Here is a 142589-nt window from a genome sequence, read left to right as displayed (position 1 = left end):
TTAAGTCATTGGATAATGTCAGAGGTAGAGCGAAAAGTCTATAGTCGAATTTGGGATTATGCTGTTTTTTTCATTTTCATGAGATAAATAACAGGGAACTCCTATTGGAAAAAAAACAACACTATTTTCCTAGAATTTCCCTATCTCCACTCCAGCTTCTCTCTGTTCAGCTTCTCCTTTTTTCTTCATCCTCTCCTACAACCTACTTGTCTGTCTACTAATAACTTTTTAAAATTTAATGTAGGAGTCTTGCTGTATAACTTTTTATCTTTGCCCCCTCCCCAGCACACAAAGCCTCTTTCAGTCTCCTGCTCTACCTGCTTTCCTAGACTTTAGAGGGCTGTCCGTTCCTCTCACCCTCCACACATGGGTTCTCCTCCCAGAGCTTCCTCTCGCCTTCGCAGAACATCTGCTGCTACCCTGTCTGCCTCCCCACCTCTCTCTCCTCTGCACCCATGCTCCTCCTGCTGGCCCTTCCTAGTTTCTCTACGACTGTGACCCCAGCCCCTGAAAACTACAGCTGTTGACTAGTAGCTTTGACTTCCGAGAACTGGTTTCCCTACTAGCATGACAGACAGGCCCAGTTTGGGATGTCCAGGATACTGAAGAACTTCCATTGGGAATGATGGCAGTCATTGGAGATTCAGCTCAGTTGCTCAAAGGATCCCGTTTCCAGACTTTTCAGCCATGACCATATCCTGGTATCTGACTGACTTCTCTACCACTCTATAGTTTGTACTCTTCACCCTCATCAATCCACTTCATATACTAGAGACAAATTGAACAGAAGACAACAAAGGACTAACATCTAAACTTTGTAAAGCACTCGCAAAGCTCAACCAGCAGCATCAAAAAAAGCAATGAGATATCTCAGACCAGTGAGAATGGCGTTAATTTAAACACTGGAGGCAAATGTCAACAAAAAGGGAGCCCTCATTCAGCATTGACTGGAATGTTGTCTAATCCAGCTTCTTTGACAAAATACATGGAGATTTCTCAAAAAAGTGACAATAGAGCTCCCATATCACCAGGCTACCCCACTTTAAGCATCTACACCAAAACACAAAACTAATTGAAAGGATACACACACACACATCCCTACATTTGTTTCAGTACTCAGTTCAATACCCAAAATATGGAAACAACCCATATATCCAACAACAGATTTTTTTCTTTGCTTTTTGGGTCACACCCGGCAATGCACAGTGGTTACTCCTGGCTCTGCGCTCAGGAATTACCCCTGGAGGTGCTCAGGGGACCATATGGGATGCTGGGAATTGAACCCAGGTCGGCCACGTGCAAGGCAAATGCCCTACCCGCTGTGCTATTGCTCCAGCCCCAACAACAGATTTTTTAAAAATTGTGGTAGATCTAGGCAATGGAATACTGTACATCCACAGAGAGAAAGAAAAACAGGCAGTTATTTGAGAGTTGAAGTAGTTGAGATGAGATGTGTCTTGCTGAGATTTAGAGGCAGGATGACAAGAACTGCATGGTCTCATATCTTTGTTAGGTAAAGAACCAAATCAAGGGTGTGGACATGTCTGTTGACAATAAACTCTGGGCACAAGACCTCTCTACCCCCCAAAAACTGCCTGAAACAAGAAATTGTGCTTCCACCACCCTGCCATAAGGACCTCTAACAGCGTTGCCAATCTTAATATTAGCCAATCACAGGTGGACCTTGGGGGGATGGGTCCTTTCCTCATTCCACCCCTCCCCTCAGTAGAGTCCCATGCCCCCACTAGACACACTACACCAGGAACCAAGTTCTATTCTCCTAAGATAGCCTTATGGGTCATTGAAGATAGCCAGAAAATAGGATAGTCTAGTATTCTGACCAACATATCAGTTCTCCACAGTATCTCTCACATCTGAAGCTTCATTGATACCACCAATAAAACACTGCGACCAGTGAAAAATCTGAAGCCATTGGCTCCGAAAGCACAAGGGGACAGAAGTGACAGGGAGTTGCTCATCAAAAATCTGATGCCTGGGGCCAGAGAGTACAGTGGGTAAGGTGTTTGCTTTGCATGCATCTGATCTGTGTTTGAGCCCCCACACCCCAAAAGGTCCCCTCAGATGGCCAGGAATAATCCCCGAGCACAGTCAGGTGTGGCCCTGCCATTTGGGTCAATGCTATGAGAACAGCAGTCTTTGTGATGGGAAAATAAATGAGAATTTGGAAGAGAAGTTCAATGAACTCAAACACTGATGTGAAATATTAAAGAATTCATCAAAATGAAGTTGGGAGAAAGACTGCAATGGCAATGAAACACCGTCTCGGCAGTGGGGGGGGGGGTGTGTGCCTCGACTTCTGCAGATTCACTGGATGACCCTCCAGAGGGAAAGCTCTTACCTTCTGAACCCCTGAGTCATGACAAGACTGGGGTGTTCAGGGCTGCTCAACATGGTTCAATGGCACTGAATAAATAATTAAACAACGAACTTAAAACAAATGGATTTATTGAGAGCTTGTTGATCCAGGAGTGTTCCACACCATCACACACATCTGGGCAGAAATGCAAAGCAGGCAGAGTAGTAGGGATGCTTTGTGGAAGTAACAGGAATATATATATTTTTTGCTTTTTTGGATCACACCCGGCGATGCACAGGGGTTCCTCCTGGCTCTGCACTCAGGAGTTACTCCTGGTGGTGCTCAGGGGACCATATGGGATGCTGGGGATCCAACCCAGGTCGGCCGCGTGCAAAGCAAATGCCCTACCCATTGTGCTATCTCTCCAGCCCCGGAAGTAACAGGAATATTATCAATCACCACCTAACTAAATGGAGACTGTTGTAATAAGGAAGCTAGTGGCAGCCTATCTACAAGATGGGAATCCCACCATGTTTAAATTATGTGTTTTATGTGGTCCAGGGTTGGAGGTGAGGAACGCTCTAGACATCTATCAAGATTCAGCCATCTGGGGGATGATTGTAAGACAGTATTATTTACCGAATCCCCTAATATCTTACTCATAGAAAGTAAGCTAGAATTTTCAGATAATGAATTTGTCACTCTGTTGCGGATTAAAAAGTCAGAGTTCCATTGGTATATATTGCCAGGTCACATAGCTTTCATTCTTCATGCCCCATGATGTATATTTTTTCTCTTGCCAGAGGTTGACCAATTGAGAGAAAACATAAGTTTCCATCTTCACACTTGAATTTCTGATACATCATTTTTTTTCCCACAACGATTTAGAGAGATTGTCTTCAAGTTTCTATTGTCATGGAAATCAGCAGACGAGGGCAGTTTTAGAGAAGTCATCTCTGGCAGAATGCAGTGGACCAGCAGTAAGATCTCTCTGGGTGAGGAAATGACATTGAATTTAAGGTTTACATAAAGTAATTCAAAGCCAGGAACCACAATTACGTGTCTAAGGACAAGGAATGGGGAATAAATGCAATGACACAGGGGAATCTTTGTGAGAGGGACATTTTCCATATCTTTTTGTTGTTGTTGTTCCCCCCAGCACGTCAAATGAATCTGACCACTGCACGTATTAGCAAAGCACAAACGCCACTATGCGCTGTCAACAATGATTATAGATAGAGCAGTGAAATTGTCCATCAACACTCATGTCAATGAGTTGAGGTTGGTCAGTTTTCTAAGTGAGTGGTGGAATTCAATCAGCTTAATCAATGGTTGAAGGGCCAGAGTGATAGTACAGCGGGCAGGAAGTTTGCCTTGCACGTGACCAACCCGGGTTCCCATATGGTCCCCCAAGCACCACTAGGAGTAATTCCTGAGCACAGAGTCAGGAGTAACCGCTGAGCATCACTGGGTGTGACCCAAAAAAACAAAACAAAAAACAAAACAAACAAAAAACAATGGTTGAATAGCAATAATCCTACATTAAAAAAAAATAAAGTGAGTGGTGAGACTATATAACCCTTTTCATTGTGGAATTTCCACCATTAGGGCTTTTTCCTAATTGTTTAGATAAACAATGATTACATAATTTCCCCCAAAGATCTACCTCAATCATCTGGGCTGACAGTTTGGAACTCGTGTATGAATTTGAGTTTTTGTTTTTGGTTATATCGAGGTAGACAATGTGTACAGCGTGGTTTGATCCACCAATTTTGAGATCATAGTGGCATTCAGACTCATTTGGAGAACTGAGAAAGTAGGAGTTACTGACAAGACAAGTCAAGAACCTAGGACTTGAACAGTTTCATTTGAAAAAGGATTGTTCCACCAAGGATGTCAAATAGACGGCAACCAGCTATTGTCACCCTGGAACCAAACCAAATTTCCGGTGAACCTGAAGTTCACCAGAGATTGGTGTTCTGACCTGTTCACTTACCTTACATCATGAACCTCATGAGTTGCAATCAATCAGGCCCAAGGAGGGACAGTAGGCCCCCACCTGCAGGAGAGCTGGGATTTGTAGAGACAGACAGCTCAGACGGGGTCTCCTGTCACCAACACAACTGTCCAATGAACGAAAGACAAACAAATGAACACGCTGTCATGGTGTGGTGGAATAAACCCACGGCCTTACATATGTGAGTCATGTGCTCTACTGAACCACCTCCCCCCACCCCCACCAAAGACAGACAAAGCCATCAAAGAAATGTTCCTGAGGATTTGTGAGCATGGGGGAGTATATTGTTATCCCCTGCTTTTTTTGATGAGATGCAGAAGCAGTTAGAGGAGTAGAAAAGATTTGTGTTGACAAAAATTGGATGCCTTCAGGTGTTTCCTTTCCGTCAGACCCTTGCCATCAAGAATTTATCAATAATTGTCTAGAAACAGAGCTCCGCATTTGATTTCTGGGAGTATGTGCATCATATGAAGGTTGGACTCAAATTGGATATGGTAACAAAAATAGGGAAACGTGTCTTTGTAAATAAAATACAGGATATTTGGGGCTGATCGTTGGAGAGTTTATTGTTAAAGCTACTGAACTGGTAGGTAGAGATTGGTCAAGTGTCTGCAAATGTGACTTACGCAAGTCAATCCTTTTCTTAGCCTCTTAGCTAGATGTGGTTGGCCCCCTGCTTGGATGTTACAAATGGTGGGTCAGAGTCTTTTCTGGTGTAGTTGATCGAGATCTGGGCCACCATATCTGGGCCATTGTATCTCCAGACTCTTAGGGGAGTGATGAGAAAGTGAGTTGGATTGGAGGGAGAAGTTACTACACATGGACAATCCCAGGACCTCAGCTGTCCGGATGACACCAAGATGTTAAGACCGAGAACCACCCATAAGGTGAATGAGGGAACAGGAAACGATTACAGATGAAGTGTAAAAAGCACAAAGAACTAATGAAAATAAATGGAAGTGTAAATAAATTACTTGCAGCTCAATATTCATGGTTTCTGAGTCGTCAAAATCTGCCAAGTAATCGGATGAGTGGACCATGGCAGGATGGGATGGTCTAAAAGAAAGAGGGAGTTAGTTTGTGGCCTGAGAGTTCGGGGTCCTGCTGCTCCCGGCAGGATGAAGCCCAATTCAGGGTCTCTCCATGTCCTGAGGAGCACGTCCCTACACAGGGCCGTGATTGCTTCTCTTCTACAACCAGAACTGGCTTTCCATGTCCCGAAGTTCTTACCAGCCTCAAATTCTACAACTCTGTCCTGTAACCTGCAGAGTATTCTTTGGTAGGGACATGATTCTGGAGAGTTAAAACACAGAGGAGCACACTCAGGATCTTGCAATATTAACTGTACATCTAGACATACTGCACATCATATATATAAATAAATATGTAAAGGTTATGAGAATACTTGTATGAACACGATTTTCCAGGACTGGAGAGATAGTACAGTGAGTAGTGCTCTTGCCTTGCTCTCACTCGACCTAGATTCAATCCCCCAGCATCCCCAATAGTCTCCCAAGCACTATCAGGAGTAATTCCTGAGTGCAGAACCAGGTAACCCCTGAGCATCACCAGGTGTGGTCCCCAAACAAAAACAGTGTTCTCGCTTGTTTGGAGGCCACACCCGCATTGCCCAGGGACCATGTAGAATGCCGGGGATCAAACGAAGATCGGCCACATGCAAGGCAAGTGCCTTACCCACTTATCTCTTATCTTGCCAGTTATCTGTCCAGTCTTTTTCATCAGAGCTTTAACCTCTCCCCAGGAGAACCCAGAATCATTCTTAGCTGAGGACCTCAATATTTTTTGTGTTCTTGGGGGCCATTACCATCAGTGCTCAGGAATTACTTTTGACTCTGGGCTCAGGAGGGACTTCCTGCAGTGCTCAGAAGACCATAAGCAGTATCAAGGATTGAATCAGGGTTGACTGCTTGCAAGGCAAGCATCTTAGCTCCTGTACCATCCTGCCCCAAGAATTTTAAGTTAGTGATTCTAGAATACTTGCCGTCTTCATTTGGTGTCTCAGTTTCCAACATCTATAGAAGACAAGAAAAAAAACCAACAGAATTAGACCCTAACGTGTATACTTCATCAAGGTCTTCTAGTGACTTTTGGAAATCAGATGAGAAGCTGGGATGGAGTGCCAATAGCAAGTGGTAAAGATTTCTGCAGAAAGAGTTCGTCCTCTGGAAGGGTAGGACGGGTGGGGTTTGGGGGTGGGAGGGATGCTGGGACCCTTGGTGGTGGAGGATGGGCACTGGTGGAGGGATGGATACTTGATCATTGTATAACTGAAACCCAAGCACAAAAATTTGTAAGTCTACAACTGTACCTCATGGTGTTTCACTAATAAAAAAAATTAAAAAAAAAAGAAAGTTCGTCCTCTGATATGTCTCTCCAGTTCATTTTCCCCCTAGCAATCACAAATTCCTAAATTCAAGGAAAAAATGGCCTTAGAGAATAACCTCTATCAAACAGCTTAGAACTAGTTGGCTGTTGCCAATGATCAATGTCTTCTTGAACCAGGCATCAGTGAAAAGGACACAGACTCAACACTCCCTCTCACTCCATTGTCTCCAATGAACATTTTTATTTGAATTTAATTGGAATAGAACCAAAGCAAAAATGAAATTTTTAAAGTATCAGACTAAAAAACACTGGATTGCTCAAAGGGCCAAAGGTAACATAGTGGGAAAACTGCATTTGGTGGGTGGTGGGGTGGTTGTTTGAAAGGGAGCAGTATTGGGGACCTTGGGGGACAGAGGTGGGTACACTGGTGATGGGTGGGTGTTGGAATTATGTATACAGGAAAATATCATTAACAGTCTTGTCAAAGGAGAGAGAGTAAAGGAGAATGTGCCCTTGGGGGGGGATATTGGGATGGTGGGAGGGATACTGGGAACATTGGTGATGGAGAATGGGCACTGGTGGAGGCATGGGTACTTGATCATCGTATGACTGAAACATAATCACAAAAGTTTATTAGTCTGTAACTGTACCTCACGGTGATTCGTTAAAAAATTAAAATAAAAAACAAATAAAACAGTCTTGTCAACCGCAGCACCGTAAGTAATTAAAAGAAGTAAAAATAGTCTTAGATACAGGGTTGCTGAGGTAACGGTTTCATGTTGCTAATCCACCCGTCCCCAAAAAGCATCTTGCCTATGTCCCTTCACAGGTATTAAAATAATAGAAGTAGAATACAGTCCACCGGGTGCACCTGAGAATTCTCAGCAAGCTCTGCTTGTTTGGCTGGATCAGGAATGTACAAAAGCCTGACCACAAGGATAGCGGATAGCAGACTAACTAAACAATGCATTTAGTTCTTATGGGTTCTGTTTCTAAGGTTTAAGACATGCAAAAAGTGAACATTTCTTCAGTTAAACACAAAAATATTTTCAGTACACAAAATGACTTCCCTTATCCTCATCTGCTCTGGACCAGTTTCTGTATGATAAATTACAGATAAAGTATGACCCCAGATGCCTCACGAGTTCTTTCACTTATTTATTTACTTATTTATTTTTTTGTTTGGGACAACACCTAGTGATGCCCAGGGGTTTCTCCTGGCTCTGCACTCAGGAATTACTTCTGGCGGGGCTCAGGGGATCATGTGGGATGCCCGGATCAAACCCGGGTAGGATCAAACCCACAAGGCATACACTCAACCAGTTGTACTATGGCTCCGGCCCTGCTTCTGTTTCTTAAATATCAGATTGACCATAACTGAGTATCCAGATTTATGGCCACTTTGCCCTTGACAACTGAAGTTTGTGGAAAGTCTCTTATTGGAGGACTAATCAATGGTTGGAACTAACCACAAGTGTGTGGGGGGCTGAGGGTAGATAAGATAGAGAAGAGACCGCTATGACAATACTAGCTGGGAATGATTACACTGGACAAAATCTGAGAGTTAAAAGTAGGTAAGGGATATTATTTTAGTATCAATATTGCAGAGTCTCCTGCCCCCGCGCCTGGCTGTCCTCACCAGGACCCCTTGGAGGGGGGAGGGTTGAGTTTCTCTCCCCCTGCCCCTCCCCGAGCAGAGCCCCAGCAGCTGAGGACCTCCGGAGCCAACCACGGCCATGCTGGGACCACTCTCCACACGTCCGGACGGGCCTCATGCATGAAAGAACTGGCAGAGGAACCCAGGCATGCGGGTCCCGGGGCTGAGGTCTCCAAGCCTACTCGGATTGGGACTGGGCCTTCTCCAGCCAGACCTCCCATCTTCCAGTAGGTAGGTGTCATACCCACTAGCTGCTGCCAGTGCCAGGTTGGTCCCATCAACGGCCAAGACGCAGAGACTATAAAACCCAGCTCCCAGAAGTGCGTGGCCGCATTTGCGGCCGTGCAACATCTTATTATCTTGTTTTTCCTTTGGAGAACCTGGCAGGCTACCAAAAGTATCCTGCCCGCACGGCAGAGTCTGGCAAGCTGCCCGTGTCATACTCAATATGCCAAATGCCAGTAACAATGATGGGTCTCGTTCTCCTAATCCTGAAAGAGCATTGAAATGGCTCTTTTAAAATCTCAGGGCTAGGAAGCAGGAGACGTTACTGGGGCCTGCTTGAGGAAATTGACGAACAAAGGGTGTTTGTGATCTTGTGATCAATATTGCAAACCACAATGCCCAAAAGGGGTGAGGGGGAGAGAGAGAGGAGAGAGTGAGAGAGTGAGAGAGAAGAGAAAGAGAGAGAGAGAAGGGAGAGAGAAAGAGAGAAAAACACCTATCACAGAGGCAGGCAGGGTTTGGGAGGTGGGGAGTGATGGGAGGGAACCTGGGGACACTGGTGCTGGGAAACGTCCACCGGCGGAGGGGTGGGTGGGTGCGGGGATATTGTACGACTGAAATTCAATTATGAACAGCTTTGTAATGGCCTATCTCACAGTGATTCAATAAAGAAGTAAAAAGAAAGGCTATTACTGCCTGGGCTATGTGGTCATTGAGATGTCCTAGTGTCCATCGAGGAGGACACTATTTCAGATATCTTGGACTTGGGTGCTTCCAAGGCAAATCAATAACTCCCTTGCACAAAGACCAATGATCCTGAGCTGAGTGATGGAAAAGGCAGCCCCTATGGCTCTCTCTCTCTCTCCTCTCTCTCCCTCATGCACGTGTGTGTATGTTCTTACCCTTTCCTGTAAATGTGTAAATGCTCATGTAAACACACATCAAATTAAGCCACCCACACGCAAACATCAACAATCACGGCACAGATTCCATAGCCACAAAAATGAAATTAACTCTTAAAACTCAACCACCTAGGGACCTGTAATTCCGTCAAAAGTGGGGAGAGAAGATAAACAAATACTGTCCCAAAGAGGACAGATTGTGGTACATATATACACAGTGAAATATTACACAGCTGTAAGAAAAGACAAAGTATTGCATGCTGCGGAAACTCCCCCTTCCCACACACTTTGCTTAAACACTGTGGTTTACGAAGTTGCCTAGGATAATTTTTTTATAGACAATCCATGTTCCAAAATCAGTCCTACCGCCTCTGTGGCTTTCCCTCCACCATTGTCTATTTTCCCAACCACCCCTCAAGCCTGCCTGGTATGTTGCTGAGACTTGGACGGACTGGGAGGGCATGCATCATGGTCAGGGAAGTCAGTCCGAGGAAAAAACACAAATACTGGAGAACTTCACTCGCCTTTAGTAGCTGAAGAAACAAAACTAGGGAATTGGCAATAGTGGACGGTGAAAAACCCTGACCCTTTGGTTGAAGAACTGAGATTAAAAGGGAGCAGGGGATGGGGAGGGAAGAAGAGGTGAATTGGACCAGACGTGACATGAGGACGGTCATGGAGAATCTCGAGCACTTAGAGTGGTCGGAAAGTGCAATATCTTTGCCCACCAAAACCACGCATGTCAACTATTGCCACCATGTCACCTATGATTGCCAGGGCTCACCATCATAGGTAAAGGTAAAGGCCCTCCCGTTGATCGTCGATTTGCTCGAGCGGGCCCAGTAACGTCTCCATTGGAGACTTTGTTGTTACTGTGTCTGGCATATCGAATACTCTCGGTAGCTTGCCGGGCTCTCCGAGAGGGGTGGAGGAATCGAACTCGGGTCGGCCATGTTGGCTCACCATCATAATACCAGCCAAGTTGATCCCTTCAAACTTGGTCCAGAGATTGAGAACCAAACACACGAACTATTAAGTGTCCACAGTCTCCAGCAGGGGGCAGTTTCGACTTATTTATTAGCTCAGCATCACTTCCTATGGGCTATAATCAGGTGGAACATTCTTTAAGAGTTAACACACAAGGGTGGGACATTTACATAGCCACGGCTTTAGGGTAGCAATCAACCAGCAAGTACCTGTAATGAATTGCACTGAAGTCCTGCCAGTCTGTGGTAGCAGGATGTGTGAGCGAGTCATCTAGTGAGTTTTTTAGCCAGGGGACTATCCCAACTTTGGGGTTTTTATTAGGGACACAATTTCCCACATAAACTATTGTCTCCACGCATCATAAGACACTCCCTTCCCATCCTCCATAAGTATCACACCGCGTTTGATGGGGTTCAGATAATAGGCAACAAATCATAGAGGGAAAAATATATGCGTGCATATATACATATTTTTATATATATTGGTAAAGGTAAGGTAAAGGCCCTCCCGTTGATCGTCGATTTGCTCGAGCGGGCCCAGTAACGTCTCCATTGGAGACTTTGTTGTTACTGTGTCTGGCATATCGAATACTCTCGGTAGCTTGCCGGGCTCTCCGAGAGGGGCGGAGGAATCGAACTCGGGTCGGCCATGTTGGCCGCGTGTAAGGTGAACGCCCTACCCGCCGTGCTATCGCTCCAGCCCCACATCACTGAACCTCTAACATGTTAGTGATGTCCTAAAGAATGTGTTAATGTCCCCGGACAAAATAGAACAATCTTCACACTGTTTCCTATATGAATACTTTTTGGTAAGCATTTTCAGTGGTTCTTCATAACAGACAATACAAAATATATTATTTCGGTTGTGTTTTAGGACGGGCTGGAGTGGTAGCACGGTGGGTAGGGCATTTGTCTTGCATGCAGCCAACCCAGGCCAACCCGAGTTCGGTTCCTCTGCCCCTCTCGGAGAGCCCGGCAAGCTACTGAGAGTATCACGCCCGCACGGCAAAGCCCGACAAGCTACCCGCGACGTATTCGATATGCCAAAAACAGTAACAACAAGTCTCACAAAGGAGACATTTCTGGTGCCTGCTCAAGCAAATCGATGAACAACAGGAGGACTATGCTACAGGGATCCAGGCTTGAGATGGAAACATCCCAAATTTGGTGGTGGGAAGGTGTAATGGTGGTGGGATTGGTGTTTGAATATTAAATGTAATCAAATATTGTGAACTACCTTATAAAATAAAAAAAAATTAAAAAAATATCTCCGTGTTACCTAAACTACAATAAACTTTTGTTTTGGGCCACACCTGGAAATGTTCAGGGGTACTCCTGGTTCTGTGCTCAGGAATTCCCTCAGGGAATACTCCTGGTGGTGGTATTCAGGGTCCTTATGGGATGCTGGGGATCGAACATGGGTGGGCTGCATGCAAGGCAAATGCCCTATCCACAGCAAACGCCCCACGACAAATGTTTAAAATTAAAAGTATAGGGGGCTGGAGCCATAGCACAGTGGGTAGGGCGCTTGCCTTGAACGCAGCCGACCTAGGTTCGATTCCCAGCATCCCATATGGTCCCCCGAGCACCGCCAGGAGTAATTCCTGAGTGCATGAACCAGGAGTAACTCCTGTGCATCGCTGGGTGTGACCCAAAAAGCAAAAATAAATAAATAAAATTAAATTAAAAGTATATAGAGCTCACCCAAGATTGGCAAGGACAGACAAAAATGGACATTTTCCAGGCTGGTTCTCCAGAGCAGTGATTTAACAAGCAGCCCATATACCATCTTCTCAGACACAGGGTGCCCAACAGAACAGGGAAGATTATCAGATATCAAACTATAACTCCATGATTTCAAAGAAAGAAGAATTCTAGGAAATGTCCCCACCGATCACTGTAAAATTAAACTGGGAGGCAGCATCAGAAGGAACCCTTCAAATTACAAAGTATCAAGATAGAAAGTATGCACTTCAAAATGATACAAGATTCAATAACAAGGTACAGGGAACATGAAAGATGGTCCTTTGAACCCCAAGAAAGCAGCAGACACATCTTCAGGTAAATAAAAGACATTTCTGCACGGTGCAGGCTGGACGCCCAGGTTGGTAGGCGGGGCTTGTTTTTGATACAGGATTCACTGCCTCTGACCTTGAGTAGGCTACTTACAGCCACTGAGTGAGTGTTTTGAAAAAAACATCCTGGGACAATTGTTACTGTGTTTGGCATATCCAATACCTCTCGGGTAGCTTGGCAGGCTCTGCCGTGCGGGCGAGATACTCTCAGTAGCTTGCAGGGCTCTCCGAGAGGGGCGGAGGAATCGAACCCGGCTCGGTCATGTTGGCCGCTTGTAAGGCGAATGCCCTACCACTGTGCTATCACTCCAGCCTGGGCTGGATTCCTCCGCCCCTCTCGGAGAGCCCGGCAAGCTACCGAGAGTATTCGATATGCCAGACACAGTAACAACAAAGTCTCCAATGGAGACGTTACTGGGCCCGCTCGAGCAAATCGACGATCAACGGGAGGGTCTTTACTTTACTTTTATTTATTTTTGCTTTTTGGGTCACACCCAGCGATGCACAGGAGTTACTCCTGGTTCATGCACTCAGGAATTACTCCTGGCGGTGCTCGGGGGACCATATGGGATGCTGGGAATCGAACCTAGGTCGGCTGCGTTCAAGGCAAGCGTCCTACCCACTGTGCTATGGCTCCAGCCCCCTATACTTTTAATTTTAAACATTTGTCGTGGGGCGTTTGCTGTGGATAGGGCATTTGCCTTGCATGCAGCCCACCCATGTTCGATCCCCAGCATCCCATAAGGACCCTGAATACCACCACCAGGAGTATTCCCTGAGGGAATTCCTGAGCACAGAACCAGGAGTACCCCTGAACATTTCCAGGTGTGGCCCAAAACAAAAGTTTATTGTAGTTTAGGTAACATGGAGATATTTTTTTAATTTTTTTTATTTTATAAGGTAGTTCACAATATTTGTGCTATCGTTCTAGCCCGGCGCAAGGACACGGAGCAACAACTATTGTCCTGTTAGGCTGGCCAGCCTCTGCTTAGACTCCTCTGCTTGATGCAGGGAACAGTGTGTAGAGGTGCTTGGTTGAGAGCACAGAGAAGGCTGCACCTGAGCATGGGAGGAAGGTAAGCGGGACCAGAAAAAAAAAAACCTGGAAAAAATAGAAATTTTGCATAGTAGTGAAAGGCAACCCAGGGGAATGAAGAGAGTACAGAACATCGTACTCAACTCCACATCCTGTTTTAAGTGTCAGAGTGAGCCAACTTGCTCCCGTCATTCTGACATCTTGCTCAAGTACAGATGACTTGTGGCTATTTATCATGTTTTTATAGGCTTTTTATTTTTTAACTTTTGCTTAAGGATTCCCTTGGGGGGGAACTATTCCATTGTTCATGTTCTTATCCACTAATCAGGCTGGAGCGATAGCACAGCGGGTAGGGCGTTTGCCTTGCAAGTGGCCAACGTGGCTGACCCGAGGTCGATTCCTCCGCCCCTCTCGGAGAGCCCGGCAAGCTACTGAGAGTATCGAGCTCGCACGGCAGAGCCTGGCAAGCTCCCCGTGACGTATTCGATATGCCAGACACAGTAACAATGTCACAACGGAGACCTTACTGGGCCCGCTGGAGCAAATTGATGAACAACGGGAGGACAGTGACAGTGATCCACCAATCAGTTGTAAAAATAATTTCACGTTTTATGAAAATGTGTACATCAGAAAATCATCATGAAGATTCTATTTCCCCCCTGTGTCCTTCCTTTCATTGGCTCCAGAGTGGGCACTGAGCTAAATGACCCTCCATGGTCTCAGAAACATCTGAAAAGGGGAAGTTCATGAGAGTGAGGCAGAGGCTGAATGCTTGTACTTGGCCTGCTTTGCAAGAGCATTGAAACGCAAATGGAGACACTCGGGTTATTAAACCAACGATAGCTTGGATTCTTATTTTTCAACGCTTGCTTGGTGAGTCCTTTTAGGATATGGTCCTTTTGAGGGTTTAATGCAGTGATTTTTTTTCCCTTCCACATCCAGTGGTATTTAGGGCTTAGTCCTGATTTTTTTTTCTTTTTGGGTCACACCCAGTGATGTTCAGGGGTTACTTCTGGCTCTGTGCTCAGGAATTACTCCTGGCAGTGCTCGGGGGACCATATGGGATGGTGGGAATCGAACCCGGGTTGGTTCCGTGCAAGGCAAACGTCCTACCCGTTGTACTATTGCTCCAGCTCCTTTAGTCCTGATTCTTTGCTCAGGGATCACTCCTGGTGGTGTTCGGGGGACCACAATTAGTGCCAGGGATCACTTGCAAGGCAAGAAACTCATCCCCTGTGCTATTCCTCCAGCCCCGAATATCAGTAAGCTTTCTAAGAATACCTATTTTCAGGATGCTGCAGGTAAGTGTTGGAGTGAGGCATTTGCCAAGTTTTGTGCTGCCAACCGGAAACGGGGTTTTTCTGTGAGATTCCATAGTCACAGCAGGCCAAGTCAGCTAGGTCATTTAATCCACACTGTCGTTATGAACCTTTTGGGAATCTCTGCAGTCTCACCCAATTCTCAGAATTTGCAGAGAGGCTGGAATAGCACTGCTGTGACTCCCACGTACCATGATCAGACCACCTCGTTAGGGTGGTCAGTGCTATTTGTTGTAGCGGGAAATCAGCATGAACTTCACGCAGGGTTTCCTTTCTTTTTGATTTTTTTTTATTGAATCACCATGAGCTGTACTTACAAAGCTTTCATGTTTGAGTTTCAGTCATACAACGATCGAACACCTATCTCTCTACCAGTACATTTTCTACCACCAATGTCCCAAGTATCTCCCCCCTCCACCCCAATCCCACCCCTCCCCCTGCCTCTATGGCAGACAATTTTCCTCTTACTCCCTCTCTACTTATGGGCATTATGGTTTGCAACACAGAAAATGAGAGGCCATCCTGTTTGGTCCTTCATCTACTTTCAGCACACATCTCCCGTCCCGAGCAATCTCTCCAAACATCATTGACTTAGTGATCCCTTCTCTATCCCAGCTGCCTTCTCCCCCAGCTCATGAGGCAGGCTTCCCACTGTGGACATGCAGAGTTTTCATTTTGACTTCTCCACTTTAGTGCTTATGAGCTCAGTAATTATCTTTGGGACTCAGTTTATTCCTCAGAAGAGAGCTGTTAGTAAACTCACGGCCACAATTATGGGTGGCAATGGGTGAAATAGTCAATGCACCTTGATTGTGCCAGTAAACAGAATGAAAAATTTATCCTCTTCTGTATCTACAAAAATTTTGAGGGCTAGGGTCAACCTCTGATTTTTGAGGTTGGAGAGGCTGAAGAATTAATCCAGGAAACATGCTAGGTAGAACAAAGACTCACTAGCAGGATATACTCTCTTCTCCACAGATAGACACTAGTCTGAACTATGGAATATTCCACAGATAGCCACTAGTCTGAACTATGAAACACAACACCATGAATTTAAAGAAAAATCAAATCATATAAAGGGGGAAAGAGATGATTTGAACAAGTCCCTGCCAAATAAAGGAATATAATCAATTATTAATAAGCTTCCCCCAAATTATTGCGAACTCTTCTGGTTTTGCTGGAGATTTGTATAGTCTCAGCATATACACTCCCAAAGTTATCTCTAGACATTCACTTGTGTTGTTTTGTAAGAGGCTATAACAACAATGAAAAACATCCTACTTGGATCTTTAAAATATAAAAAATAAATTCTGGGGATTGTTTTCTGAGATGCTGAGTTAGTCTGACAAAGAACCATGTTTAATTGAGATTGGCGTTCATCATAAACTTATATAACTTTTGGAATTAATGAAAAATGTGGGAGTGTGTCCCAAAGATAGCAAAATCAAAACTGAAATGCCAAAATGTTAGTGGAGTACAAAGAAATCACATGATTAGTGATGTTAAAATACATGATTGAAGACAGCATACAGCCGAAGAGAAGGGCCACACGGAGGGCGGGATCCACAGATCCCGAAGGGAAAAAAAAAACAGGTTCCAAAAAGAGCCGAGATCATCGGGAAGTCTCAGATGGGGTAGGTACCGCATCCCGCCTCCCCCAGATGGAACCCCGGTGACCAGAAGCCTCTACAAGCACAGCACGAGTATGCGGGAACTAGGACTTTTCCTCAAAACCGTAAGTGGCCGCGCGACATCTCTCTATATACAAAGTGATCCATGAGAAGTAAACCACCCAACGTCTCTCCCTGAAAATCAGAGTTAAGTTTGGAGCACGGCCACAGCCCCAGAAACACAAGGACTTAATGCAGAACCCAGCAGCTTGGAGCAGAAAAGTGAACGGACTATGCGTTAATCCAGGCCATCATGTCTGTCCGGAGGGGAAAGGGTGTTGCCCAGTCGCCTTCTCCTCTCTGGAAAGAAAGATGGCGGCCGCATGGGAGCCTTGTGGACAGCAGGTATGAGCCGGGGGTGTGGGGGCAACTAAAACCTCATGGGAAGGGGGGTGTTTCGTCCGCCCTTCACACCCTACCGAGGCCACCGGTTGCCCCCCACTAGCGGCTCTCCAGCACGGCCACGACTCCAGAGCACAGAAACCAATTTCTTAACTATCTGACTTTCAGTAGAAATACTTCCAGGGTCAATAAGTAAAATAGCAGAAATCCAAAACCAACATTTAATTCTTGAACCCAGCTGTAGAAAGCAAATCACTTCACAATGCTTTTTCAGCATGTCTGATTTGGGGGGGGGGGGTAAACTCTAAATAATAGTGGTGAATCTTTTATTGAAACAATGAATCTAATCAAAGCAGATAGAGTGTTAACTAGAATTCATCTGCCTCACAGGGACGGGGAGGGGTGGGGGGTGAGGATTTATTGGGGTTCTTCATGGTAAAAAATAAGTATTGGTAAAGGGAAATGTGTTTGATATTTGCATGACTGAGACCTAAACCTGAAAGCTTTGTAACCTTTCCCACGGTGATTCAATAAATAAATAAATAAAAAAGAAAAAAATACATGATTGAAGAAAGAAGTGGGTTAGTTAAAAAAAAGACATTTACATTATTTTGCTTTTTCTGTTCATTTAGTACATGTGGATTTTGTTTGACACTAAGGGTTGGGGGATACTCTAAGTTTCTGAGAGTAAAATTTTAATAAATGAATGTTTTTTAAAGTACACTTAAAATATATTCGTATATATTTAAATACATTTTACGATGACATTGGCATATATTGAATAGTTAGTGATGAGAAATAAACAGGAAATAGTACATCTTCGTAAAAGGAGAAATTTTATGTCATCTAAATTGATCAAATAGCCAAAAATAAAATCTGAAAAAAAAATAATCAAGTTTATGAATGTACAACACTTTGGAGAGGAAAAGATAAAAGAGATTCAAAAGTGGGTTCAATCCCCGGTACCACCTGATTCTAAGGGCACGGGTGGGTGCAACCCTGGAGACCTCCCAAACACCATTGGAAAGTTCCAGTTAATGCTCCAAACTTCAAGGCTTCAACAGAACCAGATGCTCAGGTCTCGCTAGCAGACAGAAACATGCCGGTGGGACCCCCAGGCCTCTTGCGCACCCCTAAGAAAGCCAAAAGAGACAGACACACCTAGAGAGAGACCAAGACAGACAGAATAAAATGCTTTGGAAAATAATTGCAGTGCATGAGTAGCGACAGGTGTTCAGATCTTCATAAGCCCACCTGAAGTAGAGAAATGGAGGTTTCCTAACTTAGGACACGAGCTGTGAGCGTCACCTTCTTGTTGGTTAGGCAGTCTCAACTGTCAGCCCAGTGGCAGTTAAAACTGAACATGGGATGTAGATCATCGCTTGACCGCAATGATGGGCCGTCACTGGACTTCCAGAGGGCAGGGCAGGCTCTCTCCGCGCGGGCCCACCTCTGCTCTCTGGACCAGGATGTGCTTAGTTTACCCGAGCACATGTGGCATCATCAACCGGTCAATCTGTTGTTGCAAAAATCAAATGACAGACTCACACATGGTTCTGTGGTTTCAAAAAAAATGTACACAAATATGACCTTCTCCCCAAATATAATCATCCAAATTTCAGAGTCTATGGGAAAAAGAACATCTTTTATTTATTTTTTTGTGTGGGGGGTCATTTATTTATCTATTTTGCTTTTTGGGTCACACCCAGAGATGCTTGGGGGTTACTCCTGGCTCTACACTCAGGAATTACTCCTGGCGGTGCGTGGGAGACCACAAGGTATGCCAGGGATTGAACCTGGGTTGGCTGCTTATAAGGCAAACGCTTTACCAGCTGTACTATTGTTCCGGCCCCAGAAAACCTTTTAAAAAGAAAGAATCCCCTTTCTTGGTTGAAAATACTACCCAACCATATCTCCTATTGTCACCAGATGTTTCTAGAACCCCTTTTATAGCCCAGACAACAGGAAATATGGCTTTAATCAAACCTCGCATTTATATATTTTATTTCTCTATGCATATAGGCATCAAATAATGCACTTTGTCTACATCACGTGCTTTTTATCAGTATCAAACAAGGCCACACGATTATTTCTCAATGTAAGTTCACTGAGTGATTTCTATCACTATGTAGGTGAAAAGCAGGTTGTCCACTGAATCACTGTATCATGTTACACTGTATCACTGTATCACTGTATCACTGTCATCCCATTATTTACTCAAGTGGGTGCCAGTAACGTCTCCACTCATCTCAGCCCTGGGATTTTAGCAGCTTCTCTTACTCTCTTGTACGGCAGAGCCTGGCAAGCTACCCGTGGTGTATTTGATATGCCAAAAACAGTAACAATAACAGGTCTCATTCCCCTGACCCTGAAAGAGCCTCCAATACGCCAGCATTGGGAAAACACAGTCCACTGAATAAAAAGGTAAAATCATCTTGATGCTTCTCACATTTCTGTGAGGGTTAGTAGTGTGAAAAATAAGAGAATTCAGATTCTACTTTAACTGTCATCCTACAAAGCTATAGAACAAAATGTATATACTGAATCATTTGTTGAATTTCTGAATTTCAACATATGTGTTTTCATAAGTATATTCTGAATCATATTATTTTGATCTCATCAAAAAAACACAGATTTATTTTTAAATATTTATTAAACGACTTTGTTGGTGCTAATCCAGGACAGTAGGATGAGTCTCTGGATGCTGCCCTGCAAGTAGGAAGGCTTTTTTGCAAGGCCCCACTTTTACATTAAGTGGGCAAGATAAAACCTGTGAGTCCGATGATCTGGAGAAGTACAGCATGCTTTCACATGCCCACCTGGTCATACATTGTCTTGGCAGTACAAAGCAGCTGTTTCCCCCTCTCTTTCACATCCTTAATCTGGTTTGACCTTCCAGGATCAGTATGAGCCTTCTCTTTGCCCTAAGTGTAACCAACCACAAGAACATGGGAGACGTAATCTGTAGAGCCTACGCGTCCAGCTCCATTGCTTCCTCTGACGTTTTGGCCATGACAACATAGCTTTGACAGCGTAGCTTAGATAAGACAATGTGTACCTGAGGTTCCTTTGACGAATGCTCATCCTCTAACTGCACTCTCATCAGTGAGTCTTTCTCTGTAATGAAATCATTAGGATGTAACTGATAAAAAATAGAATCAAAGGAGGCCTGCGGAAGTCGCTCTTCGCCTGGAGACAGATCTGATGTCTTGGTTCTCCGTGTTCTCTACTCTTGCGTGTCTTGTCTCTGCGCCTCTGACCAAAAGAATAATCACGCAACACCACTTTTTTTTTTTTTTTTTGCTTTTTGGGTCACACCCGGCGATGCACAGGGTTCCTCCTGGCTCTGCACTCAGGAATCACTCCTGGCGGTGCTCAGGGGATCATATGGGATGCTGGGAATCGAACCCGGGTCAGCTGCATGCAAGGCAAACGCCCTACCTGCTGTGCTATCGCTCCAGCCCTGCAACACCACTTATTATCTTTTACCCTTTTTTTAGTTAAATATCGTGATTTACTAAGTTATTCATCATATAGTTCGATGTCCCACCACCAGTGTGTCCTTCCTTCCATCTGTGTTCCTGGCTTTCACTTCCTCTCGGCCCCCAAGCCTGCAGCAGACTCAAGGTCATTTACTGGACATTGCTTGTTCCAACATATATATCTCATAACGGTGTTACTCAAGTCACTGTCTGAGAATTTACTAAGCTGTTTGGTGCTAGTTGAGCCTCTGGAAAACACACACTTCAGTTAGAAGGTGCTTACTAAGTAAATATAGCCTCTGAGGTGCTGGGACTCCTGAAGGCAATATTCAGGAATATTGGGCCTCTTGCCCCAATCCCGTCACTTGCCATAGATAGAGGAATGGTAGGAGATTCCAGAATGATAGTGAGAGCTCAAATTGGTGAGCATGCTTTGCACATGTGAGGGCCAGGTTTGACCTCTAGCTGAAGATTCCCCAAGCATCACCTGGCAAGAAATAAAATCTCTCTCTCTCTCTCTCTTCCTCCCTCACTCTCCTCTTTCCTCTCTCTACTCTCCTTTTTCCCTCTCTCTCTCCATCTCTCTCTCTCTCTCTCTCTCTCTCTCTCTCTCTCTCTCTCTCTCTCTCTCTCTCTCCCCCTCATCTTCTGGGCATCATGGTTTGCAGTATAGATACCAAAATCTTTACCTACTTTCAACACTCATTTCTTGTTGAGAGCATTTTTTTTTAAAGGAGAGAATTCTAGTCTTTTTTAATTTTAATTTTATTTTTTTCTTTTTGGGTCACACCCGGCGATGCTCAGGGGTTACTCCTGGCCCTGCACTCAGGAATTACTCCTGGCGGTGCTCGGGGGACCATATGGGATGCTGGGAATCGAACCTAGGTCGGCTGTGTGCAAGGCAAACACCCTACCCGCTGTGCTATTGCTCCAGCCCCTGTCGAGAGCATTTTCCCCCTGCCCTCCACCACACACACGCTTGGGGCAAGCTTCCAACCATTGACCAGTCCTACTGGCCTCTGCTTTTCCTGGTTTTGGATATTAGTCTCATATTATTTTAAAAAAATATTTATTTTTAATTTTACTATATCTCATTAAATACAAATTTTTATAATTTATGTTTATAAACACTTTTTTTTGCTTTTTGGGTCATACGCAGCAATGCACAGGAGTTACTTCCGGTTCATACACTCAGGAATTACTTCTGGCAGCCCTCAAGGGACCATATGGGATGCTGAATCAAACCCGGGTTGGCTGCGTGCAAGGCAAACACCCTACCCGCTGTGCTATTGCTCCAGCCCTAAACACAAATGTTTATAGTTACAACAAACGTCTAATTTTGCATAAAAGAATCATTTCTGGTTATGACAGTACTCTGGACATTTTATTTATTACATAATGTCTTTTATGCTTATTTATAAATATTCTAACATACTTGCCAGTTTAAAACAACAGAAACCACACATGCAGTTTAAAACTACACAGACCCATAGTACAATAGGTAGGGCATTTACCTTGCATGTGGTTGACTCTGGTTTAGTCTCTGGCATCCCATATAGTTCCCTGAGCACTGCCAGGAGTAATTCCTGAGAGAAGATCCAGGAGTAACCCCTGAGCCAAAACCTGGTACGGCCCCAAAACAAAAAACCAACACACAGCATACTACAAACACCATGCCCACCCACTTTTTAATTTTAATGGACATTGCCAATGACTTTCCCAAAATAGTTCAAACAACAATAGTGAGGGTTTCAGCTGGTTTCACATTCTTTCTAAACTGTAGTAAAGTAAAGGCCCTCCCGTTGATCATCGATTTGCTCGAGCGGGCCCAGTAACGTCTCCATTGGAGACTTTGTTGTTACTGTGTCTGGCATATCGAATACGTCACGGGGAGCTGGCCAGGCTGTCCGAGAGGGGCGGAGGAATCGAACTCGGGTCGGCCATGTTGGCCGCTTGTAAGGCAAACGCCCTACCGCTGTGCTATCGCTCGTATCATTTTAAAAGTATTTTTGTTTGTTTGCTTTCTTTTTTTGTAATCCAAGGGCTGGAGCGATAGCACAGCGGATAGGGCATTCGCCTTACAAGCGGCCAACATGGCCGACCCGAGTTCGATTCCTCCGCCCCTCTCGGAGAGCCCGGCAAGCTACCGAGAGTATTCGATATGCCAGACACAGTAACAACAAAGTCTCCAATGGAGACGTTACTGGGCCCGCTCGAGCAAATCGACGATCAACGGGAGGGCCTTTACCTTTTGTAATGGATCCCCATGAGGTGCAGTTACAGACTTACAAACTTTCGTGGTTACATTTCAGTCAAACAATGCCCAGTACCCGTCCCTCCATGCTCTGGACACTTTAGATATTGTGCAATTTAGACTATGTGATTTGCTTTGCAATTTTATTTCCATGTAGCACAGAAACACCTTTGGTGCGATCTCAGCCATTAGTCAATCTTATTTCTGTCAGAAGTAATCCAAATATAACTGGACAATCAGGAGTGAATTAGACTGAAGTGAATTGTAAGGTGAAAAACAAAATCTCCCTCTTGCAACTAAGGAGTAAGACAAAAACTCCTTGAGGATTCATTTCACTCCAGAATTGGAGTCTGCTAGATGTTCTAGCATCTACACATTTCAGAGTCAGCTCTGAAAATTGTTGGAGGCTAGAGGGAAGTCTCTGGAGAATAAATGGGTGTGACTGCGTGCCATTTCTATAAATCAAGAATTCTACAAAAAGGCACAGATGTGGTCTGGAGAGATAGCACAGCGGGTAGGGCGTTTGCCTTGCACGCGGCCGGCCTGAGTTCGGTTCCCAGCATCCCATATGGTCCCCTGAGCACCGCCAGGAGTAACTCCTGAGTGCAGAGCCAGGAGTAATCCCTGTGCATCACCAGGTGTGACCCAAAAAAGCAAAAAAAAAAAAAAAGGCACAAATGAAAGCGAAGCCCAGGGAATAGAGTAGCTCATGAATCCAGTAAATAAGGTCTAGACCAGTCCACATAGAGGCGTGGTGTTATGTACCAGTGTCAAATCATAATCTACTGCAAAATTACAGACAACAGTGTGTTTGTATGACCCAGGATTCCCTAAGGTAGGGGTAGAAGAGAAAGTTTCATGGTCCTGGAAGATGACCTTGGGACCTGCTGTCCCCAGGGGTTAGACCCACAGTCACCAGGTCATTTTTTTGTTCTATGCTGAGACTCTTCCTATTTCTACAGTACCAGTATTATCCAACAGAGGCAATTTTCCAGAACATCTAGCAGGTGACTGAGTCCCTGGACAATGACATACCGAAGAAGGGGACTGGGACTCATTGATACAGAGGGACCCCTTCTCGCCGGTGCCATGAGGAGCAGGAAGTTTCATGGCAGAGGACTGGGATGGTGATGACTGCCCTCCACCAGTAGGACATTGCCACATTAAAAATGCAGAGTTGACGGAAATGATTTCTTTTAAAAATATTTTCATTGTTGCTTTATAAGTGCCATGGTTTGCAATGTTATCGAGTCGAGTTGTAGATATACTTTTACCAGCACCAATCCTAACACCCGTGTCAGCTTCCACCAATGTCCCCAGATTCCCACCCACCCCCCACTTCCACCATGAATCCTTTTGTTTTTTTTTTTTTAAGCAATACAATTTTTATTGAACCTTCTTTAGAAAGATGTGAAAGGGGGAGACGGAGGGAAAAATATGTATTTGAGAACACAGGTTCTCCAGAGCGGAAATAAGCAAAGAAGCAGAGACCAACAAGCAAGATAAGTGCTCAAGGGATAACAAGGGTTTGAAGAGTAAACCTTGTCTTTATTTATTGACTGATTTATTTAGCTTTTTGGGTCACCCCCGGCGATGCTCAGGAGTTACTCCTGGCTCTGCACTCAGGAATCACTCCTGGCAGTGTTCAGGGGACCTTATGGGATGCTGGGGATCGAACCCAGGTCGGCAGCATGCAAGACAAACACACAGCCTGACGTACGATCACACCGACCCCCATCTTTCTTGTTTTGGGGGAGTCCACAACTGGCAATGTTCAAGGGTTACTTCTGACTCTGCACTCAGGAATCACTCCTGGCTATGCTTATCCGTGAGCTGTATTGCGGATTCACTACCAGAATCTCACCATTCTACAAAGAAGTGATCGTTGATGTCAAGAGAGGGGTGCGGCAGGGTGATACCATTTCACCAAAACTCTTCAGTGCCACCCTCGAGAACATCATGCGACGACTGGAATGGGAAGGAATGGGAGTGAAGATAGATGGTCGGCAACTACACCACCTCCGCTTTGCTGATGACATTGTTTTAATAACACCAAACATCAGCCAAGCGGCACAAATGCTGGCCGACTTTGACCGTGAGTGTGGAAAGGTAGGACTACAGCTGAATCTTACGAAGACAATGTTTATGAGAAACAGCCTTGTTCCTGATGCCCCATTCGCTCTCAATGGAACGACCATCTCCGAATGCAACAGCTATGTGTACCTAGGTCGAGAGGTCAACATGACAAATGACCTGGCACCCGAGCTGCGCAGGAGGAAGAGAGCGGCTTGGAACGCCTTCAAGAACGTCGAAGAAATAGCTAAGAGGACGAAGAACCTCCGGCTCCGGGCACATCTCTTTGATTCCACTGTTCTTCCTGCATTAACATATGCCTCAGAGACCTGGGCCCTACGCAAACAAGATGAGAACGCTATTCAGGTCTCCCAAAGAAGAATAGAAAGAGCTATGCTTGGAATATCACGTTTCACTCAAATGAGAGAACGAATCCGGAGTTCTGACATCCGTCGACGATCAAGGATCAGGGACGCTGTCTCATTTGCCAAGGTGTCGAAAATCAGATGGGCTGGTCATGTAATGAGATTTAAAGACGACCGTTGGACTAGAGCTGTTACTGATTGGATTCCACGGGATGTCAAGAGACCGCGTGGCCGCCCACCTACCAGATGGTCAGACTTCTTTGTCAAGATCATGAACGATCGGTTTGAGGCCCTCCATGTTCCCGGAGCGAAGAGATGCCATTGGGCTACACTAGCACGCGACAGGGACAAATGGAGACATTACTGGTGCCCGCTCGAGCAAATCGACGACTAACGGGAAGTTAAGTGATTAAGTGATGCTTGGGGAACCATAGTGAGATGCTGGGGAATCGAACCCTGTTCGTGTTTTTATTTTCAAAATTGAATCCTACCAAACTTTGTTATTATCTTTAAATTAAACCATTACACTCTAGTAATAAAAAAAATCATGGCTATTGCATTTTCTAGGGATGAAAGATCACATGAAGCGGTAACTTTTTAAGGGGGACCAGTGCCCAGCAATGCTCAGGGGTTACTCTTTTCACCTCAGAGGGATGCCCTATTGTGAATCCACTTACCGCTCATCACGAATCCACTAACTGCGGAGAGACCTAAAGGGACTCTGTGGAAAACACTTGCCTGATGAGCTGGAGTCTGCAGAGACACAAAGGCTGGGTCTGCTGGTGCCTCCGAACAAATTGAAGGACATTAAAAAAAAATAATAACTCACAGTAGGACAATTAGCTGCCACAATCTGCATTTTGGCTTAGTCTCAAAAACAGATACAGAAGAAGCAGAAACTGCGTTGGAGAAGACAAATAAACGTCTCAGCTGTGCCCTGATCGGGGACTGGAAAGAATCTTCGGGAATAGTCTAGGTGCAGGGAATGTCATGTGTTAGGGAAGCACATCTATCTTCCTTTGGTTTGTCTAAAGGAGTCGTGACAAAAACAGGGAATGTCGTGACTTTGGGAGACAGACAAGTGCTCTTCGCACGCATCAGGATCCAAATGCCAGTGGTACATTAGATCACTCTCAGTACTACCAGGGTGGCCTTGGTAGTTCTTCCCACTACAAGGCCCAAGCAACTAGCCCTAACACAGCCTTCCACCCTGTCTGGCAGAATATTGCCAGGTGGAGTTTGCTGGTCACCTGAGACAACCTGGGAGTCTCTTTCCTACAAAAAAGATAAGAGAATATTGCCGACAGTAAATTGCCCTGCTGAGTAGGGTTTTTGCTTTTTTTTTGGGGGGGGGGTCACATCCAGCGATGCACAGGGGTTATTCCTGGTTCATGCACTCAGGAATGACTCCTGGCGGTGCTCGGGGGACCATATGGGATGCTGGGAATCGAACCCGGGTCGGCCATGTGCAAGGCAAACGTCCTCCCCACTGTGCTATCACTCCAGCCCTAGCTCTGGTTAACTCTTTTTTTTTTCTTTCTGGATCACACCCGGTGATGCTCAGGAGTTCCTCCTGGCTCTGCACTCAGGAATTCCTCCTGGCGGTGCTCGGGGGACCATATGGGACGCTGGGAATCGAACCCGGGTCGGGCTGCGTGCAAGGCAAACGCCCTCCCCGCTGTGCTATCTATCACTCCAGCCCCTGAGTAGGGTTTTTGAGTGGGGACGCGAAAGCTGACAGAGCTGGGCTTACGAAAGCACTTTTATTTTTTTCCAGGCCAAGGCGACCGTGAGCATGCGAATGGGGGCGAACCCGTCTCCTCCGCTGACGTGGTGTAGAAGGCTTCTCAAGATAGTGCAGCAGCAACAGACCTCCATAACGTTGTTAGGTGGTCCTAAAGGGCTTCCGTTTGGTGCCTTTTTCTCCAGAGAGGGCGGGAGAGAGCAAGGGTGAGGATCTAAAATAATCTCTTCAGTTCCCACCGTTTGAGGGAGGCAAAAGGGACAGAACAGGGGTGGGGAGTGAAGGGGCAGGGAGATTTGCCTTAGGCTTCCCACCTGCCTAATGCAAACCCCAAATGGCAGAAGTTTCACTTCCGTTGACACTGACTTCCAACAATTACAAGGGACAACAAAATTGATAACCATCCTGCTATCACATCTACCCCCCCCCCCCAGGTGACCATATGTCCTTTATTCAGGGCCTGTGAAACATTGCCCAGATATACCACACTCTGGGACAATACTCCGAGTGTACAGAAAGTCACAAAAACAGAAATAATATAGCAGAACCGCTTTAGCTCATGCGGCTCTGAAAGTCGGAATTAACTATAAAAAAATCAAAAGTTGGGGAAAACTCCTAGAGGTCATTAAGTCACACATTCCAGATGCCTTTAGTGCCGGCCTTGGGAGGAGAGGCTGGGATTGTCTTTCTGGAGTCAACAGACACAAGGGTCCAGCCATGGAACTGTGGGAGCTGGTCAGCATTGGGAGAGTCCCTTGAACTTCCGGTAGGGGAGGACTTGCAAGTCTGGCGTGGGGCCTGGTGACAGTGTGTGCAGGAGGGGAGTGTCGTGCATGCCGGCTGCAGAAAGGGAGTCAGCCCCTTCCTCGCCCTGCCCTGCGGTGCTCTGGTGCCACCAGGATGCTGCATCTGGGGCCAGGCATAGGCAGGGGAGATTCAGCCAATCAGGAGAACTTTCGACGACATAGATGCTGAAAAGGGTGTCCCAGTACCACTGGGGGTTAGTATGGGCCGAGAGGGTGAGAGAGACCCTAGGGGGGCACTCTCTCTACCTTCATTTACAACTCAGATGAGGGCCACCACTGAGGTCTGGGCAACTCTGTGTGCTCGCAGCTAAGTTGTGGCACCTCTCTGAGCCTGATATGTACAATGAGACCATGATCCTTTCTCCTTCCTTCCTCAGGAAAAAGTGAGAAATGGAACTCAGTGAGAAGCCTCCAGCACAGGGGGCCGTGACTGTGGCTGCCTGCCTCGCCCCCCCCACCCCAATCTCGTCAGCCCAGCCTGGCCCACCCAGAGGTCCAGCTCTTCTGCTGAGGATTCGGGGGTTCAGTTCAGGGAAGGGCTAAGACCACCCCCGAAACCAGCAAGATAGAGCTCTGCGGCCCGGGACAAGCCATGGCTCTTTCTCTGGGCCTCAATTTCCCCATCTGTGTGGGAGTGGAGCTGACAGAGCAGTGCCCAGTGCGTTTAGGGAATGTTTATTATATGCTACACAATGTGTCCAGGGGCCCAGGAACCTCTGGCCGTGGGCGTGGCCGAGAGCATCAGCGCCCAGTTGTTCAGGAAACAGGGCTCAGGGTCCCCGTCGTGCAGCGGGAGGAGGGTTCCAGGCTGGAGTCTGCTTTCCTGGGAGGGGTTGGCCCCCTGGGGCACGGGGCTGAGGGCTTTTCCGTCCCCTCAGCCCTCCCCAGCTCTCTCCAGTCTCGTCAGGAGGGGCCACCCCAGAGGAGCAGCCAGCAAGACCCCCCAGCACCACGTTAGAGGCAGCGAGGGGGCCGCCGTGAGGCACGACCCGACCAGCAGTCATTGTGGTGCTTCTCTGGGACCACAGCCCAGCAGCCACAGCAATGAGATTCAGTTCCCGCAGCCCCCGAAGCTCCTACTGTGTGCCGGGCGCTGAGCCAGGCCCAGCGGGAGCAGGGGGGAGACATCCCCACCCCCAAGTCCCAGAAGCCCTCCGGGGGGGCGCCCATCCACTCCTCCCTCCTCCGTGTCAACTTGATGGTGACCCGAGATGATCACACAAAAAGCAGCGGCGGCAGAGGGAAAGGGGAGGTGAGGATTGGGGGCGCGGCACAAGGAAATGATCTTCTCACTGTGCAGCCACAATCAGAAGGACCCTCGCTATAAGGTAGACGGGGGTCGTGCGGGTGGGCGCCTGATGTCTCCCTCATTTGCATCGCTGGTGTGGACCCTGTCTGTATCTCCTCCCCTTACAAGGCCAAATAGCAAACTTCACCATTCTCAGTAAAAAACACAAAAATAGGGGCTGGAGCAAGAGCACAGCGGGTAGGGCGTTTGCCTTGCACGCAGCCAACATGACCGACACAGGTTCGATTCCCAGCACCCCATATGGTCCCCTGAGCACCGCCAGGAGCAATTCCTGAGTGCATGAGCCAGGAGTAAGCCCTGAGCATCGCCGGGTGTGACCCAAAATGCAAAAAAAAAAAAAAAACACAAAAATCATCATCATCTGGTCTCATTTTGTGTCATGGATGTGAGGTCTCGTTGTACCCCAGCAGGGTGTTCTGCTACCCAATTCTGACACGAACCAACCAGTGGATCGAAGATCCCACCGTTTTTGGACAAAGTTCGTCCCAAGGCTGTTTTTCCTTCAGGTGTCCAATCACATTCTGGGGAGCCCCAGGACCGCTCCTCACCCTGGTGAACAAACGATTCATTCAGAGTTACCGCCACCCCCTTCAGGTTTGATAATTGACTCTTAGCGGTACAAAACTCAGGCAGCGTTTTGTTTCTCTATAAGGGATCACCCAGGACAAGCTCTGGAAGGCTTCTTGAATCAGGCATCTGTACTGCCCACCGCCCCCCCCCGCCGCCACCCCACCTCCCACACCACCAGGACACACCCCCTGCCCGGCACATCAAAGTGTTCAACCGGACCCAAACTCTGAAGCTTCAGTGCCCATCACTTTTACTGGGAATTTGACAATTGTTTAAAGCATCTTGCACTTGAGTTTATTTACCCTCTGCAGGACCGTAAGCGGGCTATTTGGTCATCTCCCATGAGATAGTAAGAAGCCAAACAGTATGAGATTTTAGTCTCAGAGTTAGTTTGGGTGGTGCCACACCCCAAGGGGTGATTTGGGTCTGCTCCAAGCTCTCTCGGGTGCCGGTGACAGGGATAAAACCCAGGCCGCCTGCATGTAAAACACGTGCGCAGTTCATTGAGCTATTTCCCTGGTAGTACTGATTTATTTTTATTTTCTTTGATCAATATGGTGGACTTGCAATTGCTGTAAAAAAAACAAAAAACAAAAAACAAAGCACCCACCCAAGACACCAAGAAAACAAAAACCAGACACCTCCGTGCTGTTCTATCAAAAATATTTCCACAGGACAACCCAAATTAAAAGGTGCCTGCTGGGGCTGGGGGAGGGGGGAAGGAGAGAGAACCTGGAAATACTGGAAATACAGGTAGAGGAAGTTGACACTGTGATGGAACATTGTCTGTCAAAAACCCAATTCTGAATAACTTTGTAACGCACAGTGCTTTAATACAATCAGATTCGGGGGGAGAAAGAGTTTTCTACAGGGCACTCACTGCTCAAGTGACCACAGAATCAGACAGTAGTTCAAATGGTTTAAGACCTGTACTGGGGGGAAATGTCGCGTCTGCTTGCAATTATCCTGAATGATTCAGAGTTTGAGTGCATTTTATCATGGAAGTTTTTGCCCTCCTTACTAGAGGGTTTTTCTGTCTTCTCGGACGTACTCTATATGCAATGCTTCAGTTAGGTTTCGAGATTATTTTAAGTCCTTCTGCCATAGGGAACAGGTTGATCAATCAGTTGTCAACCACAGGCAAGCGACTCTTATGCAAGAGCCAATCTTCTCGTCTACATGTGATGCCGAGAGGGACTCAAGGGATTTTGCCATAACCTCTCTCCACTCCCCCACAGAAGTCATTTGTGACTACACAAAGTTTGCCTCTGACACTGTATGGGTGCCACAGTTCTTAATTCCACTTGCAAATGAGTATTCCACCCAATCATATCACTTTCATCTACTTCTGATTTCAAATGCAGGTAGGTAAAATGCAGATACCTTCTTTTTTAAAATTAAAACTTAAGCAATTAAGTCATTAGCACGGTAGCCCTGTCCTCCGGTTGTTCGTCGATTTGCTCGAGAGGGCACCAGTAATGTCTCCATTGTGAGACTTGTTGTTACTCACTTTGGCATATCAAATATGCCACGGGGAGCTTGCCAGGCTCTGCTGTTGGGCGGGATACTCCCCGGTAGCTTGCTGGGCTCTTGGAGAGGTATGGAGGAACGTTGGCCACGTGCAAGGCAAATGCCCTACCCACTGAGCTATCGCTCCAGTCCAACCTTCAGAAGTAAAATTCCAAATTGTTGCTTTCCATCCTAGATCTCTCGGAGACCCTCAAGTGACAATGTCACAATGAAGTTTTTCAGGTTTAGTGAAGACCTGGAGGTGACTGAATTCCATACGGGGGTATCTGTGATGACCCGCCCCCACCCCCTAGGACATTACACACCATTGAAGCACATGGTTCATATTTAATTAATATTCATTAAATAAATACCTTTCTTTTTACAAATTCAGATAGGTGACGTTTCCCCCATTTCACGTTATCCAATCCCCAAGTTTCAGTCAGGTGAAACAGATACAACTAAGACGGTGTCAGTTCCAGGATTTCATTTGAACCCCCCTCTCCCCCACCTTCCCTTGCCCTAATCAACTCTTGTCATCATAGTTGACATCAAATTACAGTCTCCATTGGGGTCTTTGGCCACTGAAATTTAACTTTACAGGTGGAATGCCTTCTTCCTTTAGGATCTTTTTTTTTCTTTTTGGGTCACACCCGGCAATGCTCAGGGGTTCCTCCTGGCTCTGCACTCAGGAGTGACTCCTGGTGGTGCTCAGGGGACCCTATGGGATGCCGGGGATTGAACTCCTGGCAGCAGTGTGCAAGGCAAGTGCCCTCCCCGCTGTGCTATCACTCTGACCCTCCGTTAGGGTCCTCACAGCTCATTTTGGCACTATTCACTTTCAGAGTTTCCTTGTCAATAACTTTGACAAATTTCTCTGTCCCCGACCATTCCACTCACTCCTTTGGTTTGCGTTTGCAGCAGAAGAATGAGCCAAGGAACGTACTGACCCTTTTCTATCCCTTTCCTCCATAGAGCTCTATGTATTGCCTGGGGCAACGCTTGGTAGCTCCTTGTGATTCTCCACGGTCATGTCTTTTTGGTTGTCATTGTCATCTTTGACTGTGGGAAGCTGGCCCTTTAACTGACCAAGGCCGAAGTGCCTGTGCTAGGCATGGTCATCTTGACCTACGACCCTGAGGCAGGCACAGCCTGTGCTATGTATGGTTATCTTGATGTATGGTTATCCTGAGAGAACATCTGTCATGGCTGTCAGTAATAACAAGAAGTAACTATCTCGTGTCTGGTACGTGATGCATGTAAATTTTTATTTTTATTTATTTATTTTTTGGTTTTTGAGTCACACCCAGCCATGCACGGAGGTTACTCCTGGCTCTGCACACAGGAATCACTCCTGGCGGTGCTTGGGGACCATATGGGTTGCTGGGAATTGAACTCAGGTTGGCTGCATGCGAGGCAAATGCCCTACCCGCTGTGCTATCACTCCAGCCTCCCGATGCATGTAAATTTTATAAATCATATGGACATGGCCCTTTATGTTTCTACCTCATGTCTGGTAAATCATATGGACATGGCCCTTTGTGTAACTACCTCGTGTCTGGTACAAGATACGCATAAACTTTATGTGTGAGATGTGAAAACAAACCTTCCTAACCATATATGGGCACAACCTTTAGTGTAGCTGCCTCACTAATGGATATATACCCTGATTGCCCCCAATAAAGTCTGTCCCTTTTTCTCTCTGTTTCTGAACTGCATTCTGTCTCTTGTGTCTTGTGTTCATTCGGTCGGTCCTTCCCTGCACCTACGGATCCTAGAGCCACCTCCACGGGCCGGAGAGTGGTCTGGCGGGGCCCCCCGCATTTGACCTTCTGTCATTGGACTTCCTCCAATGGGGTTAGAGTGGACAGGCTGAAGGGGAAGTCTCAGTGCTGGAGGATATTAGGGAGGTCCATTTGGTGCACTCATCCTTTCAGAGTGGCTCATTCAGATTTTTTTTAAATCACAACGTGTCTGCATTTAATTTTTATTCCTTAAAAAGTGGATTAGGAAAAATTTTAGGAAGGGGACTTCGTGAGGCTGAGGGAACCAAGCTACAATAAGCAGACAACTCCTTCATGCTGTATCCACTCTGGTGTCAATAGTTTCTTGGTTGTGCTACCCCCAATACCAACCCCCCTCCCCGACACACACACATCCCTGACATCGCTTCTTGATCTCAGAGAAGTATTCTCTGTTGGTCAAACATAGTATTCCTTTGAGAGAAGTTTTGAGGCTAGTGACCACTCCTCAGAGCAGCTGAAATCCAATTCTGGCTGACGCCAGTATCTGACTCAGAACACTCACTTAAACTAAATTATTACAGTTAATAACCTAGCACTTACATCATTCACTTTAATATTCTGCAATTCTTACTGCACCCTAAGAGCCAACTCCCTAGAGTGGGGCCCATCTCTGAATTTTATTGCTATCAGCATTCAGTGACTGCACTTCTGTTATTGTTCCATCCTATGGAGCCACATTGAAATGAAACCTATTGATCTGACCTTTTTTTATTCTTCCTCTTCCCCAAATGTGTACATATTATTGAGTTAGGGTCCCCCTGTTTAGTCCTGAGTCTCTGATACTGCATATTCTGTTTCCTCTTGAGCACACGGCAAGGTAATTCTGATGTGAACCCCCCAGACTTCACAAAGTTCAGGCCAAAGTCCCCAAGGAGCTGACCTCCTATCAGATGTCACATTCAATTTCATTTGAACCCAGATCACCGTACTTCGGATGAGGATAGATTTGAGGTGTTCCACAACCCCTCTTGTTCAACAATTCTGTCAACAGCGAATAGAACCTTAATTCACAAACTTAGACATGCTGCTTTATGATCAAGGACACACACGTTGAAGCTCAGGGTGTTCCAAGCTTAGAGTTCCCTTGCCCTCTTGTTTCCATCCTCCACGGAATCCTAATATCTCTGCCAGCACATAAGCAGACTCACTAACCCCCAAACGGCACTGAGTTCTGATGTCCAGAACGTTCTACCGAGGTGTCCTCAAACAGGCATGACCAACACAATCCTTCACCTTGTGGAAGAAGCCAATTCCAAACCTACTCTGGTCCTTGGAGATCAGATTGGCCCAAAGTTACAGTCATTTCATCGGATGGTTGGTCTTTCAGCCCGAGCCTGAAATGACCCAAGAGCCATGTTACCCATCTCATTGACCCGAAAAAGCAACCTCTCCACTTGGAAAATTTCGAGGATTTTTTTTTAAAAGCTTACCTCAAGGAATTAGGGCCAAGGGAACAGATATAATGCTGTCACTACATTATATTGTACTACTTTTGTAAACAGTTCATTGAATTGCAAACTTTAAATAAGGTGCAAGACCCTCAACAGGTCAGCAAAACACACGGTCACTCTCTTAGGAACATTTCTCACCTACTTGTAAATGGAAAAAGTTCACAATTTCCTGTGTGGGATCCAAAGTGCCCTTTCTATCCCTAAATATGGCGTTTGGTTGCATTTCTACTTTAAAAATACCCAAATTTGGTGCTCCCTTCTCTATCTGAGCTTCATTTTCCCCTAGCACGTGTGGCTGGCCTCCAAGTCATGGAGCAAAATTCCTGGTGCTAATCTCGGTCACTCCTGGGTCTCCCATTCTGTAACTTTATCTTCCCCAGATGAATGCAATCTCTCTGTGTCTATCCCACTCTTTCTGACTCATTTCGCTTAACATGGTACTTTCCATGTAGTACCACTTATATGTAAATTTCATGACTTCATCTTTTCTAACAGCTACATAGTACTCCACTGTAAATGTACCAAAGTTTCTTTAACCAGTCATCTGTCTCGGGCACTCAGAATTTTTCCAGATTCTGGCTATTGTAAAGAGTGCTGCAATGAACAAACAAGTGCAGATGTCACTTCGACTATACGAAATGAAGTGTGTTGGGAGGATCCTCCCAGGATGGGAGGAGCATGCTGAAAGTAGACTATAGACCAAACATGATTGCCACCCATTGCCTCTTTTGCAAACCACAACACCCAGGAGAGAGAACACAAAAGGGAATGCCCTGCCACAGAGGCAGGGTGGGATGGGGGGCTGGGGAGGTGGGAGGGATGCTGGGACCTGTGGTGGTGGAAGATGGGTGTTAGTGGAGGGATGGGTACGTGATCACTATATAACTGAAACCCAAGTGCAAAAATTTGTCTATAACTGTACCTCGTGGTTTTTCAATAATAAAAAAATAAAAATAAATACCCAGATTTTATTGATTCAACTTATGAAGCAAGGCAGGCTTAGGAATGTGGGTAAGTATGCAGAACTATTGAGACAGCAAATAAGGAACCAGGCTCTCTACGGGACTCATTTGGCCCTAACCGCTCTTCTTGATTCTGCTTCTGAGAGACATCCTGAACTTCTCTGCTTGTGTCATCAATCAGGATGATGATCCTGGTTTCTGATCTGCTTCCTGTGGGGGCTTTGTCTGAGACTGCAGTAAAATCCCTGCCCTTCAACCTCCGAGATATTTTATTAATAAATGGATGTTCTCCCCAGTGATAAATTCTCTCCTGAGCCTTGTCTCAACCCCAACCCCTTCTGATCAAACCCAGAATGACTTGTTCCCCCACCGGAACTGCGGCGATGGATCTTGACAGTGTCTTCATTTTGCAGCTACCTCTTGAGTTGACCGCTGAGAATGACAGAGGAAGAATGGAAAAGTGGAGGTAGAGCCAGCTCAGCCCATCTTTGACCAAATAAGGTCTAATAGTTGGCTTTGGATACTGACCCGAAGGTAAGAAATGTTCTTGCACTGTGCAAAGCCATCGTCCCAGGTGCTGATGTCAGCCAGGGTTGCCGTCTGGTGGACAGGAGGTACACTGTGGCCCAACAGACAATGAAGCAGGAACGGGGTCGGTGTGAGGAAACTGAACTCTGTTTGGGGAGGACAGTGTGGAGCTCTCTAGGTAGGGAAAGGCCCACATCACAGAGAACAGGGTAACAACCACCTGCCCACATAAGATGATGAGGGATCTTCCTCCATAGGTCAGGTCTTGGCAACAAAAAAATAATCCAGACAGATTTTTACATCAACAAATTAAAAGGTGTTTTGCAGTTTCAAATTCCTTGATCAGGATGCCTATGTGAAATACATTGTATGTCCATGGACTTCAATGTGCCCTGGATATGTCTTTTTTTTTTTTTTTACAAAACAAATAGGACTGTTCAGACTAAAACCATCACTACCCACCTTTCCCACACCAGCTTCTCCTAACCAGACTGCCCTCGAATTTACTCTCTAGATCAGTTTAGCAATGGCAGTTGAGGGGGGGGACACTGGCCTCATGGCATCAATAGGAATGACGTCAAAAACAAACGCAAAAGGGATTCGGAGACATCTGCCCAATGGGCTCTAGGTGAGACCTCACGTGGAAGTGCTTTGGGCTCACTGCAGAGGGAAAAGCAAGGATCAGAGGCCATGCAAAGTGAACCCAGAGCACGCGGGATCCCCAGATTTTTAAGATCAGAGCGATTGGACTTGTCACCAAGTGTAGCCCCAGTCTTCGGCACCATGATACTATGTCCCTTTTCTCCATGGGAGTGAGGTAGGATGCAACCCAGCGGAGTCAGACAGCTCCCTGTCCACACCGGCTGCTTGTCTCTTCTGCGATCTCCATATACAGTGACATACCAAGCACTTTCCTTCATGAAAGTCGAAATCGAGTGATGGAGATCAAAAAGAAAAGGCTATAGGGTCCCACCAGAGACAGGGAGTTCTGAGCCCTCCCTCAACGTCCACAGACTGACACACCGAGCAATTTTCCCTTCTCGTCTCTTTCAAGAGGTGTTGACCCATTTGTCCTGATCCCAATCAAGATGATGACTGGTAATCACTTCTGAACATTGACAGCCCAGCCTGCCAAAAACATTCCTCAAGAGAACTTGCTGCTAGGGTCCAGCGTAGCTGGAATATATTCGAATTGCAGTGGAAAGGGGCACAGGCCCCAGTTTGTGATCACAAAAGGCCGATGCCAAAATCAAGGGGGATAGGACAGCAGGAAGGGCGTTTGCCTTGCATGCAGCCGAATCAGGTTCAATCCCTGGCATCCCATGTGACCCCATGAGCCCTCCTGGAGTGATCTCTGAGCAGAGAGCCAGGAGCAAGCCCAGAGCACTGCTGGGTGTGACCCCCCAAGACAAAAATACAAATAATAATAATCATTTACCTTCCCATATGACCAAGATAACTTCAGTTTAAGAGTTTCTGGGAATGGGTTTCACGATTCTATCTTTTTTTTTTTTTGACTTTTTGGGTCACACCTGGCAATGCACAGGGGTTACTCTTGGCTCTGCACTCAGGAATTACTCCTGGCGGTAGCTCAGGGGACCATATGGGATGCTGGGAATCGAACCCAGGTCGGCCGCAATCGATGCAAACGCCCTACACGCTATGCTATTGCTCCAGCCCCAAGGCTTCACGATTCTTGCTTCTGAATCTTCTATTTGTGTCCTGGCTCGCAGGTGAGACTCACTGTCCATTGGAAGAGCACTCCAAGGCCATCACTGATGTCCTCCTCATCCCTCCCTCCTCTGTCCCAGGGCTCAGTCCACAGTAACCTCTCTCAGGCCTCAATAAAATGTCCAATCAAATCCCGTTGCCAGGATCTAACGGAGACAGTTTCTTTTTAACTGGAGACAGTTTCCCTTCTTGATTTGTCCACACGGCAGATGTCAGGTGAAGGAAAGGCGCTTCTCTGGGTCTCATCCATGGCTGCATGGGAAGGGCGGTCTTCTGAAGACAGTGCTTGGCCCCTCACTTCCAGAATCTCCCACCGCTGTGCTGAGCACTCCTTCCTCTTCTGGCATGAGGCAGCCATCAGGAGTGTGGCGTCTTCACATTTTTAGCACCCCAGGGCTCTCAGTGTGCATGTGCCCAAGAAGTAAGATCAATGAGTGATCAGGTCAGCAAACTCCTATGAGGGGGAGGGTCCTCTCATCTTGGCACTCAGGTCAGTGCTATTCTGACTGGTAGCCACTTGCCAGCCGTGTCTGTTTACAACTCGTTCAATTAATTTATTATCAGTTGGGCTTGGGGAATGGTCCACCTGTTGATGGCCCACATTTGCAGTGACCTCGAGACTTCTGTCCAGTGCCTTGCTCTTTTGGCAACTTGGAACATGTCCATCATCTCCAGAGTCTCCCATGGGGTCACTTCGCTGAGCCTGGCACAAGGTTTGTTGGTTGGATCCGTCTATTTCAATGGCGTTTCGGACATGTAAGTCAGTTGGCGGAGGAGAGGCATACGATTTGTATCAGGAGCCTTCTGCTACAATGCTGGCGATTGATTCAGATGCTTTGGAAGGACTCTGAGGCCACAGAGTCCAGGGAGCGGATGGGAACGCACATCCAAGAAAGGGAGATGCTGTGAGTTGACAGGAGATGAGGAAGACCAATGGGCAAGAAAGTCTCTCTTGTAATCTTTTTGTTTGTGTTTACGCTTATAGACTTTGAATTGAGGGTCCCTTGAATTCAAACATCAGGAAACAGCCCTCCGTGTGTGGGATCTGTGAGGAAAAGTTCAACGTACGAAGAGGGATGGGGAAATCCCTCCTCTTTCTAAATAATCCTGCTTTGTGTTTCTGAAGGTTCTGGCTGGGAATCCATTCGCATGTCAAACTCAAACAATTTCAAGAAACCAGATAGGAACCAGCCTTAAGGTTGGAAGCAACAGGGGGCATTTGAAAGAGTAGGAAGAGAAAGACTGAAATTTTGTTTTTGCTTTATGTGCTTTAAAAAAAATAAGGGGGGGTGCACACCTGGCAGTGCTCAGGCTTTATTCCTATCTCTATGCTCAGGGATCACTCCTAATGGAGCTAGGAGACTGTATGGGGTGCTGGGAATTGAATCTGGTTGGCCGCAAGCAAGGCAAAAGCCCTATCTGTCATACTATCTCCCCCCCCCTCCCGCGCCCCATGGCTTTTTGTCTGTCTGGGTTATGTTTTAATTAGAGACCACAGAACTTTGTTACAATATATATTGAAGGCTATGAAACTGTTTCAGTCATAATGTAAGAGAAAGGAGAGGAACCTTCATCACCAAACCTTTAGTTAACCTTTTCTTTTCCTCTGCTCTATCATCCTTATTGGCAAATGCTTCTAGAATTGAACTCCGTTTTCAAACCTTATACCATTTGGGCATCTTAAGCTATCCTGCTTGTCTTAATACTGGAACCAAGTCCCTAAACCTAGCTAAGAACACTGGACAAGTCTTACAGGTCTTCATCTCTGGGTCCATGAACGCTGTCTCAACAAAGCTTCAGGCAAATTTTTACAGAAGCAGAAGTTGGGCGAGGGTGGTGATTCCCCACCACTGTCAGCTGGGCTGAGTGATGTCGACTGACATCACCTACCGTCCTCTCCTACAGGACCTGAATAACTCTCTAGGCTCACAAGGAGGGCTGTACGTGTATTGATGATCACGCCTCCAATTTCCCTCCAGGCTGGACAGCATTGAAAGCCATGGAAGTTGAAGGAATGAAGTAGGCGCTACTCAGGATGCAGAAGAGTAAGGGAAGTAGAGGAAAAAGAGGCGGATGGGAGGCGGGAGTGGGGGGATGAACAGCCAGTCCACATCTTGCACAGAGCTTATGTGTGTAAAGATGGTGACGGCCATCCTGAAGGAGCAGGAGGACTCAGACGTTGCTTCCTGGAAACCGTTTCCTAATCTCGGTGTGTGTGTGTGTGTGTGTGTGTGTGTGTGTGTGTGTGTGTGTGTGTCGGGGGAGGAAGCCTGGAGCTCCTACAGCCAGTTGTCTTCCAGGGATGCATCAGTTCAGAACCCCTAGGGAGAGAGAGGACAGGAGACACTGTGGAGAGTAAGGCTGGGTTTTCTCTGACCAGAAGCCACAGTACCCTGGCCTCTTCCTTTTCGTCCCCCAAGCTGAGCGGGTCTTCTCCCCACCCAGGTCAGTTTATCTGCCGTCCTCTCCCCCACCCAGTCTCTACTCCCCCCTCACACATCAGGTGCTCGTGGGGTGTGACCGCTTTAGATGTGGGCGTGGCTTCCGCAACATGGCTTCAGCGTCGCTTAATTTTGGGCGGGCGGCCGCTTATGAGGCCGCAGGTAGTTTGCTCATACCAAGAAATCTGGTCCCTACTCCTACACATTAAGATTAAGAAAACAACGCAGAAGCCACAGTACCCTAAATTCTCACCTCCGCATTGAGTCTACCCTGGTCTTTCCCAAGACCACTGAATTACCATCCTACCAATTGTCCACTCATCTGCTTCTCAGGTGCTTAAGACGCACAACGTGGAACTTATTCACCCTCTGCCGTCTTTTTCAATCGTTCTTAGTCATCAGCTCCTCCCTGTAGCTCTTCCCCCTTCCCTCTTTTCCTCTGTGATTATCATCCTAAAGGAACTAATCTCATCCTGCCTGAGTTTCTCTGGGGAAAGGAAAGTCTACCAAAAATCTCGTTCCAGCCCTGATCACCTAGGGCACTGACCCCAAGCCCCCGTTGGCATCACTAAATGATGCTGAGCAACCATGAATGTGTGCTTGGGAAGGCAGCTTGGCTGGGCGTCAGAAGCTCTGGGCCCACCCCGCGGTGGGGGGGGCTCATGAAGTCTCTGCCCTGGGCACCCTGACTCGGGGGGGGGGGGGCGTCCCTGTTCCAGGTCCCTCTGTACAGGGCCATTCCTCCCTTCCCTCCAGTTGCCAAGAGTTTCCAGAAATATGATCCTTGACTCAAGAGAAGGAGGAAGTAAAAGATATCACGTGAGCGAATACGCAGAGAGAAAAACCAAGAAAAAGCACTGGGTTGACCAGAAAAAGAAGACATCCGACACAAGAGTCCGTGGAAGCAAACAAAGGAAATGAAAACTCACTGCCTACATTTTGTTTTGTTTCGGGACCCCACGCGGTGAGGCTCAGCAATTCCTCCAGGCTCTTTGCTCAGGAATTACTCCTGGTGGTGCTAGGGGGGACCATATGGGATGCTGGGGAGCAAACTCGGGCGGCCAGGTGCAAGTCAAATGTACTATTGCTGCCCTAACTACCTTTTAACATTGCTGTCCACTCCCCCTCCAAGAATAACTTCCTTTGGAGGGGCTACTGCAGGCTCCTATGAGGCTCCCGTGCATACCCCAAGGTGGCCCCCACTGTCTTGGCTAGGTAAAGTCATCCAGGGTTGATACTGAAGCCAATCACTGCTTCCCCCCCCCCCCCCCCCGCTTAGACCCCCCATGGAGTATCCTCCACTGGTAATAGTAGATCCCCTTTGTCATGGCAGAGGGAGTGGTAGTCAGTCACGGTCCTGATTCACCTTTAGTGGAGAACATGGAAGAGAAGAAGCACCTTGAGACCCTTCCCTCTGAGGCAGAAGAGCGTGCCAAGGCTAGCTTCAAACCCTCTGGACCCCTAGACCTCAAGAATGAGACACATCACACCGACACTGACCAACCCCGGGGCCCCCTGGCCTATGTGGAGGCCTGCGGGGATCTGAGTCCTCACATCAAGCTTTAGAGACTTCCCATGCTGGCAAAATAAAAGACACAAGCAAGAGAGGGACGCAAGGCAACGTTCGCCAGGAATGCAGGGAAGGTGGAGGGGTGCGTGGTGCCTGGGCCTCTTTTATTGCCCCCCATAAATAGCATTACTTTAACCCCATTTGAGGTCCCACCATCTTCTGTCACCTTTTGCACCAAATACATCCCTCCCTAATCTAGTTTTTCAATTTGCCATAGCACAATGAAGGGTTCCCCCACCCCGGCCTCCGTTGAAAGGTACAGTCAGGACTCTGAGGGGACGTGAGGGGGGAGAATCATCATCAGAGGGACAGAGAGGACCCCAGGTCCCTGACCCCTCTGGCTGTGCCGGCTGTGCTGGAGCCCTAGAGAAGAGGGGTGGAAGGCAGAGCCCAGGTCCTCCCCCACCCAAATCCCATCATACCACCTGCCCTCGCAGGGCCCTGGGGAGAAACTATCTCTTCACCCCCAAATCTCAGGCCGCCCCGACCCGTTTCCTGGCATCCAGCTCACTGCTGATCACAGCCGACTGCCCAGATGCTGGCTCCGATTTGGTTCTCGAGAGTCTGAGAGCCGGGTTCACCAGGCCCTGTTCTCCCCCAAGCCAGCTGCAGGCAGAGAAGTGGCCCCGTCCTTGGCCACCGAATCCTTCCGCTAAGCGAGAAGCTGGTCCGTGTGTTCACCCAGAACACAGGCCCACACAAACACTGTGCTCCTGAGAGCAGGACAAGCTCAGAGCTATGAAGCAAAGGGGCTACAGGGGGGAGAGGGGGTGGGGGGGCATGTCAGTTGCTCTGACGGTGGAAATCAATGAAGAAAAACAGACATTGGCCGTGAAGACGTAGAGACGCTTAGCGGGAGGAGAGAAGTGGGATTTCCCAGCCGACCCCCATGGTTGTGTGGGTGACTGGGTGGGTGGCAGCATCGCGTGGCTGCCATGCTATGTGGGAGAGAGCAGAGTGAGGATGGTGCCTGGGGGTTGGCGGGAGAAACATTGGGTGGCGAGGGAGGAGCGTCTGGGGGTGTTTGGGGACAGAGGGCAGGAGGAGGGGTGTTAGAGGCCCCTCAAAGAGGACGCAATCGCCTGTCTCTCAAGCTCTAGGGAAGGAAAAGGGCTCAGAAGAGTCTAGATTTGGGGCAGGACAAACTAGAGCAGGTCAAATGGCTACAGCACACTGGCTGCTCAGAACAACGGCCCAGAGACCGTGTGTGTGTGTGTGTGTGTGTGTGTGTGTGAATGCCAGCTTCATTGTGGGCACCACCGTAGCACCAGTTCTGGGCACCACACTCTTTAATTAACATTCACTGTTCACCCCAGGTTAACCCCTGAAGCTGTTCCCTTCCAGCCATCCCATGAGGCTGTTGGCTTGGAGAGACTGGGCTCGCTCAGTGAGGGACGAACTCAATCTTGACCTTTGGTCAGAGGCCGTGGAACTGGCGGAGGCACAGACGTTCCTGGCAAAGAACAGACACAGCTTGCACTGTGTCGGGAAAATGGGATGGCTCTGGGGACAGACATCAAAATGCCCGAGAGGAGATTGGGGTAAGATCCTTCCCTTCCCCAGCTTCGAGACACAGTCGGAGCAACCTCGGGTGCAGAAAGACTTGGCGAGTGCGGGGAGCTTAACCCCTGGCTCAGGAGGCCAGAACATGACTGAGAGGAACTGGTGTGTGTGTGTGTGTGTGTGTGTGTGTGTGTGTGTGTGTGTGTCAGAGCTTTCTGTCCCAGAGGACACAAAACATTCCTGTCCCAGAGTCATCTGGTATCAGCATTAAGTAGAAGGCTCCAGACACGTCCCTTCAGCCCTCTGTTTTCCGTTGCCATGCTCCACAAAATATGGGGTCACAGAGGCTTCTCTCTGCATCCAGGGAGTTGTTGATGTGGAGATCACACCGACACTTGGGAGACAGTTCTCACAAGTGGTCATCCAACACCATGCCAATCCAGGTAAAGGCTCAGGAGGAGCCCTGGCCTGGCCGCCTTTTTCAGCTGCGTTTCCCCTCCAGAGGTAGCTACTACTGAATTCCTGACTTCACCTCCTAAGCATTTAAATGTTGAACTCTTCTCGAGCGCAAAGGAGGGGGCCGTCGGTTATTTTAGTCTTTTCTGAATCTCTCTTATATTGGCTTCATTAAATAAAATCAAGAAAAAGGCCTGACTATCATTTTCATGAGACAGAACAGAAAGGGGGGGGGGGCGGAGAGGCAGAAGGATGAAGTCACTTTCCCAGGTTCCTGTGGCTTCTTCATGGGCATTTGTGCCCTGGCCAGCAGACACCAGCCCCGGGATCTTGGCCACTGTGCTGTGTCAGTGTCCTGTATTGCCTCATTGGAACTAAGTCATGTCACCACACGACTGTGATGGGTGAGTGTCTGAGTGCATCCCACAGTACAACCTCCCTCTTCCTAAGTCCCTCTTGGATTCGCTTTCATGCATCACAGCTGATAACTAAGGAAACTTGAAGCCTGACCAGGAAAAAAACTAAAGCTGCCCGGTGTCTTCCGCCAGCAAGGTACCAACTGTCCCCTCAGTTTTTTTATGTCTAGCCCAGGATCCTGTCTCAGATCACAAAGGAGGTCCTAAAAGATGCAGTACAGGCTTCACCTGAAAATCATCTGCAATCAAGAAAACCCGCGTGGCCCTCCTCCCCACAGCAGCAGAAGCGGGGGGATGGGGGTCCGGACAAGGAACAGGGCAGAGCAGAAAGCGTGATCTCCAACAACTGCATCATTGAAGACCTGGTGGAACTAAAACCAGGGAGTGTCGTCCACAGATGCAGTTTGCGTGTCCAAGACTGCATCTGGGGGAGGAAGAACCAAGAGCTCCAGTCACTGCCTCCTCTGCAGGCCTCACCGGTGACTCTGCTTGGGGGTCTTTCCTCAACGAGCTTCTTGACCTTGTTCACTGGGCCCCCAGAAACCCATCCAGCTGAGCTCTTTCCCAGCTAATGGATATGGACTGCCCAGCATCTGAGCTTGATGGGTTGGTGGAGCTATTACTTTGTGGAGGAACTGTCATGTGGGCAGTTGGTTTGGAATGTCCAGAGTTCTGCACCAGTTAAGGCATCAGCTGATTTGCTCATACAAGGTGGGCCTACCAACCCCCACCCCCAAACCGGAAGTTTGATGGAAAAGCAGTTGAGAAAAATCAAGTGCGGGGGAGATAGTGGGGTTTTGTTTTTTTTGGCAGGTAGGGGGCGGGCAGGGAGGAGAAGAGTATACATGTTTGAATCCCCTGGGCTACGGGGGTGGGGTGTCTTCACTTGGAGGAAAAACATTTGTATCTGAATTCAGGGATTGAAACGTACAGCCAGGGTTCATTAACTCCCACTAAGACAATTCCTGTTTGTAAATAATCTTGGCCAGGATGTGAGCAAGACAATGAGAAAAGGCTTTTCTTTGGGTTCCAGGGCAGGACCCAGATGTCTCTCTTTCCTGAGGGAACCATCTAGAGAGCTCTCCCTCACACCATCACTCTCGTCCGCTGGATCAGAGCAAGTCACTTCCTATCCAGTGCCCTGCTCCAGAAAATGTGTCAGGGTGGTACCCTGACACTGCCCTCACCACCATCAATGCTGATGCATCACTAGGAATAAGATGATTTCCTCTGAGCTCTCAAACATCTCCCTGTGTCGGTGTCAACTGTGTCAGGGTCTAATCTCCCTTGTATCGTTTTTTTTACCTGTTCCTTCTGGAGGGAAATGGCATCAACCTCCTGCCGTATTCATCCAGCCAATTAATCACTGAACCCTCATGGAGATACTGGTCACTTTTCTGCAGGCTTAGCTGTTTACTTATTTGGAGCTTTCGAATGTGACACAATTTTGTAGGTCCTATTAACATTTTTATAAAAACCTGAGAATGGGAGTTTAACTAACCTTCCAAAGTACCTTTCAAATAGGATTGATTTGATTTGATTTCAGGTGAACAGCCATTAATACCCTTAATGTCAGTTGATGTGCTTTTCTGTCTTTCTACCTATCTCTTCTGAAGGTATTAACGCCAAGAAACCAGTCTGTTGGTATTTTAAATTCATGCCAAATTACTAGATCTACACTTCTACTTTAATTCAAGTTTCTCCTCAACCCATGAGAAGGAGAATCCAATTTTGGCCTAGCATAAATTATTATCTTTTCTTTAACCTTTTGGGCAGAAAATTTGTACAACTTTATGACAAATGCATTTCCCACTACTGGTGGGAAAGCATAAAAGAAAAGGCAAAAAAACCTCATGAAATAAAGGTTTCCTCCAAGGGTGGATCTTAAGGAAACAAAATTGGCTGCCCCCATCAGTCAGGACCCTGAAAATGACCACTGTTCCCTCAACAGGATTAAATCTCAAATCATCATCCTGGTCAACCTTCTGCATTGAAATTGTTGTGAGAATTCAATCTTCAGGTTGAATCAGGAATAATTACACCAGTAATAGTTTATTCAAGGCACCATGTGGAGGAAAACACCTCTAAAATCTAACAACCACATTTGTTCTATGTCAGGGCCCTCATACGTTGTGTTTCGGGGCCGACACCTAAACTCACTGAACTTGGTCAATGAGATCAGCAGTGCTGCATGTGCCCTGAGCACCGAGAGCCACCATGGACCCACCCGGTGATGATTCTTGGAGGGCTTCCAGGACTGCACACAGCCAGACTCAGGTGCCAACTATAGCCCCAGAGATGGAACTCTGGCACGCACCCTAATCCATGTGCTATCTCTTTGGCCATTAACCATATTCTTATATATTTGAGCTATAATTGACATTCCATAAAATTGATCTTTTGAAAATAGACATTTCAAGAGCTTTTAGAATAGACTTGGGGGGGTTGCAGGGCGATAGTACAGCAGGTAGGGCCTTTGCCTTGCGTGCAGCCAACCCGAATTCTATCCCTGGCATCCCATAGGGTCCCCTGGGCCCTGCCAGGGAATAATTCCTGAGTGCAGAGACAGAAGTAAACTTAAGCATTGGCAAGTGTAACGCCCCCCCCCAAAAAAAGGCAAAAAATTAAAAAAAAATAGAATAGACTCCAGGGGGCTGGAGCGATAGCACAGCAGGTAGGGCGTTTGCCTTGCATGCGGCTGACCCAGATTCAATTCCCAGCATCCCATATGGTCCCCTGAGCACTGCCAGGAGTAAGTCCTGAGTGCAGAGTCAGGAGTAACCCCTGAGCATCACCGAGTGTGACCCAAAAAAAGCAAAAAAAAAAAAAAAGAATAGACTTCAGTTTTGTCATCTAGACCACTGGTTCCAGTACAGTTTCAGCAGTCTGAAAAGAAACCCAGACCTGATAATCATTCAAGCCTGTTTTCCTTTATTCCAGCCTGGACAGTGTCTTCTTCTATCTGTATTGGTGTATTTTCTGATAGAGACATAAAATGTGTTGCCTTTTGCACTGAACTTCTTTCAACAAGAAAAACATCATCAAGGCTTATCTAGGTGGAGACTATCTCAGGGTTTCAGACTTTCAGGGGCGGAGTTCATCCTAGACCTCATTTTGTCAGTTCGATCAGTCATACAGAGTTGTTTTGCTTCCACTTGAGAACTAAAAAAAATGGTGCTGCTGTGAACTTTCTGTGCTGTTAAAGCTTTTGTGTGAAAAAAATTGTATTTCGAATGTTTTCCTCCTGGGTGATCTGCCTAAGTATCCTTGGCCACTTGATAAGTCTGTTAAACTTTCTGAGCAATGTCCGAAATGTGATCTTCATTTGTACCAGGAATTTATGAAGGTGCAGTTTCTGCATGGAATTACGAACATCTGCTTTTCTTACGGCTTCATTTCGTATATTCCCTTTAGCTTCCCTAGGGAGCAGAAAGTTCTATATCACCATAATTTTGATTTGCATTTCCCAAGGGGTTTTGAGCATTTTTATGTGCAGCTTGGCATACAGTCCATCTTCTGCAGGGAAATATCTATGCAAATCCTTTTCCCCTTTGAAGATGCTATTGGCGTCCTTCACGCCCTACCGAGGTCACGAGTTGCCCCCCACGAGCGGCTCTCCAGCATGGCCATGGCTCCAGAAGCACAAGGACCTAATGCAGAGCCCGGCAGCTTGTGGCAGAAAAGTGAATGGACTATGCGTTAATCCACGCCACCATGCCTGCCCGGAAGGGAAAGGGTGTTGCTCCCTTCTGCCTTTCTCCCTCTGGACAGCAAGATAGCGGCCACCTTGGAGCTTTTTGGAAAGCCAGGTATGAGCCGGTCGTGACAGGGCAACTGAAACCTCATGGGAAGGGGGGCGTTCCCCGCTCATCCTTCACGCCCTACTGAGGTCACGAGTTGCCCCCCACGAGCGGCTCTCCGGCACGGCCATGGCCCCAGAGCCACAGAAACCAATCTCATAATTATCTGACACTCGGCAGAAATACTTCCAGGCTTAATAAGTAAAATACCAGAAATCCAAAATCACTGGGTTCTTATAACCAGCTGTAGAAAACAAATTATTTCACAATGCCTTTTCGGCAGGTCTGATTTTGGGGTGTAAACTCTAAATAATAATGGTGCATCTTGCTTACATTTTTATTCTAGATGCTACACCTGTACTCCTTTCATATTGATAGCAATGTAAACTACGTATGTTTTCTATTTATCTCTACCTAACTCTTACTATCTCTCAACAACAAATTTTACTTGGTGAGGTTATCTTAATGTTTATCTTTTATTTTTATTAATTCTTTGTATCAGTTATAAGATTTTTATCACACATGCAGTAGATACACTCTTCCACTGAGCTGTATCTCCAAATCTCAGTGGCCACTCAGGCACTTAAGTTCTATTTGATAAACCAAGTTTACATGGTATATTTTGCTGCCCACTTATTATTTAGAACAGTCACCTAAATTTTTGTATTTCCCATCACCTTTTCCTATTTCCTTCTCATTAAAAATAAACTGTTGTATTATTGCTAAACAAAAATGGTGCATCTTTTGTCGAAACAATGAATCTAATCAAAGTAGATAGAGTGTTAACTAGAATTCATCTGCCTCACAGGCATTGGGAGGGTTGGGGGGGTATATTGGGGTTCTTGGGGGTGAAAAATAAGGACTGGTGAAGGGAAATGTGTTTGATGATTGCATGACCTGAAAGCATTGTAACTTTTCCCACAGTGATTCAATTTAAAAAAAATAAAATAAATAAAATAAATAAAAATGCAATTGGGCGGGGGGAACAAGATGAACACTTCTCTGTAGCACTGCTCGCCCATTGTTCATCGATTTGCTCGAGCGGACACGAGTAACATCTCCATTGTGAGACTTGTTGTTACTGTTTTTGGCATATTGAATAGCCACAGGGAGCTTGCCAGGCTCTGCCGTGTGGGTGGGATATTCTCGGTAGCTTGCTGAGCTCTCTAAGAGGGACGGAGGAATCGAACTCAGGTCGGCTGCGTATAAGGCAAACGCCCTACCCGCTGTGCTATGACTCCAGCCCAAGACTAAAAATTGAACTTCCATAGGACCCAGCAATCCCACTTATAAGCATTTACCCCAATTGACCCCAAACTCCAATCAGAAAAGACATTTTGTTCTCCTGTGTTCATTACAACACTATTCCCAATAGCCGAAACCTGGAAAGGAGCCAAGTGTCCAAGAACAGATGGTCGGATAAGGAAACAATGATACTTTGTTTCTGCACATGATGAAAAGCAAGTTGTCGGAAGTAGAGCCACAGACTCAGAAAATCTCTCTCTCTTTCTATAGGTGGGATGCAAAGAAACATGGTAGGAGAATCACAAATGCCCAAAGCAGCAGAAACGGAGAGCTCCTTTTCAGGCGGAAGCTCACTGCAGCAGGGGCACGGGTGGTGAGGGGTGAGGACGAGCAGGAGGGACGCTGGGACAAGATGGAAGGACCATGATGGGCGCTGATTACCTGTATTGCAAACCATAACACCCAAAGTGTGTGTGTGTGGGGAAGAGAGAGAGAGAGAGAGAGAGAGAGAGAGAGAGAGAGAGAGAGAGAGAGAGAGAGGAGAGAGGAATGCGCCTGCCACAGAGGCAGGGCGTAGGAAGGGGTGGGGGCTGGCGGGAGGGATACTGGGAACTTTGGTGGTGGAGAATGGGCACTGGTGGAGGGATGGGGACTCGACCATTGTGTGGCTGAAACATAAGCACGAAAGTTTGTAAATCTGTCACTGTATGTCACGGTGATTCCTTAAAAAAATAAAAGATTGTGGGAAGTGGAAAACTGGTCAAGGGTGTGGTGGGGGAAATGTTTTATACAGGAAACTCTCCCATTAACAGTATTGTAAACCATGGTGCACAAAATTTAAAAAACAATGTGGCAATTGACATTTTACTTTTTTTTATTTTTTTTTTTTTTGCTTTTCGGGTCACACCCAGTGATGCACAGGGGTTCCTCCTGGCTCTGCCCTCAGGAATCACCCCTGGCGGTGCTCAGGGGACCATATGGGATGCTGGGAATCGAACCCGGGTCGGCTGCTTTCAAGGCCAGCACCCTACCAGCTGTGCTATTGCTCCAGCCCCGACATTTTACGTTTGAGTTCCCAATGATGGTTAGAGATATCCATGAGTGATTTTCTAGTCTGGCAATATCTTTATTTTTTGTTTTGGAGCCAAACCCAGCTATGCTCAGAGCTTCTCCCTGTGATCAGAGATCACTCCTATGGTCTCGGGGACCACATGGGGTACCAGAATGGAACCCAGCTAGGCCACATTCAAGGTAAAGGCCTGACCACCATACTATCTCTCCGGCTCTAGAATAACATATATATATATATATCTCACGTATAAATAAATATCATTATTCACATGTGTTAAGAAAATAGTTTTATGTACAACAATGCTTCCCGCAGTTTCAACATAAGCTGATAAGCTAAATTGTTTATATTTTTCTTCCCATATTGGGGAAAATATAATTATGGGATACCACAGAAGCTCTCCTAAGATCTTCATATTCATTCTCCCTTTAGCCAGTTAAGGTTGTATTCTGTTCTTAGGAAGGTAAGTTCTTGGGAGGTCCCCAAAACACACACAGATGACTGCAAAACATCCACTGTTCGTTCTGCCAAAAGAGCAAAACATGTTAGAACCGATGTCAACTTCCCATGGTTGCAGATCCCTAAATAATTGAATATATGATGATAAAATAAGCATAAAATATATATTATTTCAGCAATGTAAATATCCACTTATATATAATAAAAGCGATAGCACAGCGGTAGGGCGTTTGCCTTGCACGCAGCCAACTTGGCCGACCCGAGTTCGATTCCTCCGCCCCTCTCGGAGAGCCCGGCAAGCTACTGAGAGAGAGTATCTCACCTGCACGGCAGAGCATGCCAAACACAGTAACAACAAAAGTCTCCAATGGAGACGTTACTGGGCCCGCTCGAGCAAATCGATGATCAACGGGAGGGCCTTTACCTTTACCTTTAGTCTTCATTTATTATACCTTTTTATTCTGCCCATTATGTTGTCCAAAAGTTTCAAAATTTCAGACCCATGGTGGTTAGATATTTTTAGCATTTGGTTTAGTCTTTTACCTCTCAAGTCTACCTGAGATGGATACTCCAGACATTAGTACAAACAACTTTCTCTTCATACAAGTTTGAAACCTTGTAAAATCAAGCCCGAGTTATTTTCCCTATTCGGGTCACAAGAATAGCTCTGATTGGTTGTGTATTCAAAACATGAATACGAAGACTCGAGGCGCTTTCTCCCCGCCTGTGTTCAGTGGTCTCGGGGCCACTTCCCACATCCCAGATGGGCGATGGTGATGAGCAGACGGAGGAGGAAACGAGGACCAGGCGGGCTGGATCAGTTTCAGTTTATTCCAATTTCATCTTGATTCTCCCCCCCGATTCTCCTCAATCCTCCTCCCCCTGCCCACTCTTATAGCCTTAGTTATGTCCCCAAATCATGAGGGGTTGGGGTAGCACTTACACATAGGTGTGGTCCTACAATCAACAGATGTAAAGTCCTTCCCTCAGGGGAAGCTTCTTCCAGGACAAATTCTCATCCAGCAAGATGACCCACCCAAGGGCGAAATACCATCTCGGGATGTGTTTCTCCTTTCCCTAGTCCAACAACCATCTTAAATTTACTTACTTCTACATAATCTTTCTAGTCATTTTATTTTTTTTAATTTATTTATTTTTTGCTTTTTGGGTCACACCCGGCGATGCTCAGAGGTTACTCCTGGCTCATGCACTCAGGAATTGCTCCTGGCAGTGCTCGGGGGACCATATGGGATGCTGGGAATTGAACCTGTGTCAGCCATGTTGGCTGCATGCAAGGCAAACGCCCTACCCGCTGTGCTATCGCTCCAGCCCCCTTTCTAGTCATTTTATATGGATGCAGTAAGAGATATATTAAGCTTGTAGGGTGTCTTTCCTGGGGACATCTCGCTATAGGTCTCAGACGACAGTGCTCAGGCAAGATTAGTCTTTCCTCACCCTAGAAGGGTCCGAATCCAGTTAATACTCTTTGGATCATGACAGAATTTGTTCATGACTGTGCTCTTAACATAGAGTTAAGTATGATGGCGATTGGTCTGGCCTGTTTCAATGCCAGGGTAGCTCAGAGCTTGCCCTGGGTCCATCCAGTCCCTCATTGGGACCCTGCTTTGGGGTGCTAGGAACTAAGGGCAACTGAGACTTAAGTCGAGTTGCTGTGAGATACAGTTGCAAAGCTTTCATGTTTGAGTTTCAGTCATACAGTGATCGAGCACCCATCCCTCCATCAGTGCACACTTTCCACCACCAATGTCCCCAGTATCCCCCCCCCCCCCCGCTTCCCAACCCTCCCCCTGCCTCTATGGCAGACAATTTCTCCCATATTCTCTCTACTTTGGGGCATTATGGTTTACAATACAGATGCTGAGAGGCCATCCCGTTTGGTCCTTCATCTACTTTCAGCACACATCTCCCATCCCGAACAATCCCTCCAACCATCATTGACTTAGTGATCCCTTCTCTATCTCAGCTGCCTTCTCCCCCAGTTCATGAGGCAGGCTTCTAACCATGAAGCAATCTTCCTGGTCCTTGTCTCTACTGTCCTTGGGTATCTGTCACTGTCACTGTCACTGTCACTGTCCTCCCATTGTTCATCGATTTGCTCGAGTGGGCCCAGTTACGTCTCCATTGTAACACTTATTACTGTGTTTGGCATATCAAATACATCACGCGCAGCTTGCCAGGCTTTGCCGTGCAGGCGAGATACTCTTGGTAGCTTCCCAGGCTCTCCGAGAGGGGCGGAGAAATCATATTATGTTATTTTATACTCCACAAATGAGTGCAGTCATTCTATGTCTGTCCCTCTCTTCCTGGCTCATTTCACTTAGTATGATACTCTCTGTGACCATTTGCTCATAAGCAAATTTTATGACTTCATCTTTCCTAACAGCTGCATAGTATTCCATTGTGTAGATGTACCAAAGTTTCTTTAACCAGTCATCTGTTCTCGGGCACTCAGGTTGTTTCCAGATTCTGGCTATTGTGAACAGTGCTGCAATGAACATACAGGTGCAGATGTCTTTTCTATTGTGCTTTTCTTTGTATCCTCAGGATACATTCCCAGAAGTGGCATTGTGGGGTCATATGGAAGCTCAATTTCTAGTTTTTTAGTGAATGCCCATATTGTTTTCCCAAAAGGCTGGACCATTTGGCATTCCCACCAGCAGTGAGAGAGTCCATTTCTGCCCACATTCGCACCAGCACTGGTTGGTTTTGTTCTTTTTGATGTGGGCCGGGCTGGAGCGATAGCACAGCGGTAGGGCGTTCGCCTTACAAGCAGCCAACATGGCCGACCCGAGTTCGATTCCTCCGGCCCTCTCGGAGAGCCCGGCAAGCTACCGAGAGTATTCGATATGCCAGACACAGTAACAACAAAGTCTCCAATGGAGACGTTACTGGGCCCGCTCGAGCAAATCGACGATCAACGGGAGGGCCTTTACCTTTTTTACCTTTGATGTGGGCCTGCTCTGTGGCGTGAGATGACGGCTCACTGCTGTTTTGATTTGCATCTCCCTGATGATAGCGATGTCGAGCATTTTTTTATGTGCCTTTTGGCCATTTGTATTTCTTTTTTGTGGAAGCTTCTGTTCATTTCTACTTCCCACTTTTGGATGGGGTTGGAGGTTTTTTTGCTTGTACAGTTCTACTAGTATCTTGTATATCCTGGATATCAACCCCTTATCGGGTGGTTATTGGGTAAATATTCTTTCCCATTCCATGGGCCCTCTCTGCATTTTAGTCACTGTTTCTTTTGAGGTGCAGAAGCTTCTTAGTTGAATGTAGTCCCATTTGTTTATGTTTCTTTCCACTTGTTAGGTCAGTGGTGTTTAATCCTTAAAGATACTTTTAGCTTCTTTCTTTTTTTTTTTTTTGCTTTTGGGTCACACTTGGTGATGCACAGGGGTTCATCCTGGCTTTGCACTCAGGAATCACTCCGGGTGGTGCTCGGGGGAACATATGGGATGCTGGGAAGGAATCGAACCTGGGTCGGCTGCATGCAAGGCAAATGCCCTCCCCGCTGTGCTATCGCTCCAGCACTTTAGCTTAATTCTTAAAGATACTTTTAGCTTCAATGTCAAGGAGGGTTCTGCCTACATTTTCCTCCATGTACCTTATGGGTTTAGGTCTGATATTGAAGTGTTTAATCCACTTTGATCTAACTTTTGTGCCTGGCATTAGATAGAGATCAGAGTTCTTTTTTTTTTTTTTTTTGCAGGTAGCTGTCCAGGATGCTAGCCAATCTTAACTTAACAAAAACATTAACCCAAAAGGCTTAACTTGCAGCAACAGCTTAGTAACCCCTCAGTCAAGACTTAATGTCCAACAATTTTCACAAAATTTTCTCCTACGAAAGTGTTTTTTGATCATCTCATTAGTCACTTGGTGGTAATAAGGGGTAATAAAATAAATTATTGTGGACCTGCTCTGGGGGCAGGCTTGAGCGGTGGTTGGAAAAATGAAAACCAAGGTGGAGGGAAGGTGACCGGGGTGGTGGGCTTGGTGTTGGATCTTGGATGCCTGTAACGAGCCGTCACGAACAACTTTGTAAACCACGGCATTTAAATAAAGAGTGAGGGAAAAAATAAATGACACGGATGACATGTATATCTACCACAAGAGTTAAAGGTAAAGGTAAAGGCCCTCCTGTTGATCGTCGATTTGCTCGAGCGGGCCCAGTAACGTCTCCATTGGAGACTTTGTTGTTACTGTGTCTGGCATATCAAATACTCTCGGTAGCTTGCCGGGCTCTCCGAGAGGGGCGGAGGAATCGAACTTGTGGAAAGTAAGAAATAAAGGGATAAGTGACACGGTGAACTTAAAGTTATTTCTGCTCTAGAGGATTCTTTTATTCTTTTTTTAAATATGGTTTTGCCTTTTTGAGATATACCCAGCGGTGAGCAGGGCTTACTCCTGGCTCTGTGCTCAGGGATCACTCCCGCTGTGCTCAGGAGGTCATAGTGGGTACCGGGGATTGAACCCGAGCCAGCTAGGTGTAAGGCTCGGCCCCTCTAGAGGATTCTTGAAAAACTCGAGACTTGCAAACGCCAAAGAATCATAGCTGAGCGATTGCAGTTGATTTGGTCACAAAATTTGCAGCAGTCTCATTGTCACCCAGTCCCTGTGGCAAGGAAAAGAGACAAGCAAGGAGTCTTGGGTCCACTACAGGGGTAGACCCTCGTTTGTTGAAATATGTGCTTCTCTTTTTCAGATTTTATGTTATATATATACATATTATTGAATCACAGTAAGATATTCTGTTATAAGTTGTTTGTAATTGGGTTTCAGTCATGCAATGTTCTGACACATGTCCCTTCACCAGTATACATTTACCACCACCAATGTCCCCAGTTCCCTCCTCGCCTCCCCCATGCTCTGTCTCTCTCTGTCTCTCTCTGTCTCTGTCTGTCTCTGTCTGTCTCTGTCTCTCTCCCCCCAGCTCCTTTTGGGCATTATGGTTTGCAATGCAGATACTGAAAGATTATCATGTATCTTCCTTCACCTCCTTTCAGCACTCAGTTTTTGTCCTGAGCGATCATTTCTTTTTTTTTTTAATTTCCCCCCCTTTTTATTTTTATTTATTTATTTACTTTTGCTTTTTGGGTCACACCCAGCTATGCACAGGGGTTACTCCTGGCTCATGGACTCGGGCATTACTCCTGGCGGTGCTCGGGGGACCATATGGGATGCTGGGAATCGAACCCAGATCGGCTGCGTGCAAGGCAAATGCCCTACCCGCTGTGCTATCGCTCCAGCCCCCGATCATTTCTTTTGTGTGTGTGTGTGTGTGTGTGTGCGTGTGTGTGTGTGTGTGTGCGTGTCACACCCAGCGATGCTCAGGGGTTACTCCTGGCTTTGCACTCAGGAATCACTCCTGGTGGTGCTTGGAGGACCATATAGGATGCCGGGGATCGAACCTGGGTCGGCCATGTGCAAGGCAAATGCCCTACCCGCTGGGCTATCGCTCTGGCCCCATGGAGCGATGATTTCTAACTATTATTGTCATCCTGGTCCCTTCTCTATCCTAACTGCCCATTGCCCCCCACACACACTTGTGGCGAGCTTTCAGTCATCGAACAGTCGTCCTGAACGTTGTGCTTTTTTAAGGCATCTGGGATCGAAGGTGTGCTCCAGCAAGCATTGATCTTCAATGTTACGACAAGATCAAACTCTGAGCATTTCAGGAACAAGTCGTTGACCCGTTCTCATAGCCGTCAAGAGACCACGTAGACCTTGACTTCCTTCCTGATGATTAGGGGTTTTTTTTTCCAGCCAGACTGGTTTTCTGCATTATGCTTTCCTTGTGGCTTCTGCAAAAATTCCTCCAGAGCTCCTACCAGGATGGGAGCAGGAAGTGGCAGTGTGCCAAGAGAGAGTTCCCGTGTTAGCAGAGATTCTTACCCTCTGGGTGCCTGCCACTTTTCTCCTGCTGACCCCTCCCTTCAGAGCGTTGGGGATCCGGTTTGTCTGAGGCAGTATGGCTGATCCTGAATTGTAACCGGTTGTAGCCACACTCCCCAAAGCCTCCACTCCCCGGTTGACCCAGAGTGTGCAAAATCAGAGGTTCCTGTTGGTATAAGTTCAGATTACTTGTGAAATAAGCACCAGAAACCATGGGGAAACTTTTTTCTTTTTTTTTCATAATTTTATTTATTTTTTTCTTCTTATATTTATTTATTGAATCACTGTGGGAAAAGTTACAAAGTTCTCAGGTTTAAGTCTCGGTCATACAATGATCAAACACCTCTCCCTTCACCAGTGTTCATTTTTCACCACCAAGAACCCCAAAATACCTCCCCTCCCACCCCTCCCAATGCCTGTGAGGCAGATGATTTCCACTTAACGCTTCTCTACATTGATCACATTCATTATTTCGACAAAAGATGCACCATTATGGTTTAGAATTTCCCCCCAACAATCAGAATTGCTGAAAAGGCATTGTGAAATACTTTGTTTTCTATAGCTGGTTATGAGAATCACACAATGATTTTGGATTTCTGCAAAGAGCCAGATAATTACGAGATTGGTTTCTGTGTCTGGTGTTATGGCCGTGCGGGAGAGCTGCTCGTGGGGGGTAACTTGTGACCTCGGTAGGGCATGAAGGATGTGCTAGTACCGACCCCCTTCCCACGAGACTGCAGTTGCCCCATCACCACCGACTCGTACCTGGCTTTCCTATAAGCTCTGAGGTGGCAGCCACCTTGCTGCCAGGGGGGAAAAAGGTGGAAGGGAGCAAACCCTTTCCTTCCCGGGGAGGCATGGCGCCGTAGTTTAACACATGGTCCATTCACTTTTCTGCTGCAAGGAACTGGGCTCTGGACTAAGTCCTTTTGCCTCTGGAGCCACGGCCGTGCCAAAGAGCCGTTCTTGGGGGGTAACTAGTGACCTCGGTAGGGCGTGAAGAAAGAGCCAGTACTGTCCCCCTTCCCATGAGACTGCAGTTGCCACCATGGGGAATTTTTATGACAAAAAAAAATAAACAATTTGATTTTAAAAATTGCAAAAGATTGCAGTGGAAATTCTCCCAAGAAGTTCCCCAAGTGGCTTCCCAGCACAGGCAAAGATGTCCAACATCATCTGTCATGAGTGGAATGCAAACACAATTCACAATGACATGCCACTTCACACCCACTATGGATGACGAGCAATTTTGAAAAGGAAAGATAAGTCCTGGCGTATGGACATTTCTTACAGACACAAGAATCATGGGTGTGTGTGGGGGGAGTAACTCAACTTGGGGGATGGGTGATATATATAAAAAAAATCTCCCTATTCCAGTACCCGAGCAATGACTCAAAGAACTCCTCTGGTGCCAGTCACAACCTTTCTTACGAACTTTGCTCTGCTCTGGCTCTCCCTGAGATCCGGGTCCTTTTCTGGTACCCACAAGGCACTAGCAGGGGCCCCCGGGGAGCCAATGTTAATGAACTGGGTGCCTGGTCTGGAATGAGATCTCTGCATGTTCCCCGTGTCTCCCATGACCCAGCCCAGATGCTGAGTGAAGACTGATTACATCTTAACCAGGATCATCTTTTAATTCCTCTTGGGCAGGTGCTCAGGGGTCCAACAACCCTTGCAATGATAGTGACCCCAGAACCCAGTGGAAGATGATGAGACTAAGAGGGGACTTTGGTGAGGATCTCTAGGACTGTGTTTGCTTCTGGGATAGAAAGGAGCAGATGCAGTTAACACAGCCCCTTTCCCCTTGTACGGATACTGATTCTGGCGCCACACCATAGCCAGGTGTGTGTGTGTGTGTGTGTGTGTGTGTGTGTGAGAACCCCACAATGGAAAGGGGGCAATACTTGGCGAGCACCCTTCAAAGAGTGTGAGGCACCAAGGAGAGAGCTCTGGGGTCAGGGATGCATGCAGTGCATTTGCAAGGATCTGTGTTTGATGCTGGGGTTGCATGCCCGTCTGCCCTGCCCATCCCCCTCACCCTCTCGCACCCAGCAAGCACTGTGGGGTGTGGCCCCTGATGGCCCCTAGGGCTTTAGGACCTCAGAATCCAATTGGCATCACACTGTTAGGTTTCCCTCGGGACAGTCTAGCCCAGTTGGCTGACTATCACTGTGAATGATCCCCAGTCTCCTGAGCACTGGAAAGGGAGGCTCACTCCTCCCACCCTCACAAAAAATAATTAATGTGAGTACCTAATGTAGGGGGGCTGGAGCGATAGCACAGCGGGTAGGGCGTTTGCTTTGCACACGGTCGACCCGGGTTCGAGTTCCAGCATCCCATATAGTCCCCTGAGCAGTGCCAGGAATAATTCCTGAGTGTAAAGTCAGGAGTAACCCCTGTGCATTGATGGGTGTGACCCAAACAAACAAACAAAAAAAGTGACAAGGTGCGCCATTCTCTTTCGGCCAGGGAGGACTGAAAGAGGGGGGTCCTTCCCTTCTACTTTCCAATAAACTTTCATATTTTTGAACTGAGTCTCAGCATCTTTATTTCTCATTATTTTCATCCTTGAACTGGGAACCATGGACGGACACAGAGACCAGCCACCGTGATGCCAGCCTCCCCTGCAGAAACTCACCTTGGTTACGAAGAGGGGAAGGAGATGGGCACCAAGGTAGCAGCTGTATTAGTTGATTAGTAGAGGGGAAAGAGATGTTAGAAATCCCAAATCCAAGACCAGAAAGCTTGGCAACTCAGTGGGGAGCATGGCGGCCTTCCAATCCACATTAAAAACAACAGGGGCTGGAGTGATAGCACAGCAGATAGGGCATTTGGCTTGCATGTAGCCGACCCGGGTTCGATCCCCAGCATCCCATATGGTCTCCCAAGCACTGCCAGGAGTAACTCCTGAGTGCATGAACGAGGAGTAACCCCTGTGCATCACTGAGTGTGACCTACGATCACGATCATGATCATCCAGTTGTTCGTCAATTGCCTTGAGCAGGCCCCAGTAACGTCTCCTTCGTCCTAGCCCTGAGATTTTAAAAAGTGCCATATTCAAGGCTCTTTCAGGGTTAGGAGAATGAGGCCCACCATTGTTACTGGTATTTGGCATATTGGGTACTCCACGGGGAGTTTGCCAGACTCTGCCGTGTGGGCAGGCTACATTCAGTAGCCTGCCAGTTTGTCCAAAATAAGAATGAGATAATAAGGTGTTGCATGGCCGAGAATGCAGGCACACACTTCCGGGAGCTGGGTTTTATAGTCTCTGGGTCTTGGCCGTTGATGGGATTACACGGCGCCAGGGGGCCAGTTGGTGGGTGTGACCCCTGCCTCCCACAAGATGGAGGATCTGGGTGGAGGATGCTCAGCCCCTATCCGAGCAGGCTTGGAGATCTCAGCCCCGGGACCCGCATGCCTTTGTTCCTCTGCCAGTACCTTCATGTGTGCAGAGAGTGGTCTCAGCATGGTGGTGGCTGGTTCTGGAGGTCTTCGGCTGCTGGAGCTCTGCTCTGGGTGTGACCCAAAAAAGCAAAAACAAACAAACAAACATACAAACAACAACAACAAAACCTGCAAGATGAGGAAAACAAAGACTCCATTTGAGTTGGGAAGCAGATAAAACCAATGCCCCAAATCAGCTGTCCTGCAGGAAGGGAAGAGTCTCTTGGTACTCAGCCTTTGTGCTACTCGGGTCATCCATCGATTGTGGGAAGGAAAAGCCTACCCACACGCGGGAGGACAATTTGCTGTCCTCAGTTATTCATCGTATCCAGAAACTCTCACTGGCCAAACCCAGAATACTATCTTAGCCAGTAGGGAGGGGACACGTCAAACCAAACCACCAGAGCCACGAAACCACCGCACTTCCTCGGGGAGGTGATGGGCAGGATCTACAAGATCTACAAGGTGGGGTGACTCCACTGTGCAAAGGCCCGGGGGAAGGTCATGGTGAGTGCCAGACACGGTAAGTGGCTCGGCAAACGGTAGTGATGGGCACCGTCGGGATTGCACCAGGAGCTGTGAGGTTGTGCTTGGGGCCGTGAGCGCTCTCTGCTTCCATTCACTAACGCTGAGCGCTATGCTGACTTTTTCCCAGTAGAGGGCGCTGAAGGGGTCTTGCAGGAGGAGGAGGGGGGGGGAGGGGGAGGGGGGAGGGGGGAGGAGGAGGAGACAGGAGGAAGCTTTTCTTTTCCTTTTTAAAGATACCTACAAGTACGGTCACAGGTCACGGTCCTCCCGTTATTCATTGATTTGCTCCACGGTCCCAGTAAGGTCTCCGTTGAGAGACTTCTTGTTACTGAGTTTGGCATATCGAATACGTCACAGGCAGCTTACCACGCTTGGCCGTGCAGGCGAGATACTCTCAGTAGCTTGCCAGGCTCTCCGAGAGGGCCGTAAACATTTATCCATCTATTTTGCTTTGTGGGTCACACCGGTGATGCTCAGGGGTTACTCCTGGCTCTTCACTCAGGAATTGCTCCTGGCGGTGTTCCAGGGACCATATGGGATTGCAGGGATTGAACCCAGGTCAGCCACATGCAAGGCAAACTCCCTCCCCCCTGTACCAGCACTCAGGCACAAGGAAGCTTTTTTTTTTTTTAAATTTTATTAGTGAAACACCAAGGGGTACAGTTGTAGACTTACAAATTTTTGTGCTTGGGTTTCAGTTATACAATGACCCATCCCTCCATCCCTCCAGTGCCCATTCTCAACCACCAATGATCCCAGTATCCCTCCCGCCCACCCCCACCATCCCCCCCATCCCCCCCTGCCTCTGTGGCAGGGCGTTCCCTTTTGTTCTCTCTCTCCTTTTGGGTGCTGTGGTTTGCTGAATGGTTCAGCCCTTCTGGAAAACAGTATGGACGATTCTCAAAAAAGTAGAAGTTGAGCTCCCATTTGACCCAGCAATACCACTCCTGGGAATATATCCCAGAGAGGCAAAAAAGAAGAGTCGAAGTGACATCTGCACTTGTTTGTTCATTGCAGCTTTCTTTTTCTTGATCACTTGATCAGTTGACATCCCGTTACTCATCGATTTGCTCAAGTGGGCGCCAGTAACGTCTCCATTCATCCCTGTCTGGAGCTAGTGTAGCCCAATGGCGTCCGCTCGCTCCAGGAACATGAAGAGCCTCAAACTGTTCATGCAGGGTCTTGCCAAAGAAGTCTGACCATCTCGTAGGTGGGCGGCCATGCGATCTTTTGACATCCCGTGGAATCCAGTTGGTAACGGCTCTAGTCCAGCAGTCTTCTCCAAATCTTATTACGTGTCTAGTCTATCTGATTTCTGACGCCTTGGCAAACGAGACAGCGTCCCTGATTCTTGATCGTCGACAAAGGTCGGAATTCGGGATTCTTTCTCTCACTTGAGTGAAGCGTGATACTCCAAGCATTGCTCTTTCGATTCCTCTTTGGGAGACCCGAATAGCGTTCTCATCCTGTTTCCATAGGGCCCAGGTCTCTGAGGTGTATGTTAATGCAGAAAGAAAGGTGGAGTCGAAGAGATGTGCTTGGAGCCAGAGGTTCTTTGTCCTCTTAGCTACTTCTTCGATGTTCTTGAAGGTGTTCCAAGCCGCTCACTTCTTCCTGAGCAACTCAGGTGTCAGGTCATTCGTCATGTTGACTTCTCGACCAAGGTACACATAACTGTTGCATTCAGAGATGGTCATTCCGTTGAGAGTGAATGGAACGTCAGGAACGAGGCTGTTTCTCATAAACATTGTCTTCGTGAGATTCAGCTTGTAGTTCGACCTTTCCACACTCACGGTCAAAGTCGGTCAGCATTTGTGTCGCTTGGCTAATGTTTGGTGTTATTAGAATGATGTCATCAGCAAAGTGGAGGTGGTGTAGTTGCTGTCCGTCTATCTTCACTCACATTCCTTTCCATTTCAGTCATCGCATGATGTTCTCGAGGGTGGCACTGAAGAGTTTTGGTGAAATGGTATCACCCTGCTGAACCCCTCTCTCGACATGGATGATCACTTCCTTGTAGAATGTGAGATCCTGGTAGTGAATCCATAATAAAGCTCACGGAAGATCCTGATGTATTGAGTTGAACTCCCTGTTTGGCTAGGGCTTCGATGACCACTTCCATCTCAACGGAATCAAAGGCCTTTAAATCAATGAACATTATACAAAGTGGCATCTTGAACTCCTGAGAAACCTCAATGAGCTTGGTTATCGTGTGGATATGGTCGATGGTGCTAAATCTTTTGCGGAACCTGGCTTGCTCCCATGGTTGTCCTTCATCTGGTGTTCTGCCAATCCTATTCAGGATGACTCGAGTGAACAGCTTGTAGACGACAGACAACAGGCAGAGTGGGCAATAGTTGCCAATGTTGTGGATGTCTCCCTTCTTGTACAGTAGTACAGTCCTGCTGGTTTTCCACTGGGATGGAAACTTGCATTCAGACAGTTAGCTTGTGAAGAGCCAAGCTAGTGTATTGATGATTTTTTTTTCTTAATTAAAAAAATTGGAGTGATGGGGGTATGGTGCCGCCAGCAGGTCAATCAGTACCTGTGAGGCGAGTGCATCAGCAGCCTGGTGGCACCGTCAGACTTTCAGATACCCCAAAATTGCTGCTGTGCCTTTGGTCAGACCCCCAAAACTTGGGGCAAAGTTTACCAAGAAAGTAAACAGTCAAAAGTTAGGTATGTGGGAGACACACCCACAAACCACCTCCGGCTCAGCTATATAATTGGAGGCATGGCCTCTTTGGTACCTGACCGGACTGCTTAACAGCCATGGTCCCAGAGACTCAGAAAAAAATCTCAGAACCCAAAAGCTTTTGGCAGAAATGCGTCCGGTCCCTGCAGTAGGTTACTGGTGCTAGGTCACTCCAGGTGGGAATAGGTTTCGTGCCTTGGCCTGTTCCCCCTGGTGACCCAGTGACCGCCATCCTCCAGAGGCCACTGGACAGTCAGGTTTGAGTTTGCAGTGACGAGACACACGGGGCCTCACCAGATGGGGGTGGAACTGGCCCTTTCCTCCCCATCCCAATGAGACCCCGAGTCGCCGCCTACAAACGGCCTCTCTGGGTCCTGATCAAGCTGATTAATGGCCATGATCTCAGAGACTCAGAAACAAATCTCGAAACCCAGCGGCTTTTGGCAGAAATGCATCTGGACTGCACACAAGGTGGCCGCCGCCTCAGAGCTTATTGGAAAGCCAGGTATGAGCTGGCAGTGAAGGGTCAACTGCAGTCTCATGGGAAGGGGGGGGGGGGCGTACCAGCTCGTCCTTCACGCCCTACCGAGGTCACGAATTGCCCCCTACAAGTGGCTCTCTGGCATAGCCATGGCTCCAGAACAAAAGCACTTAATCCAGAGACCGGCAGCCTGTGGCAGAAAAGTGAATGGACCATGCATTTAACTATGGTGCCATGCCTCCCCAGGAGGGAAAGGGTGTTGCCCCCTTCCACTTTTTTCCCCCCGGCAGCAAGGTGGCCACTGCCTCAGAGCTTATAGGGAAGCCAGGTATGAGCTGATGGTGATGGGGCAACTTAAGTCTCATGGGAAGGGGGGTGGTACCGGCTCATCCTTCACGCCCTACCGAGGTCACGAGTTACCCCCCACAAGCAGCTCTCCGGCACGGCCATAACACCAGACACACAGAAACCAATCTCGTAATTATCTGGCTCTTTGCAGAAATCCAAAATTGTGGCCACGTGACATTATATGATTCTCATAACCAGCTATGAGAAAACAAAATAGTTCACAATTCCTTTTCAGCAATTCTGATTGTTGGTGGGGGGATTCTAAACAATATTGTGCATCTTTTGTCGAAATAATGAATGTAATCAATGTAGAGAAGAGTTAAGTAGAAATCATCTGCCTCACAGGCATTGGGAGGGGTGGGAGGGGAGGTATTTTGGGGTTCTTGGTGGTGAAAAATTAATACTGGTGAAGGGAGAGGTGTTTGATCATTGTATGACCGAGACTTAAACCTGAAAGCTTAGTAACTTTTCCCACAATGATTCAATAAATAAATATAAGAAGAAAATAAATAAATAAATAAAATTATGGAAAAATAAAGAAAAGACAGGCTTCCTAGGTTACTCACAGGGGACAGTTTCTGTTAGAAAGGCACGTTCTCTGAACCTGTAACCCCTGTACGGGTTTTGTCACTGTGAGAAGAAAGACAATTACAAAACCAAAATGCCATATTAGAAGAAATGTAGGCGATATGTAGAATTAGTAGAAGAAGAAAGAAAATTGGATTGCTTCTATAATAAAAAATAATTTAATGTAAACAAAATAAAATAAAAAATTGGAGTGATAGCATAGCTGGTAGGGCTTTTGCCTTGCAAACGACCGACCCGGGTTCGATTCCTCCGCCCCTCTCAGAGACCCTGGCAAGCTACCGAGAGTATCTCACCCGCACAGCAAAGCCTGGCAAGCTCCCCGTGATGTATTCGATATGCCAGACACAGTAACAACAAGTCTCACGATGGAGACGTTCCTGGTGCCTGCTTGAGCAAATCGATGAACAATGGGAGGACAGTGCTACAGTGCTATAATTAAAATTTTTTGTATTTTATAAGACAGTTCACAATAATTGATTATATTTAATATTCAAACACCAACCCTACCACCATTCCACCTCCCCAGCATCATACTCGGGACGTTTCCATCCCAAGGAGGAGGCTTTTCTTAATGCTACTAACTGCAGCCATGCAACGGGTCTGGGATGTAGCCTGGGCCAAACAAGGGAATTCTCCCTCACCCCTCCGCAGCCCCCTGCCCCTCCACCCCCACCTCCCGGGAAAGGTCGCAAATTTTCCACCTTCTGTCTGAGCGAGTCCTTTTCTTCCCACACTGATGGTGGGGGTGGCGCCCCCTCGTGGTAAGTGGTCCAACTGCAGCCAAGGGAGACCAAGCTCCCTTTCCAAAATCCCTGTTCCTTTGGGAACCAGGAGGGAGCCCCGGTCCTACCCATGCCCGCCTCCCAGCTGCCATGAAGCCAAGCATCCTCTTTCCACTGGAGGGAATGTTCTGGGGTTTCAAGGGAGGACCCGCGCTTAGAGCTTGGCAGGAAAAGGCAACTTGTGAGTTTGGGGAAATGTTTCTGCAGGCAGAGAGGCTCCAACAGGCCTTTCCAGGGTGCCCTTGTCCACTCGGGGGCGCATTTAATGGGTGAGCGCCACAGGATGGATCGCTTGGGCCCGGAAGTCAGAATTCGGGTCTCCACTCACTTGTCGTGTGAACTTGGGGAAAGATTTCTGGAGACTTCTCTCTGATGTCAAAAACCTATGAGTGCTGGTTGGGGCCAGAGTGATAGCACAGCAGGTAGGGCGTTTGCCTTGCACGCGGCCGACCTGGGTTCAATCCCCGGCATCCCATATGGTCCCCCAAGCACCGCCAGAAATAATTCCTGAGTGCAGAGTCAAGAATAACCCCTGAGCATCGCTGGCTGTGACCCAAAAAGAAAAAAACAAAAAAAAACCCCATGAGTGCTGGATAAAAGGGGTGACGACATGCATGCAATGGGCGAAGGTCTTGGTGCAGGGCCAGGCACACAGCAGGTGCACGGCTCACGCGCTATGAACTTTCTGGAATCCAGGGTGGAACTAAGTACAGTCTTACTGTGAGGTATTGGGATTATGAAGGAGGGTTTTCCCGTTCCCAGTGGGGGTAAGCCAGCCGTTCCCTCTCGGGCACCTCAGGCACCAGGGCTCCTTTCTCCTGGCTGCTGGCATACCGGCCACGTGGTCCTCACAAGCCACTGCTCAAACGGTTCCAGCTGCCTTAAGGACATGTCACTTCCCACTTCTCCGGGCTTCTGTGCTCTGTGGGAACAAATTCTCCCCATTTCCCCCTTTAGTCCGTTGTCTTTTGCCTAAGGAGAACAAAGCGCGTGCATTGGTGGCTTATGACCAAGGACCCCAAGCTGACAAATGGCAAGGGGGCTTCGATGCACACTCAAGTGACACCACCGCACACTCCGAGCGGCCCCCCAGTCCTCTTGAAGGGAGGACCGGGCACTGGAGAAAGTCCTCCCAGGGAGCAGGATTCAAATCCTCACCACAGTCTTCGGGTCCTCGAGGAACAGGACCCTCACATGTTCTTCACTCCTCCACTCCGGCCGCTTCAGTTTCCTGGCCATTTCTCATACTCATTGGCACACGCCCACCTCAGGACCTTTGCACGCCTGGTTCCCTTGTCTTACAGCATTCTTTCTTTCCAGAAACCCCCAGAGCCCACTGTTCTCTTCTGTCCAAACTCTCAGTGGAACCTCGCTCCAACACCACACCTCAAAATGCACACCTCATCTCCCTGGGACCCCTCGTCCTCTCTCTCTCTCTCTCTCCTGCTTTGACTTTGTCTGCAAAAATGTTCAGCAAACTGTATCAGCCACCTGTTCTTTTGTGGTATCACCGTCATCCTGTTGTTCATCGATTTCCTTGAGCAGGCACCAGTAACGTCTCCTTTGTCCTAGCCCTGAGATTTTTTAATAAGTGCCACATTCGAGGCTCTTTCAGGGTCAGGAGAATGAGATCCATCATTGTTACTGGGTTTTGGCATATTGGGTATGCCACGGGGGGTTTGCCAGACTCTGCCGTGTGGGCAGGATACTTTTGGTAGCCTGCCAGGTTCTCCAGAGTAAGTCTCTGGGTCTTGGCCGTTGATGGGATTACACGGCGTCGGGGGCAGTTGGTGGGTGTAATGCCTACATACTGGAAGATGGGGATCAGGGTGGAGGAGGCCCCAGTCCCAATCTGAGCCGGCTTGGAGATCTACACCCCGGGTCCCGCACACCTGGGTTCCTCTGCCGGTTCCTTCATGCGTAAGGCTCGTCCGAGTGTGTGGAGGGTGGTCTTCAGCATGGCTGTGGCTGGAACCGGAGGTCTTCAGCTGCCGGGGTTCTGCTCGGGGTGGGAAGGGAAACTCAACCCACCCTGCTCCAAGGGGCCCCGGTGCGGTGTCCCTAGGAAATGCCCCCAGAGCAGCCCTCCCTGTCTTGCCCCCTTTGTATCTCAGCTCTGGGGCTCATGACGGGTGTCCAACGGGCACCGGCTGAATAGCAATTCTGGGTGTCAGGGAGAGAGAGGTGGGAGTTGGGGGGCCTTTTGCAGAACAAGCCTTGGTCCCCATGGCTGGCCCAGCCTTGGAGATCCATTTGTGGGTAGGGTCCTAGGAGAACACGCCCCTCATCCAATGATCTGCAGGGGAAGATCCACTTAAGTCCTGGTCTCTCCTGGATGGAGGATCCCGGACGAGTGTCTTGAGAAGACTTCGTAGGAGTTCTACGTGTCACAGGACGGTGGTGGTGATGATGAAGATGACAGTGAGGACAGCGGATGTTTCTGGGCCCTGGCCTCCTTCCCCTGGCGTCTAGAAGAGCTCTGTGTCCCACTGCCCTGACCTACCTGCACTCCTGGAGGGTAAGCAGAGTGTATCCAATATTTTAGGGGGTTGGGGCCACAGCGAGCTCAGGAGTTTCTCTGACCCTGCGCTCAGGAATTACCCCAGATGCTGGAGCGATAGCACGGCGGGTAGGGCATCTGCCAGGGTTCGATTCCTCTGCCCCTGTCCGCAAGCTACCGAGAGTATCCCGCCCGCACGGCAGAGCCTGGCAAGCTCCCCGGGGCGCATCGGCGGTGCCAAACCCAGTAACAACAAGTCTCACAACTTGAGGTGCGGCGTTCCTGGTGCCCCATGAGCACATCGATGAACAACGGGAGGACAGCGCTACAGTGCCACGTGCTGGGGCTGGGGGCCCCTCCAGGGGGTGAGGGCAGGGGATCGAATCCCGAGCCCGCCGTGAGCAAAGCCAACGCCCTAACCCGCCGTGCCCTCCAAATCGGGCCCATCTCAAAGCCCAACCCAGCGGGGCCTGGGCCCCGGGCCACTCGCTCCCGCTGCTCCGGGGGAACCGGGCACGGAGACCCCTGGGTGCGGGCTCGGCGCGGGCCCTGGCGCGGGGTGCGGGAGCGGCGCCCCCTGCCGGCCGCCCGGGGCACTGCAGGGCGGCGCCCCGAGCGGCGGCCGTGACGTCACGCGCCCGCCCCGCCCGCCGCCCGCACCCGCCACGCAGCGCGCACCATGGCTTCGGGGCCCGCGGGTATGGGGGCGCGGGGGGCGCGGGGCCGGGGGGCGCGGGGCGCGGCCCGGCCCGCGCTCACCCGCCCGTCTTGTCCCGCAGACGCCGAGACCCGGCAGCGCCTGCTGCGCACCGTCAAGAAGGAGGTGGGTGCCCGCGCGGCGGGGGGCGGGTGGGCGGGGGTGGGGGGCGCGACCCGCAGCCCCCAGGGGCGCCCCGGGGCGCGGGGACCCCCGGCCGGGCCCGCGGGGCGCGCGGCTGCGGGCGGCGCTCCTGCTGGGGGCGACCCCCGGGGTGGCGGAGCAGATGGGAGGGGCTCCGCTGCCCCAGGGTCCGGCCCGGTGGGGGGCACTGGGGAGGGGTCGCGTGGACGGATCAGAGCTGGGGAGAAGGGCAGGGGTCACGCTGGGCAGAGGAGACCCTCCTCCAGGCTGGCCTCCCGCCCCCCACCCCCGGAGTTCTCAGTCCTGAAACCACCCAGGAACCAGGGCCCCTCACTCCGCAAAGCCCCTTCCCTGGGGCCGGGGGTGGGTCCGCAGCGGAGGAGGAGGAGGAGGAGGAGGAGGGTGGAGAGGAGGAGGAAGAAGAGGAGGAAGAGGCCTGGCAGGTCCAGCTGCCCCCGTGTGCCCTGTCCCCCCAGCCGTCCAGCAGCCCATCCAGCCTCTAGTGGGGAGAGCTGGGGGGAGGAGGGGGTGAGGAGGAGGAGGAGGAGGAGGAGGAGGAAGAGGCCTGGCAGGTCCAGCTGCCCCGGTGTGCCCTGTTCCCACAGCTGTCCAGCAGCCCATCCAGCCTCTAGGGGGGAGAGCTGGGAGGAGGAGGAGGAGGAGGAGGAGGAGGAGGAGGAGGGGGAGGAGGAAGAAGAGGCCTGGCCGGTCCTGCTGCCCCCGTGTGCCCTGTCCCCCCTGCCCAGCAGCCCATCCAGCCTCTAGGGGGGAGAGCTGGTGGTTCCCACGCAGAGGGGCAGGTTCTGATGACGTTGGAGGCCCCCCTGTCCCCCCATATGTGTGTACGCGCGCGTGCATGCCAGCTCAGCTCAGTGTGTGTGCGTGTGTATGTGTTTGTGTGTGTCTGCCTCGAATGACCGTGTGTGACTCCCTGAGTGAGGGACCGGGATGCGGGAGGCTGCGTGTGCCCCTGTGGGGCTGTGACCGTGTGTGCGTGCGTGAGAGTGAGGGCGTGTGTGCTGTGGGCTGCCCCGGGCTGGGATCTGTGTGTGACAGATGATGCCCGAGTCAGTGTGATTGTGACATGTGACGCATGGATCTCTGTGTGAATGAAGCTGGGACTGCAGGGGGTGCGTGCGTGTGCGTGTGCGCGTGCGCGTGTGTGGGTGTCCTGCCTGCCTCCTGTCACCCTGCATCTCCCCCGAAGCCCGTCAGCCTGTGTCAGCCCAAGACTTTGGGGCTGGGTGTCATGCTGTGAGGCCCCGACCCCGGAGGGCTCTGGGGTCAGTGCTTCCGGGGGCCAGAAAGCCTCCCCCCGCCCCGGGGGGTGCCATCTGTCCAGCGTGGCGGGTGGATGTGTGTCTGTCTGTGACGTGGATACAGCGTCATGCACAGGGCTGGTTTCTCGGCTCACCTTTCCAAGGGGGGCATGTCGGATACCGATCCTACAGAAAGACCCAGAAGGTCTGAGCTGAGCCTTCAGAGGGAGCCCTGCGGGGGCCCGGAGGCAGCTGCCCAGGGGCTGGGGAGAGAGCGCTGGCCGGGGTCAGGGATCCTGCCTGGGTGGACGACCTCGGTCCAGTGCCCAGCACGGCACGTGGTCCCCCGAGCACCACCAGGAGTGAGCTGGGTGTCCCCCCCCGCCCCTCCTCCGGACCCACACACAGACACTCAGAATGTTGACTGGACACAACACGCTTTCGGGGAAAGTGCCTGGAGCAGCCCACCCCTCGAGACCACCCTCGTCTTCAGGTTAAACACTGCACTGACCCAGGCTGTGTGTTGCCGGTGATCAGCGCGGCCTCTAGGGGGCGGTGCTGGCTCCTCTGGGCCGGCTCTGGCTGGGGTCCAGCTTCCTCAGTACCTTGGACAGAGGCCTCCCCCCACCCCTTTCCCCGGCTGGACAGCAACCTTGCTCCATCTGGGACCTGGCTGGGCGCGTCCCGGCTGGGTGCCGCCGAGTTTGGGGCTTGCGGCCCTCTTTCCCGCTGTCCCTCGCTGACCGGGAGGTCTCGGCGTCCTGCTTGCCGTGTGGCGTGCCCAGGGTCACCCCTCTCACTCTCCACGGTCAGCCAGCGGCAGGATGAAGGGCCTCTGGCGAGTGCCCCCCACCCCCAAATCCTACCTTGCCCACGACTGACCAGTGTGGCAGCCGGAGTGACCATGGTGCCCCCCCGCCCCCTCCCCCGGTGTGCCCAGGGACTCGATGCAGCGGGCAAGACCGTGCCCGTGTCACAGACAGAGAAACTGAGGCTCTGAGGAGTAGAGGCGGGGACTTCCTCCCCCAGCCTTCCAGTGCTTCGGAGCCCTCCCTGCGTCATGGGCACAGCGTCGTGTGGCCGCGACGGTCACCATCTGCAGATGAGGACCCGGGGCCCTGGAGTCTATGGCATTCCAAGGACAGAGCCGGCCAAGGGGCATGGGGTTAAGTCTCCTGTGTGTGTCCCCCAAGGGGACAGGCCAGTGTCCCTCTGCATGTCTCCCTCTCCTTTCCTCCTGCCTTTGGGGCAGCCCGCGGCCCCTGGTAGGGTGGCGGCAGAGCTCCTGCCTAGGGACCTGGGGGGCAGGGAGGGGCCGGATCCCATCTCCCCTCTCTCTGCACACGCCCGCCCTGTGCAGGGCCTCCCTGAGTCGCCTCGAACCCTTCCTCCCAAAGCATGCCCTGGCCAGGGTGGGGAAGAGGAGCCGGACCCCCAGGGCTGCCAAGCATTGCTGGGGAAGCTGTTGGTGGCCGTGGGTCACGGCTGGGTCTGACACCAGTGGAGCCGGGTGCCAGGCGTGGTCCCCGAGCAGCGCTGGAAGCCAGGCCCGGCTCTGTGGCGAGTGGCCGGGGCTCTGAGCATGGCCAGTGGTGACTCCTGTTTTGGGGGGAGTCGGGGGGCGTGCAGAGAGATAGGACAGCAGGTCAGGGGCTGTCGGCACGGAGACAACCTGGGCTCCATCCCCAGCACCACATTGGGGGCCCCGAGCACCACCAGGAGTGACCCCTGAGCACAGAGCCAGGAGTCAGCCCTGCACCCCGCTGAGTGTGGCAAAAAGTCTATGTAAATAAACGAGGATGGTGGCGGGGGGGGGAGTAGGTGACACTTTGTGCTCAGCCAGACCGGGGTTCAAGTCCTGTGAGTGTCCTGGTGATGGGTGTCCGTCCGTGGGAGGGTGTCGGGACACTGGGCTGGCCTCTGTGGAGACAGCGGTGGACGAGCTAGGCCCTGCCCCCCTGGGCTGGCATTCCACTGGGCTGGAGACCTGAGCCGGCCTTCCGGGTGTGATTGGAAGGTTGTGGAAGGCCGCTCTGTGGAGGGCTGAAGGAGAGGCACTGGGTGACACGAGAAAGCATGAGGGAGAAGTGGCCCCGTGCAGGTGGCCCAGGAGGGCTTCCCGGGGGAAGTGGCAGTTAAGACCTTGGAGGTCAAAGAATAGGCTGGCGGCAGGAGATACAGGGCAGACACCATCCTGGCAGCGGGAATTAGTTGTTCAAAGGCCCCGTGGCTAGAGGGAGGACAGGGCAGTGTCCGGGAGAGGGACAGTCCCACCGGGCTCTTCTGAGCTCTTCCCCTCCGTTCTGACTTCTCCCTGATCTCTCCATCCCCTCCTCCTTTCCCTGCCCCTCCCCTCCCCTCCCTCCCTGCGCTGCCCCCACCCCTGAATTTGTTTGGGTTCCCAGAACTCGCAGGGACTGGCTTTGTGTTGCCATGACGACAGTCATCCGGGGAGCAGCGGGGCACGTGATTGGGGTGGATCAAGGAAGCCGAGTGACTAACTGCCTTGTTTTCCTGCCTCTGGCCGGGCCTGGGCGGCTCTTAATTGGCGAGGAGAAGGCGGGAGCCTGTCACGGAGGGAGGAGGGGCCCCGGAGAGGGGCAGCCCTGAGGCGCCACCTTGGGCTGTGCCAAGCTGCCAGAGCCCAAGCTGCCACCTGGGCCCCCAAGCCCAGGTGCTCTCCCTCCAATAGCAAGGCTTTTTAGGAAGGGGAAGGAGTGGAGGGAGGGAGGGAGGGAAGGAGGGAGGGGGAGAGAGAGACAGGGAGAGACAGAGATGACAAGCCCGAGAGAGCTCGTGGGTTTCTCCAAGGACGAGAGAGCCCCGGTGCACATCTCTCGAGGGCAGGTGCGGGCAACATGCGCTCGGGTACCACAGATGCCCGGCCACATGGGCACAGGCAGCACAGGGGCTGGAAGGACTTTCAGAGAGGACCGTGGTCCACTCCCAGCTCGACCCGCGGGGCAGCTCCCCTAGCCACGGACTTGAAGCCCCACTGGGGGCTGGTGGGAGAAACCCTCCGGTTTGTTACACCGGGGTGATGTGGTCCAGAGCAGCTTCCAGACTCCCACCGGGGGTTTCCTTGAATTGGGGGCGGGGGGATCATTTCGCCGGTGCCCCAACCAGGGTTGCCAGGTAACACCCAGGCTGCCGAGGCAAGATCCCAACTTTGGCGGCCGTGCAGTCCTGTTTTCGTCTGCGTGGCAATTCCAGCGTTCGGCAGATTCTGTTCTTCCAGGGTACGGGGCTCAGCTTCCTCCCTGCGCCCCCCCCCCCCCCAAAGAAGCTAGTCCTGTCCAGAGGGGCACCCCTGGAGAGGCAAGAACCTTGCCCTGCTCCCTTCCTCCCTCGGGCAACTGTCAGAGGGAGCAGAATCTGGTTCTGAGGAGGTGGAGGCCCTGGGACAGGAATCCGCTCTCGGGACGGTCACACGGGACCACGCTCCACTCCGTGTTGCTGTTTTGGGTATTGGAACCACACCTGGTGATGCTGAGGGCTGACTCCTGGCTCTGCACTCAGGAGTCATTCCTGGCAGTGCTCAGGGCGACCCTGTGAGGTGCCAGGGATCAGACCCAGGTTGGCCGCGTGCAGGGCAAGTTCCGTCCCCGCCGTGCTGTCTCTCCAGCCCCCAGATTCCACTTTGTCACTCTGGGAGTGACCGCGGCCCAGGGCTGCACCCTGGCCAAGTCCCCAGGACGCCTGGCCGGGGCTCAGGTGCGAGCCAGGGGGAGGTGAAGCAGGGAGACTTCCTCCTCGTGGTGCCCTGCCAGCAGGAGGGAGCTTGGGGGGGCGTCTTGGTCCTGAACCCCGAGAGGCGCCAGGTCCTAGCAGGGTGGAGCCCCACCGCCTGTTCTCAGGAGACTTGCCTCTCTCCTTCCTGTCCCTCCTCCGTCCCCACCCGCCAGCTCCGTGCCGGTCTCTGGAGACAGTTGCTCCCTCTGGTTGAGGACCCTGTCCCGGGAGACCACCTCTGCCCCCCACTATCACCACCGGACCCTCTGCTCCCCGGGGAGGGACTCAGGCCAGAGCCGGTCGCCATGCAAAGAACACGAGAACATGAGTGTGTCCGGAAAGGACAGGGCGCAGGGGTGGGTGGGAGAGAGGCATGTCGGGGCGCCCCCCCGACCCCCAGGGGCTCTCCAGAGCCGCCCTTTGAGGTTCCATACAGGCTGCTCTGCGGTCCTGGGTTGTGGCTTCCTCAGTGGCCCCCGGCATGGCCTAGACGTCGGGGCCTGGTGGGAGGCCAGGAAGTGGGGCCTAAAGGTCCCTCGTCTGAGTGCTCACCTGCTTCCCCTGCTAGCGGACCCCAACTCTGGATGAGACCCCAGAGTTGACTCAGTTCCCTAAGAAAAGATCCACCTCTCCCTTTCTCTCTCTCTCTGTCCTCTCTCTCTCTCTCTCTCTCTCTCTCTCTCTCTCTCTCTCTCTCTCTCTCTCTCTCTGTCTGTCTCACACTCTCACCCAGGGGAAACTTCTGAAACTGCTGGAGTCGGGTGTAGACCAATTAAGCTGCCGCTGCCAGTCACAGGCTCAGTTCTTCACCGCAGACAACTGAGAAGTGAGCAGAGCCAACCCCTGCTCACGTGCTGGGTGACTCAGGCAGTGGAACGGGGGCTGGGGGCGGCGGGAGGGGGGCCAGTGACAGACAGAGAAACAATACAGATGGGAAGTGACAGATCTGCGAAGCCAGTGAGGCTGGGGGGAAGGAGGGAGCGAACAGCCAGGCTGGTGCTGCCGCCCCCCACCCGGGCACAGTGAGCAGCGGGAGGGAGGGGGGAGGGGGCTGGGGCCCGCCGCTCAGGACCCCGTGGACCTCAGAAGCCCTGGGGTCACAGCCCCCCGACAGCGCCCAGGACCCAGGGGAGGTTCCCAAGCCTCTGGATAAAAGAATGAATGGCGTGGCTCTGGGTTGGATATTTTGGGGTTCCCTAAGGTTTGTAGTATCGACTCAGATCAGTGTGTGTGTGTGTGTGTGTGTGTGTGTGTTGGATAGGGATTGTCTTCGGATGTGGGGAGGAGGAAGTTCTCGTAGCTAACAGCCGTAGCTGCTACGGAGCCCTTTCATGCTTCTCCCCCCGCCCCCCCGCGTGCCTGATACATAGCTGCTGGAGCCTCAAAAGTAATGGGGTGGCCTGGGGGGGGGACCCTTAGGGCCCCTGAGCAATTCTCTGGCAAACTCCCGCCGCAGTTTAGGTGGACAGAAAGTCTCGTCTGGGCTGCGTGGTGGGCCCACGGTGGCCAGCCGCTCTTCCCAGGATGGCAGGGGAGGACCCACCTGCGCCTGGGGTGCCCCTGCCCACCCGTGGCCCCCACGGTCCGGTCTCCGTCGGAGTCCCCCGCTTTCCGAGCGGCTGAGGCTGGGGCGCGCCAGGATCCAGAGAGCCCGGGGTCATCTGATTTGGCCCGAGCCTCTTTCTGAATTTGCCAATCTGGTGCTTAAGACATATTAGAGTTTCGCAGCTGATAAGAGGCTGAAATTCTCTCAAGGAAAGCCCGGGCTCGGCAAAAGCCTTTCCGCGGGGAGAAGATGTCTGTTGTTGATTGTGCCAAGCGGCGTTCCTGGGACCTGCTGTGGGGCCGGCTCGGTCACCAAGCCCAGAGTGTCCTGCGGGAGAACGAAAGCTGTACCACCTCCACCAGGTTCAGATACCCAGGAACTGGGCCTAGAGCGGTAGCACAGCGGGGAGCGCGTTTGCCTGGCATGCGGCCGACCCAGGTTCGATCCCCGGCATCCCTTATGGTCCTCCCGAGCACCGCCAGGAGTAATTCCTGAGTGCAGAGCCGGGAGTAAGCCCCGAGCATCGCCGGGTGTGACCTGAAAAGCAAAAGAAAAAAAATCAACGCACAGAGATGGCATTTCTGTGGCTTGGGGGCATGGGTGCAGCTGGGGGTGTGGGGGGGGGCGTGCCTGAAACCCTTTTCCTTACTCAACGGGCATCGGCCTGCCCTGGGTGCAGGTGGGAGCCTTGCCTTTCCAGCAGCTGCCCCGACCTCTGTGCCCTCAGCCCCTGTGTGTAGTTGAAGAAGGCGACAATGATGATGAGGGCGTCGTCCACTGTGTGTCCTGCTGGCCTTGCCGAGCACACCCTGGTGTCTGAGCAGGGGCTGAGAGCCCAGAGACCTGCTCCTCAGGGCCTTTCCTGCGGGAGTCCCGCGCCCCGATGTCACCACAGACGCCTACATGGACCGTTGAGACCGGGGAGATGCCTCAGAGGGTTAAGGAAATGAGTCAGAAGTAAGAGAAGAAGCCCGAGCACTGAGAACCCGGTGGTCCCACGCACTCAGAAATCATCGCTTCCATCCAGGGTCATCAGAAGGAACGCCTAACCAATCCCCGCGCTCCCCTTTCACACATCCACAGGCCTCAGTCTGTCGGGAGAGCCTCTGTCTAATGGGCTGCTCTCAAGGCCCGTCTCCACCAAGAAAGAGCAGAAGGAGAGCGTTAGTGGGTTCCCACGTCAGCGCCCGTTTTCCGGGTACCAGCTTCCTGCTCCCTGCCCGATCCGCCGTTCTCCGGATTGTCCTGCCCCTGGTTCCTAGCAGTGGACCCCTGGTCTTCCCTCTGAGGCTGGCTGTCCATCGGTGCCTGGGAGATAAACCCTCCGGCCCTTAGGAGGTCAGCCCTCCCAAACTGCTGGCCAGTCCGGTGGCCGCTGAACCGAGGGGCCCAACGCCGCCTAAGCCGCGTTATTTATTTCACTGGTTAACAAGACGGCAGGAGAGGGAAGATTTTTACGCTTCCCCTTTGGAGAACCCTGCAGGACCTCAGGGTATGGGCACCGCCTGGGTTATGGGCACTGCCCGTGGTGGTTAAGCATCCTTTGCAGGGAGCTGGAGAGAGAGCACAGCGGGCAGGACGTTGGCCTTGCACGCGGCAGACCCGGGTTCGATTCCCCGCATCCCATAGGGTCCCCTGAGCACCGCCAGGAGTAACTCCTGAGTGCAGAGCCAGGAGTAACCCCTGTGCATCGCCGGGTGTGACCCAAAAAGGAAAAAAAACAAATCAAAACAAAACATCCTTTGCAGGAAGACCCTGGGGGAAGGCCAAGAGACTGGGTGATGCCTGGGCCGCTGAATGGGTTCGTGATCCCTTCTTCCCTATTTCCATGATCTGGCGTCTGAGTTGGGTGGAATTAATTTATCAGACACCGAGCTGGGGCTTTACTCGATCTCTCCCAATGAAGCCGTTTTCCTCTCGGGTTAGGTCCAAATGACAGCTCCTCGTCCTTGATGAGGCAGTTGAAGGACAGAGAGGCTAAGAAACCGCCCCCAGGTCACTCAGCGCGGGGGCAGCAGAGGAGGGTCTTCCCACCGACCCCCTCCTTGTGAAGCGGGAAAATAACTTGCTTAGAAAAACTCACTGGGACGGTCAGTGTGGAAACATGAAGCAGAAGGGGAAACCAAGAAGCCAAACCAAGGCTGTCTCGGCTTAGGAGGCCGAAAAATCTGCGTTGCGTGCCAGCTTCAGGCCCAGATCTACCGTGGGAGGGGGGTTTTTTAGGGTGACAGCAGCGCCCGGGGCTCCCCCGCCCCTCTGTGCCGCCTGGCTCTGTCTCGTCTGTGCGCTCCTCAGCGCTCCGTGGGCAGCTTGGCTGTTGCCCAGCAGCTGCGGGGCACGCTCTCACCCGCCAGCCTGACGTCACGAAACACAGCCCTTCCGCTTCCTGACGTTTCCACGGAGCCCGCATCCCACACTCTCCCCCTCCACCGCATCAGGGAGGGAGGGGGGCGCCCCGGGGCAGGGAGGACAGGGGTGCCAGGTGGAAATGGGGCCGGGCCTCTCCAGAAGGGCTGCGGCACCGTTTGGAGCTGAGCGCCCTGGCCAAGGCATGTGTGCTTCCACTCTGGGGCTGGCTGTGACCCCAGGTGGTCCCAGGTACCGGTCGGGGAGTTTGGACGCGGAGCCCTGCGAAACCCTGAGAGTATTCCAACTCTTACACATGCTCGGTGGCGAGAGAGTCTTGGGCCCCCTTCTGCCTCTCTGAGTGTCTGTAGCCCGAATACCCAAATACCACTCAGAATCCGTCTGCAGAATGCCAGCATGTGCAGGTGCGAACACAGTTTAGGTTTATTATTTATTTATTTTCCTGGTTTTTTGGGGGGGGGTCACACCCGGCGATGCACAGGGGTTCCTCCTGGCTCTACACTCAGGAATCACTCCTGGTGGTGCTTGGGGGGCCCTATGGGATGCTGGGGATCGAACCCGGGTCAGCCGCGTGCAAGGCAAAGGCCTTACCTGCTGTTCTGTCACTCCGGGGCGTTGTCAAGAATTAAATGCGACCCTCCTGATACCTGATGCTCACTCCAGCCATTACCATAACAAGCCCTGACACGGGTAGGCTGTGTTCTGTGTGTGTGTATGTGTGTGAGAGTGTGTGTCTGTGTGTGTGTCTGTGAGTGTGTCTGTGTGATTGTGTCTGTGTGAGAGTGTGTGTGTGAGAGTGTGTGTCTGTGAGTGTGTGTGTGAGTGTGACAGTTGCATTTAGCATTTACTGGGCACCGACTGTGTTCCAAATCTGTACTGTCCAACTTAGAAGGCCCTTGTTAGGTGTCCAGGCACACGCTTGCATTAATCAGAAATGAAGCGAAACATATTTCTCCTAGCTGAGACAGCCGTGTTCAAATACTCATCGGCCACGTGTGGCTTATTATACTGTACTGGACAATGTTAGCTGGGACATTTTCAGAAAGTTCTACCTGCTTGTTCTGTTTCGGGGGTATGCTGGCAGTGCTCGGGGCTCACTCCTGCTCTGTCGTCAGGTGTCACTCCTGGAGGGCTCAGGTGACAAAACAGGACGCTGGGGATCGAACCCGGGTTGGCCGCATGCAGGGCAAATGCCCGTCTGCCACACCATCCCTTATGCTCTAACCATTGTGATAAGTGCTTGATGTGCACGCATGCACGTACACACACACACACACACACACACACACACACACATACACACAGAGTTGATCATTCAGAATAGTTTATTGTGGAGGAAATATTCGATGTTTTGGTGGCGCTGGGTGGGGCCCGGGGAGTATGATACTGCCGAGACTGAGCCTAAGATTGGGTTTTTGGGTTTTTTTTCTTTGGTTAGTTTATTTATTTTTTCTTTGGCTTTTTGGGTCACAGTGGCAATGCTTAGAGGTTCCTCCTGGCTCTGCACTCTGGAATCACTCCTGGTGGTGCTTGGGGGGAACCATACGGGATGCTGGGAATCGAACCCGGGTTGGCTGTGTGCAAGGCAAACGCCCTCCCCGCTGTGCTGTCACTCCGGCCCTGAACCCAAGATTGAGCCCAGGACAAGCCCAGGACAGAACCCAGGACAGTACCCAGGACAGCACCCAGGATGAACCCAGGATGAAGTGTTTGCTCCACCGTGATCCTCACCCACAACTCCCAACGCAGTGTTTGACCTGAAAAGAAAAGGATTTGAGGCCAGGTGGCCTTTATTGTCCCACCTTCTAGATGGTTGAGCGGAGCAGAGAGGAAGTGAGGTGACTAACTGTCCCTGTCACCTAGCAGCGAGGGGCGGGGCCAGGGTACTGACTCAGCCCTCAGACAGCGTCCACCTCACCCCTCCCGCAGGTGACATCTGGCACGGGTAGGCTGTGTTCTGTGTGTGTGTGTCTGTGTGATTGTCTGTGTGTGTGTCTGTGAGTGTGTGTGTCTGTGTGTGATTGTGTCTGTGTGAGTGTGTCAGTGTGTGATTGTGTCTGTGTGAGTGTGTCTGTGTGAGAGTGTGTGTGAGTGTGTGATTGTGTCTCTGTGTCTGTGAGTGTGTGTCTGTGTGTGAGTGTGTGATTGTGTCTGTGTGTCTGTGAGTGTGTGTCTGTGTGAGTGTGTGATTGTGTCTGTGAGTGTGTGTGAGTGTGTCTGTGTGTGTGTGTCTGTGAGTGCGTCTGTGTGTGAGTGGTGTCTGGACGGCCCTCCAGAGAGTCTGGCCCCCTGCAGATCCCGTGCACACCCTCCTCCCTGAGGCCCGTGGGTGTGTGGAAGCGGGTGCATCGCCAGGGGAGCCGCGGGCAGCGTGCCCGGGAGGAGCTGGCGGGAGTCCAGGGCGTGGGCTGGGAACGGGAGACGCGCTCGCGGGGCTGCGGGCTGGTCATGGCAGCGGGAGCGTCCCCACAGCTCCGCTAGCCCCGCTCAAGGGCGGGGAGACCTTCCAGCCAGGATCCCGGGGGAACATTTCAGAATCAGGTAGGGGCTGGGGAGCGTTTGGGGACCCCCACTGTGAGCCACCAAAGGCTGGCGTGGGGGCTGCTGTCCCGCCGCCCCTCCCAGTGCCCCTGAGTGTCCTTGTCCCACTGAAGCTCACTGACCCGAAGTCCCCTACTGCCCACCAGTGGGCACCACGGCCATCACCCCGGAGACTCTGCTTTGGGGGTCACCCCGGGAGGCTTGGCCCCACCCCGGCCCCCTCAGGAGTCTTGGCACCCTTGGAACCGGCCCCCGCTGTCTGCCACCCAGATATGTCCTGGTGTGGGCAGCTCACTGCCCCTAAGGGCCATGCCGACTCTGTGCCTGTGACCCCGACAGGGCCACCTGCCTGTGGCCATCTGCCTGTGTCCCGGCAGACCCGGGCTCCCACCATGCTCTCGTGTGACTCAGTCACCAGGGGGAGGGCCTGAGCTCTGAGCACCGTCACCTTCCTGGCGGCTGACAGGGGCGCCCTGGGGAGGCCCCAGCCGGCAGGAGCAGAGACGGACAGAGGCAGGGAGGGCCCGAGAGCGCAGATGGAGTGGTGGGCACCCTAAGAGGCGGGGATCCTGCGGGTGGAGGCTGAGACCCCTGCACAGAGCAGATGGGGACCTGGAAGCCTGGGGGCGACCCGGGCCAGTATCAGGGCCCCTCGTTGGAGCCGCTTTGGAGAGAGACAGATGGTCACTCCCCAGAACAGGTGGACGTGCCCAGAAGGGCGGGGGCCTGCTCCAGTGAGGGCCGGCTGCTGGCAAACCCTCGCACTGCCCCCTGGCACGAGGAGGACTCGGGCATCCTCTGCCCGGGGCTCCTGCAGGCTCTGCCCCACAAGACCACCCCCTCCAGCGTCAGGGTCTCCCCGCAAGACTCCGTTTTTCCTCCTTCCCTTCTGTCTTGCTGGCTGCCCTCAGGGTTCCTGCTGCCCCGGCCTTGGGTGCCAGTGAGTGTCTTACCACGGGTGACTGTAGCAGCCACACCAAGGACGGGACAGCTGAGATGCTGTCATCGGAGATGGACGCCCGCGGCCCGTGCTGCTGCTGCCACCTCCCGGCTCAGAGTGGCCTCTCCCCGCCCACCCCCGCCAGCAGGGCTGGGGGTGCCATTACCCCCAGTGTGTGGTGGGGGGCGCTGTCCCCTCATCCTTGCCACCTTTAGCCCCCACCTCCGGCCTCAAGCCCTCCCCACGGAGGCAGGATTCCAGGGGAGGGTTTCGGGGACACGAGCTTCCTGTCTGGCTGGGGAGCGTGCCAGCCCATCTCCTGGTCTGTTCTTTTTTGCTGTCGGTGTTTGGGTCACACCCTCAGTGCTCAGGGCTCCCTCCTGGCTCTGCACGCAAGAATCGCTCCTGGTGGTGCTCAGGGGACCGTGCGGGGTGTGGGGGATCCACCCTGGGTCGACCTCGTGCAAGGCAAACGCCCTCCCCACTGTGCTGCCTCTCCGGCCCCTGTCGGTGTCTCTGTTCTGAGAGCGACTTCCCCCAGGGTCTGTGGTGGTCCCTGTGGTTTGGACCTGCCTTTGCCAATGGTGCATGGTGCGGAGTCTCTCACGGGCACTCTCGGCATCGGTCACTGCATCTTCCGCCGAGAATGAGCTCTCTGATCAGTTGTTAATCAAGTTTGTTTCTTGTGGTGGCTACATTGCGGGAGTCTTCACCCATCCTGGACATGACCGTCTCTGTGGTCTGCAGGTCCCTTCTTCCATCCTGTGGCCTTCCTTCACCTCTCCCCCCGCTCCTCTCTCTCTGTAATTGTGTCCTTTGGTCACAGGTTTGTGTTTTGAGGTTGTCCAGCCATCCCCTTGTGTTTTTGTCCTCGTCTGTGCTTTGAGGTCCTCCCCCAATGCCCTCCGGCAGAGTCACGTGACGGACCTTTTCCACTCGGCTTTCTTCTAGAACAGTGTGTGCTCTGAGCCCTTGAGGCCCTGCGTGTGTTTGGAGCCGAGTCTTGGTGGACGGCCCAAGGTCCAGCTCCAGTGGGCTCCCTTAGGATTCCTGGCTGGTTCTTCCCCCGACAGCTTCTTTTGCATAAAAGATCCTCCTTTGCTTCCTGCAAGTCCTGGCGCTGTGTTGGCTGTGTTGGTGCCATTTGACCAGACACGGCTGGAATGCAGCTGGCAGAGGGCTCTGGTCACTGTAGGGTGTGTGTGTGTGTGTGTGTGTGTGTGTGTGTGTGTGTGTGTGTCGGGGGGCAGCAACTGCCCTTTCACTCTGTGTCCCTCGCGCCTGGCATGGCAGCGGCTCTCACAAGTACTTGCTGAACTGGGGAGCATGACGGGACCATGGGCTGCTCCAGGGGTCAGGCCGGGCTGGACTTCAGCCCCCCCCAGGAGCCAGTTGTGCCCCCTGGGAGAGCCCCTCAGCACCTCACTTCCCCCATGAGCCCACGGACGCCATGTAGGGAGGGAGCCTGGACACGTGGGGTTCAGACTGGCCTCTTACCCAGCCCCAGGATTCTGACCCGTAACTGCTGCCTGCCGAGCCCGGCTCTGGGCAGCTACTGAGAAAGGCCAGGGCCCTGCCCTCGAGTCCATTCTGCAGGAGGGTGGACGCAGAAGCCAGGCCCCCAGGGGTTGCTGGAGACCCCAGAATAAGGGGACACGGTGGACGGGGTGGGTGCCACGTGGCGGCCCACATCAGTGCATGCCTTACTCGTGGCAACAGACACGTGGCCGAGCAGAGCACCTGGTGGCAGGAGGGACGCGGGGCCCGGGCTGTGCCTCAGTGAAGGGGGGGGGGGTGAGGACTCAGTTGTCACGTTGCCCCGTGGCCCCCCCAGGTGAAGCAGATCATGGAGGAGGCGGTGACCCGCAAGTTCGTCCACGAAGACAGCAGCCACATCATTTCCTTCTGCGGTGAGTCTGCGTCCGGCCGGCCCGGGGGACTGCCTGGGGGAGGTGGCGTCTTTGAGTCAGGGTCAGCCCCCCAACACCTGCGCGTGGGCACACACACAGACACACAGACACACAGAAGTCTTTTTTTTTTTATTAGTGAAACGCCATGAGGTACAGTTGTAGACTTACAGACTTCCGTGCTTGGGTGTCAGTTACCCAGTGATCGAGTACCCGTCCCTCCACACGCCGGTCATTTTGGCTTTGCAGCTGCCGGTGATGGATTTAGACCCAGGGGGGTCTGGAGACTCAGCTGGGAAGGGTCCGGGCGCGCTGGAGACGGACGCCAGGCTCTGACCTCGCTCTGCCTGAGCCTCAGAAGGGAGACAGGCAGATGGGGAGGGTCAGAGAAGTGGGGAGGTCAGAGCCTGAAAACCTCCGGGGATGGGGGGAGGGAGGGCTGTGCTCAGCCTGTCGCCCCCGTCCAGCCCCGTTTCCAGTTTCCAGATGTGTCCTGGCCGCCCGCTGGCTGATTCCCGCCTTTGCCTGTGGCTCCCATGGGTGCTGCAGTCCATCAGGCGACCACCTAAGGGGGTGACTCTTGCATCATCTCGAATGACTTGATGTGACGATGGGGGTCGCGGGAGGGGGCAGGCGGTAATTCCCTCCCCAGAGCTGCCCACTGGCTTTGGCACTGCGTGTCCCTCCCTCCCGGGGCCCCGCCAGGCCGAGCAGGAGCCGGGATGCCGGAGGCGCCAGAACAGCGCCCCCTGCCTGCCAACCCCGGTGGCCCTGGGCGAGGTGTTCTTCGTCCCTTGGCTGGGGGGGAGGGGAGGGGGCAAGGGAGGGCGGGGTCCTGCTCTTCTGCAGAACCACAGCTCGAGACCCAGGGTCATTTTCTTTTTAAGTGGCACAGTTTTCCAGAGACGCGGGCACGCGCCACTTCTTTTTAGACACGGAATGTGTCTCTGCGCACATCCGCATACACCGGCCTGTGTGTGCAGAAAGATCGATATTTGTCTCTGTGGAGAGAATCGCTAACTTTTTCTTCTCTGGGACTTTTTTTGTTCTTCTTCGGGACGTTTCTGTGTGGCAGCAGAGTCATTGATCTGTGTATCCCAGGGCGTGCCGGCATGCCTGCCCGTTAGAGGCCTCAGCCTTGGCCTGTCGCCCTGTTTTCTCTTGGTTTTGGTTCAGGGGACCCACCCCTGGCGGCGCTCAGGTCTTTCTCCTGGCTCAGTGCTCAGGGGTCCCTCCTGGCAGGGCTCAGGGGACCATCCGAGGTGCCGGAGATGAAACCCAGGTCAGCCACGTGCATGCCAAGTGCCCTGCCCGCTGTGCTCTCGCTCTCTCTCTGGCACCAGCCTGCCACCCTCTTCTCCGAGAAACGTCACCCAGTCCCCCCACCAATCGGCCTTTTCCCTTGTTTGGAGGGGAGGAGGGGGCCACACCTGGCCGCGCTCAGGCTCACTCCTGGCCCTGCCCTCAGGGGTCACTCCCGGTGGGCTCGGGGCACCCTCTAGGGCACCAGGCATCGAACCCGGGTTCGCTGTGTGTCCTCCGCGCCATGAAGCAAACCAGCAGGAAGGGGCTCCCGGTTGTTCCTCCCGTTCCCAGGCGGTCCAGAGCCCCCTCCCGGGTGGGGGTGGGGCCCCATCAGGAACCTAGCGGGCGTGGGAAGGGTCCCCGCCCTGGGCCAGCAGCAGCTAAGGCACCTCACCCGCCCCTCGCCCTGCGGAGTCGCCAACTCCCGTCCCGCCGAGGGGACGAGGGGAGCCGGACCCCCCTCCCACGCGCCTGACCCCCGTGTCCCTGCAGCGGCCGTGGAGGCCTGCGTCCTGCATGGGCTGCGGCGGCGGGCGGCCGGCTTCCTGCGCAGCAACAAGGTGGCCGCGCTCTTCATGAAGGTGGGCCGGAGCTTCCCGCCGGCAGAGGAGCTGAGCCGCAAGGTCCAGGACCTGGAGCAGCTGCTGGAGAGCGCGTGAGTGCGGGAGGGGACAGTCCCGGTGGCCCCCCACCACCCGGCGCCCGCGCCCGTCTCCTCCCAGGCCTTCTCACTCGGCCAGCCCCTTCCTCACCCCAGGGCCTTGGCACAGCCGGTTCCTGTGGGCTCCAGGTCTGCCCTCCCGCACCCCCCAGCTGGAGGGAATCCCCGGCATCACTTCGTTTCTCTGTCCCCCGCTCCACGTGGTTTCCATCTGTCAGCGCTGCGCTCTGCAGTTCCCATTTGTTTCTCGTTTCTGGGTTGGTGTCGGCCTCCCCCACCTGACTCGAGCCCCAGGAGGGTTGGTGACCGTGTCTGTGTCTCCCCCTGGGACGCGCCGACAGACAGCTGTCGAGCCGGCAGGCATGTGGGCGCCCCGAGCTGCCCCTGCCCAGCGCCGTCCTGCCCGAGGGAGCCACATGCTGGCGCCTCGGGGTAAGACGCACATCTCCGGGACCCTCTTGGCACTGCCAACTGTCCCCACCCTGGAAACTGGCCTGAGGGTGTGGGCACTAGCGTCTCTCGCCTCTGCCACCCTCTTGAGTCTGCGCTCTGCTGCCAGCCTGCCCGGAGCTGGGGGCATGGGGGAAACAGGTTTTGCCTCTCAATGGTGCCGTGGTGCCCAGTGACTGTTTACTGAGAGGTTCCAGGGCGGGGAGAGAGAGGGAGGGAAGGAGGGAAGGAAGGAAATGCACATTTCCCACCACCAGTTGTTTTTTTTTTTTCCTTCTTGGGTCACACCCGCGATGCACAGGGGTTCCTCCTGGCTCTGCACTCAGGAATCACTCCTGGCAGTGCTCGGGGGACCCTATGGGATGCTGGGAATCGAACCCGGGTCTGCCGCGTGCAAGGCAAACGCCCTCCCCGCTGTGCTGTCGCTCCAGCCCCCAGCCCCAGTCGTTTTCAAGTCCCACCGCTGAGTGCGGCCGTCCCGTGCCTGTCCCTGTGTCCCTCTGACTCACTCCACTTGGCGTGACGCGCTCCACGCCCGCCCACGTCCACGCCAGTTCCATGCCTTCTGTCCTGGTCCCCAAGGCGAAACCAGATCCAGGGCCTGCAGGAGAATGTGCGGAAGCTGCCGAAGCTGCCCAGCCTGTCCCCGCTCGCCATCAAGCACCTCTGGATCCGCACGGCGCTGTTCGAGAAGGTCCTGGACAAGATCGTGCATTACCTGGTGGAGAACAGCAGGTGCGCGCGGGGAGTTGCAAGAGCCGGGCGCGCGGCTCTGCCTCCCCCTGCTGGTGCGCTCGGGAAGCGCATCCTCTCGCCGAGAACCACTTGCCAGCCGTGGCCTCGGTTTGGAAGAGACTCGGCCCTTGGGGTGTTTGATTCCACACCAGCCCGACTTAGACCCTTAGCACGAGTCTGATTTAAGAGCAGCGCAGTTCTGAGATCTCCGCGCTCATTCCTCCTGCACTTGCTAAACTTCCGGGTCGAAGGGAGCCTCTTAGCTTTTTATTTACCAAATTAGCTATTTATTCACCAAATAAATCGGACCGTGGATTTCTGCCTCTCTGGAGAAGAGGCGAAAGAGCTTTACAAATGCACGGCATTCTGGAAACACGTAATTGTACTTCTTCCATTCTCCCTCCTTGTTCCGGTCAACCAAAGACCTCACCATTCGTGGTGTCTTGGCCTGAATTTACTCATGCGTCCATTCGGTAGGCTTTAAGTAAGCACCTACTATGTGCCAGGCACTGGCCTCTATGTTGGGGATCCAGCGGCCTTGCCCGTCCTGTTCCTTTGACCTCTTATCCCCTGTTCAGCCGAAGGGTCTGAGATTCCTCCTGGCCCGATGGATTCCTTCCCAGCCAGAGAACGAGAGCGCCTCCTCTTTGCAGTCTATGCCTGTTTAACTGCATCTTGGTAGGGCAGGTGTTAGGATTTTTTTTTTCATTTTCTGCCCAAGTGCTCGCAGAGAGCCCCTCTCCTCTCGAAGTTGCTCGAATCGCAGCAGACAGAATCTCAGCAACAGCCCAGGGTGGGAGGTGCCGCCTGGTGTTCTGTCTCCTCTGGGTGTGGCAGGAAGGAAGCCACTAAGCGTCTATTTTTTTTTAATTTTGCATACTTTAATTTCAAAATAAACACAACACACAACATCCAAACCTGTAGTCAAATTTGAAGGAGGGGGGGGTGCTGCTTGAGACCCTACCCCTAGCCTGCCTTAAGGGACACGTAGGCATTAACCAGTGGACAGGGATGGGAGGGAGGGCAGGAGCCAAGGCCCAGGGGCAGGAGAGTCAGAGAAATCCAGAGGTTGGCGCTCCAGTTAACCTCCTCCTCCAACTAGGGCAGAGTCGCCGCTTCAGGCTTGGGTGCAGGGTGTCGGTAGTTCGGTGTCTGCTCCTGGGTGTTTCCTGCTGGCTCCGGAAACAGGATTTGGCCCTGGGGACTCAGTGGGTCCCCGAGCTGGGCTTCAGCCGCCTCCGTGAATTTTAGTGTCGCGGCGCCCCCTGCTGTCCAGGGGGCATTTCAGCGTGCGTTTCCTTCCCTCTCGGCAGCAAGTACTACGAGAAGGAGGCCCTCCTCATGGACCCCGTGGACGGCCCCATCCTGGCCTCCCTGCTGGGTAAGTGCTGGGCCGCGGGTCTCAGCGTGCGGCGGTGACACGAGGGACCTCACTTGCCTTCACCGGACCCCCCTCCCCGCAACAGCCCAGACTTCCCTCTTCCCTCTCCCTCGCCCCTGCCCCGGACTGGGTGACTGGGTGGGAGGGAGGGCGCCCCCCCACCCCCACGGGGCTCCGGGTTCCCAGCGGCCCCTGCTTCCCGCAGTGGGTCCCTGCGCCCTGGAGTACACCAAGATGAAGACGGCGGATCACTTCTGGACGGACCCTTCGGCCGACGAGCTGGTCCAGAGACATCGCATCCACGGCTCCCACCTGCGGCAGGACTCGCCCACCAAGCGGCCGGCCCTCTGCGTGAGTGGCGTGGACGCCGCCTGTCTGTGGGTCCGCCCGTCTGTCCGTGTGTGTCTGTCCGTCCGTGTGTCCGTCCGTCCGTCCGTCCGGGCCTCACCGCCCGCCTCCGCTGTCCCTGCCAGATTCAGAAGAGGCATTCGAGCGGCAGCATCGAGTCCCTCTCGGCACGGGACTACGTGGAGTCCCTGCACCAGAACTCCAGGGCCACCCTCCTCTACGGCAAGAACAACGTCCTGGTGCAGCCGGTGAGCGCCGGGGCCGCACGGTCCGGAAGGAAGGAAGGAAGGAAGGAAGGAAGGAAGGAAGGAAGGAAGGAAGGGAGGGAAGGAGGCCGGCCTCCTTGGGACGGGAGCGATAGGACAGCAGGCAGGGTGCTTGTCTTGCACACGGACAACCTGGGTGTGATCCCATCTGGTCCCACAGGATCCCCCACGCTCTGCCAGGAGTGATCCCTGAGCACAGAGCCCAGAACAAGCCCTGCGCATTGCCAGGCTTGGTCCCCAAACAGAAACAAAGATAGATAAACCAACACCAGCGAAAATAAGTCCAGGGCTGGAGATTGGAGCACAGGGGGTAGGGCGTTTGCCCTGCACGCGGCCGACCCGGGTTCAGTCCCCAGCATCCCATAGGGTCCCCCGAGCACTGCCAGGAGGAAATCCCGGGTGCAGAGCCAAGAGGAACCCCCGTGGCTTGGAACCGCACTGGCTCCGGCTTGGGGGTTCCCTCTGGCTCTGGGCGGTGGCGGGGGAGGGGGGCTCATGCTTCTGCTCCCTCACCTGCCCGCCAGGATTTCCTGGCCGTGTGTCCTTTCTCCCACGGGTTTGTCCGTCTGAGGGCGTGACCCTCCACACACCCATTCACGCGTCTCTTCTGCCTGCTGGTGGGGTCTCGCCAGCCATGTGGTCGATTCTCTTGCACCCCCACCCCCGCCCCTCTGTCCTGTGGGTCCCTCCCCGACACTCCTTCCTCCCCCCCCTCCCCATCCACCTGCCACCCACCCGTTCTTCCCTCCGATGGTCTGAGGCTCCATCCGTGCACCTGTGAGTGCGCTCAGCCACCGGTCAGCCCTGAGCGGCCAGCCTCAGACTGCCCTTCCCTCTAGCCCTGCCTCCACCCTCCACCCCTCCCAGCCGCGAAGGCCGGGTTCTGCCCAGGACCCCCGCCCCCGCCCCCAGCAGCCTCCCCCACCGTCTCTCTGCAGAGGGACGACATGGAGGCTGTGCCCGGCTACCTGTCCCTGCACCAGACGGCCGACGTCATGACCTTGAAGTGGACGCCCAACCAGCTGATGAACGGGTCTGTGGGGGACCTGGAGTATGAGAAGAGGTAGGTAGGACGCTGGGGCTGCTTCTGCCCGGGGCAGGGGTGTTCTCCTGGACCCACTCTTGGTGGGGAAGAGGTAGGGAGGGACAGGCACTTGGGCTGCAAGGGGTCTCAAGGACCGGGGTGGAAGTGCGGGGGGAGGGGGCACCAGGAAGTGACAGAAGGCAGGTGGGGCGTGAGGGCTGGGCAGAGCCCCCTGTCCGTGGGGAGGAGCTTCCGGGGGGCCCTGTCCAGTCTGCGGGACACCCCAGCCCCCAACCACGCCCCCGCCAGGTGCTGTTTGTGTGACGCTCTGGGGCGTGGCCTTCCTTGCCAAGGCCCTGGACCCGGCCGGGCAGAGGATAGGCCAGAGGCAGAGCCCAGGGGAGGCTCGGCCCAGCTGAGGCTCGCCCAATTATTTCAGCTTGAGGGGTCGTGGCCACGGCTGGGGAGGGCTCTGGCCGTTGCTACCCTGAGTTCCCCCCCACACCACCATCTTTTCTTTCTTCCCTCCCTCCTTTCCTTTTTCTTCCTCTCTCTTTTCTTTGGGGGGGAGGGGCGCTACACCCAGCAGTGCTCAGGGCTGGCTCCTCTGTGCTCAGGAATCCCTGGTGGGGCTGGGGGAACCCCCCGGGGTGCTGGGGGTCACACCCAGGTGGGCCTGCATGCACAGGCCAGTGTACAGCCACGCACCGTACGATCGCTCGGGTCCTAATTCTATTTTTCTTTTCTATTTTCTGGGTGGGCTGGAACGATAGCACAGCGGGGAGGGCGTTTGCCTTGCACGCAGCTGGCCCGGCCGAGCTGGGTTTGATTCCTCCACCCCTCTCAGAGAGCCCGGCAAGCTACCGAGAGGATCTCGCCCGAACGGCAGAGCCTGGCAAGCTCCCCGTGACGTACTTGATATGCCAAACACAGTAACAACAAAGTCTCATGATGGAGACGTTACTGGGCCCGCTCAAGAAAACCGATGAACAACAGGAGGACAGTGACAGTGACAGTGATTTTCTGGATATTTCCCTCCACTTTGTGGAAGCCCCGTGGCTTGCAAAGTTGTCCGCGATGGTTCGTTGCAGGCGCTCAGGGTTCGACCCCTGCTCCCCCCCCCCACTCTCACCTTCCCTCCACCGTTGTCCCCATTTCCCCAACCACCCCTCAAGCCTGCCCCTGTAGCAAGCCCCAGAGAACTCATTTTATATGGCTTGTTATCACTAAATAGCTAATGGCGTTATCAAACAAAACAAAACAAAACAAAACCCACCTCAGTAAAAGAAAATTCATGAAAATCGTTCATCTTCACCATGGGGGCCTTGAGTCCTGGTCTGAGGGTTTGCTACCCTGTTGTTGCTAGTTGAACCTTCGGTGTTAATGCTCTTTCTGATTGACTCTGGGGAGCGCTTGGAAGGAGGGGTGCGAGGGGCCGAGTGAGGCAGGCAGAGCCTTTGCGCCTCGGAGCTGGTCTGCCCGGCACCAGGAGGCCCGGCTGGGCGTCGGGGACAGGAGTCTCTGAGGCCCAGCCTGTCTCTCCCCTTCCAGCGTCTACTGGGACTACGCCATGACCATCCGTCTGGAGGAGATTGTCTACCTGCACTGCCACCAGCAAGGTAGGGCTCGCGTGGGGACTCGGGCGGGGGTGTTCCCCCCCACCCCGGGGCCCTGGATTGCCTCCCCCGAGTGACCGACTTCACCTCCCTGGGCTTCAGTCTCCCCTCCTGTAAAGTGGGGATCCTCACGGCACCTTGGTCACCTGGGGACTGAGGGGTGACCCACAGCGGGAACTTGGGGTCCCACGGATACTCAGCGTTGGCCGCCGACACTTCCTGGGCATTTCTGTGCTCCAGACCCAGTGCCCACAGTATCCCTTTGATTCACGGCCCCCCGAGGCCCCGGAGGCCCCGGGACAGCAGCCCATCAGTCCCCACACGGAGGCCAGGAAGCAGCTTGACGCCAAGTCATAGACCGGTTGAGCCTGGCTCTGGGGCAAGCCACGTGGACGCCTGAGATTCCAGAGTCGGGCTCCAGAGATGAGAGCTTGGGAGAGTCTCCCCCTGCAGAGTGGGGTAGAAACCATTGAGTGTCACTAGCAGAGGGTCTGAGGCTGGGGACGTGGGGAGGGGGGCCGGGCGGGGGACAGGCCAGGGGGCAGGACTCTCCCCACCCCTCATTACACTGCTGGGTGCTGCGCCAGGACCCCCGCCTCTCCTCCTCCCCCCAAAAAAGACCCCAGTAAAAACCACCGTAGCACTGTCCTCCCGTTGTTCATCAGTTTGCTCGAGTGGGCACCAGTAGCGTCTCCATTGTGAGACTTGTTACTGTGTTTGGCATCTCAAATGTGACACGGGGAGCTTGCCCTGTGCGGGTGGGATACTCTCAGCTTGCCAGGCTCTCTGAGAGGGGTGGAGGAATTGAACCCGGGTCGGCTGCGTGCAAGGCAAACTTCTTACCCGCTGTGCTATCGCTCCAGCCCACTGTTACTGTCACTGTCCTCCCGTTGTTCATCGATTAGCTCGAGTGGGCCCAGTAACATTGTGAGACTTGCTGTTCCTGTGTTTGGCATATCGAATAAGTCACGGTGGAGCTTGCCAGGCTTTGCTGTGCGGGCGAGATACTCTCGGTAGTTTGCCAGACTCTCTGAGGGGGGCAGAGGAATCGAACTCGGGTCAACGGGTTGCTCGCGTGCAAGGCAAACGCCCTACCCGCTGTGCTATCGTTCCAGCCCATGATCTCTAAATTGTCAGGTGTCTTTAGGTGGCCCAGGGCTCCGCAAGCATGGCTGGGAGGGGTCCTTGTTGAGGATGGAATGAGCCCCCCAGATCCAGCTGCCGGGACCTGTGGTCCAGGGCTTTTCAGAGCACCCCGAGGCTGTTTCCCCACCACCACCCCCAACCCCCCCCGAGGGACGTGTTTGCCGGGGAGCCCTCATCACAGCACCCCATACTGACGCCCTGCCTGTCTTCCCTGGCCGGGCCTCACGGGCAGTGGACAGCGGCGGGACCGTGGTGTTGGTCAGCCAGGACGGCATCCAGAGGCCGCCCTTCCGCTTCCCAAAGGGCGGCCACCTCCTGCAGTTCCTGTCCTGCCTGGAGAACGGGCTGCTCCCTCATGGGCAGCTGGACCCCCCACTCTGGTCCCAGCGAGGGAAGGTGAGCCGGCGGTGGCAGTGCCATCGTGGGGCGGAGGCGAGCGGGAAGCCGGAGGAGGGGGCTGGACCATCTGGCGAGCCCCTGGGTTCCCCCCACCCCCCTCTCCCTGGGCTCTGCGGCCCCCGGGGGTCCCCTGTGCCCAGCGCCGTGCATTGGGGCCTTCCCTCACACAGGGCAAAGTGTTTCCCAAACTGCGGAAGAGAAGCCCGCAGGGTTCCGCCGAGTCCACGTCTTCGGACAAGGAAGAGGACGAGGCGACAGATTACGTGTTCCGAATCATCTACCCTGGCATGCAGTCGGAGTTTGGTGAGCCGCCCTGCCTCTTGGCCCTCTGGAGCCCCCCGTAGCTGGTCCCGGGAAGGACTTTGGGTGCCAGGGGGTGACGTCTGCAAGCTGGGATACGAAAGTGTCTGGGCAGCCTCTGTTTCCTCCCAAAAGAGTCCAGGGAACCCTTTTCTCAGCTGACCAAGGTGCCGCCAGATCACCTGCCCCTGTGTGCCTCAGTTTCCTCATCTGTGCTGGGGGGGCAGTGTTCATAGTACCGACTCCATGTGAGGATTCAAAGAGAAAAGATCCAACACTCATTCAGGATGAAAGAACTTTCAGTTAAATAGAGTTGAAGGAACTTTCCTCAATATAGTCAAAGCCATCTGCCACAATCCCACAGTAAACATTATACTCGAGGGGGGAAAATTCTAAAATTTAAAAATTTTCACAATCACAAATCACAAATCATCCTGTTATTCGTCCATTGCCTCGAGCAGGCCCCAGTAACGTCTCCTTCATCCTAGCCCTGAGATTATATTCAAGGCTCTTTAGGAGAATGAGACCCATCATTGTTACTGGTATTTGGCATATTGGGTACTCCACAGGGAGTTTGCCAGACTCTGCCGTGTGGGCAGGTTACATTCGATAGCCTGCAAGTTTGTCCAGAGTAGGAATGAGATAATAAGATGTCCGGGAGCTGGGTTTTATAGTCTCTGGGTCTTGGCCGTTGATGGGATTACATGGCGCCAGGGGGCCAGGTGGTGGGTGTGACCCCCGTCTACTGGAATTTGGAGGATCTGGGTGGAGGATGCTCGACTCCAATCCGAGTAGGCTTGGAGATCTCGGCCCCGAACCCACGTGGCTTTGTCCCTCTGCCAGTACCTTCAGGTGTGCGGAGAGTGGTCTCAGCATGGTGGTGGCTGGTCCTGGAGGTCTTCGGCTGCCGGAGCCCTGGTTGGGGTGGGGAGGAAAGCTCAACCCGCTCCCCTCCAAGGGGCCCTGGCAAGGAACAGCCAGGCGCGGGGGCAGGAGACTGCACTGTTCTCGTCCGGGAGCTGGATTTTATAGTCTCCAAGTCTTGGCCGTTGATGGGATTACATGGCGCCAGGGGGCCAGTTGGTGGGTGTGACCCCCGCCTACTGGAGTTTGGAGGATCTGGGTGGAGGAGGCTCGGCCCAAATCCGAGTAGGCTTGGAGATCTCGGCCCCGGAACCCACGTGACTTTGTCCCTCTGCCAGTACCTTCATGTGTGCGGAGAGTGGTCTCAGCATGGTGGTGGCTGGTCCTGGAGGTCTTCGGCTGCCGGAGCCCTGGTCGGGGTGGGGAGGAAAGCTCAACCCGCTCACCTCCAAGGGGCCCCAGCGACGAGGACAGTCAGGCGCGGGGGCAGGAGACTGCACTGTTCTTCTTCCGGGAGCTGGTTTTTATAGTCTCTGGGGCCGAGATCTTCAAAATTTTAAAATTCTAAAATCCTTCCCTCGCAGATCAGGCACAGGACAAAGTGTCCCACTCTCACCACTTCTGCTCAGTATAGTATTAGTGGTACTTGCCATAGCAATTAGGCAGGAAAAGAAGGTATTAAATGAATAGGAAAGTAGGAAAAGAAAAAGCCAGGCATTCGTTATTTGAAGACGGCATACTAAGAAAACCCTGCAGCCTTCTAGTGAAAAGGAAGAGCTCCTAGAAACAATGGTACAGTGTTGCATAGTAAAGTGGCTGCAGAATCAATGCACAGACGTCTGTGGATTTTCTTTGTGCAAAAAATGGCATAGAAGAGCGAGAAATCAAAAACAGCCTCACTCACAGTCGGGCCTCAGAGATAATACACTCAGCACGGAGAGACCTCTCGGCCACGCGCTGCTCTTACGTGGTTGGCTCAACACTCCCCGGGGCACATCCCGCTGGATCAGTGCAAGTCCTGAGCACTGCCAGGTGTGCCCCCCAAAATACAAATAGAAAAGAAAAGCATTATCCTGGGGGCGCTGTCAGGAGGCTTAAGTGAAATGCCTCTGTCAGAGTTCTCTGTAGGAGGCTTGGGTTTCTTTTTTGTTTGTTTGTTTGTTTGTTTGTTTTTTGGGTCACACCTGACAATGCGAAGGGGTTCCTCCTGGCTTTGCACTCAGGAATTCCTCCTGGTGGTGCTCAGGGGACCCTGTGGGATGCTGGGGATTGAACCCGGGTCGGCCGCGTGCAGGGCAGACATCCTACCCCCTGTGCTATTGCTCCAGCCCTGGATTTGTTTTCGCTGGTGTTGGTTTATCTATCTTTGTTTCTGTTTGGGGACCAAGCCTGGCAATGCGCAGGGCTTGTTCTGGGCTCTGTGCTCAGGGATCACTCCTGGCAGAGCGTGGGGGATCCTGTGGGACCAGATGGGATCACACCCAGGTTGTCCGTGTGCAAGACAAGCACCCTGCCTGCTGTCCTATCGCTCCCGTCCCAAGGAGGCCTGAATTTCTTTCTTCCTTTCTTTCTTCCTTTCTTTCTTTCTTTCTTTCTTTCTTTCTTCCTTTCTTTCTTTCTTTCTTTCTTTCTTTTCTTCCTTCCTTCCTTCCTTCCTTCCTTCCTTTCTCTCTCAATCTCCCTTTCTTTCTCTCTTGATCTCTCTCTCTTTCTCTTTCTTTCTTTCTTTCTTTCTTTCTTTCTCTTTCTTTCCCTCCTTCCCTTCCCTCACCTCCCTTCACTGTCTCTCCTTCTTTCCTTCCTTTATCCGCTCTTTCCTCTTTCTTTTCTTTTTTTTTTTTTTTTTTTTTTTTTTTTTTTTTTTGCTTTTTGGGTCACACCCAGCAGTGCTCAGTGGTTATTCCTGGCTCTGCACTCAGGAATTACTCCTACCAATGCTGGGGGGGGGGGCATATGGGATGCTGGGAATCGAACCCGGGTTGGTAGCATGCAAGGCAAACACCCTACCTGCTGTATTATCACTCTGGCCCCAAGGCCTGGATTGCTTAAGTGCTATGATAAGTCTGTTAAACAAATCTCCGTTCATTTTGAGTATCTTTTCGTGCATCTCATTTGAGCCAGCCCTTGGTGGCCCCACTGGGCCCAGCACCGGGGAACAGCTCTTAATGTTCCTCTGACTCCGGCAGCCGCCCGTGGGCAGCTCAGCTTACGCCTATTACAAGGCGGGATCGGAGCCCAGGAGCACGCTCACTGAACACGCGCCTGTCCACCCTGCACGGCCGGTCCCTGCCTGCCCATGGGAGTGCACCTGTCCAGTGAGAGTCCCCACGTGCACCCATGGTTCACTCTGGCATCCTTGCCAGTCAAACCCAGGTCTGGGGTCATCGCCGCTGCCGGCCTGTGCCCCAGAGCACTAGGTGGCCCCTTGGCTACCTCCTAGGGGCCAGGCCAGGTGTCCGGCGTCTTGTTCGCGGGGATGCCATCCTCGTTAGCCTCCCATGATCCCCATTAGCCTCCCCTGGGCTGCATGCGTCAGCAGAGCAGAGACCTGTGGAGCCCGCCCAGAGTCCGGCATTTCCCCAGCTGTGCGGCCTCTCCCAGCCAGCTCCCAGCCTCGGGGTCTCCACCTGGAGCCACCGGGGCACCCCAGTGACTTCTCAGCCCGTGGCTGGTGGGCACTTGTATATAAATGCCCCAAGCCCTCACCCTATGGCTGAGAACGGGTTATGGTGCATGTTCTGGCCGGAGCGATAGTGCAACAGGGAGGGCGCTGTTCTCCGGCGTCAGGTAGCGGGCAGGGAATCATCCATCTCCGAGGACGGAGGAGACCAGTCGTTCCCTCTTGGCTCTTGTACGCCTAATGCCAGAATTCACCCCCGGCCTCAGGGAGTTGGACCTGCAGGAGACTAATCACATCGGCCAGAGAAGGGGCATGGGCAGCTGGCTCTTGACCAAGCCCCCTTCTCTAACTCTGGGGATGGGTAACCTTTTGATAGAACAGCATGCCTCAGAACCGAGGACAGTGACGGTGCCCTTCGCCCTCTCCAGTGGGAACTCCACCAGGCCCTTTGACCTCACGTGTCCTCCTGAATGTGTTGAGTCCGTCTCCCTGCCTTCTCGCCCACTGGAGTCCCCACGCGCTCTCTCAGGAGACTGTTGCCACCAGCCTTCTCCAGAGCACCCCGGCAGACCCCCTCCCCTTCCTGGCGGCGTCCTGTGGGGACAGTTCAGTGACAGCCTGGCGAGGCTTGGGCTCAGGCCCTGGCATTGGGGTTTGCCTTCCTGCCTCTGGTGTCTCTCGGTTCCCCCACTTCCTTCGAATGCTGTCAACCCTGCAGGGTGTCCCAGATCTCGGTGGTGGCTTTCATTGCATCCCGTCAGACTGGTGACAGTCGTTCTTGCCTGCTCTCACATTTAGGGTCTTTGCCTGATCTGGGGGTTGGGGATGGGTGAGGCTGGCTTTGGGGGGGGAGTTCCTGTCACCCTTACAGGGTGGGGCTTACAGGGCCCTTGTCCTTTGTTCCCTTGTACCCAACACAGTCCCGCAGGACCTGATGGACGTCTCCATGCACAGCCTACCCTCTCTGTGGCAACCCGGTCCCCGGAAGTCCTCCTGCTCGTCCTGCTCACAGAGCGGCCTGGCCGACGGCGGCTCAGCCAATGGCTGCAACCACGAGAGGTACAAGGGAGGGACTTGGGCTGTGTCTGGAGGGGACAGTAGCAGCAGCACTAACAGATGCACAGAATGGACTTCTTGTCCTGCGCCGAGTTCAAAGGAGTAGACCGGCAGTGGGGTTCGGGAGGCCTGGCTTGGACCTTAGCCGTGTGTGTTCTTTGCTGTGGGAGCTCCCTCATCTGAGTCAGTCAGAATCAGTGAGAATATGCTCTAGTGGTAGGCTATTCCAAGATCTCAAAGGCTTGCTCCAGTGAAAGGTGATTTACTTTGTGTGTGTGTGTGTGTATGTATGTGTTTGTGTGTGCATATGTGTGGGTGGGTGGCTTATTCTGTGTCTATCGTGGGTCAACTGGTCGACCAGCTGTTTGTCCACAACAAAGGGCCTTTGGAATAGCTTCCATCTTGAATTGTACCTGTCACCGTAGTAGAGAGGAAGGCAGCTCTTGACGCAACCATTTACTGCCAGTATCTCCCTCACGTGGCACTTCCAGTTCCTCCCCACTGGCCACGGCCATAGCAGGTCAGTCGTGACAGACCCACCATGCTCTCGAAGGTAGAGACCAGAAATACGACTTAGTAATGACCATACGCACCTGTATTTGCTCCCCAATTGAGTTGAGACACCAGTTTTCCTTTATTCAGCCTTGTTTTGTGTGTGTGTGTGTGTGTGTTTTGTTTTTTTTTTGTTTTTTGTTTTTTTGCTTTTTGGGTCACACCCGGCGATGCACAGGGGCTACTCCTGGCTCTGCACTCAGTAATTATTCCTGGCGGTGCTCGGGGGACCATATGGGATGCTGGGAATCGAACCCGGGTCGACTGCGTGCAAGGCAAACACCCTACCCACTGTGCTATCACTCCAGCCCCTCAGCCATTTCAAAAAAAAATAAGACCAACAGATGTTTGCAGTGGCTAGTATGCAGTGCCAGTACAGAGCAGTGTTGGATACATGATATTTATTTTACTGTAAAGAGTTACATTTCCAGATCATCTCACCTAGTTCCCATACGGCTTTTGCCTCTTCCTGGGGTTCTTACTGACCCGGTCTGGTCTGACCTGGGAGACTTGAATCTTCTTTGCCTCGCTGGACTATTCCCCAATGAGAAGTGCAGTCTTCCATGCGAGGTATATCAGGGACAAAGAGTGGACATCACAGCCCCAGTTCCAGTACGGTCTCTAGACCCGTCCCATCACCCTCAGCCCTGCCGTCCCAGACCCAGTGATGCCAAAACTGCTTACACAGGCTCCCAAGATCACGTGCATGCTTGTGTTTAATTTGAAAAGCACGAGTGACCCAGAGGTCCTCACATGGTCACGCACATCAGAAGCACCTCGGGGAGGCAGCCAATCATCCTGGCTCGGGGGCCGCTCCCCAGAGGCCCCGTTTCAGTAGGTCTGTGGGGCCGAGGGGTCCACCTATCGGAGAAAGCCCAAGTCATTCATGGGATGCTGGCCCTTGGCCGCTGAAAATTATTCTTTTGACCAAGCCCTCCCTCTTCCAGCGGCTGCCCCCACACCTGCACTGATGGGGCTCTCCCCCACCCCATAGCTGAGAACACGGGATCGGCTGTTCTTTCATAATCTGAGCCCACCAGAGTCGCTTTGGTGGTCTGTGTTCACTGCCTTACTGGAGGACTTTGGCCACGCCTCCTCCCCCAGGACCTCGACCTTTCTGGGTGTTCCCTGGGATATCCTGAGACACAATAATGCAGACTTTTCTTCTGTTCTCTGCAAGAATATACAACCTTGGGACTGGAGCAATAGCACAGCGGGGAGGCGTTTGCCTTGCACGTGGCCAAACCAGGTTCAATTCCCAGCATCCATAGGGTCCCCTGTGCACCACCAGGGGTCATTCCTGATTTCGAAGCCAGGAGGAACTCCTGTGCATCGCCGGGTGTGACCCAAAAAGAAAAAAAAAAAAGACTGCGACCTTTTTGTGAGCAGTCTTGGCCCCCTCCTGATGTTCCCACAGAAGCTCCACAATGCCACCTGCTTTGTACCGAGCTGCTCTGGAGCTCTGATTCACCTCGATTTGGTCCAGCAGGGTCACTCAGGAGAGCACAGTTCATTCTAGAAGTGGTAGAGGCTCACTTGAGGGTCTCTGCACCAAACCGAGAAGTCCAGAGGGACTGTGACTTCAGGTAGGACTGGATCCAGGTGCTTCTCACTGGTACCTCTCTTGTGTGTCCAGCTCTGGCTCCTCTTGCCCCAGGATGGTTCCATTCCCAGCCAGGCCCTTCCTGGACAGCAGCAAAGCTGGATACTTGCTGGCTTAGGAACCCGGGTAGGAAAAAAAATCCAAAAAAAAAAAAAAGAGGACCTGCCTTTGAGTTGTTCCAACAGAAATCCCAGAGCAGAGTCTCATTGGCTCTAGCTGACTCGCACCGTCTCTGCCAGCACCACTGTCTCTGACCTGGCATCCCATGTCTGTCCCCACCTGAGTCCTGCCCAGAGTCAGCCACGCTCAAGTCTTTGGAACAGGGGTGAACGGTGGGGGTTGGTGATGTCTGCTGCTGCGGCAGCTGACGAGGGTCAGTGGTGCTTCCTGGGTCGGAACAACAGAGCCCCTCCCCTCCCCCCGGTCCCCTCACTTAGCTGGACGATGTCGGTTTTGTGGGGTGATGGGCAGGAGCCCTGGGCTGGGAGGTGTGGTGAGTGCCTGAGCGTCTCTGCCTGTCTTGCAGGGCTCCCCTGAAGCTCCTCTGTGACAACATGAAGTACCAGATCCTTTCCAGAGCCTTCTATGGATGTGAGTGTGGGCCTTGCTGTGGGGCACTGTGGGTGGTCTCTGGGGCGTGTCTGTCAGGGGTGGGGGGTGGGGATCCTGGCTCTGCATCCAGCTCCTGTTTCCCGATGTCGAGTCTTGGGGATGCCACATCAGTCTCATGGAGCCTGTTGCCTTGCCCGCAGACGGGGCCCAAGCTCTTTCCCTGGGTACGAAGAGAGGGCAGTGGACCTCTCTGGGTCTAGCGGGGCTCCGGCCATTTCATCCCTGGTGCCCACCTCAGCGAGCTTGTCTTTTGGGACTAAATGGGGAGCAGGTGTGAAGCCCAAGCACTTGGCCATGCATTCATGGGCTCTCGAGAGATGTCAGTTCCCGGGGCCAGAATGATAATACAGCTGGGAGGGCATTTGCCTTGCACACAGCCACCCGGATTTGATCCCTGGCCCCTCACATGCCTCACACCCCTATGCACCACCAGGAGTCATTCCTGAGTGCAGAACCGGGAGGAACCCCTGGGGATCACCGGGTGTGACCCAAAAAACCAAAAAGAAAATAAATGAAGAGATGTCCGTTCCCTTCTGACATCTGCCAGTGCGCAGAAGTGGAAGGGGAAACTGGCCTGATCCCTTCCCAGAATGTTTTTTAAAAATTAGGGGCTGGAGCGATAGCACAGTGGGTAGGGCATTTGACTTGCACGCGGCTGACCTGGGTTCGAGTCCCAGCATCCCATATGGTCCCCCGAGCACTGCCAGGAGTAATTCCTGAGTGCAGAGCCAGGAGGAACCCCTGAGCATTGCTGGGTGTCACCCAAAAAGCAAAAAACAAACGAACAAACAAACAAAAAAACCTATATAGGGGGCTGGAATGATAGCACAGCGGGTAGGGTGTTTGCCTTGCACACAGCCGACCCAGGTTCGATTCCCAGCATCCCATAGGGTCCCCTGAGCACTGCCGGGAGTGACTCCTGAGTGAAGAGCCAGGAGTAACCCCCGTGCATCGCCAGGGGTGACCCAAAAAGCAAAAAAAAATTAGGGGCTGGAGCGATAGCGCAGCGGGTAGGGCATTTGACTTGCATGCGGCCGACCCGGGTTCGATTCCCAGCATCCCATACGGTCGCCTAAGCACCGCCAGGAGTAATTCCTGAGTGCATCAGCCAGGAGGAACCCCTGTGCAAAAAAGCAAAAAAAAAAAAAATGCCCTGCACAAGCACACGGATTATTTCCACTAAACAGGCAAGGAAACGGCAGTGACTTGCCCAGGGTCACAGAGCTGGGGCACAAACCCAGGCCTGCCTGACCGCAGAGACTCTGTTCAGAGTGCTCAGCGCCAGGGACTCTTCCTCGGCCTGTTTCCCCACTCTAAGCCTTCACAGGGGCTTGGTCATCCCCAAGTTCCCAGGAAGGCAGGAAAATGATGAGCTCCAAATCAAGGGCTCTACCCCTCCTGTTATCCGTCCGATCGAAGGGCCTGGCTCCCGTAGATGTTTCCAGAAGCCCTGTGGACAGGCGTCCGGTTGGGGACGGAGACCTGGGTCTGGGTGACGTCATCTGGTGAAGTGGTCCAGGCCTGGTGACAGAGAGCCCCGGGACCGCCTGGCATGAGATCAGGTCTCAGCCCGTCCCTCCCAGCCTCGTGGCCTGAGCCCAGGCCTCCGGCCCCCCTCGCTCAGAGACACCGGGGAGACGCTCCAGGCCCCGAGTTCCAACCCCCAGCCCCGCACGCTCCACCCAGCATGGCCGGACGTGGCCCGGTTGGCTTCCGAGCACCCTCAGCCTGAGCATCGGGTGGGTGGAGGGGGCGTGTGGTCCTTGGGGGAAAATGCACCTGCTTCATAGGATTGTGTTGAGGGCTATGGAACCTCTGGGGACAGCTCCCAGCCACTGTCGCAGGGACTGTGACTTGTCACCACCGCCTCCTTCCCGGGATGGGGAGGCCTGAGTCCCAGGCAGTCCCTGGGAGTGACAGAGCAGGTGACAGTGGGCAGTTCCGAAAGGAGGGGGCGTGGTCGCTTGCAGGTTGGCGTGACTGCCTCTGTCCTCCCCCTGCCCAGGCTGCAACAGGCACAGGGTGGCGGGCTGGGAGTGGGGCATCCCCCCTGGGGTGGGACCCTCTGCAACTTGGCCCCGCCACTGAATTCCGGGACTTCGACAGCCGGCCAAGTTTGGGGCAGAATCCCCCCTCGCTCTCCCCAGTATGGGTGGAAGGCACCCAGTGGCATCCCTCCCTGCCTGTCCCTTTTCTCTGCCTCCGGACAGAGGCCAGGAAAGGGGACAGCATGGCCCAGGGGAACAGTGCTGGTGAGTCGGGCCACGAGGGGCGAAGCTTGGGACTCAAGCCTCCCTGCCTGGGTCTGGAGAAGGAGGGTGATGAGACCCAGTGGGACAGCACTTTGGAGAGGGCGTCCAGTGGTGGTGGGTAACGCCTGACCCTCCCCGCCAGGGCTCGCCTACTGCAGGCACCTGTCCACCGTGAGGACCCACCTCTCGGCCCTGGTCAACCACGCGATCGTGTCCCCAGACTTGCCTTGTGACGCTGGGCACGGGCTGACGGCCAGGATCTGGGAGCAGTACCTGGAGGACAGTGCGGTAAGGAAGGGTCCAGCTGCGGTCGGGGACACGGGGAGGGGCCGGCCTGTCACCGGGGAATGGAACCGCCTACCTGCGGGGACTCAGACACGGGCGAAACCAGGTGCCCTGCGCTTCTGAGCCTTCCAAAACCCAGTGCTCCCTTCTGCCCTTCAGGAGGAGGATCTGGAAGGCTGGAAAATGCCTTTGTCTCCCTCCCCTACCACACACACACACACACACACACACACAGGAGTAAAGAATGCACAGGTCACTGAGCGGGTGTGACCCATCGGCTTATGCTCCGTCTTGTTTGTTTGCCTTTTGTGTTTGGGAGTCATACCAAGCAGTGCTCAGGGGTTCCTCCCGACTCTGTGCTCAGGAGTGCCTCCTGGCGGTGCTCGGGGGACCCTGTGGGATGCCAGGGATTGCATCCAGGTCGACTGTGTGCATGGCAAGCGCCCTCCCTGCTGTATTGTCGCTCCAGTCCCAGCTTATGCTCAATCTTAACATGGAGGGACTGTCCCCAGGCAGAAGGAATTCATGGCCTGTTCGAAATAGCAGCAGGTTCTTCTTTTTTTATTATTAGTGAAACACCATGAGGTACAGTTGTACATTTACAAATTTTTGTGCTTGGGTTTCGATTATACAATGATCATATACCCATCCCTCCACCAGTGCCCATTTTCCACCACCATGGATCCCAGTATCCCTCCCACCCCCATCCCCCCCAACCCCCCCGCCTCTGTGGCAGGGCATTCCCTTTCGTTCTCTCTCTCCTTTTGGGTGTGGTGGTCTGCAAAAGAGGCATCGAGTGGCAAACATGTTCAGTCCATAGTCTACTTTCAACATGCATCTCCCCTCCTGGGAGGATCCTCCAAACACCCTTTATTTGGTGCTCCCTTCTCTATCTGAGCTGCCTTTTCCCCTAGCATGTGTGGCTGGCCTCCAAGCCATGGAGTAAACCTCCTGGTACTAATCTCAGCCACTCTTGGGTGTTCGTCTCCTATTTTGTTACTTTATGTTCCCCAGATGAATGCAATCTTTCTATGTCTATCCCTTTCTTTCTGACTCATTTCACTTAGCATGATACTTTCCATGTAGTACCACTTGTATGTAAATTTCATGACTTCATCCTTTCTGACAGCTACATAGTACTCTATTGTGTAGATGTACCAAAATTTCTTTAACCAGTCATCTGTTCTTGGGCACTCAGGTTTTTTCCAGATTCTGGCTATTGTAAAGAGTGCTGCAATGAACAAACAAGTGCAGATGTCACTTCGACTATACATTTTTGCCTCTCTGGGGTATATTCCCAGGAGTGGTATTAGCAGCAGGTTCTTAGTCTCGTTTTGTTCAATATCCTTCGAACACTGATGAGAAGGAAAAAGAAAAGAAAAAACCTGGCATGTTCACTTTGAACCAGACGCCATCACCCAAGGTCTTGCTCTTGTCAGAGTCATGATGCTTAAGCCATTGTTTGCAGGAACTGTCGTGTGAGACTCTCTGGGAAAGAGGAGAGTGGGTGAGAGAGAAGGAGCCAGCCCCACCCCCCCGACACGCTCACCGCAGCCTCTCTCTCGTCTCAGTGCCTGGGAGGGCCCCTGTTAGCTATTCCCCCTGTGATCAATCCCTTGGGTTCTGTGAGACTGCAGATACCCTGGAAGCAAAACGAGTTTGTTTAGAAAATGTTTCAGAGCTCGTCTGGGGACATGGTCGCACCACTTTCTGGCCTCTGTGCTGATACGCTGTCACCCAGGAAGTTGGGGGCAGGGGCTGGAGTGACAGTACAGTGGGCTGGACACTTGTCTTTCTTACCTGTGGCAAAGCCGGGTTCAGTTCCCGGCACCCCATATGGTTCCCTGAGCCCCGCCAGGAGTGGTTCCTGAGCACAGAGCCAGGAGCAATCCCTGAGCACTGAGGGTGTGCTTCCAAAACCAAACTAAGGAAATCAGTCGGGGAAGTGCTGGAGAGCAGGGGAGCATTCCCCGGGGGCGTGTGTCTGGCCTAGGGACCTTGGTCGGAAGTTCTTCCCAGGGAATGCAGAATCCCCTTCTAGGAACGCCGCTTTAGCTGCTGTGAGGGGTGGCCCAGAGGAGGTGCCCACTGCGCCCACATGGAATGGCAGGCGGTTGAGTCCACGCAGTTTTCCACCCCGAACTTGGGGGAGCCACATGGTGGGCGCCTGGGTCAGCTGGACATCCCCACCCTGGGGCTTAATCTGGGAACCCCAGGAGACCCAGTGGGCAGAGCGAGCTAGCTCCCATCCCTGACAACGAGAAGATGGTTTGACCTCTTGGCCAGAGTTTGTCTGTCTAGACGAGAAGGGTGGTGGTGGGGTGAGGGGAGGTGGGAGCCTGAACGCAGAGGGATGGATAGAACTTTGTTGTTGTTGTTCTTTGTGGTGGTGGGGGCGGGGGGGAGCTCTGCACTCAGGGGTCACTCTTGGCGGGACTCAGGGAACCCTGTGGGGGGCCGGGGATCGAACCCACCTAGCTCAGTCGCATGTAAGACGAGTGTTCTACCCACTATTGCTCCGGCCCCAGAGATGCAACTTTTAATAAAATCATCATCTGCATTCCCCTTGTAGTTCTGCTCTCCTGAGCTAATGAGTAAGTTTGCTGGAGGCACTGCCATGCCTCTCCTCTGTTTGTACGTCCAAAGACACGTCTATATGGACACGTGTGCAACCCATAGATTTTCAACAAGGCGACTGTTTTTCTTTCTTGTTATTTTGAATGACCAACTTGTATAGAAAGGTCATGTTTCACATCTCTAGGTAAAATATCCAGTGTTGGAATTGTAGTAGCTCATATATGGGTCCACGTTACTTGGTTTAAATCTTCATGATGGATGTCTCTGAGCTCCCTGTGTGTGTGTATGTGTGTGTTTGCATGTGTTTGTGTGTGTACGTTTGTATGTGTGTATTTGTGTGTTTGTGTATACGTGTGTTTGTGTGTGTATGAGTATGTGTATATGTGTGTTTGTATGTGTGTACGTGGCGCTTGTGTTTGTATGAGTATGTGTGTGTGCGAATATGTGTGTCTGTTTGTGTGTGTATTTGTGTTTCTTTGTGTGTATGTGCTTGTATGTGTGTATGTGTTTGTGTATGTATGTATGTTTGTGTGTGTTTATATGCACGTGCACACAGAGGTCAGACCCCGGGCGTCAAGCATGAGGAGCATATATCCAGCACTCGCACGAGCTCCGGCCTCCCCCGTCCCATCTTTGTCTTCCCATTTGGAGAGTCGATTCCCACTGGTGTGTGCTTTGCCTCGGTGGACACACCAGCATCCTCTCTGCAAATGTCATGGTGCTCATAATTCCTGGAAGCCGGGGGAGTCCACTTTTCCTGAGGAATTGAAAGATTTATGCACTTCCGGCTTCCTCTCCCACTTTCCTGACTGCAGTTCTGAGAGTCGAGCCTAAGAAGACGTATTTTTTCAAAGTTCTCCGCTGCTTCTGGCAATAACGTGGTTTTCATACTTTTGCAACCCTTTGAAAGCCGGCCGGTGTTTCTGCCCTTCTTACCTGCATGTTGCCACAGGATAGATTTACTTATTTATTTATTTTTATTTTTATTAGTGAAACACCATGAGGTACAGTTGTAGACTTACAAATTTTTGTGCTTGGGTTTCAATTATACAATGATCAAGTACCCATCCCTCCACCAGTGCCCATTTTCCACCACCACGGGTCCCGGTATCCCTCCCACCCCCATCCCCCCCATCCCACCCTGCCTCTGCGGCAGGGCATTCCCTTTCGTTCTCTCTCTCCTTTTGGGTTCTGTGGTCTGCAAAAGAGGCATTGAGCCACAGGATAGATTTAACTGCTGTGACAGCCCTGCTGTTGCATTTCAGGTGCTTGATAACACTGATTTTGTTTTCCTCACTTCATTGTCCTGGGTGGACATTCCTGGTAAATGTGCATCTCTCTCTCTCTATCTCTCTCTCTTTTAATTTTTTAAAATTTTATTTATTTTTTTAATTGAATCACTGTGAGATACAGTTACAAAGCTTTCATTTTTGAGTTTCAATCATACAATAATCAAACACCCTTCCCTCCACCAGTGCAAATTCCCACCACCAGTGTCCCCAGTATCCCCCCATCCCAACCCTCCCCCTGCCTCTATGGCAGACACTGCACTGTAGTACTGTCCTCCCGTTGTTCATTGATTTGCTCGAGCAGGCACCAGTAATGTCTCCGTTGTGAGACTTGTTACCGTGTTTGGCATATCGAATAGGCCATGGGGAGCTTGCCAGGTTCTGCCGTGAGGGCGGGATATTCTCGGTAGCTTGCCGGGCTCTCCGAGAGGGGTGGAGGAATTGAACCCAAGGTCGGCCGCGTGCAAGGCAAACGCCCTACCTGCTGTGCTTTCGCTCCAGCCCACACTCATAAAAGGGGGGAAAAAAAAACAGTAAAGCAAAGAGCTTTCCTGGAGGAAATCCCTCACTAGCACAGTGGGAATGCGCCTCCTTGTCTCCTCCAGGGGTCCCTCGTCCCTCCCTTTTACGTAAGCGATGTGACAAGCATCACCCCAGACAATTTCCCTCACACTCTCTCTCTACTTTTGGGCATTATGATTTGCGATACAGATACCGAGAGGCTGTCACGTTTGGTCCTTTATCTACTTTCAGCACACATCTCCCATCCCGAGCGATCCCTCCAGTCATCATTGACTTATGATCTCTTCTCTATTCCAGCTTCCTTCTCCCTCAGCTCATGAGACAGGCTTCCAACTATGGAGCAATATTCCTGGCCCTTATGTCTACTGTCTTTGGGTGTCAGTCTCATATTACATTATTCTATCCTGTTATTCGTCAATTGCCTCAAGCAGGCCCCAGTAACGTCTCCTTCGTCCTAGCCCTGAGATTTCTTTAAAAAGTGCCATATTCAAGGCTCTTTCAGAGTTAGGAGAATGAGACCCTTCATTGTTACTGGTATTTGGCATATCGGGTACGCCACGGGGAGTTTGCCAGACTCTGCCATGTGGGCAGGTTACATTTGGCAGCCTGCCAGTTTGTCCAAAGTAGGAATGAGACAATAAGATGTCGCACAGCCGCAAATGCGGCCGCGCACTTCCGGGATCTGGGTTTTATAGTCTCTGAGTCTTGGTCATTGATGGGATTACACGGCGCCAGGGGGCCAGTTGGTGGGTGTGACCCCCGCCTACTGGAATTTGGAGGATCTGGGTGGAGGATGCTCAGCCCCAATCTGAGTAGGCTTGGAGATCTCAGCCCCAGGATCCACGTGCCTTTGTTCCTCTGCCGGTACCTTCATGTGTGCGGAGAGTGGTCTCAGCATGGTGGTGGCTGGTTCTGGAGGTCTTCGGCTGCCGGAGCCCTGGTCGAGCAGGGAGGAAAGCTCAACCCACTCCCCTCTGAGGGGCCCCGGCGAGGACATTATTCTATGTTCCACAAAAAAAAATGTGCATCTCTTTGCTCCAGAAGTTCAGGGAACCTTCAGTGCCCACCCCTAGGGTCTCACGTTCTTCCTTCTCCAGCCAGCAGAGGGAAAATGCCCTGCCTGGGGACGGTTCACACACTTCCTCCCCCAGCCCCTTGGTCAGAACAGAGTCTCGGGGCCACACCTGACTTCGGAGGGCCTGGGAAATGGAGTCCAGCCATTGGACATGGACTTTTGATGGAGAGTTTGTGGCCCCAGCAACAAATAATTCTCTGTGTTTTGAGTAGCTGTGACAAGTCTGTCTGCACAATTGGAGTCAGATTTCTCAACAGGGACCAAAGAACGGCTCGTCTTGCTGGCGTGGGTGGGGGTTCATCTAAGAATAGCTTGGAAGATAGGAAATCGGCCCTTGCCGTTGGAATGGACAGAGATGAACAGAGACGTTGCCCATCGTGACTCAGGGAAGCCTCTCAGCAATGATTGTCACACACCACACACACACACACACACACACACACACACAAACACTCAGATGCTTGAACATACGCATATAGATGGACACGCATGAGGACGTGCATACACGTAACACCACCGATGACTCGTGACAGCTGCAACATTTTTGCTTGGAAAACGAAAGCAAGTGAAATCTATTCCCTAACAGAGACCATCCCCCTTGGTGTGCACAGAGTTACTCGTGCATGCAGAGGCCTAGACGTGTCCACTCACTCACTCTTCATTCGTTGGCTCTAGACCCATTCTCTAAGACCTGAGCCACGGTTAGTGACTCGAGGAGGATGATTTTCAGAGAGGTGCAGCCTCCAAGATCAACTGAGGGTGAAGTACACATGTCTCCATGCTATATACATGGGCCCCTGGACTGGAGCAATAGCACAGCGGGGAGGGTGTTTGCCTTGCACACGGCCAACCCAGGTTCGATCCCCAGCATCCCATATGGTCCCCTGAGCACCTCCAGGAGTGACTCCTGAGTGCAGAGCCAGGAGTAACCCCTAAGCAACACCAGGTGTGACCCAAAATACCCCAAAATTTAAAAAAAAAACCCAAAACTATATACAGGCCTTTTTTTCCCCCCAGAAATTGTTTTACACGTACTTTGTACCTTTTTTTTTTAACTTCGACAGTAACATTGAACAACATTTGTTTTGTGCGTAGGTTCTCATAGATGTGCCTTCTGCTGTTTTTATGCTTTTTAGGCTTTTCATGTAGAAAAAAATTGCTTTTCCATGGTGATGGGGTGGGCAGAGAGTTTCTGGGGTGCCGCTCACATCTGATGCCAAGGTAGAGATTGGGTCCATGTGGCTGCTCATTCGTGCCATGATCTCGGAGGTCAGGTCTGAGAAATGGGCCGGCTGGGGTGCAGAACCCACGCCAGGTGGATTCGGGCTTTCTGATGAGCGAATCCTTTGCCCCCTCCCCACCCCCACCCCACAGAGCTACGAGGAGCAGGAACTCCGCCGCCTCATCTACTTCGGGGGCATCCAGCCGGAGATCCGCCGGGCCGTGTGGCCCTTCCTGCTGGGCCACTACCAGTTCGGAATGACGGAAGCAGAGAGGAAGGAGGTTGGTCGGTCACGGGCTGCGGCCAGTGCGGGGCGGGGGGAGGGGGGTCTTCATCAGTCTGTGGTGTGAGGGCCGGTGAGGCAGGGGCAGCCCTGGACTCAGGTTGGTCCATGCGGGGAGCTGGAACTGCTGCTCCCGTTACCACCCACGGGTCCTCTCTAGCCAGGACACGGCTCCAGCGTGGACGGAGGAGGCTGCATGTCCGAGATGCCTCTGGGGTCCCGTGCAGCTGCGTGTAATAGCCCAGACGGCCCTGGCGGCTGCCTGGTTTTCTCGCCACCTTGATCACTGTGGTTTTGCAAGGTCGCTTCTTGCAAAACTATAGTACGTTCTCATCACGCTTTGCCAATGCACCAGTCTGATTCAGACTTCTGTTTCGTGTGTGTGTGTGTGTGTGTGTGTGTGTTCAGTTCTCTACCGTTTGATCACGCTTGTAGGTTTGTATGTACATCCCATTGTGGTCCACGTGAGTCTCCAGAAGACCCGCGGGAGGGAGGGAGCCCTCAGTCAGTGGCAGAGTGTGGCCCTAGCGTCTCCCTGCGGGAATGCCCCCGTGCCCAGTTGTCTGTCCTCATTAATGCCCAGCTGCGTGCATGCTCAGAGCCTTTGTTTCTTTATTTTATTTTATTTTATTATTTATTTATTTTAATAGTGAGACATCATGAGGTACAGTTGCAGACTTACACATTTTTGTGCTTGGGTTTCAGTTATACAATGATCAAACACCCATCCCTCCACCAGTGCCCATTTCCCACCACCACGGATCCCAGTATCCCTCCCACCCCCCATCCCCCATCCCTCCCTGCCTCTGTGGCAGGGCATTCCCTTTTGTTCTCTCTCTCTCCGTTTGGGTGCTGTGGTCTGCAAGAGAGACCTTGAGTGGCAATCCTGTTTGGTCTATAGTCTACTTTCAGCATGCTTCTCCCATCCTGGGAGGATCCTCCCAACACCCTTTACTTGGTGCTCCCTTCTCTTTCTGAGCTCCCTTTTCCCCTAGCATGCGTGGCTGGCCTCCAGGTCATTGAGTAAAATTCCTGGTACTAATCTCAGAGCCTGTGTTAGCCGGGTTGTGTAGCCCAAGGCAAGTTCCCCCTCCTCTCTGCTGAAACCCTGCCGGAAGAAGACTTGAAATCTTCAGCCTCCCCCCCTGCACCCCCCGTCCCCACGGACCCTGGCTAGATGATGGAAGGGTCAGGGCGATTGGCCTCAGTGCCTGGCCGCACTGTGCCGGGCACATGGACCCCTGCAGCGGCTGTCCTGAGCAACGGCCGGAGGGATGAAGAGCGGTTTGCACGTCCTTCACTCATCTTGTGCCCAGCACAGATGCCCAGCACAGAGGGCTCCTCTGCAGGTCCTACGGGAGAGGGCAGGCGTGACTGAGCCAGGGGAGAAGGACGTCATGGAGAAGGGAGGAAGACTCTTCCCCTCCCCCGCCCCACCCCGGGTCTGTCCCAAGGCGCAGGACAGAGCCCGGCGGCCCCTGCAGGAGCTCAGCAGCTCTTGGAATGTCCAGGAAGGGAGGCGGGAAAGGGGGAAGGAAAAAGACCACTGGGAGATCCGGCCTCGCCCACGCTCGTGTCTCCGGTGGCCCGTGCCGACTGGAAAGACGGGCCCTCACCCCGCCAGCGCTGGGGGGCGGTGGGGCAGGGCGTGTCCTGGACGGGGGTCCCAGCGCCTCAGACCCAGCCCGCCCTGCCCGGCAGGTGGACGAGCAGATCCACGCCTGCTACGCGCAGACCATGTCCGAGTGGCTGGGCTGCGAGGCCATCGTGCGGCAGCGAGAGCGGGAGTCACACGCGGCCGCCCTGGCCAAGTGCTCCTCGGGGGCCAGCCTGGACAGCCACCTGCACCGCATGATGCACCGCGACTCCACCGTCAGCAACGAGGTGACACACGGCGGGCCGCGGGGGAGGCGGTGACGGTCGCGCCTAGGGGGGGTCGGGGGGAGGGCTTGGGCCTTGGAACAGTCTCACCCCTCACTTGCGGGTGGAAGGTGACCTTGGCCTGGGACAGATCTGAGCACAAAGCCCGGCCCCGTCTCTCCTAGCTCTCAGGCCTCAGGCCAGCATTTTCATTTCTGGGCCTTGATTTCCCCATCTGTAGAATGGGAACGGTCAGTGGGTACAGGAGAAGGGTTGCCCGTGGCTGACATGAGATCGTGTATGTAAAGTACCCAGCACGGTGCTCGACCTTCAGTATTATTCAGCAGGTGCTCCTCAAATGCCTCCTCTGTGCCGCATGGCCTGGAATGTTCTAGAATGCCCAGAATGTTCTAGTGACGTCTGTGCAGCAACGTCTGTCCTCACAGAGCCTGGGTTCGGCAGCTCAATGCAAGAGCTCAGACGAAAGTTGACACCGGCACCAGTTGCCACAATAGTGCAACAGACAAGCCCCTGAAGTCAGTGGCTCCCGACTGGATATATTTATTTCTGACCCCTGAGTCTGGGCCAGCGCAGCCTGGAGCTCTCGGTGGCTGAGTCCAGCCTGCCTGTCCCTCCTGCTCTCTCTCGTATGTCTGGGTTGGCTGAGCTCTGCCGTGCTGGCTTCGGCCTCCGGCACGGGGAGGTGTGAGTGCATCCCGTCGGCCAGAACAACAGGTCATGTGGTCACAGAGCCTCAGACTGCCCCAGAACTCACCGGAAGTTACGGGGCAGAAGGCATCCCATGGGCTAATGAGGAACCCGTTTGAATTCGTTTGCTCCTAGGAAGTGAATCCGAGCAGGGCGGTGTGGGGCATTCTGAGATGGCCGGCAGCCTCAGGCAGGCGTCTGCAGCACAGACCACCCAGGGCAGGACTCTGCACTCGCAGGCAGAAAGCGGGGGGTCCAAGTGCAGACTTCCTGGCTGCGTGCGGTGACTCACCCGTGCTTCCCTCTCGCTCCCTTCCTTGCAGTCCTCCCAGAGCTGCAGTTCTGGCCGCCAGAACGTCCGCCTGCAGAGTGATTCCAGCAGCAGCACCCAGGTGACCCTTCCCAGCAGCCCCCCGCCCCCCAGAGTCGCGGGCCGGGAGTGCCTTGCTTTGCGGACTAGCGTCAAGCAAGCTGGGCTCCCACTCTCCCTCATCCCCACTGATCCTCCCTAGCAGTAGCATGCCGTGTTCCCTTCCAGACCCCTCCCTAAGCCTTTCTGTGTACGCAATTGTGTCGACATGAGGTCAAAGACCCAGCAACCCTTTAAAATATCTACAAGGGGGGGGGGGCTGGAGCGATAGCACAGCGAGTAGGGTGTTTGCCTTGCACGCAGCCAACATGGCCGATACAGGTTCGATTCCCAGCATCCCATATGGTCCCCCGAGCACCACCAGGAGTGATTCCTGAGTGCATGAGCCAGGAGTGACCCCTGAGCATCGCCGGGTGTGACCCAAAAAGCAAAAAAAAAAATAGCTACATGGGGGTGCTGAAGCCGTAGTACAGCAGGTGAGGCCCTTGCCCTGCGTGTGCCCAGCCCCGGTGCAATCCCTGCCATCCCATATGGTCCCCCAAGCCCTCCCCCCGCCCCCCAGGAATTCCTCAGTACAGGGCAGAAGTAACCACTGAGCATTGCTGGATGTGACCCCAAAGCTTTAAAAAAAAAAAAACCTAAAGCAAAACAAAATAGCTCCATAAAGACCGTCCTGTGTGTTGTCCAACAAGCCTCTGCTCTGTCGGTGACAAGGAACGTCACCGGGCATCTCATCTCACCGACTCTTAAAGGAGTAAGCAGCGCACAGAGTGTGGGCACGCTGTGGCCTCATTTTTGTCCTAGGAGGACCCAGTCGCATGCTCATGAATGTGCAGAGCCAAAGGGCTGTAAGTGACCCTAACGCTGACCCAGAGGAGAACCTGCGTGTGGGGAGAGGGGCCGGGGGAGAAACCACACTTGCCCGCAATATATCTTCTTTTCTAGTTTTGACAGCCGACGCAGGTCATTTTTAGTATGATTTAAAGCAACTTAAAATTTAAGAGAAATACATAAAAGAGCACATCGAATTGGTGGTATAACGATGCAGAGAAAAAATTCAAATCTCCAAGTGGGCCGGGAATATGGCGTCTCCTTCCTGGTCTGTGGTCTAGGGGCAGGAAAGGCCCAGGTAACTTTAAAACTTCTCTGGAGATTTTTCTTCTGGTAGTTCCTGTACATGTATATCTCTGTCTTTGTCTCTGTCTCTGTTCTCTCTCTTTTCTCTGTCTCTGCCTCTCTCTTTCAGTCTCTTCTCTCTCTCTCTCTCTCTCTTCTCTATCTCTTTCTCTCTGTCTCTCTCTCTCTTGATTTGGGGTCACACCTAGCAGTGCTCAGGGCTTACTCCTGGCTCTGTGCTCAGGGGTCACTCCTGGCGACCCTCAGGAGACCACATGGGGTGCCAGGGATCAAACCGATGAACGCCCTCCCCTCTGTACTATCTCTCCAGCCCCTACATCTAACTTCTTTTTGAAAAGTCACTCTAACCGGCCCGCTAGTGAGGATTTCATTAACTCCCTCCTTACCACGTCAGCTACATGGTACACATTGTTTTTATACCATTTTGATGGGTAGAAATTAGTCTTTTCTCCCTTCAGGTTCCTAGCAGTCTTTCTCCGAGTCAGTTCCCTGCCTCTGCACTTCAATACCTAGAGGTCACTTTTCCTGTGTGTGAGTGAGGGGGATGTCTGGTGATGCCCAGAGGTCACTCCTGGCCCTGCACTCAGGAACTGCTCCCGGCGGTGCTCAGGGAACCCTGCAGGGTGCGGGGGATGGAGCCGGGGTCGGCCACGTGCAAGGCAGACGCCCTCTGCTCTGGCCCGAGACAGCTGTGGTATTCTTACCCAGGGGCACATGTGTCCTGCCGTGTCCTGCCATAGTCTACTGACCGCATGCTATTCCCCGTGTGCGTGCTCCACATTCGAACCCGTCCCCTGCTGCCGCACCTGGGGATGGCCTGGCCCATGCGTGTCCTTGCACCCCTGTGGCCCTCCAGGTGTTCGAGTCGGTGGACGAGGCGGAGCAGGTGGAGGCCGAGGGCAGGCTGGAGGAGAAGCCGGCCAAGCTGCCCAACGGGAGCCTGGCCAACGGGCCCTGCTCGCCGGACTCGGGCCACCCCTCCTCCCACAACTTCTCGTCCGGCCTCTCGGAGCACTCGGAGCCCAGCCTGAGCACCGAGGACAGCGTGCTGGACGCCCAGCGCAACGTGGTGCTGGCGCTCCGGCCGGCGGACAGCAGCGTGGAGGACGGGCAGAGCAGCGAGGCCACCACGTCCCGGGACGAGGCCCCCCGCGAGCAGCTGACCGTGCAGGACAGCCTCGAGAGCGACCTCCTGGCCAACGAGAGCCTGGACGAGTTCATGTCCGTCCCCGGGAGCCTGGACGTGGCGGCCCCGCCCGAGAAGGAGGGCTGGGGCGGCCAGGAGGCGGAGCGGCGGGGCCACGGCGACAGCGAGGACAGCCTGTCGGAGGAGCCCGAGATGGAGAGCCTCTTCCCGGCCCTGGCCGCGCTGGCCATCACCCCCCCGGCCCTCACTGAGACCTCGCCCGTGTCCTCTAGCGGCGTCACGTACTCCGTAAGCCGTCCCCCTGCGGGCACCAGTGCCACCACCCAGAATGACCCCTGGTGGACGGCGGGTCCCTCCCCCTCCACTGCACCCCAGAAACAGGCAGAAACCCCCCCACACACACACCCCACCCCCGGGAAAGAAGAGAAGAGGGAACCCGGGCGTGACAGCTCAGGAGCCAGGACCGGCTGACGCCTCGGTTTCTCTCCCGTAGTCTTTCTGCCTTGCCCAGTCTCTCAGCTTCCTCCTCTCCTCCGCGGTTGTCAGGCTTCACGGTGAGGGCCCCGATGTCGGCACAAATGGCCAGGAACATCCCGGCCACGTCGGCACGGCGGGCATCTCAGTTGAGATGGAGCCCACTGTCTTCTGTGATGCTTTGCTTCTCGAGTATTTTTTTTGCCTTTATTTATTTTTAAATTTAATTTTCTTTTTGCAAAGCTGTTCATGATTGGATTTCAGTGCTACAGTATTCCAACACCCAACCCAGCACCAGTGTCCCCATCACCTCCCTCCCCCCACCCCTGCCTGCCTCTGTAGCAGACTCCCCCCCCCCCCCTCTTTCTCTCTCTTCCTTTCTCTCTCCCTCTCTCCTTTTGGGCACTGTGGTTTGCAATACTGATACTGAAAGGTCATCCAGAATATCCCTCACCTACTTTATTTTTTTCCATGTTAATTTTTTTAATTTTTTTTTCTTTTTATATTTATTTATTGAATCACTGTGGGAAAAGTTACAAGGCTTTCAGGTTTAAGTCTTGGTCATGCAATGATCAAACACCTTTCCCTTCACCAGTACTCATTTTTCCCCACCAAGAACCCCAGTATACCCCCCCTCCCACCCTTCCCAATGCCTGTGAGGCAGATGATTTCCACTTAATTCTTCTCTACATTGATTACATTCATTATTTCGACAAAAGATGCACCATTGTTGTTTAGAATTCCCCCCCCCCCCCAACAATCAGAATTGCTGAAAAGGCATTGTGAAATACTTTGTTTTCTATAGCTGGTTATGAGAATCATATAATGTCTGCAATGTCTCAGAAATCCAAATGATTTTGGATTTCTGCAAAGAGCCAGATAATTACGAGATTGGTTTCTGTCCCTCACCTACTTAACCCTCAGTTCTTGTCCACTCTGATCATTCCCAGCAGAGTGATAGCAGGGCTGGAGTGATAGCACAGTGGTAGGGCGTTTGCCTTGCGCGCAGCCAGCCCAGCTGAGCCGGGTTTGATTCCTCCACCCCTCTCGGAGAGCCTGGCAAGCTACCGAGAGTATTCCATATGCCAAACACAGTAACAAGAAGTCTCACAATGGAGACGTTTACTGGGCCCGCTCGAGCAAATCGATGAACAACGGGAGGACAGAGACAGAAATTGAGTCAGAAAGGGAGGAACAGATTTAGAATGACTGCATTCATTTGTGAGATACAGACACACACACGCACGCACACACACACACACACACACACAGTAGAAGACTAATATCCATGGGGTTAGGAAGACTGGTCAGTGGTTGGAACTAACCAACTAACTGTGTGGGGGGCTGAGTGTAGGTAAGACAGAGAAGAGACTGTGTTTTTTTTTGGGGGGGGCGGCGCGAGGGGGTTAGGTGCAGGGTGGGCAAGGCGAGGCACCCTCGCAGGCTCCAGGCAGATGCAGGGTGTCCGCTAACTGGGCCACTCACCCCTTGCACATTGGCCGTCCCCGCTGCCCCACGTGCCCGTCTCCCGCAAACCTGGTCAGAGCTGCCCACCTTCCAGCTGGGCCCCCGCGGGCAGCAACGGGAAGGGCAGCCTGGCTTCCTCCTGGCTCTGTTCTCGGGGATCACGCCTGCAGAGCCTGGGGGGCTGTCCAGGGTGCCGGCGATCAAGCCCAGGTTGGCTACATGCAGGGCCGGCCCCTTGCCTGTCCTCCCATCACTCCCGCCCCTTCCTCTCGGGGCCTGTCATTTGGAACCCAAGCTCCTGTTTCTCGTAACTTTATCTGTTGCATTATTCAAAGTCTCCAGAAGGTACATCCTCTTTGGAGGGCTGGTTTTCCTTGTCCTTAGCACCCAGGGGCATACCCAGAAGTCCCTTGAGATTTCATCCCAGCAATAGCAATTTGAATTACCAGCAGGCATAAACGATGACCTCAAGTTAAGGCAGTTTGGGGCTGGAGTGATGGCACAGCAGAGAAGGCGTTTGCCTTGCACGTGGCCAACCCAGGTTCGATTCCCAGCATCCCATAGGGTCCCCTGAGCACCGCCAGGAGTAACTCCTGAGTGCATGAGCCAGGAGGAACCCCTGAGCATTGCCGGGTGTGACCCAAAAAGCAAAAAAAAAAAAGTCCCCCGCTGGTCCAGGTAAAGGGTATTTTCGGTGATGGCAGGAGGGTCCGCAGGAAAAGACCCTCTGGCCATACAAGGCATGGGGTGACGTTTTCTTTCCTTCCCTTCCCTCCTGGGGGCCCCTAGCCCGAGTTGCTTGACCTGTACACAGTGAACCTGCATCGCATCGAGAAGGATGTGCAGAGGTGTGACCGCAACTACTGGTACTTCACCCCCACCAACCTGGAGAAGCTTCGCAATATTATGTGCAGGTGCCGGAAGGGGACAGCAGGGGCGGGGGTGGGCGGGTCTGGGAGGGAGGGAGGAAGGAAGGGAGGGAAGGAAGGAAGGGGAAAGGAAAGAAAAAGAAAGGAAGGAAGGAAGGGAGGGAGGGAGGGAGGGAAGAAAGGGAGGAAAGGAAGGAAGGGAGCGAGGAAAGAAAGGGAGAGGAAAGGAAGGAAGGAAGGAAGGAAGGAAGGAAGGAAGGAAGGAAGGAAGGAAGGAGAAAGAAAGAGAAAGAGAGAAAGAGAGGAAGGAAGGGGAGGAGGGGAGAAGGAAGGAAGGGAAGGAGAGAAAGAAGGGAGGGGGAGGGAGGGAGGAAATTCCCTCCTTCCAGACCCAAATCCAAATTCCACATCCAGTGTCAGTCACCAGAAGAAATGCTACTGCCAACGTGTCCTCAGAATCCACATGACTCACACGTCTCTTAATGTGCCTTTGTCACGGGTGTGGGCCATGAGGTGGGCTTTTGGAGGGTCATCCCGACGACCGGGCATGGAATGTTCGAGAGACCCGTCCTGTGGTCAGGGGTGGGGAACAGCAGCGGGTGGAGGGAAGGCGGCTGGCCCGGGAAGGCACATCACCGCCTCTCTCTCCCGCAGTTACATCTGGCAGCACCTTGACATCGGCTATGTCCAGGGCATGTGCGACCTCCTGGCGCCACTGCTGGTCATACTGGACGATGGTGAGTCCGCCTCTGTTCCAGCACTCGGAGCGCAGTTTCCTTCCCACTGCATGGGAGGGGGTGGCCTGACTTTGTGGATCCCCGGGGGGATTCGTTCGAGGGCGCTGGAGACCAGGATATGGGGTAAACATTCAGGTCCCAGCAGAATGGAAGTTGGCCCGTTCCCTACTGGCCGAGCCTCAACACTCCACTCAGCCGCTCTGAGCCAGGAAAAATATATGAAGTGTATGGAAACCGGGGTCTCAAGTCTGCTGTGAATCTGAACTGTTCCAGGATATAAAAGAAGGGAAAAAATGAATGATTCTCCTGTGCTTTGGGAAACCTTCATTTTGTGTGGTTGCTTGGTTGGTTGGCTGGTTGGTTGGGCCACACCCAGCTTACTTACTTACTTACCTTTGGGGGCCCAGGGCTTGCTTCCGGCTCTGCACTCAGGAGTTACTCCTGGTGGTGCCATGGGACCATATGGGATGCCCGGGATCGAACCCCAGCCAGCTGCATGCCAGCAAGCGCCCTCCCCACTTACTGTCACTCCAGCCCCAGGAGACCTTACCTAGCATGAATCTTCTCAGAAAAAAATAAAACATTTCTCAACTATTTTCTTCCTTTTTTCCTTTTTTGTTGTTTGCTTTTGGGTCACACCCAGTGATGCTCAGGGGTTACTCCCGGTTGGCACTCAGGAATCACTCCTGGTGGTGCTCAGGGGACCATATGGGATGTCACGGATGGAACCCGGGGTGGCCGCGTGCAAGGCAAACGCCCTATCCACTGTGCTGTCGCTCCAGCTCCTGTACTGTTGTCTCTAACAGTGGATTAAATAATATGAGGAAGATTCCTCTACCCCTGAATTCTCAGAACCTTCTTAACATGGTAGAGGAATTGACTCTTTGGGCAACAGTTCCTAAAGTTATTTGACGTTTTGTTTTGTTTTGTTTTCATAGCACTGTAGCACTGCACTGTCTTCCCATTGTTCATCAATTTGCTCGAACGGGCCCAGTAACGTCTCCATTGTGAGACTTGTTGTTACTGTGTTTGGCATATCGAATATGCCATGGGTGGCTTGCCAGGCTTTGCCGTGCGGGCGAAATACTCTCGGTAGCTTGCCGGGCTCTCCGAGAGGGGCGAGGAATCGAACTGGGCTCAGCCAGACCGGCAGCTTGCAAGGCAAACGCCCTACCGCTGTGCTATTGCTCCAGCCCATGTAGCATATAAATACGCTGTTTGAACTTGGTGACCCCCATCACTAAACATTTCACAAAACAGGAATTTTTAAAAAACAGAAAAGTGGGTTGAAGAGTTAGGACAGTAAATAAGGTACTTGCCCTGTACACAGCCGACTCTGATTTGATCTGTGGCATCCCAGATGGTCCCCGAGCACCACTGGGAGTGATCCCTGAGCTCAGAACCAGGAGTAAGCCCTGAACACCACCAGATGTGGCCTAGAAAATCAAAATTAAAAAACGTTGCGAATAAGTACTGTTAGTTGTTTGTTTGGGGGCCTCTGGCGATGCTCAGGGGTTACTCCTGGCTCTGCTCTCAGGAATTACTCCTGGCGGTGCTCAGGGGCCATATGGAATGCCAGGGATCAAACCCAGTGTTGGCCGCGTGCAAGGCAAACATCCCATCCATTATATTATTGTTCTCATTATATTATTGTTCTGGCTGCTATCAGGTGTGTTGTAAAGAATCTTTTAAAAAGAGTGCAAAAGTAAGAAAAGGAAAGAAGGGAGGAGAGGAAAAGAGGAGGGAGAAAGGAAAGGAAGGAAGGAGGCAGGAAGGGAAGGGAAGAAAGAACAGAAGGGAGGGAGGGAGGGAGGGAGGAAGGAAGGGAGGTTTTATGAAAGGGAAGGGCATTTATCATCTTAAAAGAAAGGCTGTTTCAACAGTGGTAACGTGGTAGTTATTCACTCATTTAAAGGTGGAGAGAGCCCTGGAGACCACTGGTCCTCACTGCCCAGGTCTCTCACGTGGCTGTACTTCTTCACCAACTCCTCGGACCCTGGCACTGGGCACCTGCCCATTTCTCCCACTCTTTCCCCAGAGGCACTGGCTTTCAGCTGCTTCACAGAACTCATGAAGAGGATGAACCAGAACTTTCCCCACGGAGGAGCCATGGACACGCACTTTGCCAACATGAGGTCACTAATCCAGGTATGTCCCTGTCCTCTTCCATAGTCTAACAAACTCCAGCTCCTTAAGTGGATTTGTAGCACTGTCCTCCCGTGGTTCATCGATTTGCTCGAGAGGGCCCAGTAACGTCTCCATCGTGAGACTTTGTTGTTACTGTGTTTGGCATATCGAATACGTCACGGGGAGCTTGGCAGGCTTTGCCGTGTGGGCGAGATACTCTCGGTAGCTTGCCGGGCTCTCCGAGAGGGGTGGAGGAATTGAACCTGGGTCGGCCGTGTGTAAGGCAAATGCCCTACCTGCTGTGCTATCACTCCGGCCCAAGACGATTTGTAATCAACTTAATATGCCAAGCCTGGTTTAACTCACCCCAGGACTCAATCCCCTTAACTCAATTCAGGTCAGCTCAACTCAGCCCAAGTTGATTGAACTCAATTCAGCTCGATTCCACTCTTCTGGACTGAGTTTTTTTTAGATGGAAACAAAGAGCTGAACTTTGCTCAGTTTCAACTCAGCATTTCCTGCGTCCAGATACTCTGGTGACCACTGTGGACAGGACATGGCCCCCACCCTTTCAATGACAATTGTCTGTTTTGGTTCTTTTCCTCAAAGTCGTATTGGGGTGTATTGTATACACATGTCACTACTGAGATCCCATTTATGTGCCTTTTTTTGAACGTTGAACTTGGTGATTTTTAGAATTTTTGGTTATGAAACCCTCATTGGGCTCTAATTTCAGGGCATTTCCTGGAGGAAGCCCCACACCATTATCAATCCACCCCCTGGCAGCCCTCGTCCACTTTTCAGCCTCTGCATATTTATTTGCCTCTCCTGGGCGTGTGAAAGGAAGGACTCACCACATGTCCCGTGTGTCTGGCTTCCTTCACTCGACATGCTTTCCACGCTCATGTGTTGTAGCGCGTGTCAGAACTTCATTCCTTCTTTCAGTTTTGTTTCTTTTCCCACTCTTGTGCCAGAGATCAAATCAGCGGCGTTGTCCATGCAAGGCTCATGCTCTGGCCCTGACAGGCCTGTAGCCCTATCCCACCTCGTTCCTTCTAGTCATCGAGTAATCATTGCACGGACACTTTTAGACCAGTGCTCGAGTAGCCCCCTGGGCTCTCCGCTGCCTAGTGCTACTTTGCACACCGTTGGACCTGGTTTCCCTGGACACCCGTGCTTTCCTTCCTCTTGGGACGTGCCAAGAATTGGCACCGTGACCACACTTGACGTTTCCCTCCATGGTACGGGGCGCTGCTCTCTCGAACTCCTCACGGACACGTCACTTTGCATTACGTTCGTGACAGTCCTTCCAGTGGGTATGACGTGGCGTGCTTGGCTGTGCCCGACAAATAAGGAGCACCTCTCGCCTTTGGCCATTAGCCTTGCTTCTTTGGAGAAATTGCTGGCTTCAGTCAGGAGATGTTGATTTTCTTTTTTTAAAATTTTTATAAGGTATTTTACAATATTTGACTACATTTGATATTCAAACACAAATTCCACCACCACGACACCTTCCCACCACCCTGTTTCAGATGTTTCCATCCCAAACCCCAATCCCTGTCCCAAAGCAGAACCGAAATAATGTATTTTGTATTATTATGAAAAATCGCTGAAAATGCCACAAAAAATATCCTTAGAGGAAAGAGTGTAAAGATTGTTCTATTTTGATAGGGGCCATTAAGACCTTCTATAAGATACCACTAACATGTTGTTAAAGATTGAGCCTTGTGTGCTTTTATATATATATCTGTAAATATATATATAATCTATACATATATATATATGTGTATGTAGCACTGTCTTCCCATTGTTCGTTGATTTGCTCAAGCAGGCACCAGTAACGTCTCACAACAAATTGTGAGACTTGTTGTTACTGTGTTTGGCATATCAAATACGTCATGGGGAGCTTGCCAGGCTTTGCCATGCAGGCGAGATACTCTCGGCAGCTTGCTGGGCTTTCCGAGAGGGGCGGAGGAATCAAACCCGGGTCGACCACGTGCAAGGCAAACGCCTTACCCACTGTGCTATGTATTTCCCTGAGATTGGTTGCCTACTACTGTGAATCCCATCAGATGCAGTGCGGTCCTCTTGGAGCATGGGTTGGGAGTGTCCTTTGAAGTGTTGCACGACCACAGAAAGGTTCACTCATGGGTGAGGCTCAGCCCAAGCTGTGTGGAGAGCAGCCTTGAGCGTGGCGGCAGTTGAGTTCTGGAGGTTTTCGGCTCCCGGGGCTGGGTCCTTTGGGGCCCCTCTGGGGCGCCCTGAGTGAAACAGCCTGGCACGAGGTCCAGCGGCATGGTTATGGCGAGTGTCATGTTGCTCCCTTCTGGGAGAGAAGGACATGTGATCTGGATGGTGGTTGATGACAAGATTATCTGGCACCACCAGAGGTGGCTTATGGGTGTGGCTGCTGAGTCGCCAGAGACAGGGGGAAATGGGCAGAGGGTCTCCGTTCCCAGTCCCGTTGAGCCCAGAGTGGACAGGTTGATTTTTCAATACAAATTCTGGTCCTGTTTGTTTTCCTTGAAACCCCCCCCCCCACTCAGGGTTGCATGGTGTCTCATGGGGGGGGACACACCCACCGTTGCTTCCTGAGGGGTCTCCTCTGCCGTGGCTCTTTCCAGGAAGCAGATGCCCACCCAACCCCCTTCCTTCCTCCTGCAGATCCTCGACTCGGAGCTCTTCGAGCTGATGCATCAGAACGGGGACTACACTCACTTCTACTTCTGCTACCGCTGGTTCCTGCTGGATTTTAAACGAGGTACGGACCTTTGACCGGTGCCCGGTTCTGAGACTCGGGCCAGGCTCTGGCCGTTGGAGCCCGTGGGGCCGGGAAACGCAACCGCTTCCGCTCTACTGCTCCCGTCCCCTGCTTATCTCCCAGTGACACCGTGCAGATGTGTTTCCCGTTTGTGGAGGAGGAAATGGGGGCCAAGAACCACGGAACCCAGAGCCAGAAGTGGGAGAGCCCTAACCTGGCCCACCTTCCTCTCCTAGACACATCAGAGACCCAGAACTCGGAAGCGCAGGGGTTGTTTCTCGGGGGCCCAAGAAACAGAAGCTAACAGGGCTTTGCGATGGTGCAGGTTGGGGGCGATGCTAAGAATGGCCCCATCCAGCCTCTGGGCCAGCCCCTGCGGAGCCATTCCTGGGTGTTGCCTCCTCAGCCTCCCTGCGGCTGTGGGAATCACCCACTTAGGGACGAGGAAAGAAAGAGGCCGCAGAGAGGTAGAGTAGGAAGTGACGAGCTGGGGGGCTAGAGTGATAGCACAGCGGGGAGGGCGTTTGCCTTGCACGCACCTGACCCAGGTTCGATTCCCAGCATCCCATATGGTCCCCCGAGCACCGCCAGGAGTAATTTCTGAGTGCATGAGCCAGGAGTAACCCCTGTGTATTGCCAGGTGTGACCCAAAAAGCAAAAATAAATAAATAAATTTTTAAAAAAGAAAGTGACGAGCTGGGATTCAGCCCTTCCAGGACAGGGAAGGCCCTGCTCGGAGCTTTTGGACCAGACCCAGAGGCGGCCGTCAGCTCTTCCTGTTCGCATCTGGAAGGAGATACCCCCCATGGGTGCCAAGGGAGTGGGGATGGGTTCCAGAGGCAGGGCAGGGACGGGTCACTACCCGTCAGCCCTGCCCAGGCTCCCGTCTTCACCTGCCGACCGTGAGAGCTGGACATTTGTAGTCTAGCTGGTGTGTTTCGCGTGTTCTGTCGAGGGAGTCTGGGGGTCCTGGTGGTCAGAGAAACGGCCGAGTCTGGGTCTCCTGCCTGCCTGGGCTCTCTGGCCGCTGCCCCAGACAGAACCCAGGGTGCTCTGGGTCTGATTCCCTCCCCGTGACCCGCATGCGTGTGTCTTGCTGGCAGAACTCGTGTATGATGACGTCTTTTCTGTCTGGGAGACCATCTGGGCAGCCAAACACGTCTCGTCCGCCCACTACGTGCTGTTCATCGCGCTGGCGCTGGTGGAGGTGTACCGTGACATCATCCTGGAGAACAACATGGATTTCACCGACATCATCAAATTCTTTAATGGTACTAGCGTCCGCCTGGGGGCAGTGCCCGCCAGGGCACCAGCAGGGAGGGGGCTGGAGCGAGCAGCCCTGTGCAGGTGGGACCAGGCAGGGTTGCCCGAGGCCTGTGGCCATTTCCAGCTGCGTGTGGCTTGGCGTCTGGCCGAACCGCGGTTCCGTTTCCTTAGAAAGAAGGACCCAGATGCCATTGGGTGGCGTTGGGCCTCCCAGCGTGTCCTTGAGAAGTCAGACCCAAGCCGGCCTGTGCATGGGGGTCGTGCTAGGGGGACACGAAGACCTCATGCCATGTTGCCTCCTGCTCTTTCAGAAATGGCCGAGCGACACAACACCAAACAGGTCCTGAAGCTGGCCCGGGACCTCGTGTACAAGGTGCAGACGCTCATCGAGAACAAGTGAGGCCCAGCCAGCCACCTGCCACCTGCCCCACCCCGCACTTTCCCTCCTGGGCCTCCCCGGCGCCGGGTGCTGGTGTGTGTTCGCGCGTGTGGACTTCTGTGCCAAGGCCAGCCGCCCCCCCGCCACTGTTGGCCACCCGCCAAGGGCCACTTTCCGCCTTACGTTTTTTCCTGTCTCACCAAAGATTGCACAAGCCCGAGATCGTCACCCTCGTGGGTGTTGTGGGGGGATGGTGGACAGCGTTGTGGGGGCAGCCTCTGGATTTGTGGTTCCCGGGATGACCGCCTCCGTTCTGTCCCTCCAGCTGTTCTGTGGGTCCAGCCAGGTGGAGAGGCGGCGGCGTTCTGGGGGGAGACAGCTGTCCGAGAGAGGCCTGGGTGCCTGCTCCAGCCTTAAGAGGGGCTTGAGGAGTGACGGTCCCAGAAGGAGGCTGGGACCTGGGGGAGGGTCTGGGCGGGGTCCTCAGTGCTGTTGTAACATGGGGTTGGGCCTGGGTTGTGGGATGTCAGATAGCACCCCTGGCAGCCCACCCCCTAGGTGCCGGGAGCCCCCTCTGCCCATCACAGTTGTGGCACTTAAACTGTCTTAGACCTCACAAAGGGCGGCAGATCGGCCCGGTTGAAGGGTGCTGGCTCGGAGCAGGGCAGGGGTGCTGTGGCATTTCCCTCCCCCCACTCTCTGTGTCCTTAACGCCTCCCCCTCCCAGCCATCAGAGAAGGCACGCTGCATTCCGGGTCCTTCTCTCCTGGCTTGGGAGGTCCCCCTATGCTCCAGCCCACCCCGGGAGAAACTTCTCCTGTTTCCAGGGATGGGGCCTCCAGCAGGGCCAAAGGAAGCCAGAAAGCGACCGGGCCTGAGAGCCTCAGAGTCTGGTGTGCCCGTCCAGGGATCCCCCGACACACACACTGTCCCCAACACCCCCTGCCTCTCTTCCTCGGAACCTCGGAAGGTGTGGTCTCTCCTGCCCCCCACCCGCACCCCCGGAACCAAGCACACCTGCGGCAGGGAGGTGTGTGTCGGTGAGAGTCACTTATGCAGTGGGGGTAGCGGGGAACCTCCCCTCAGTGCCCTCATTCATCCGGGACAGTGAAGATGAGGAAGGCAGGTCACCCAGGGCAGGACCCTGGCACCAGGGTGCTGATGGGGTCTGCACGCGTTCCCATCCTCACGCCAGCCACCGGGAGTCGGCCAACAGACCAGGTCAGCTGTCATCACCGAGAGCTGGGTCCCCAACTCTGTTCCAAGCAGGCCCAGGCGTGGGGGCGCGAGGGTGCGGGAGAGGGCAGGGAATGCCCTCCCCGGACATGGCAGGGTTTTCCAGAGGGGCTGAGACCCGAGGAGCACTTTGAAGCATTCCCATGAGTCCTCCAGCTGCAAGCCAACCAGGGGGGCGAAAAACCCACCCCTCACCCCGTCTGCTGGGGAGGCTTCCCTCCATGGGCCCCACGCCTCCAGCTGTTCCTGCACCCCACCTTCGACCCCACTGGATGTGCTGACCAGGGTGGCCCGCGCCCAGGCAGCGCGCCCCATGCAGGTCTCCCTCCTCTCCCCTACCCTAGCTCCCCTTCTCACGGAAGCAGTCTGCACACGGCCCCTCGCCCGGCTGTCACCATGGCAACATTGGGCCAGGTCCCAGACCGGGTGGCTCCTGGTGACCCAGTGACAGGTTGGTCCCAAAGCACAGCCCCCCTCGCCCCAAGCCCTCCTGTCCAGAGATGTGTCGCGGTTGTGACTTGGGACAGCTCTTCCGTCCATGGCTTTCCATGCTGCTTCCGGTCTTGTACGTCCTGTGTCCCCGTGTCCCAGAGCCGAGTGTGTCAGTGGGGGGTCTCTGTCTGTGGACCACCCCCCTTTCTCTCAGTGTTACCAGCATCTCTTCTGTTTACCAGAGTTGTGTCTATCTAGAGAGAGAGAATATATATATATTAAAAAACAGATGTGTGTATGTGTGTGTGTGGGGTCTGTTATTTTTGTTGCTTTCTGTATGCGGGGGACTTGCATCTCCTGTGGAAGGAGGACATTAATTCTGGAAGAACTCCCTTCGGTGCCGTCTGCGTGCCCCAGAAAGCATGAGGCAGGTGGGTTCTGCCTGTGTCAGCCCTGACCGGGTGTGTGGCAAACACCCTCGAGCATCCTGACTCCCGGGGATGCCAGCGCGATCGGCCCAGTGGCCGGAGGTCCCTCTCTTCACTTCCCGTCTCTGCAGTCAGCCGATTGGCTGGGTGTTGACTTGGGGGAAGTCTCCTGCAGCTCCGCGTTGAGAAGTCAACTAGGCACCACCCACACTGTTATTTTCTAAGTTCCTCTAAATCAAGTCCCCCGGCCTGGTTCAGATTACAGGAAGCCAGGAGACTGGCATCAACACAGTACCGATGAAAAAACAAAGTCAGGGGCTGGAGCAATAGCACAGTGGATAGGGCGTTTGCCTTGCACATGGCCAACCTGGGTTCGATTCCCAGCATCCCATATGGTCCCCTGAGCACCGCCAGGGGTAATTCTTGAGCACAGAGCCAGGAGGAACCCCTGTGCATTGCCGGGTGTGACCCAAAAAGAAAAAAAAAAGAAAGAGTTATTTTAGGCCAAGGGGTGTGACACAGTGGTACAGCACTTGCCCAGCATGTTTGAGTCCTTGGGTTTGATTGCTGACGCTGCATGGTCCCCCCCCCCCACCGCAAAAACCCTGGGAGTGACCCCTGAGCACTAGGCTAGGAGTAGCCCCAAACACAGCCAGGTGTAGTCCCCCCAGACAACAAAAAGTGTTTAACTAAAGTGCTACTTCCCACCAACACCTTCAAGCCTGAAGCCTGCTCGTGTGAAGAAGACAGACACCAGCCAGGGGGGTATTACAGGGGTTAAGGCACTTGCGGGCATGTGGCCCACCTCAGTTTGATCCTTGACACTGTCTGGCATTCCCTCCATCCGTGAGCATAGCCAAGTCGTTAGACAGATTGGGTAAAAGAAGTCAACAAGAAGTAAACTTAGAAACCTACTTTTAGGGAGGAGAGAGAGACAGACAGACAGACAGACAGACATGCTGGGCAGGGATTGGGGGTGTCGGCAGGAAGGAAACTGGGGACACCGGTGGTGGGAAATACAGGTGAAGGCACCCATGTGTGTGGAACACTGTGTGACTGAAACCCAGACAGGAAGAACTTGGTAACTATGTATCTCCTGGTGATTCGGCTAAAAAGAAAAATTGATATTTCAAGGTACCTAAAAAATGAAATCTCAACAAACTGGGAGTTGTTGGAACAAACCCTAGCGGAATAAAGTTCACATGTAACAAAATTTACCCTCGCAAAACTATAACCTGCTTGCTTTTAGCAAATTTTATGGATGTAGAAATTTAAGGGACTCCATTTGACCTGGGATGTCTGTCCCGTGTAGAGAGCCAGCTTGAAGAAGGTGGGAGACGCAGCGTCTCGGAAGGAGGAGAGAACCACGCCAGCTCTCAGCTGCTTATGAAAGTTAGGAGCAGTCCCATCGCTGACCCACCCTCCGTTTGGGCAAGTGGAGCAGCTAGGTTCCCTTCTCCTTTTCCCCCAAGGGAAGAACAGATCTCTCTTGTCAAGGTTAAATTCCTGCATTCGTCCTTCACGTTAAAGAGGAGGGGGCATCATGTTAAGCGAAATGAGTCAGAAAGAGAGGGATAGAATAGAAAGATTGCATTCATCTGGGGAACGTAAAGCAACAAAATGGGAGACTAACACCCAAGAATGGCCGAGATTAGTACCAGGAATTTTACTCCATGGCTTGGAGGCCAGCCACACGTGCTAGGGGAAAAGGGAGCTCAGAGAGAGAAGGGAGCACCAAATAAAGGTGTTGGGAGGATCCTCCCAGGATGGGAGAAGCATGTTGACAGTAGACTATAGACCAAACATGATTGCCACTCAATGCCTCTCTTGCAAACCACAACACCCAAAAGGAGAGAGAAAGAGAACAAAAGGGAATGCCCTGCCACGGAGGCAGGGTGGGAGGGGGGATGGGGGGGTGGGAGGGATGCTGGGATTAGTGGTGGTGGAGAATGGGCACTCGTGGAGGCATGGGTACTTGATCATTGTATAACTGAAACCCAAGCACAAAAATTTCTAAGTCTATAACTGTACCTCATGGTGTTTCACTAATAAAAAATAAATAAAAATAAATAAATGAATAAATAAAATAAATAAATAAAATAAAGAAGAGGGGGCAGAGGACTGAAGGGATGGTGCAGTGGGCAGATGCTTGCCGTGCACACAGCTGACCAAGGTTCCGTCTCCAGCATCCCATAAGGTTCCCCCAAATCCCTCCAGGAGTGATCCCAGAGCACAGAACCAGGAGTAAGCCCTGAGCACTGTCAGGGCTTAAATAACTAAACCAAAAAAAAAGACAGAAAATAAACCAAAATAAAAAATTTTTAATTAAAATTAAAACTATCTTGCTTCATAAAATGACACATGCTGCCAGCCATGCTGCCAGCCCCCGCACCAAGTTTTCATTTGGGGCACCCTGGCATGAGTAAACCTATCCCTGGATAGGTTTTAAATTTTTAAAAAGTAGGCTTACATTTTTTTTCTTTTTGGGTCACACCAGGCGATGCACAGGGGTTCCTCCTGGCTCTTCACTCGGGAATTACTCCTGGCTGTGTTCAGGGGACCAACCATACAGGATGCTGGGAATCGAACCCGGGTCGGCTGTGAGCAAGGCAAACGCCCTACCCGCTGTGCTATCGCCCCAGCCCTAGGCTTACACTTTTTTAAAAAAGAAACAAAATTAGGGTAACTTGAAAAAAATAAACCATCTTGCTTCACAGAAAGGGGGTGTCCAGTGTGAGCGTGGGCTTTAAGTGCAAAATAGTGCAACTATAAAAATCTTCAAATAATTGATTAGAATAATTGCTAAGTGGCAAAGCCGAATAACTAGGCATGGTGTTGACCACATAGGAGTACTGTTCCAGGTGCATTTTTCACAATGTGCCTCTTGATAGACTGTTTTTGTTTTGTTTTGCTTTTTTATACTTCACAGGGCTGGAGTGATAGCACAGCGGTAGGGCGTTTGCCTTGCACACAGCCAACATGGCCAACCTGAGTTCGATTCCTCCGCCCCTCTCAGAGAGCCCGGCAAGCTACCGAGAGTATCTCGCCCGCACGGCAGAGCCTGGCAAGCTCCCCGTGACGTATTCCATATGCCAAACACAGTAACAACAAAGTCTCCAATGGAGACGTTACTGGGCCCGCTCGAGCAAATCGATGATCAACGGGAGGGCCTTTTATACTTCATAGACTAGGAGAAAATATTTTTCCGCCATTCATCTGACACAGGGTTAATATCCAATATATGTAAAGCATTAGTAAAACTTAACAACAGCAAAACCCTAACAAACAACTTCATCCAAAAATAAGAAGAACAAATAAACAGAAACATTCTGGAAGAAGGTATACACAGACGGTCAATATGTATATAAAAACATGCTCTCTGTGTGTGTGTGATTTTGATAGACTGCTTTGTACCCTCCAATAAACCTTATAAAACCTTGTAAAATGAAAGTTTAAATCTGTACGAATCTTAGGATGCAATAAAAAAAATTAGAGAGTACTTCATGGCTGTTAATAAAAATACCAGATCAATAGTTCTGTGTTGAAAGCCAGCTTGGTGGCTTTTTGTCTTTATAGTATTTTATTATGCCTTCCCCAGAGGAGAGGCCTGGAGAGCTTTTCAGTCCATTTTTGCCTTGTATTCTGAACAAATCAAGCAAAGGAGGGATGAACATACCCAGAGACCATCACTGATGTGGACCAGGGCCCTGGGGGAGAGACCACTGTGTGTCATGCCCCCTTTCTGCTGACCAATTCGTGAACCTTAAGACATTTTTCTCCCTGAAACAGGACTATTTTATCAAGGCGGGGGAGCTTAATATGATTCTTTCAATTTATATTTTCCTTCTAGTCAGTCCATGATTTTCATGTTCATTTATATGTAGAGAAACTTCCACTTGTGTCCCCATTCTGGGCTGCATTGCTGGAAAGGAGGACCCCCCCCCCCAGAGGACTTTTCCATGAGGCAGTGGTCAACACTCGGCAATATATATATATATATATATATATTTATATATGATATATATATTGCTTTTGGGTCATACCTGGTGATGCACAGGGATTACTCCTGGCTCTGCACTCAGGAATTACTCCTGGCAGTGCTGGAGGGACCATAGGGGATGCTGGGAATCGAACCCGGGTTGGCCGCATGCAAGGCAAACGCCCTACCCATTGTGCTATCTCTCCAGCCCCTCGGCAGTAGTTAGAACACGTTAAGGAGTCAAAATGAGGTACTCTAGGGGCCAGAGCAATAGTACAACAGGTAGAGCGTTTGCCTTGCACGTGGCCAACCCAGATTTGATTCCTGGCATCTCATCTCGTCCACACACCCCAGCCCCATGAATAGCTGTAAGTACAAGTACTCCCCTCACCAGAAATAGTTTTGTAGCAATAAAGACTAAATGTTTAAATCTTCAAAACTTCTACCTCCTCTACTCTTTGTCTATTTACTTAGGGAGCATGACCCAATTCTTTGGTTACACTTTTTTAAAGCTAAGCCTTATTCATAGCCTTGTATTAGAGATATTGTTTTATTTTTCTTTCCAATGTTCACTCTTCTTATAGTTTAGCTTGTAATTTTTGCTTAAGTATCCACCTAGGTTGATGTCATTTGATGCTTTCTGGATGTCATTTACACAGAAATGTTTATTGGGTGATCTTAATATCATGGGGTCCAACTTTACCTCTCACAGTTGTGATCCAAACGATTTGGTGCCCAGTCAGTCACTTTGTTTCATTGTTGACTCAGGGCTTAATTTTTTTTCAGGCTCACAAGGAAAACCTGGTGAAACTGTACTTCAAACATTTCCAAGCAAAATGTCAGCCCCAGACAAGTGGATACAAGTACAAAGTTACCTTCTCATTAAATATAGAAAGTACCTACATCCCTGTATGTACATATATCCATGTAGATCAGTTACTTTCACAGCATAAAACGTTACCTGAACCAAGTCATGTATTTGATGGGAACTTTTCATTGCTGCATCGCAATCTAGACCAACAATAAAGTTTTATTTTTCTTTCTGGCATTGTTCTGCCTTTTGCATTTTCACCTTATTATGTACTAAAACTCTCCATCTCTCTGGCAGCATCCTGAGGTAATCTGGCCCAGAGGAATTGTAATAAAGCCCACGTGTCATGTTTTATAATCATAGATATTCTCTGCTGCCTCTAATTTTAGTGCATGGACAGAGTCTAATATAATCATAAAATACCTTTTTAGCGGCAAACGTTTCTCAAAATTGCTTACAATGTTGAGTTTTTCCTTTTGTGTTCACTCATAGTTCACAGCAAAATAATCTGAGATGCACTATTTTCTTCCAGATCCAACATTAACTAGCCAATTAATTCACAGGAGGTTGATTAAGCAAAAAGGGTATTGATTCAGATATTCAATCCTTACTCTTCATTTTGGAGGTCTTCGGTGCCAAAGCCCTGGTCGGGGCGGGGAGGAAAACTCAACCCGCTCCCCTCCAAGGGGCCCCAGTGAGGACAGCCAGGCGCGGGGGCAGGAGACTCTGCGCTGTTCTCTTCCGGGAGCTGGGTTTTGTAGTCTCTGAGTCTTGGCCGTTGATGGGATTACATGGCGCCAGGGGGCCAGTTGGTGGGTGTGACCCCCACCTACTGGAATTTGGAGGATCTGGGTGGAGGATGCTCAGCCCCGATCCGGGTAGGCTTGGAGATCTCAGCCCCAGGATCCATGTGCCTTTGTTCCTCTGCTGGTACCTTCGTCTCATTCCTTCTTATCATCTCATTCCTACTTTGGACAACCTGGCAGGCTACCGAACATAACCTGCCCACACGGCAGAGTCTGGCAAACTCCCCGTGGCATCTCCAATATGCCAAATACCAGTAACAATGAAGGGTCTCATTCTCCTAACTCTGAAAGAGCTTTGAATATGGCACTTTTTTAAATAATCTCAGGGCTAGGATGAAGGAGACGTTACTGGGGCCTGCTCGAGGCAATAGACTCTTCATTTTGGTCTAATCATAGTTTCTGTCTTTGTTTTGGTGGAAAAGAAAGGTGCCTTCACTGTGTGGTGAGTTAAATGAGTGAAATAATGATCTGTAGGCAATATAACTGGTTTTCTTGGAAGAATCTCTGGAAGTTTTTCCTTTCTCTCAGAGGACACATGTGGTCAGCAGATACGAGGAAAATGATTGTGAGATTATAATTGAATTCTCTCCAAAGCTCCAGTGTTCTGAGTCAGATAACGTAACAATTCCCAACGTGATTACAATGTTCTTTTTAAGAGGTACGTTAGTAAAATAGTTTCCTCGATATACTTTGTCTAATAGTATTTTGTCATGTGTTGATGGTGGGGAACATTCATGCATTTCTAAACTCACATTTTCTTTTTCTTTTTTAATTTTTATTAGTGAATCACCGTGAGGTACAGTTATAGACTTACAAACTTTTGTGCTTGCGTTTCAGTCATACAATGGTTGAGTCCCCATCCCTCCACCAGTGCCCGTTCTCCACCACCAATGGTCCCAGTATCCCTCCCGCCACCCCCATCCCATCCCCTCCACCCTACCCCGCCTCTGTAGCGGGGCATTCCCTTTTGCTCTCTCTCCCCTTTTGGGTGTTGTGGTTTGCAGTAGAGGTATTAAGTGGCCATCACGTTTGGTCTACTTTCAGCCTGCATCTCCCATCCCGAGCAGCCCTCCTAGCACCCTTTACTCAGTGAGCTGCTTTCCCCCCAGCTTGCAAGGCCGGCTTCTAAACTGGAAACTCACACATTCTTGACTGTTCCCATCCATTGCGTGGAGCTTCTTTGGGATGAAAGGACACTTGAGCTTCTAGACAATTGCCAGCCTCGTCGCATCTCCTGGTTTCCCCTCTCTGCCACTTCCCATGCCTGGCATTTGTCTAACAGAGGAGCAAGTTGGCAACTAGGCATAACCATGTTTATTTCTTCCTGGAACAAATACATCCGTTTTTTGATTTTATATTCCCTGTGATGAGCAAATATGCAATATTAAATTTTGGGGTGGGGGCAAAAGCTGTTTGGGGTTCTTAGGAGATGGGTCCTGCACAGAATTGTATTTTAGGAAAAGGAAAAGCATCCAAGGTGTAATGAACCTCCACATCTACTTCACAATGTACTTTTCAGTGATACCAATCACTTCATAGTGATAGTAAGAGTAAACACTGTCACCGGCAGATTTATTTTTCCCCTGTGCATCCATATGGATTAGCAAATGATTTGAAATAATCCAATTAACTTTCAACAACCTATTTCCAATTTCTAGAACTTTGAAGAATACGAATATGAAGCAAATTAGTTGCAATTGCTACTGAGAGACAACTACACAAAAGCAGATAAAGGGTTTTGCAAAAAATGTGGAAAGAAGTTTCATGTTCTGTAGACACAATCAGAACAGCTTTCGAGAGAGTCATTCTTGTTTGGAGTGGTAGGACTTATAAGAGAAACTGGCCGGCGAGCGGGACGCCCTCCAGAGAAAGCTGGAGGAGACCAGGAGGAAGTTCGAGGTCGTGAAGTCCCCAACAAGGTGCTGGCTGGAGAGGTGAAGGTGCTCAAGAGTCAGATGGGTGGGGGGACTGGAGTGATAGCACAGTGGGGAGGGCGTTTGCCTTGCAAGCAACAGGCCTGGGTTCGATTCCCAGCATCCCATATGGTCCCCCGAGCACCGCCAGGAGTAATTCCTGAGCGAAGAGCCAGGAGTAACCCCTGAGCATCGCTGGGTGTGACCCAAAAAGAAAAAAAAAGAGTTAGATGGGGACCCTGGTGGAGAAGGGCAGGCACGGCGAGCTCTTCGACGCCCTCATGGTACGGCCGAAGACAGGCCCCACCACCCAACCAGCCACCCAACCACCACGAGTCCTCCCAGACTCCCTGGGCCTCCGCCTGGACCCAGGGTCCAAAACCCCACTCCAAGGCCCAGAGTTAGGCCAAAGGCTCCCCAGGGCACACGAGGCCACATCGGGGCCGGTTGAGGCCCCTCAGGTTGCTGGGCCTGGGGACCCCCCCAAAAGGAAAAGAAGTGGATGGGGGGGAGGGAGCTGGGAGTGCCCCAAGTTATTTTTCATGAAGTGCCAGTGCTGGCCTGTGGGGGCTGGAGGGATAGCACAGCGGGTAGGGCGTTTGCCTTGCACATAGCCAACCAAGTTGAGCCGGGTTCAGTTCCTCACGGCAAAGCCTGGGAAGCTCCCCGTGATGTATTCCATATGCCAAACACAGTAACAAGTCTCACAACGGAGACGTTACTGGGCCTACTCGAGAAAGTTGATGAACGACAGAGGACAGTACTGTAGTGCAGTGCTACCTACTGGCTGTAAACAATTAAGATGCATTTTGATGAGTTTAAAACGGAGTGAGGGGCTGGAGCAATAGCACAGCGGGGAGGGCGTTTGCCTTCTAGGCGGCCGACCCGGGTTTGATTCCCAGCATCCCATATGGTCCCCTGAGTATCGCCAGGAGTGATTCCTGAGTGCAGAGCCAGGAGTAACCCCTGTGCATCGCCAGGTGTCACCCATAAAGCAAAATAAATAAATAAATAAAATAAAAATAAAACGAAGTGAGTGACTCTTAAAATTCTTGCATGATTAACATAAAGGCCCTATGCCTTAAAAAATTCAGTAGAATATAAAGAACATAAACCATGGTCACGGTCACGGTCCTCCCGTTGTTCATCGATTTTCTCGAGCGGGCCCAGTAACGTCTCCATTGGACACTTTTGTTGTTACTGTGTTTGGCATATCGAATACGTCACGGGGAGCTTGCCAGGCTCTGCCATGCGGACAAGGTACTCTCGGTAGCTTGCCGGGCTCTCAGAGAGGGGCGGAGGAATCGAACTCGGGTCTGCCATGCTGGCTGTGTGCAAGGCAAACGCCCTACCCGCTGTGCTATCACTCCAGCCCCAGTGTAAGCCACAGTGCCTAAAGTATATAAAATAAGTGCCTGTCTAGAGGCAGGTTGGGAAGTGGGAGGGAAATGGGGTATTGGTGGAGCTAGGAAGTGGACACTGGTGAAGGAATTGGTACTGGAACATTGTATCTGTGAAACCCAACCTTGAATAAGTTTGTAATTTATGGTGACTAAATTAAGAAACTGATATAGGGAATCCAGTATGCAATGTTTTCAATTAAAGAGAAAAGCAGATGAGTTGAATGATTAAAACATTGGTCATTTCAAAAATAAAACCATTTATATTTATATCTTTTATCAGAATGTGTCACAAAGATCAAATGTTTAAATATAGAAAACGAAAAGAAAACATTCAGGGGGTATGCAAATTTCACAGAAACCCTAAATAATCATTTTAAACTTGAGGACTTGAAGATCCTTTCTGAAAATATTGATCTTAATTGTAGCTATATACATATAGATGTCTACATTATTGGTATTGTGTTTTTTTTTTTATTTATTGAATCACTGTGGGAAAGGTTACAAAGCTTTCAGGTTTATGTCTCAGTCATGCAAATATCAAACACATTTCCCTTTACCAATACTTATTTTTTACCATGAAGAACCCCAATAAAACCCCACCCCCACCCCTCCCCGTCCCTGTGAGGCAGATGAATTCTAGTTAACACTCTATCTGCTTTGATTAGATTCATTGTTTCAATAAAAGATTCACCACTATTATTTAGAGTTTACCCCCCCCCCAAATCAGACATGCTGAAAAAGCATTGTGAAGTGATTTGCTTTCTACAGCTGGGTTCAAGAATTAAATGTTGGTTTTGGATTTCTGCTATTTTACCTATTGACCCTGGAAGTATTTCTACTGAAAGTCAGATAGTTAAGAAATTGGTTTCTGTGCTCTGGAGTCGTGGCCGTGCTGGAGAGCCGCTCGCGGGGGGACCGGTGGCCTCGGTTGGGCGTGTAGGGCGGAGCAAAACGCCCCCCTTCTCATGAGGTTTTAGTCGCCCCCACACTCCCGGCTCATACCTGCTGTCCACAAGGCTCCCATGTGGCCGCCATGGTATTGTGTTTTTAATTTACATATTATACCTCCTATGTTTTTCCATATAAGTAGAAACATAAGCTTGAGGATTATAAGAAATATGTTTGGGAGGAAGAAAAAGAAAGAAGAGAGAAGGAAGGAAGGAAGGAAGGAAGGAAGGAAGGAAGGAAGGAAGGAAGGAAGGAGTAAGAAGGAAGGAAAGAAGGAAGGAAGGAAGGAAGGAAGGAAGGAAGGAAGGAAGGGAGAGAAGGAAGGAGAGAGAGAGGGAGGGAGGGAAGAAGGAAGGAAGGGAGGGACGAAGGAAGGAAGGAAGGAAGGAAGGAAGGAAGGAAGGAGAGAGGGAGGGAGGGGGGAGGGAGGGAGGGAGGGAGGAAGAAAGAGAAAGAAATAAAGAGAAACAAAGGTCTTGATAAAGGTTACGGATTACTTTTAACTAGTACATATGATAAATCTATTTAGACACCCTTTCAAAGGCCTGTGAATTACTAAACCTTAAAAGAAATCATTCCCTAACTGCTGACTTTACATGCAGGATTCAGACTCTAAAACACTTGCTGAATCAAACTGAGTTGTTAGCAGTTTTAAGATCTGACTTAGTTATTATATCATATCGATTCCTCAGTATGAAAAAAATCTTGCACTCTGTGCCGATGTGGGCTACAAATTCACCCGGGAGGATACTCTCTCCAGTATGATCAATCAGTTTTATGGAAGATGCTGCCTGACCCAGGAAATCAAAGAGTGTTTCTCAAGAATGATTTGGCTTATTGTGCTCACAACTTAAGTCTACTCTGTCTGCTTTGTAGAAATCTTTTTCTAATTAGCTCAAGCTGACGTTCAGACAGTGATGGAAATAGCAAGACAGCTGCCTCTCTCATCTGGTTATACCACAAGAGGAGTAAGTGCCCCTGAGTAGTGATGGTCCTATAATCCCTAACGGGTTTTCTGTCCATTGCTCTCAACTCTCTTGGATGTAGTAATATGCTCCTTCTGAATTTCTTCTTTCTTTTTCTGTGTCTGGCCCTTTAAAAATTTACTGCTTAATGATAATCTAGTAAATCTCCATTTGAAGAAATGTAAAAGTCATGATTGAATCAAACTTTTATTTTTAACCTCCCTCAACATCGGAGATTAAGTTGTTAAGATAATGCTTTAAAATTAGTCAAAACAGGGACTGGAGCAATAGCACAGCGGGTAGGGCATTTGCCGTGCACACGGACGACCCAGGTTCGATTCCCGGCATCCCATATGGTCCCGTGAGCACCACCAGGAGTGATTCCTGAGTGCAGAGCCAGGAGGAACCCCTGTGCATTGCCAGGTGTGACCCAAAAAGAAAATACAATTAGTCAAAACAATCTCAATGGTGAGTGGGAACGTGGTCATTTCAAAACTTCAAAGTATGATGCAGGAAGAGGATAGAGAGAAAAATCAATGGAGTAGAAGTTAGAACTCAGAAGTTAATCTACATAGCTGATTTTCATCAATGAAATTGCTTTGATAATTGGTTAAAAAAAGGTCTTTCTAGCAAACATTACTGGAATGGCAAGCAATCTACCTTCCCTTTCCTCATATAAATAAAAAAATTAACTCAAAGTAGAAATTAAGTCTTCAAGGTATAAAATTATTAGAAGTTACAGACATAAATCTTTTTTTAATGTAGGAGTACAGCTGTTTGTTCAGCCACTGATTAAGCTGATTGGGCATGAACTCCACTGTATCACCGTATCACTGTATCACTGTCATCCCGTTGTTCCTCGATTTACTTGAGCGGGCACCTGTAATGCCTCTATTCGTCCCAGCCCTGAAATTTTAGCAGCCTCTCCTTACCATATTTCCCAAAGATTGGAGGCTCTTTCAGGGTCAGGGGAATGAGACCTGTTATTGTTACTGGTTTTGGCATATCAAATACGCCACGGGGAGCTTGCCAGGCTATGCCCGTGTGGGCGGGATATTCTTGTTAGCTTGTCAAGCTCTCTGAGAGGTGTGTATATAGATATATGTGTGTGTGTGCGTGTGTGTGTGTGCATGTGTGTGTATATATATGTACTCCACTTAATCACTTAATCACTTAACTTCCCGTTAGTCGTCGATTTGCTCAAGCGGGCACCAGTAACGTCTAAGATGTACTCCACAGCAGGCTGTTTTCATTCGGGCACCCCAGAGGGGGGCAGCTGAGAGCCCTCCCCGCCCCAAGGGGCCCAGCCCTGGCAGTCAATCTCCACTACCCAACCGCCACCATGCTCTGGGCCACCTTCCAGACGCTCGGGCCAAGCCTCATGCATGAACGAAGTCCCACAGAACCCAGGTAATGCAGAACTTTGTGACCTTGGACTGTGGGCTCAATGTGACCCGGGATCAAAGATCCTCTGCCTGCTTCCCCATAAGCCACTCCCTGCCAGCGCCAGATCATCTCATCAGCCACCCTCCAGAACTCACGGCTGCTTCTCCAGGAAGAGCATATAAAATGAGGCTCCCATAGTCATGCCACCAAACTCCGCGCCAGGCTGTTTTCACTCGGGATGCCCCAGAGCGGGTGAGTGAGAGCCCTCCCTGCCCCAAGGAACCCAGCCCTGGCAGCCAACATCCACAAACCAACCACGCCATGCTCTGGCCGCTTTCCGGACCATGCAGCCACTTCGCGGCCACACGACACATCATAAGACACTCCCTACCCATTTTCCATAATTACCACCCCATATTTGATGGGGTTCAGACAGTAGGCAACAAATCATGAACTCTACATTACTTTTTCTTGTCATTTTTATACATTTTTATAAAGTAGTTCACAATAGTTCATTATATAGAATTCAAACATTCACCCAGCCAGCAAATATCTTCCCACCACAATAAGAGGGAAGTGTGTAAAGGTTGTTGATTTTATGCCAAAAACCAGTAACAATGATGGGTCTCATTCTCCTGACCCGGAAAAAGCCTCGAATGTGGCACTTTCAAAAATCTCAGGGCTTAGGACGAAGGAGATGTTACTGGTACCTGCTCGAGGAAATCAATGAACAGGAAGACAGTGATACAGTGAAATTTGAGTACACACTTCTCCAAAGAAAATACTCAAATGTCCAACAATCTAATGAAAATATGCTTATCATTATCTTTCAGAAAATCTAAAATACTATTATTACATCCATTAGGACTAATAAAACAAAGATATGAAAAATTGGGAACAACCCTCACACACTTCTTTTGTGAGTGTACAACTTTATGTCCTCTTTGGAAAAAGTGTGACATTTCCTCATATGCTATTAAGTTTGATGGTACCACATAACCAGTATTGTAGAACTGTGGCACTGTCCTCCCGTTATTCATTGATTTGCTCTAGCGGGCATCAGTAGCATCTCACAACAAATTGTGAGACTTGTTACTGTTTGTGGCATATTGAATACGTCACCGGTAGCTTGCCACGCTTTGCCATGCAGGCTAGATACTCTCGGTAGCTTGCCAGGCTCTCCAAGAGGAGCAGACGAATTGAACCCGGGTCGGCCGCATACAAGGTAAACGTCCTACCTGCTGTGCTATCACTCCAGCCCAACCAGTATTGTACACACAAAAAATTAAAATAAACATACCAAAACTGCTATACAAATGTTCATACTACGATTATAAATAGCTCAAAGTATTCAACTGGTAAATGGCTAAACAAACAGCATTATTTATGTGATGAAATGACACCTCACTGTCCTCCCATTGTTCATCCATTTGCTCGAGCGGGCCCAGTAACGTCTCCATCGTGAGACTTGTTGTTACTGTGTTTGGCATCTCGAATACGTCACGGGGAGCTTGCCAGGCTTTGCCGTGTGGGCCGGGTACTCTCGGTAGCTTGCCGGGCTCTCCGAGAGGGGCGGAGGAATCGAACCAGGGTCGGCCCCGTGGGACACGTACAAGGCAAACACCCTACCCACTGTGCTATCGTTCCAGCCCATGTGATGGAATATTTGAAATTAAAAATAATTAATTTTTCAACAACCTTGAAAGTACTGTGATAGTGAAATAAGTCCAAAAAGTACCACAAGCGTATTTGATTCGACTATGCAAAATGTGATGGGAGAGCAAGTATGTAACGGAGACAAAAAGAATAGGAGGGACTGGAGCGATAGCACAGCGGGGAGGGCCTTTGCCTTGTACGCGGCCAACTTGGGTTCGATTCCCAGCATCCCACATGGTGAGCCAGGAGTCACCCTGTGCATCACCGGCTGTGACCCAAAAGGCAAAAAAAGAAAAGGAAAGAAAATGAGTGCTTGTCCAAGATGCTTTTAGCTTCAGTATCATGGAGGGTTCTGCCTGCATTTTCCTCCATGCACCTTATAGATTCAGGTCTTGTATTGAGGTCTTTAGTCAACTTTGATCTAACTTCTGTGCCTGGCATTAAGCAGAGGTCAGAGTTCATTTTTTTGCAATTAGTTGTCTGGTTTTCTCAGCACCACTTGTTGAGAGGCTTTCCTTGTTCCACTTCACATTTCTTGCTCCTTTATTAAAGATTAAGTGATCATCTATTTGAGGGTCTGTGATAGAATACTTAATTGTGTTCCATTGGTCTGTGTGTCTGTTTCTAGCCCAAGACCATGCCATTTTAATTACTATTGCTTTGTAGTACAGTTTGAATCTAGGAAATCTTTTCCCTAAGGATTGCTTTAGCTATTCGTAGAAGGTTATTTTTCCATATGAATTTCAGGAGTGTTTTGTCTATTTCTTTGAGAACTGTAATGGGTATCCTGATGGGGACCACATTAAATCTGTATACTCCTTTGGGGAGTATTGCCATTTTGATAATGTTAATCCTCCCTGGAGAGCCCGGCAAGCTACCGAGAGTATTCGATATGCCAGACACAGTAACAACAAAGTCTCCAATGGAGACGTTACTGGGCCCGCTCGAGCAAATCGAGCGAGCAAATCCTCCCTATCCATGAGCAGGAGATATGCCTCCATTTCCTAGTGTCCTCTTTTATTTCTTGAAGTAGCGTTTTGTAATTTTTTTTGCATAGGTCCTTCACCTCTTTAGTTAAACTGACTTAGAGGTACTTGATTTTCTGAGGTACTACTGGGAACGGATTGTTTATTTAATGTCTCTTTCTTCTCTTTTGTTATTTGCATATAGGAAAGCCATGAACTTTTGTGTTGATTTTGTAGCCTGCAACTTTACCATACAGACCTATCGTTTCTAGGAACTTTTTTGTACAGTCTTTAGGATTTTCTATGTATAGTATCAAGTAGTGATAGTTTTACCTCTTTCTTTCCTTATCTGCATGCCCTTCATATCTTTTTCTTGCCTAACTACTATGGCCAGAACTTCCAGTACTATATTGAGTAAGAGTGACGAAAGTGGGCAACCCTGTCTTGTCCCCGATCTTAGAGGGAAGGCTTTTAGTTTCTCGCCATTGAGAATGATACTTGCTGTGGGCTTGTGGTAGTTGGCTTCGACTATATTGAGGAAGGTTCCTCCAGTGCCCACTTTGCTGAGAGTTTTCATCATAAATGGGTGCTGGATCTTGTCAAATGCTTTCTCTGCGTCTATTGATATGATCATATGGTTTTAATATTTTATTTATTGATATGATCAAGAATCAGGGACGCTGTCTCATTTGCCAAGGTGTCGAAAATCAGATGGGCTGGTCACGTAATGAGATTTAAAGACGACCGCTGGACTAGAGCCGTTACCGACTGGATTCCACGGGATGTTAAAAGACCGCGTGGCCGCCCACCTACCAGATGGTCAGACTTCTTCGTCAAGATCATGAACGATCGGTTTGAGGCTCTTCATGTTCCTGGAGCGAGCAGACGCCATTGGGCTACACTAGCATGCGACAGGGATGAATGGAGACGTTACTTGCGCCCGCTCGAGCAAATCGACGATTAGCGGGAAGTTAAGTGATAAGTGATATGATAGATTATGTTGATTGACTTGCAAATGTTAAACTATCCTTGCATCCCCGAGATGAGTCCCTACTTGGTCATGG

At 51.6% G+C, this 142589-nt stretch overlaps 1 protein-coding gene across 2 annotated transcripts; it reads left to right on the top strand.

The window, feature by feature from the left end:
- The first annotated feature begins 68334 nt into the window (after positions 1–68334).
- Positions 68335–124685, top strand: SGSM1 (small G protein signaling modulator 1). 2 transcript variants are annotated; one of them, XM_056114471.1, is made up of 25 exons: positions 68335–68417; positions 68499–68542; positions 82780–82855; positions 84650–84812; positions 85851–86003; positions 87317–87384; positions 87590–87735; positions 87864–87980; positions 88937–89061; positions 90574–90641; positions 92017–92180; positions 92354–92486; positions 96888–97026; positions 99705–99769; positions 102185–102330; positions 109165–109293; positions 110997–111179; positions 112187–112255; positions 114227–114805; positions 117248–117372; positions 117982–118064; positions 120103–120212; positions 122856–122952; positions 124056–124223; positions 124530–124685. In XM_056114471.1, the coding sequence occupies exons 1-25, from the start codon at positions 68399–68401 to the stop codon at positions 124616–124618; spliced, it is 3258 nt and encodes a 1085-aa protein (XP_055970446.1). In that variant the 5' UTR covers positions 68335–68398; the 3' UTR covers positions 124619–124685. The 2 variants fall into 2 exon arrangements, with proteins under 2 accessions (XP_055970446.1, XP_055970445.1); XM_056114470.1 differs by having other exon boundaries at positions 87858–87980; positions 124530–124684.
- The last annotated feature ends 17904 nt before the right edge of the window (positions 124686–142589 follow it).

This window comes from Sorex fumeus, unplaced genomic scaffold (genome assembly GCF_029834395.1).
Source record: "Sorex fumeus unplaced genomic scaffold, SorFum_2.1 ptg000025l, whole genome shotgun sequence".
NCBI classification, from domain to species: Eukaryota; Metazoa; Chordata; class Mammalia; order Eulipotyphla; family Soricidae; genus Sorex; species Sorex fumeus.
This window is presented reverse-complemented; position numbering and strand designations above follow the sequence as displayed.

Bases quoted from the DNA above. Each gene is read 5' to 3' on its own strand.
- SGSM1 (XM_056114470.1), top strand. The intron at 82,856-84,649 runs GTGAGTCTGCGT...GTGTCCCTGCAG, and splicing joins CCACATCATTTCCTTCTGCG to CGGCCGTGGAGGCCTGCGTC. The intron at 112,256-114,226 runs GTGACCCTTCCC...GTGGCCCTCCAG, and splicing joins ATTCCAGCAGCAGCACCCAG to GTGTTCGAGTCGGTGGACGA.